At 37.3% G+C, this 108874-nt stretch overlaps 6 protein-coding genes and 3 pseudogenes across 7 annotated transcripts; 1 reads left to right on the top strand and 8 right to left on the bottom strand.

Moving 5' to 3' along the window:
• Window positions 1-20155: 20155 nt before the first annotated feature.
• LOC122077803 (G-type lectin S-receptor-like serine/threonine-protein kinase At2g19130) lies at window positions 20156-23054 on the top strand. The gene has a single exon (XM_042643675.1). The coding sequence runs from the start codon at window positions 20380-20382 to the stop codon at window positions 22843-22845; it is 2466 nt and encodes an 821-aa protein (XP_042499609.1). The 5' UTR covers window positions 20156-20379; the 3' UTR covers window positions 22846-23054.
• Window positions 23055-25861: 2807 nt separating this feature from the next.
• LOC122079740 lies at window positions 25862-34825 on the bottom strand (annotated as a pseudogene).
• A 10281-nt stretch (window positions 34826-45106) lies between these two features.
• Window positions 45107-48402, bottom strand: LOC122079192 (G-type lectin S-receptor-like serine/threonine-protein kinase At2g19130). 2 transcript variants are annotated; one of them, XM_042645457.1, is made up of 2 exons: window positions 47958-48402; window positions 45107-47723 (listed from the first exon to the last, which is right to left on the bottom strand). In XM_042645457.1, the coding sequence occupies exons 1-2, from the start codon at window positions 48144-48146 to the stop codon at window positions 45390-45392; spliced, it is 2523 nt and encodes an 840-aa protein (XP_042501391.1). In that variant the 5' UTR covers window positions 48147-48402; the 3' UTR covers window positions 45107-45389. The 2 variants fall into 2 exon arrangements, 1 of the variants encoding a protein (XP_042501391.1); XR_006140345.1 differs by having other exon boundaries at window positions 47603-47731; window positions 47958-48098.
• Window positions 48403-49701: 1299 nt separating this feature from the next.
• LOC122079744 (disease resistance protein Roq1-like) lies at window positions 49702-52228 on the bottom strand. The gene is made up of 6 exons (XM_042646451.1): window positions 51949-52228; window positions 51408-51823; window positions 50818-51096; window positions 50620-50725; window positions 50272-50513; window positions 49702-50079 (listed from the first exon to the last, which is right to left on the bottom strand). The coding sequence occupies exons 1-6, from the start codon at window positions 52226-52228 to the stop codon at window positions 49702-49704; spliced, it is 1701 nt and encodes a 566-aa protein (XP_042502385.1).
• Window positions 52229-57335: 5107 nt separating this feature from the next.
• Window positions 57336-65900, bottom strand: LOC122079748 (G-type lectin S-receptor-like serine/threonine-protein kinase At2g19130). Its single transcript, XM_042646456.1, has 2 exons — window positions 63296-65900; window positions 57336-58241 (listed from the first exon to the last, which is right to left on the bottom strand). The coding sequence occupies exon 1, from the start codon at window positions 65898-65900 to the stop codon at window positions 63435-63437; it is 2466 nt and encodes an 821-aa protein (XP_042502390.1). The 3' UTR covers window positions 57336-58241; window positions 63296-63434.
• A 1850-nt stretch (window positions 65901-67750) lies between these two features.
• LOC122079138 (disease resistance protein RPV1-like) lies at window positions 67751-75890 on the bottom strand. Its single transcript, XM_042645395.1, has 5 exons — window positions 75092-75890; window positions 70339-71485; window positions 69751-70029; window positions 68621-69658; window positions 67751-68529 (listed from the first exon to the last, which is right to left on the bottom strand). Exons 1-5 carry the CDS (start codon window positions 75613-75615, stop codon window positions 67846-67848), a joined length of 3672 nt encoding a protein of 1223 aa, XP_042501329.1. The 5' UTR covers window positions 75616-75890; the 3' UTR covers window positions 67751-67845.
• Window positions 75891-78148: 2258 nt separating this feature from the next.
• Window positions 78149-81006, bottom strand: LOC122078925 (G-type lectin S-receptor-like serine/threonine-protein kinase At2g19130). Its single transcript, XM_042645131.1, has one exon. The coding sequence runs from the start codon at window positions 80810-80812 to the stop codon at window positions 78377-78379; it is 2436 nt and encodes an 811-aa protein (XP_042501065.1). The 5' UTR covers window positions 80813-81006; the 3' UTR covers window positions 78149-78376.
• A 19338-nt stretch (window positions 81007-100344) lies between these two features.
• LOC122079750 lies at window positions 100345-103810 on the bottom strand (annotated as a pseudogene).
• On the bottom strand, window positions 103664-106811 carry LOC122079752 (annotated as a pseudogene).
• Between the last annotated feature and the right edge of the window lie 2063 nt (window positions 106812-108874).

Raw genomic sequence — 108874 nt, forward strand, 5'->3', positions numbered from 1 at the left:
ATTATGTAGAGATCATTCTTCATGATCTTCTTCTTATTATTATTCTTGTAATCTCCTCTAGGCTAAGCTCACTAAGTGGCAGAGAGCACAGAGAAGAGAGAGAGAGAGAGAGAGAGAGAGAGAGAGAGAGAGAGAGAGAGAGAGAGAGAGTATATAGCTTCTGTAGTTGAGTTCTGAAGAAAAGGGTATAAGGGGGATGGGGTAAAGAAGACATTTAACAGATAACTCTGTTAACATTACAGGGTACGATTGTAATTTTAAACATCACAGAGGATGAGAGTGTAATATGCGAAACATTCAGGGCAAGGAGTGAAATTTCCTTCTTTTTTTTTTTGCATGTTTAATAGACGTGCTTGCTTTCTTTAGCATATATAGACTCTCTAAAAAAACATAAAACATCGCAATAAATAAAGGAAAATGCTTTAAGCGTCCATTGCTCTCCCTCACGTGGATTATTATATTAAAAAATAGAAATAATAATTTAAAAAATCCATATGAGAGAGTGTATAGTATTTAACTTGTTTTAGAGAATCCTCACTCAATAACTAATAAATAAAGGGAGATGGATTTATATGCTAACCTCATATATTGGCTTTATATACACTAGAGAGATATACATATCAAAATATATAACAACAATCACAGTGTTAATAATAAAAAATAAAAGATTTTTTTTTTTAATGGTAGAAAAGAAATTATGTGAGAATTCATATTTTTTAGCATCTTGTCATAAATAAATAAGAATAAAGTTTAAGGAGAAAGTTTATCGTCACGAATGATCATAAATGTCTGTCTTCCCAATTTATGTTCATCTTCGAGGCTGTACTTTTCTTTTTCTTCGCAAATAATAGCATGCGTGGAACCTCAAGTTCTCTGCTAAACTTTTGTCTCAGTACCATCAACAAATCAATCATTCCAATCAATAGCAGAAAAAGCTTCATTAATCAAAGAACAATCAAATCTTTCGATGTTTTGTCTAGCTCCAGCCCAAACTAGACCATTAAACTTAAAATATAAAAAATAAAAAAAACTCCAACCTTTCAACATTCAAAGATCCCGTCGACAACATCCTCAAAAGTAAGGGATGCTCCCAACTCCTTCGCACATTATATACCCTTGGGTCTAATGAATATTCAATTAGCTCTTCAACACAACTAGTTTCCTCAGGCATACTAAACCTCTGTCCTACTGTACTAGGTGGATCGGGCTTCTCTGTAGCGTTACAGGACGTGTAGCGCACATCCAACGATCAAGAACGCTCAGACACGCAATCAACGATGCTCAAGTGCAACCTAAGGCATTTTTTTTTTTTGTTGGATATGCGTAAAAAGGCATCTAGCGCTACAGACGATCTCAATCCCTACTACGTATTCTTGTTTCTCCCTCAATGAACATAATCTTTGCTTCTTCTTTTTTTGTTGTAAAATGAACAAAATCTTTGCTCCTCTTCTTTCCAAACTTGAACCTATACTAATCGTCATATATTGAGAATAGTGAATCTTCATCCTTCTCACAATTACGAGAGGGAAGAGATTCGAGAATATTCTTCAACTCACATATTCGGTAAAAGAAAACAATGAAAGAATCACCACCTACATTGGGATCTAAAATCTATTTTAAAAAAATCCATAATGCTCTAATAAAGACCGGTCAAACCATCACTTAAGGTACAATTCAAGTTAAAGTCCAAGGGAGATGTCATGTCAAATAAATTTTGAATTTTATTTTTTTAACGAATTACCTCGAAAACAAGTAGAGTAAAAGGAAAAAGCAAATGGACCATTTTTTTTTTAAATTAAATCTTTGGGCAAAAGAGCACTTCCTAATTGCACATGACATTTGCCCAAACGGAGGAGGCATGTGCTCTCTCATTGGCCTAAGCTGATGTAAGGTCACGAAGCTAGGAAATTTCTATTTTTTTATTTTATTGGGAATTAGACTACCGTACTTGGCATAAGCTAAACACTAGTGGAAGATAGGAATGCCATTCCTCTTGTGGTTCAAAATCTTCAAAATGAGATTTCAATTATTAACATGTACATGCATATACATTTATTATATATATATATCATACTACTATATAAAAGTACGTACTCCCTGTTTTTGGTATATTTTTTCAAAATGACTAAAAAACCATTTATATTTATCAAAAAAAAATTTCAAATGACCAAAAAACACCAAAAAAAATCTTCAAATGACCAAAAACCTCTCAAAATGGAATATGAAACAAATATCATAATAAACTCTCTATAATTCTCTCTCTCTCTCTAAACGTGGAGGAGAAAGGGGGAGAGTGGAGTATTAAAAAGGCATATAATTATAATTATTATTAAGTATTAAAAAAACATATAATTATAAACCCTAAACCCACTCATCCTCTCACCCTTCAAAATGGAAGATGAAACAAATAATAATAATAAACTCTATAATTCTCACACTCTCTCTCTAAATGTGGAGGAGAAAGGCGGATAGTGGAGAGAGAAATAGAGAGAATTATGAAAAATGGGGATGGAATGAATAATTATGAAGAGAGATATACCAAAAAAATATTAATAATAATAAACTCTCCATAATTTTATATTTCTCTCTCTCTCTCTCTCTCTCTAAACGTGTAGGAGAAAGGAGAGAGTAATAATTAATTAAATATTACAAAGGATTAAAAAATGCATATAATATTCCTCCTTAAATCTCTCTCTCTCTCTCTCTCTCTCATCCTCTTTGAAAAAAACGTGGAGCACAATGGAGGGAGATTCTCCATAAAGAGAATTATAAATAATTATGAAAATATTAAAAAGGTAAATATAGAGAGATATACCATAAAAAAAAATTTGCTCTTAAAATTTCTCATTCCATCCCTTACAAAATCTAAACGTGGAGGAAATGTGTATTTTCTCTCTATAATTCTCTTTCTCTCACTCACTCTCTCTAAACGTGGAGGAAAAAGGGGTGTCATTAATTATAATTATTACGCATTAAAGGGATAAAAGAAATAGGTACAAAATTATGGAGAGATTTATTGCATAAAAATAATATCTTTCAATGATTTTTCATCGACTTTAAAGGTTTTTACTGCATAGAATCTTTCCTTATATATACCACAGAGAAGACAAAAAAATCAACTATAATATCTCAGTATTTCTCAATTTTTTGTTTCTTACAACAATAGCTCAAAATATTTTCACCCAATCTTTCTCTTATCCATTTTATTAGAAAAGAAACACTTCCCTCTTCTTCATTAGGAAATCGAATTTCTCTCCCCCTAAGTATTTATTAATTTTTTGATATGTTTCTTATCTTATTTATTAGTAAATAAAATCTTCCCTTTTCTCTCCCTTTTATTAGAAAGCAAAATTAGAAATCTTTTTTTTCTCTCTTTCTCACGTTCCTATCTCTACCATTAGAAAGCAAAACCAAAAATCTTTTTTTCTTTCTCTCACTCATGTTCCTATCTCTACCCAACGTCCATTATTTCTCTCTCTCTCTCTCTCTCTCTCTCTCTCTCTCTCTCTCTCTCTCTCTCTCTCTCATACGTTCCCAATCTTTCTCTGATCCTATTTATTATTAATGAAACTCTTCCCTCTCCTTCATTAGGAAATAGAATCTCTCCCCCCCATGTATTTATTACGTCTCTTATATTATTTATTAGTAAATAAAATATTCCCTCTTCTCTCCCCTTTATTAGGTAAAAAAATCAGAGAGTTGTCTCCTCTTTGGTATTTTCTTTCAAAGCTCACAATCTGCTCTAAGAGAGCTCTAAGAACTCCATTTTTCTATTATTCCTTTGGCTCTAGGTAAGCTATTGTAAGGTTTCTTATACAGTTCTTTAGTTTTTTCTTTTCCTATCCACTGATTTAATTTAAGGTATTTGTCTTCACTCCTTGATCCTATAATGCACTTCTTATCTTCTAAAATTTTTTTGTTTGTTTTTTTTTTTAATCCATACTTTTTAAATGTTCGATTTTCTTCATTCATTTATGGGTTTATTGTATCTAATGTTGGGTTAACCCTCTAACTTGTCTCAGGTATGAAAGGAGCTTAGGGCTTCATAATTCTTGATCGGTTAAAGAAGTTTTTAAGGATTTCAGATGAAGGCATGCTGGGACAATCAAGGCTCTCACCACTGGTTGGATTTTGCTTCGTTGCTTTTCTCATTCTTATTTTGAGGATTTTTTGCTTCGTAGGTTTTGATATTTACGTTGTTTTTCTTTCGCAAATATTGAGAAATTCTTTCAATAATGTGATCCTCGTGAGTTCTGTTTCTTACATGGGATTGGTGGGGTTTTGGTTTTAAAAAATTAATAGTGACTACAGTATCAATTTGGTTTATGGATGCTGTTAAATTGTATATTTTGAGTATTTGAGAGTTGCAATTACTCAGGTTTCACTTTAGAGTTGGTTGGATCTTAGATTCAGAGATATCTCCAATTCTGTCCCTTATTTTATTTTCATGTAATCCGACCAATTCTTACTTCTCTTTGAGTCCCAAGTTCCCAACAACCATTGCTTAATTGGATATTCAATTGAACACGTAGGGTTTACATTAGATGCTCTAATAATTCCTAATGGACAAACTTTTTCTACTGGATGCATATGATCACCTCTAGATTTGTCTAAAAAAAGAAATGCTAAAAAGAGATCCCTTCAACATTGGATATCTGTAACAAAGTGACCTTAAATTGCCAAGTAAAGAAATCTATGAAATAAATAGTTGAGCCTATCAAGCAAACCATTAATACCAAGAATTAATATGTTCTACTGGTCTTTCAATCATGTTCAATTGATTTTTTATTTTTGTGATATGCTCTCTTACATAAAATCATTACATTATTGTTTTTATGAACCTTATAAGAAAATCGTTTTTGATTACACAATAATGAAATTGGTGATTGTGATTCCATTACTGTTAACAAGCTTCTGAACTCCCAATTTCTTTGGTTGTAATTAAGGCTATAGAAAGAGCTTAAAAAGAAAGGGCGTCAATGTCATTCCCTCTTTAGACACTCCAAGGTTGTTTTTATCTGCATTCAAGGTTCCTAAACTAAAGAACCGATCCTCGATAGCTTATAACTAAATCTCTTAGAGAGAGATAGAGATACATTTTAGTAAAGAGAGGCCTCTCTATTACCATTGATTGTCTAAAAATATGTTGTAATTGTCTATCATTATTTGAAATTTAATAGTCATCTTAAATCACTAATTGCTTCAATGGATACAATATATGATTGAAATACGTATTTCTCTCTCTCTCAGCCACATGCATTTGCATGTGTCCTTATACTAGTATATATATATATATATATTTATATAAACTTAAGTTGGGCCAGTCTTGTAGCACTAATGCATTTATTTTTCAATGGTTGGTCCATGAAAAGCGTGAATATCTTGGGACATATATGGGAAAAAAGAACCACGTCACTCGTAGAGGAAACATCCAAACTGTGCAAGGTGCGAAAGACCACATTACCCCCCCTAGATGTCTGTTGTATATGCTCCCACGTACCCTCCCAGATCTAATGATCTCTAAATGATTCTCATTTATGGGTTAACCTGACAACCTTTCGGAATATGCGCTGATGTGGCCAATCCATGATTGACAACGCCTCTGACGATGTCAGCGTCTACGTTATGATGACATCATCGAGATTCAAAACCTATGGTTTAGATCTATTGTCCATTGGTTTAATCGGACGGCTTAGATAAAAAGATACCTTTTGATGAGATCTACGGCCAGATCTGGGCCTCTGTTGCGCATGCTACCGGTGTAACCTATGCCACTCCTACGAAGATTCCATTTCAAGCTATCTCATTATTCCAACTTCAAATGGTCATATCTCCCTTATTTTAACTCAGAGTTGGGTGAACCAAGTTGCTACTTTTTCGTTTTCTTAAGCCTTACACTATGGAAACAAGAAAAATGAATTTTGAGTGAAGAAGGCCATGATTTTGGCAAGAGAAACTTTTCCCTCTTTGTTGGTCCTTGAATGAACATGAATACTTGATGATAAATATTCTTAGGCCATTAAAGGAGGTAAAAGAGGTGGTTGAGATATATTAATGATACATTAACTCAAAGCCAAGGAGGAAGAGAAGAAAGCAATGATGTGTTTGCTTTGAAGAGCAAGAAGCCAAGGAGAGAGAAGGTGTAAGCACCAAACTTGTTAGTACAAGTTTTTAGTCATCCCAGACAATCGATTGTGAGATTCTCTAATCTTTGAATTACATTATATGCATGTATGTATGTTAGGGTTAGTTGTGGATGAATGTATACATGCTAGGTTAGTTGTGGATGAACTGTAAGCATGCTAGCTAGTTGTGGATGTATATGCTAGGCAGAGCTTGACTGTAGGGCATTGATATAAGTCCAAATTTACTGTATTCTTTATTGAGTGCTTAGTGGGTGTTAAGCACCGGGAGTGGGTGCTCCCGTATATTGGGTGCTACACATTGTACCGGCACTGTGAGTGCCATTTCAGCTACAGCTTGAGAAAATTGGGTATGAGTACTCCCGACTATGGGTATAGTCAAAAGTAGTGTATGAAGTAGGTACGAAGCCTTTACATGCACTACTCCGGGGATGTAGACAAATTGTCGAACCTCATAAAAACCCTATATTGTGGGTGCTTATTGTTTGTATTTTATATTGAAGTGCATGGAATGTGGAATGGGTGTGCACACTTTGGAAGTACCTATGAGAGGCTGAGTGTGTATACGATTGTGTGCAAACAGGGACAGGTATATCAGGTTTTTCTTGGTCAGACATCAGACGGATTTTTGGGGATCGAAATTAGACTCACTGATTCACCCCCCTCTCAGTGACTACTGGGTTACAACAAATAAAACAATAATCTCTATAATTAAAAATAGGGAAACTGGAGAAATACCTTGAAATGTAGTGGCGGCAACTAGCCAATGGATGTAGCATTAGTCCAAGGAGGTCGAGTGATCAATTTTTCCACTCCATATTCGGAAATAAAAATAAAAAAGAAAAGTGCAGCCCCCAAGAGCCCATGTTGACCCCATTGTGGATCTTTTTGTAGACCTTCAGTGGGTCACTTGTCTTGTTTAACCCATGGTGGGTATTGCATTCAAAAAAAAAAAAAAAAAATGAATAAATAAATAAATAATTTCATGTCCAAGAGTGCACCTCCTAATCGCTTTCTCTCTTCTTATGGTAGAGAAGTGTTTATTTGTTCGAGGAGAGAGATAAAGAGTCAGAGGAGCTAGTGTGTATCCTCTATTTTGGGGAAGGACTCATTTTCCCTTTAAATGTTTATTTTCTTAACATTTCCAACCAAGATCAACAAGAAGAAAAAGTCCCTATTATTATTAATTTTTTTTTTTATTGATGACTATTGACAATTTAAATAAAGAAAACTATTATTGATACTTGCACAACAAATTTAACCAGACTGGTTTAATAACTGCATACCAAGATATCCATCTATATTTAAATACATTGACAACTCAAGATCCGAAACGGATTCTAAAGAGTTGTTCCTCAAGTAATTATGCTTTTTTTTTTTTGGGTAGAAACTCAAGTAATTATGTTAGGAATTGAATCATATACAGTCATGAAGAAAAAAATGCTTGCAAAAATAAAAATAAATAAATAAATAAAAATGAAAAGGAAGTAATAGATGGAGTTCATTGCTATGAGAAATAGTTGTGCATTCCCTTGCCACTTATAAAATTTACATAGAAACAGTTCCTTCTATTCCAATTTTATTAAATTTCATCCCTTCATGAAAGGGGGGAAAAGAGAAAAAACCTAGATACAGAAAATATAAAAGATAACGTTGAGCCTCAAGATTTGCCCCAATTTTGATATTTATTTGGATCTACGAATGTGGAATTGGGTAAGAATCGGATCAATCGATATCAATTTTGGCCAATCTGAAACCGATTCCGATCCTTTGCTTCTTGTTTTGGAGACAAAATTTATCCGCCATAAAAGAGGGTCGAAGGTTTGGTTATAGTGTTGGTTCTATGGTGGTCTAGGTTGGGTGAGTAAATAGGGCCTTTTTTTTTTTCTATAAAGGGATGGTAGGTAGAGCAAAAATTAAAGACAACATCTACTTCTATATATATGCAAATGTAAGCATTTGTTAGGTGGTTGAGAAATTAAATGTCTACAACAATCTAAATTCATTATAAAAATTATCCTTTGTAAAATTTATTGATCCAAATTTTTGTAAAGCTCAATCCATTTCAATTTAAATTGGAAAGAAAAGAAAAATAATTTGAGCAAAGGTTTAAGATACATAGGATTAGAGGAAGAAAAACAAAACAAAAAACAAAAAACAAGGTAGACTATGAAGCAAGGTTGGTCCGGTTTGAACACAAACTTTGTAAAGTTTGATTACAACCTCGAATACAACTTCTCCAATTGATTTACTTGACTGCAAATTCAAATTAGAGAACCTTCAACAGAAGCAAAATCAAACACAAAATGATAGAAAATAATTACCTCCTTGTCAGTTGATTGTGTTTTAATGTGAGAGTAATAAGGGAGAGAAAAATGTTATGGAAAGGGAAGAAATGGAGAGTATGATAGAAGAAGAGAGTGAGTTAGAAGAATACAAAACCCCATACCTGTAAAGAAGACAACGATCATAATGGTGAATCGAAGTTGTTTGGCTGAAAATGTTATCACAAATTCTTTGATAATGGATAGATAGAGGAGCACAAAACTTGTAAGTAAGAATAACCATTATTAATGGCTATCCAAAAATATTTGGAGAGAGAGAGAGAGAGAGAGAGAGAGAGAGATATCGGTGGAGGCTACAACATATTAGGGTTATTTAAGATTAAAAAAGAAAGAGAATGTGAAGACATATGGTATTTTTTTGGAAGAATATGAATTTTTTTTTTTTTTTTTTTTTTTTTGAAGAACAATATGAGTTTACCAAGTGAAGAAACACTATCACATGCCCTTATTATCTACCATGGATTATTTACCAAGCCTAACCAAAAAAATAAAAAAAGATTATTTGCCAAAAAAATTCAGATTGTGGGCAAGGAGAGAGTTAAGGAAAGAGAAGATTTACTCAACTATTTTGGTGGAACAATATGAGTTTACCAAATAAAAAATAACTATCACACACCCTTAATCTCTACCATTGATTAATTACCAAATCTAACAAAAAAAAAAAAGATTATTTACCAAAAAAATTCAAATCATGGGCAAGGGGAGAGTTAGGGAAAAAGAAGAATTTTCTCAACTATTTTGGTAGAACAATATGAGTTTACCAAATAAAGAAAAACTGTCACACATCTTTATTCTCTACCATGGATTATTTACCAAATATAACAAAAAAAAAGAAGATTATTTACTAAAAAAATTCAGATCGTGGGTAAGAGGAGAGTTAAGGAAAGAAGATTTTCTCAACTAAATTAAATTGAAGATAAACAATAAAAATTAGAAAAATCTAGATAAAAAATAAAAACGGCACCAAAATTTGAGAGTTTAAAAAAACAAAAATTGAAAAAAAGATTACAAAAGAGAAAGAGAATTTAAATAAAAATGAATGATAAAATAGTAATGGGAAAAAATTAGCCACGAAGTATAAATACATGCACTTATATAATATATATATATATATATATATCCGCGTTGCTCTTGATGCTGGTTTTCGTGTGTACGACACTAATTAAGGATCGACCTAGGAGTTCACCGGAATATACCAGGAAGATGGAGGAGGAGAAGGAGAAGGAGAAGGAGAAGGAGAAGGGTGATTCCACGATGCGAGAATAGTAGATCAAGATGGCCAGTTACGAACATCAAAGGCACTTGTGGTGCAAGAACTGGTCCGGGAGGGGATCGATCACGTACCGGAGAGGTTTAAGCAGCAGGTGCAGCAAGGGCTGCAAGACTACCTCCCAACATCATCATCATCATCCTCGTCAGTACTCCTACCGCCAGTGATCAACATGGTTGCCTTGCTCGTCCTCGACAACAGTGATGAGCAGCAGCAGCAGATTCGAGCTGAAGAGCTGGAGAGACTTGGCAGAGCAGCCAAAGAGTGTGTTTGTTCCTAGTCACCAACCATGGCATCTCTTCATCCCTTGTGACTTCTGTTATTGACGTGGTAAACAGCTTCTTCAGCCTTTCTTTCAAGCAAAAGAAGGAAAGTGTGGGTTGCTATGCAAACGTGGACAACATGGGCTACGGCCACAACTTTGTGAAATTAGAAGACTATCCTCTGGATTGGATAGACCGTCTCTCAATTAGAGTAGCTCCTCCTAATTACCACTACTGACACGACCACCCTACAAGCTCATCTTCTTCATGTTCGATGCCAACAACCACAGCACTTTAGGTTTAATTAAGTCCTTTTAATCATCATTTATTTGTTTCTATTATTTTTTGATTTGTTATTTCAAGAACAAAAATTACGAATAATCTTACTTACAATAGTACTTAGTGGTACTCATGACTGAAGTAAGTGATAATTTGACGCTTACAGTCGATCGATTGATCGGCTTTTGAAAGAAATTAATTTGATGAAATGTTAATTCATACATCTTCTTCGTCTCCCCAAACCCGTTAATCTAATTAATTGATTTCTATGATCTTAATGGATGTGGAGTGAGATGATGACTTGTATCAAGAGGGTTGCCAAAGATGTGCCACCTAAGGGAAGTGAAGTGGTGGTACGATGAGGTTCAAGTGGCTATCAAGACCAAAAAAAGATTGTTTTAAGACTTGGCAAAGGATTAAAGAAACATAAGTATTATGATACCAGAAATAGTGTAAGAAACGTTGTGAGGGTGGCTATGGCAAAGAAAGATAAGGATATCTATAACAACCTTAATAAGAAAGAAGGAAATGTATGTATACATATATATATATATATATATATAACACAAGAGAAAGAAAGAGTAAAAATTTCGACCAGATGAGTGTATCAAAAGTGACGATGGAAGAGTGTTGGTAAAACATAAGGACATTGTAAGAAGATGGGACAAGTATATTTGTGTCCTACTAAATGGAGATAGTTCGAGTATAAATGACCTAAATGATGGCTTTACTCAATAAGACTCCACATATCATAGACAAGTTCGAAAAGCTAGTGTGACAGAAGTTGAAGTGGTTTTGAGAAAGATGAAAGCAGGTAAGACTCCGATCCCAAATGAGATCCCAATAGAAGTGTAAAAGCCTCAGGAGTACGTTGGGTGGCTTGGTTAACGAGGTTATTTAATAAGATTTATGAACACAAGGAAGATGCTAGATGATTGGAAGAGAAGCATTGTTGTCACAGTCTTCAAAAATAAAGGGGATCTTCAGAGTTGTAATAGCTATGGAAGCATAATATTAGTGAGTCATACTATGAAATTGTGGGAGAAGGTCAGCGAAGCCCGCATAAGAAAAGAAACTCATATCTCGGAGAATCAATTTGGTTTTATGCCAGGTAGATCCACGACGGAGGCTATTTATCCTTTGAGGAGGCTCATGGAAAGTTATAGAGCCTACAAGAAGTATCTCCACATGATTTTTATTGACCTTGAAAAAACATATGACAGAGTCGCTAGAGATTTAGTCCAACATGTCCTAGCTAAGAGAGGGTTGTTGAGTACATATGTGGTTATAATTAAGGACATGTATGAGGGTGTGGTGACTAGTGTGAGATCTATGTGAGGCCAAAGCAAGGAATTCCCGATTACGATTGGGTTACATCAAGGATCAACCTTAAGCCCTTACCTGTTTACTCTTATCATGGATGAGTTAAACATGAACATTCTAGATGAGGTACCATGATGTATGCTCTTCGCCGATGACATCGTTTTAATGGATGCGAGTAAAGCATGGATTAACACTAAGTTGGAGCTATGGAGATCAACTTTAGAAACAATTGGTTTTAACATTAGTAGATTGAATATGGAATATATGATGTGTAACTTCAGTCATTCTATGATAGATAATCAAACAATGAAGATTGAGGAAAGGTAGATTTCGTAAAAGGACTACTTTAGATATCTTGGATCGATCATACATAAAAAAGGCGACATAGAAGATGATGATGTCTCTCAAAGAATTAAAGTGGGATGGATGAAGTGGAGAAGTGTGTCCGAAGTGTTGTGTGATCGATACTACCCGCAACTAAAGTAAGACAAGCACAAAAGAATGGATAGCAAAACTCTTTTTTTTTTTTTTTTGGGAGCTTAACGGCAGGGATCCGAGGTTGCCCAGGTCAATTCCTGAGGTACTGCTACAGGGCGAAACCTGTCTTTATCATACTGTGAGGCATGGCGACCTCCACTGATACAACTATTATTGCAAGTTGTTCTTCTCAGGAATTCAATAAAAGAAAAGGAAAAATATAAAACAAAGCAAACAAAGCACTCCGATTTACCAAAAGAAAGTAAAAAATAACATGGAACTGTCTCCCCGGCAACGGCACCAAAAACTTGTTTTTGATTTAAAATGTAACCGCAAGCGTACGGATCAGTGTAGCTACGGGTCGAACACAGGGAGAGCAGCCACTTTATTTTTTATTTATTTTAATAATACGAAAGTGAACTGATTAATGGTTGTGATCTAATTCTAATTACCGTCCTAAACATATGTATCTAAAATAACGTCCTAACCATCCGTCATCTAAGAATTTAAAGACGCAAGCCACGCAATTAAAATTAAATAAATAAATAATTGAAAATAAATAACCCACGCAATTAAAAAAATAAATAAATAAATAAAGGAAAAAAATACTGAAATAAAAATAAAGTAAAAGAAAATGGATAAAGCTAGAGAGAGACTCACAAGTAGGTTTCTCTACTTAGCCCGAGGGATGCATCATAATATGAGCTTCCCTACTTGACCAGAGAGTCACTCTTACAAAGGTTACTCTACTTGGCTTTAGGGAAAGGGAGACAATTAAAATAAAAGCAATAAATTGATGGTTCTATGGCTAGGAGGGGCAAAGCCAACACATACACTAGCCATGAACCTTGGGGGAAAGGAATAGCAATAATGTAACGACTGAAAATAAAAATCCTAAATTAAGAAAGAAAGGGTAGTCAGAAGAGGGAATGAGAGGGGGGAGAGAAAACTACTGAAAGAGCCTACTTACTTGAATCAATGCTTGAACTTGAAAAAAAATTGCTCCATGGCTCGTGATCTTGTCGCCTAGATCTAAGCCTAGAACTAACTTAAAAAATTACAACTCAATTGCATAAATCATAAACATAAAAAGAACTGAATAAAAATAAAAGAGTGCTTGCATTAATTGACATAAAAAAAAACTATTATAAAAGTGATTAAAGCAAAAATAGAGAAGAACTAAAACCAAAGAGTGAGAGAGGGAGAGAGAGAGCAACTAAAAAAAAACTAGAAGAAGAATGAATTATCTCCCCTCCTCTTACATAAGTTGTATTTATAGGGAATGGGGAGGTAGGGTAATAAATTTCTCTTTCCTAAAAGAGAGAAACCCACAATTGATTGTGAGATCTTTTGAGTCCAAAAGTGCTAAGATGGAGGAGAGAGAAGAGAGAAATAAATTTAGAGAAATTTTTTTTTGCTTATTTTATTTCCTTTTTTTTTCTAATTTATTTTTCTTCTTTTTCTCTCTCCTAGGGACGATTTTCTTCCTTCTTGCTTTATGTGATTTGGACAATCTTTTGGTGGATGATGATGTGGAGGAGAGAGAAGATTTGGACAATCTTTGTTTCTCCCCCTTTTTTTTTTCTTTCCTTTTTTTTTCTTCTCTTCTTGCTTCCACGATTTTCCTTGCTTCTAATTTGATGTGGAAATCCCCTCCATGCCCTTAGTGCTTTAAGTGAGTGAAAAGCAGAAAATCTTCAACAAAATTCTCTAAAAAAAACAACCATGAGATTTGAACTTGAGACCTCTTGGTGAGCAAGGGAATTTTGTACCATAGCTCACCAACTACACTAGGTAGTTGTTGTTACCAAAAACGAATCTTCAATCAATTAAAGATGTATTCCATCGATCCTTGTTGGTATTTGGAGTATTCTTTGTACCTTTGGGACAATTGCAAACGGGCTGGTTCTGCATCTCGGTTCAGTTCTGATCCATTATTCTTTTTCTGGCCCGAAAAGAATAATCATTTGTACGGGTGACCAAACGAATGTGTACTTTTAATTGAACATGTCCATCTTGCTCAGAATTTCGTCCTCTTCATAACCATGAAAGGAAATAGGACCTCTTTACGTGTAAAATTGAAGATATAGCGCCCGATAGTCCTTAAGGCCTTGAAAATATAAAACCTGCAAAAAGAGAGTAAAACCCAAGGTAGCTCCATTCTAAATATGTAAAATGCATGTTTTACTACCCTAGATTTCACACATAAATGTGCTCATCAGAATTTTTCCACACTTAGACATTGCTAGTCCTCGAGCAAAACAAAAAGAAAAAGAATAAAAACAAAAAACCTAACTCACTTTCGTAGGAATCACAGTTGCACTTAGCATGTGCAACAAGCCTTTAAACCCCTAGATCACCCCTAGTGGACGAGTTGTGTCTCCTGGGTATTAGTAGTGAATATACACCCAAAATTCAGAATAAACAAATCCCAACTTTGGCTAAAGGTAAGGCCCATACCGATCCGGAGCAAAGATAATTTCTCTTACAAGGGACCCCCACACTTGAACTTTTATTACCCTTTATCAATTCCAGGCACTAGCATATTTCTTAATTTGGAACTCACCTCGTCTCTTCCAAAACATCCTTATCTTAGGGCAAAACCACTTGTGAAGAAATAGGGAACCAATGACTAAGGTGTTGGAGTGTTTTTGACCAAACATGTTACCAAGCATTAATGACATTTGCACATTTTTTTTTTTGCTTAATAAACTCTATTCTACTCTACTACTTTTGGCCTGAATGACATGGTGGAGCAAACACTAGACACCCAAGTTACTATATAGCTTCGCTTTTTGCATATGCCCACAAAGGCAGTGATGCTAGAGTTACTTCAGAAATTTCCTCCCAAGGAATTTTGATCAAAACACCACGCTTCCTGAGGCGCAATGCCCTGTCTAGTTCCAAGGGAATCAACTCTTATTCTTCTTTATACCACATTTCACATTTCATTTAAAATTGTGCATTTGTCAACCCATGCCAAATTAAAAAGAAGGTCTCAACTCCAAATCAAAAGTACAAGGAACCCACAGACTTACATATGGTCCATCACCATAAAACAGGGGTCTCTTATTTTTAAAAAGAAAGTCCCATCTCAAGACACATGCTTGTTTCTTTCTTCTCAAAAGGGTTTTTATACGTTCAAAATGGGTACCTTAATCAAAAATTTTATTTTCATACATCAAGCAACCGAATGGTATGATCATTAGCCAAAAACCAAAGTAGGACTTCATCCTTAGCAAGCTCAAAAATAAAAAGAAAAACAAACAAAACAAAGTGAAAAAAAAAAAAAAAAACTGGTTTCCTTTCCCCACACTTAAGTCATGCAATGTCCTCAATGCATGGAAAGAATTAAAAGCAAAGACAATGCAAGGGGGTCATACCTGAATAAAAGTTAGTCATCAGTGTAAAGAGGTTCATGGAGATCCATGACCTCTTCACTACTAGTAGTGGGAAACTCGAGGAACGGTTTCAAACGCTGACCATTAACCTTCGAAATTATCCCTGTTTCTGGATTCAAAATCTCCACAGCCCCATGGGGATATACATTATGGACAATAAATGGGCCATCCCATCGGGATCTAAGCTTACCAGGAAAAAGATGCAATCGAGAGTTGTACAATAAGACCTTATCACTAATTGCAAAAGATTTGCGCAGAATGTACTTATCATGGAAAGCTTTGGTCTTTTCCTTGTAAATCCTAGAACTTTCATAGGCAGCATTCCTAAGTTCCTCCAACTCAGATAGTTGGAGCCTACGGTGAATTCCCGCATCAGACAAATCAAAGTTGAGCTTTTTGATGGCTCAAAAGGCCTTATGCTCCAACTCAACTGGTAAGTGACAAGCTTTTCCATACACCAAATGGTAGGGAGACTGACCAAGGTCGGTCTTGAATGCAGTCCGATGGGCCCACAAGGCATCACTGAGCCTAAGGGACCAATCCTTACGGTTGAGATTAACAGTTTTCTCTAAGATTTGTTTGATCTGCCTATTAGACACCTCCACTTGGCCACTAGTTTGGGGGTGATAAGGGGTAGATAACTTATGAGTGATCCCATACTTTTTCATTAAGGCCTCAAAAGGCCGATTACAAAAATGAGTACCCTTATCACTAATTATTGCACGTGGTGTACCAAAGCGGGAAAAAATGTTCTCTTTGAGAAACTGGACCACTACTTTGTGGTCATTAGTTTTACAAGGTATGACCTCTATCCATTTAGAAACATAATCAACGGCCAAAAGTATGTACAAATTCCTAAAGGAATTAGGGAATGGTCCCATAAAATCGATGCCCCAAACATCAAAGATCTCAACTACCAAAATAGGGTTGAGGGGCATCATATTCCTTTTATTGATACGGCCAAAAGACTGGTAGGCGGGGTAAGCCTTACAAAAATCAAAAGCATCTCTAAAAAGAGTGGACCAATAAAAATCGCATTGGAGAACCTTTGCGGCAGTCTTCTTAGGTCCAAAGTGTCCACCACATGCATGATCATGACAAAAAGAGAGAGTGGAATGTTGCTCATGATCAGGAACACATCGTTGGATAATCTGATCCGGACATATCTTAAACAAATAAGGATCATCCCCCAAAAAATGCTTAACTTGGGAATGAAACCTATACTTATCTTGGGTGGACCAGTGATCTAGAGTCACACCTGAAACTAAGAAGTTGACGATGTCAGCAAACCATGGTTCACTAGACATTGCAAATAATTGTTCATCTGGAAAGTTCTCGTTGACTGGAGAATCAACAGTCAAGGAATTGGGAAGCCAGGATAAATGGTCTGCAACTAGGTTTTCAACTCCTTTCTTATCCCTAATTTCTAAATCAAACTCTTGCAAAAGTAAAACCCACCTAATGAGACAGGCTTTGGCATCCTTCTTCTGAACTAGGTATCTGAGGGCAGAATGATCAGTATACACCACCACATGTGAACCAACTAAGTAAGACCGAAACTTTTCTAATGCAAACACAACAGCTAAAAATTCTTTTTCAGTGGTTGTATAATTGAGTTGTGCATCATTTAAGGTCCTACTAGCATAGTAAATGACAGTGGGAAACTTATTAATCTTTTGACCCAAAACTGCTCCTATGGCAAAATCCAAAGCATCATACATCAGTTCAAAAGGTTCAGTCCAAACAGCTGGTTGAACAATGGGTGCATTGGTCAACTCCTTCTTAAGTTGTTTGAAGGATTCTAAGCACTCTTTAAAAAACTCAAAAGTTTGATCTTTGGAAAGTAATGAGGTGAGAGGTCGGGCTAACTGACTAAAGTTCTTAATAAACCTTCTGTAGAAGCCTGCATGCCCTAGAAAGGACCGAACATCCTTAACAGATTGAGGAGGTGGTAAATTATCAATTAAATCCACTTTGGCTCTATCTATCTTAATTCCCTCCTTGGATATTACATGGCCTAAAACAATACCAGATTTAACCATAAAATGACATTTCTCCCAATTCAAAACCAAATTCTTAGATATGCATCTTTTCAAAACTAGGGAAAGATGATGAAGACATTCAGAATAGGAATTCCCATGAATTGAAAAGTCATCCATAAATACTTCTAAGAATTTTTTTACCATGTCAGAAAAAATGCTCATCATGCATCGTTGGAACGTAGCAGGGGCATTGCAAAGCCCAAAGGGCATACGCCTATAAGCAAATGTTCCATATGGACATGTAAAAGTGGTCTTATGTTGGTTCTCTAAACCAAATTCTTGGTGAGCAAGGAAATTTTGTACACCATAGCTCACCAACTACATTAGGTAGTTGTTGTTACAAAAAACGAATCTTCAATCACTTAAGGATGTGGTCCGTCGATCCTTGTTGGCATTTGGAGTATTCCTTGTACCTCTTAGACAATTGCAAACGGGCTGGTTCTGCATCTCGGTTCAGTTCTGATCCATTATTCTTTTTCTGACCCGAAAAGAATAATCACTTGTACGAGTGACCAAACGAATGTGTACTTTTAATTGAACACATCCATCTTTCTCAGAATTTTGTCCTCTTCGCAACCATGAAAAGAAATAGGACCTCTTTAAGTGTAAAATTGAAGATATAACGTCCAATAGTCCTTAAGGCCTTGAAAATATAAAACCTGCAAAAAGAGAGTAAAACCCAAGGTAGCTCCATTCTAAATATGTAAAATGCATGTTTTACTGCCCTAAATTTCACACATAAATATGCCCATTAGTCACACTCAAATGTTATTGTTCTCTAGCATGCTTTTCAAAGTACATATGTGAAATGACAAGATTTTATCTCCTTGAAAAAAAATATAAATGTTATAAGGAAAAAAAAACTTTATTTAAGAGACGAATGTTATTAAGTTTGTGCTTTCATTATAAATTTTCCTCTTAAGAGACTATCATTATTGAGTTTAGAAAGTAAAAAGTCATCTCCAAAGGGTAATCACATGTGTTGCTGCACAATCCCGCGTGTCCAAGATCCTGCAGAACAAAGGTTAGAGACTGGCCTGGAGAGAGCTTCGGGGTCAGGCTCCGATGGCAAAGTTAGATTCAGATATGCTTATTCTTGTGTAAGGGGTTTAATCGATTCAGAGTCTTACCTCCTTTCTCGGCCTAGCCCTCCTTATATAGGTAATAAAGGTCTTCCTCACCGGTCGAGAGGTGCTGGCATATAGACGTGTGTCCTCATCTTACTAGGGAGATCTTCTTTTGTCGTGGTCAAGCTGGCTGAGATCACAACGGTTAACTTAACCAGGGTTGGCCATCACAACCGCTAACTTGACCATGGTAGGATCCCCTAACAGTTAACTTGACCATGGTGGGATTCTCCAACGGCTAACTCGATCATGATAGAACCAAGAGTCAAGCAAACCGCCCAACTCCGATTAATTTCCCTGGTCTTAGTTTAGGTCGATTACAGGCGCTCGGACCTTTAAGGGGGTAGGTCGGATGCTCGGGAACCTTCATTGATGATCGGAGAGGTTGGTTCACACCTATGCTTATGCTGATCGGGCTTGAGAACGACTACCTGACCATTGACCAATCAACAATGTGTATACATATGGTATATCAAGGTGTATAAGATTTTTTTTTTTTTGAAAAAACTTGTATGAGTTTTTACTACTCAGTAAAGCAATTATAAATGTTTGATTAGTTTTTTTTTTTTGTTAATGAATGTTTGATTATTACCTGAAAACGATTGAGGGATTATAAAATTCCGAGTTGTTCTTGATTAGTGCATACGTAGACAAGAAACCAACCACTCTAGATCTATTATGTCATCATATTCTCTCCCCTCTCTCTCTCTCTCTCTCTCTCTCTCTCTCTCTCTCTTATCTAATTTGTATTTTGCATCTTTGATTACCCAAAGTTTATGGGCAAAAATGGTTGAAAAAGTTTTATCACCCTCTTAGGTTGGAGTCCACATTTTCCGCCGTAAGCAGTGAGATATGATGAGCATAGGACAATTGAGAATATTTGGACACACACCTAAAGAGGCTCTCCGCGGCCGCAGACGATTTTCACACCTTAGGTTGCTGACCAGCGTCAATATCAGTCACTGTGTGGATGTGGGGCATGCGGCTGAATAAGCCCTCCCAAATATGAATTTCTAGCCAACAAGCGGGAAGCTGTCCTTCCTCCTTTGCACCTCTCTCTCCTCAAGACTATCTCCTACTTCAACTTTGGCTGTCTCCCATGCCAAGCACTAACAGAAAGTCTAGCAGAGGACAAATCATCTCTCTTCTTGCCGTGAAAGAGTATTGGCTTGGTGGACCAAAAGAAAAGAAGAACAAGAAAGCTCAAAGTTTATAATCAGATACAGAAAACAACAGGAATGAATAGGAACGAGTGCAGATTGCAGAAGCTGAACTTCGAATAAAAAAAGACTAATGAACCACAGAAGTCAAGCCTATATATATATATATATATATATATGTACATTTCTCGACTCACAAATCTTTCCTCACCTTATTTGATTATTTTATTGTAATTTAAGATTCATACTTCAGAGGAATGTCGAACAAAGGTGCGCAGAGCAGACTGAAGAAGTAAAGTAACGTCCTCTTTTCTTCAGTCCAAAGGCGAGGGAGACCAGTACAGACAACGAATCCCATGTCATTTCATATTTCGTCAAGATTCAGGTGCCTTGGAAGATGTTTTCGAAGCTCTGTTGCTCCTTTGACTCATTCAAATGTTGAATAACAATGAGTTACTGTGAAGGTGAGATGGGCATATATTTGCTCCTCTTCTTCTTCTTATATTGCAAACTGAAGTATCTGTCTTGTCTGTCAGTGATTGTGCACAAATGGGTATCAAAGAAATTTCATGGTTCTTCCTCTCTGTTCTGTTTCATTGCTTCTCTTTCAAAACCCTTCTTTCTAATGGAGCTAGCACCATCACTGCTGGTGAATCTATTTCTGGAGACCAGACCATTATCTCTGAACCAGATGGGAACTTCGAGTTGGGCTTTTTCTCTCCAGGTAATAAATCTCAGAATTACTACGTTGGCATATGGTATAGAAAGATCTCAGAAAGGACAATTGTTTGGGAAGCAAACAGAGATAAACCCATCTCTGATAAGTCTTCTTCACAACTAAAACTCCTAGAGGATGGCAATCTAGTTCTCCTCGACTCAACCAAAGCCAGTATTTGGTCTACGAATTTGACCTCCATCACCTTGAACTCTACGGAGGCAGCGCTTCTTGACTCTGGAAATCTGGTTTTGAGACAGAAGCTAAACTCCTCTGCTTTCATTTGGCAGAGTTTTGATCACCAAACTAATACTTGGTTACCTGGTGGGAAGCTTGGGCTGAATAAACTCACCAATACTTCACAGATGCTTACTTCATGGAAGAATTCAGAGGATCCTGCTATGGGTATCTTCTCTTGTGAGCTAGACCCCTCTGGAAGCAGTCAGTATTTCCTATTGTGGAATAGCTCTCAAAGCTACTGGACTAGTGGCTCTTGGAATGGGCATATTTTCAGCTTAGTTCCTGAAATGGAGAATAACAATTACTTTTACTATAGTTATGTATCAAACCAGAACGAGAGCTATTTCACTTATAATGTATATAATACTTCTTTGATCTCTAGATTTGTGATAGATTTGACGGGGCAGGTCAAGCAATTTTTATGGCTGGATGGTGTTGGGTGGGATTTATTTTGGTCTCAACCAAGACTGGTATGCGATGTTTATGCTCTCTGTGGGCCTTTCGGTACCTGCAATGGGAAAGATTTGCCCTTCTGTGAATGCTTGCAAGGTTTTAAACCACGCTCAACAAAAAATTATTACAATCTGAGTGATTGGTCTGGTGGTTGTGTGAGGAGAACCCCTCTGCTTTGTGGAAACAATGTTTCTACAAACAGGGAAAAAGATGGATTCTTGCAGATGCCCAATATGAGATTGCCCCTACATCCACAGTCTTTGGAGGTTGAGAATGTCCAAGCATGTGAATTGGCTTGCCTGAATAACTGTTCTTGCACTGCTTATGCGTATGATGGTGGGTGTTCAATATGGGAAGGAGATCTCTTGAATGTTGAACTACTCTCACAAGGTAACAGTGGTGGAGGAAATCTATATCTCAAACTTTCGGCTTCCGAGCTTTCAAATTTGAGAGGTAAGAAGAAGGGATCAGTTATAGGTACAATTGTTGGTGTTATTGCAGGGGTTGTACTGCTCTTGGGATCTGTTTTGGTACTATTCTGGTGGTTGTGGAGAAGAAATGTGTTTGGACCTTCAAATCAAATTGATGGTTCTTTGGTTCAGTTTTCATATAGAAACTTACAAATTGCAACCAAGAACTTCTCCAAACAGATAGGAAGAGGAGGATTTGGTTCTGTCTTTAAAGGGACATTGCCTGATTTGACTGTTATAGCTGTGAAGAAACTTGAAGGGCTCAGTCAAGGAGAGAAGCAGTTCCGATCTGAAGTAAGCACGATTGGGATGATTCAGCACATTAACCTCGTTCGTCTCTGCGGGTTCTGCTGTCAAGGTACGAAGAGGATACTGGTCTATGATTTTATGCCAAACGGCTCTTTAGATTCCCATCTATTTCATGACAAAAAGGACTATGAGATTTTAGATTGGAAAAAAAGGTACCAAATTGCCCTTGGAACAGCAAGAGGACTAGCCTATCTACATGAGAAGTGCAGAGACTGCATCATACATTGTGATGTCAAGCCTGAGAACATTCTTTTAGATGCTGAATTCTGTCCCAAGGTGGCAGACTTTGGCATGGCAAAGCTTGTTGGCAGGGAATTTAGTCGGGTGTTGACAAGCATGAAAGGGACCATTGGATACCTTGCACCAGAGTGGATTTCGGGTGTGGCAATCACAGCCAAAGCTGATGTTTACAGCTATGGTATGATGCTCTTTGAGCTTATATCAGGGAGAAGAAACTCCGATCAATGTGGGGATGGGAAATTTAGATACTTTCCTACTTGGGCAGCAAGAAAAATCAATGAAAATGAAGAAATCCTTAGTCTCTTGGACTGCAGGTTAGACGGTTATGCTGATCATGCAGAAGTCACTAGAGCTTGTAAAGTTGCTTGTTGGTGCATCCAAGATGATGAAGCTCATAGGCCATCGATGGGGCTAGTGTTACAGATGCTTGAAGGGGTAATGGATGTTAAACCACCTCCGCTTTCCAGAACTCTTCAATCTTCTGTGGATATCCATGAAGATTCTTTTGAGTCTTCATCAAATTGGGGTTTGCGAACAACTACTTCCCAGGCCAAGTGCACTACGGAGTCAACAATATCTATGACATGAATAGGCTGAAGCTGAGATGGGAGTTGTTCTTAAGCAGTTCACACAATGGTGTGAGAGCATGGTATATTCTGCAGTTCAACAGAACCTATAGCTATAGTTTCAAATAATCTTGTATCCTATTCACAATTTGTATCTATGTTCATTTATGTCGTTAGCTGCAAATGGTTTCTAGTAATAAGAGTTAACAACATTAGTGAGTTTTGCATCAATCATCCCATTGCTTTTCATTTCTTCTTTAGTTTTGCATCAAGCATCCCATTGCTTTTCATTTCTTCTTTTGGGGCTTCTTTTCCCAATGTGTACAAAAAATTCTTTCCTCTGCCTTAACTGTTACTAGATATCTCATTAATAGATTGATTGGAGTTGTACTGTGCATGGTGTGATAGTTCTTAACACCATAGACCACCATAGAATAGAAAAATTCACTCAGTCCAATTCAGTTCAAAGCTTTGACAGCTTGTTTTCCGTGAAAGCCCACTGCCCTGGTAACACCACTAAGGTTTTCTGATAATATGAGATCTTTATGGTAGACAGCCGCTTCACAAACTGAAGTCCCATGAAAGCCCTTTACCCTTAAAGGAAAAAAATGAATAGTTCTGCAGATTAATTTAGGTTTCTTCACATTGATTTAAATTTAATAATTTTTTGCTTTAGATTATATACAGAAGTGAATTTTCTTTTCCATAGTTGTTGCCATGTGATACAGTATGACATTAGGGATCAGTCAATCAAAAGCAGAGCTTCTTTACATCAACAGAATTATAGTTTTCTGCAGAGCTCAGAACCATATTGTGCTCCATGACAAACCAAAAACAAATTCCTATTTTCAACTAGTTGGGTTCGTTTAGATATTTCCAATTACAAACCCATGAAACTTGAACTCAGATCAAACTAGTGAACTAGGAAACATGAATCCACCCATATATCTCAATTGGTGGTAAAAGTTCTACCTACTGTGAGAGGAAATGCAATTACTGACATAATTTATGTATTTTGTTATGGGATTGTATTAGTTTCACAACCATTTGTGACTAGTGGGACCTCTAGTTTACTTTCCAGAAGGCTTAAACGGATCCAAATCATCCATTTTCAAGGTTTATTTCATCAGAATTGTCCATTCAGAAAAGCTGAGAAACATCACCTCCTACTGTAGAATCAGGGAAATTTTGTCAAAGAATGCCATGAAGCCTTAAAACCTTAAACCTTACCCATGAAACATAAAACTTTAAACCTTGCACCATAAACCTTGAAACATAAACCTATAACCTGAAGAACATCAACTCCTTTCAGAACAAAGATAAGCGATGGAGGATGACTTGGTTTCCATGGCTTGTGAAGTTGAGAGACTATTTGCCAAATATGCAAGTGCAGATGTTAGGCTAATAAGGTGCTGGTAATCTTGCACATTGCATTTTACAGAGACTTCAATTTTCTTTGTTACATAGTCACTTATTGTTTGTCTATACTTTTATATGTGATATTGATCTGACGTAGTTCTTTATTCTTTTTTCCTAACTATTTCATCTCACTTTGTCTTATGCATCAGTTGTCACTTAGTTGTTACCCCAAAGAAAAAAAGAAAAAATTGTCATTTGGTTAATTTTTTTTAATTTTATCAACCAATTTATTTAAGATCATTTATGCTATAGATTTGATTGAGTAGCTGGATTTGGGGATACAACAAACACTAGTTCTTTAATTGCAGGTGGTTGGAGGTATGGCCATGCCTACAATTTGATCCCTGGGAGGAACCAAATTGGATTTGTGGATGCAGCAACCCAATTCGTTTTCTAGATTACAGTAATTCTGGCAGTCAAAAAATCGCCATCACCGAACTCAATATGTCAGCTGTGAATAATTTTACCGGTGATAATGATCGCCATGCTAACTCAAGTACGAGCCCAATGACAGAACAACCGCTGCAAAATAAACTTTAGCCAACGATATAGCCAGCCACCAACAAAAATATCTTTTGGCAATGAAATCCACCTAAACCTCAGGCTAGGAATCCACCAAAGCCTACGAAGAGAATCTGCTCTTCCACCAAAGAATCCATCTTAGTCTTCATTTGGACTGGAGCTGCCATAGCTTATGGCTAGAGCAATGGGAGGGGGCCCAGCAGAGAGAACAGTATGGACAACAAGCGCTCCGCCGGCCAAGCGGGCAGCAGGAGCAGTGGGCAAGTGCTTGGTAGGCCAACAGCCCAGTGAACTGGGCGGGTCACTCAACGAAAAGATAATCTATAATTCATTTTTCATCCATACACACTTCGATGAAGCATTTGGTAGTGTCTCTTGTCCACAGCATAGCCTGCTTCATTGATCGTTGTTGCTTCCATAACTTTCAGTTGATCCATCCTTGAGCCCCCATGGCTGAGTTCACTTTGTAGGCTCCATCACAGTTCAATGCCACAAAAGCCACCCAGTGGTGGTGCTATCCATTTCAAGCTTATCATTCCATCCATGTTGCATCCAGTCTTGAGAAGGTTCTAATAATCACCACCCTTGATTAAATTGAGGGCTTCTGAGATTTGTTTCTCTATATAAATTCACATTATTATCCATTTCATAATCCCTTCCTTTCTATGTAAAATTTGAAAACCTGACCCTCCTACCCCTCTCTCAGTTATAGAATACCATGGTTGGCTTCAATCCATGTAAAAAAGCCTCGACAATTTTTTATGGAAATCAAATATAAGAAGATTAAGAAAGAAAAAAATTACGACATCCATAACTCCTTTGAGGCCATCAGCATCAACTTCTCTCTCCTAGCCTTCCTAGAGAGATGATGGACTAGGTTAACAACAGATCCCAACTGTTTCTTAATTACAAACACATCACACTTCTTAATAAAACAGTTTGCAAACAGAACAAAAGAAAAGATTTGAAACGATAGCTCTAAGCTTCGTTGAACTGCAGAACATACTATGTTCTGATCACACCGTTTTGTGAACTGCCCAAGAACTCCATCTCTGTTTTGTTGATGACGTACTGCTCTTGGCCTGAGAAGTACTTGTTCATGAACCATAATTTGATGAAGACCCAGAAGCATCTTCATGGATCTCCACAATATTTTGGAGAGTTCTGGGAAGCGGAGGTAGTTTAACATCTATCACCCCTTCAAGCATCTAATGTACGGGGCTTTCAAGAACAGAGGATGAAGAAGACAGAGAACGTTTCTAGGAATTTTAGGGCTCCAACTGACTGATCATATGCGTATGTATTTCCAACTTTACTATTTACTCTTTTATAGAGATAAAGTCCAAAGATCCGTTGAACAACGGATCTTTTTCGATCAGCGGAATCGCCCTGCCATTACTCCTGAAATTACTCCTTCCGTGACAAAGTGACTGTTACTGTGGTTCCATGATGAGGCCATATGGCCATCTCACCAACATCTCCCACTAGGCCATTCTGGCCGAATTCACATTTTCCTTCCCATTTCCAAGAACTACCTAAATGAAAATTCCATTTAGAGTTCTAATTTCCAAGAACATCTATCGCGACATTTCCATTTCCATTTCCGTTTCCGTTCCCATATCCAGGAACAATAAAAACATTGTCATGATGAGGAACATTGAGTTCCTATTCTAGACTTAGACTATTATAAGTCCCATTAAATTTACATGCTTAATGTAAGCTTCCGCACGAACTCCCTTTGTGAGGGGATCGGCTACCATATCACTCGTAGGTATATAGGTTACTTTAATTTCACATTTTTCTACTATATCTCGAATATAGTGGTACTGTATTTCCACCTGTTTTCCCCTTGAGCTATTTGCACCACTGTGTATCAAGCTTATTGCTACTTGATTATCACAGAATATTTCCACTAGTCCATCTACAAGATCCAGCCCAAACTCATTTAAAAACCGTCGTATCCAGACTGCATGAGTACTTGCCATACTACAAGCAACATACTCAGCTTCTTGTGTGTGCCTAGCAACACACCCTTGTTTTTTGCTACCCCAAGAAACTGCTGCTCCTCCATGTATGAGCACATGACCAGAGGTGGACTTACAATCATCGCTGTCACCTCCAAAGTCAGCATCAGAATATCCAATAACCTCAAGCTTTTCTGCTTGAAAACACAATTTCAAGTGTTTAGTTCCTTTAATATATTTCATAATCCTTTTCACAGCTTCCCAATGGGTAGAGCCAGGATTACTTTGGTATCTACTTACCAAACTGACTGGATAGGCCAAATCCGGTCGTGTACACAATATTGCGTACATCAAACTACCTACTGCCTGAGCATAAGGTACATTCAACTTTTCCTGTCCTTCTTGAGGACATTGACTTTTTGATAAAGTCTTTCCCAATACTATTGGAGTTGAAGAGGGATTGCAATTCTGCATCCTGAATCTTTTCAACATAGAGTTCAAGTATTTTTCTTGACTCAAACACAATCTACGTTGTGTTCGATCTCTAATGATTTGAATTCCTAGAATATAGGATGCTTCCCCCATATCCTTCATTTCAAATATGTTACTAAGTTCATATTTGGTTCTATTTAGCATATTTAAGTCATTTCCAGCCAACAGTATGTCACCAATATATAAGGAAAGAATAATAAAACTACTCCCACTCTTCAAAATATATACACAGTTGTCCAACTGGTTTGCCACGAATCCTAACTTAAGGACCGTTTTGTGGAATACTAGGTACCACTGACGTGAGGATTGTTTTAGTCTGTACAGAGACTTTTTAAGTCTACATACTTTATCTTCCTGTCCCACAACCTGAAAACCTTCAGGTTGTCGCATATATATAGTTTCTTCTAACTCGCCATTAAGAAAGGCGGTTTTCACATCCATCTGGAATAATTCTAAGTCTAAATATGCAACAAGTGCCAATATCAGTCTAATAGAGGCAAATTTTGCAACCGATGAATATGTTTCCTGGTAGTCTATTCTTCCTTTTTGTATATATCCTTTTGCTACTAACCGGGCCTTAAATTTATCAACAGACCCATCCACTTTATACTTTTTCTTAAGTACCCATTTGCAACCTACAACATTTCTACCCTTTGGTAGGTCACAAAGTTCCCATACTTGATTCTTTGTGATAGAATCAATTTCCTCCTGCATGGTATTCCACCATTCATCTGATTCTCATGATTTCATCGCTTCACTATAGGTTACAGGATCAACTACTTCTTCCACATATGTGTCAACTGTATAACAAGATGGCTCACATAGATAAAGGTAGTAGTCATCTAAATAAGTTGGGGGTGCTCTAGTTCTTTTACTCCCACTTACCCTAGGTTCTGGGTCTTGTATCTGATGATCATCTTGATCTTCAGGAACTTGGATTCCTTGATAAAAAATTCCTGGTTCCTCTTAATGGTCAAAATTATAGTCATCGTCAATGACATGCAGGGGTTCTACATCTTCCTGTTGCGGTTCCTCTTCTAGTTTCTCTAGAAATTCTGCATTACGACTCTCAATTACCCCTTTTCAGGGTGATAGAACCTATATCCCTTTGGTCCTTCAAGATATCCTATGAACTTGCATTTGATCGTTCTAGAATCTAACTTGTTCCTATATGACTCAGGTATTAGTACATGGGCTACTGATCCCCACTTTCTTAGATTTTCTAAGTTTGGTTTCCTACCTGTCCACATTTCATAGGGAGTAGTCTCAATAGATTTGGTAGAAATTCTATTCAGGATATAATTTGCTGTGAGAATGGCCTCTCCCCAGAATTCCTTAGAGAGAGAAGAATGTGATAACATGCAATGCACTACATTAAGTAGTGTTCTATTTCGTCTTTCAGCCACATCGTTCTATTATGGTGTGAAAGACATTGTCTTTTGTTTAATGATTCCATGTTCCTCACAAAAATTTTTAAACTCTTTGGAGTTATACTCTCCACCATGATCGGTTCTTAGAACTGTAATATTTCTTTCCAATTGATTTTGTACTTTAGTTCTATAGCGTCTGAAACATTCAAATGCTTTAGATTTCCTACTAAGCAAGTAAATATATCCATACTTGGATAGATTATCTGTGAATGTGATAGAATAAGTTTTACCACTATGGATACTCACATTGAATGGTCCACAGATGTCAGAGTGTACCACTCCAAGAAGTTCATTTGCTCTCACTCTCCCTGGAAAGGGTTTCCTAGTCATTTTACTATAGAGACAATGTTTGCATCCATCATATTCTACTTTAGACAACTTAGGAACTAAACCCAATTTAATTATTTGTTGCATTTTCTTAATTCCAAGGTGTCCTAGTCTCATATGCCACATATACGAATTGACAATATTTGCACAATCAATATAAACTAATGATCCAGATGCATTTTCATTAATAATATTAGAGGTTACATTTTCAACAGTAGAAAGTAAGAACAAGTCTTGCTTAGGGACAAATCAAGAACAAGTCTTGCTCAGGGACAAATCATCCTGAAGCAAAAGATCGACCATGATTTCCAATGGTGACCTCAGAGCTAGTGAAGAGCACTTCAAGGCTCTTCTTAACAAGAGCTGATACAGAAATCGAATTTTGACACATGTCGGGGGCATAAATTACATCCTTCAGACGAAAATTAGCCTTCCTGAGGTCAAGCACATAGTCTACAACACCTCGAACTTCACTATACGAGTTATTACCCATGAAGATCTTATGGTCATCAGGTGTAAGAGTCTTCATCTCTTGTAGTCCTCTTGTGATCCTTGCAATATGACGTGTCGCACCTGAGTCGATCCACCACCCCTCATACTGTTGTCCAGATAAATTGCACTCAACTGTGCCAATAAACTCTTTCTGCTGAGTGTTTGGCGGTGGTGCATGTGGAGTATTTCCTTTGTTCTTTTTCTTAGGGGAGGAAGCCCTAAAGTGACCAAATTTTGCACATTCGTAACATGCTCCAGGTGGCACCTTTTGAAAATTCCTAGGCTTCATTTTTCCTTTCCCTTTGAACTTATTCTGGTTATTGTTGGGGCGGAGCTAGTTGGCATTGGGACGAAATCGGTGCTGATGTACTAATGTTTCCACTTGGTCAATCTTTGGCGGAGTTGGGTTGGACTGGGTTATATGTAATTCACCCATGGACTTTGTCATCATGCATTGCTGATAGTATTATAGTTGTTAGGGAAGTTTATCAATAGTGAGATTGTCCCCCAGGAATCTCAGTGCGGTTTGTGCCATTGCCCAAGAAGGGGGCAAACTGTTAATGATGGTGGATACTTGGTAGTTATTTGACACTTCTGATCCAGCATCAGCCAAGTCTTGAGCCAAAACCTGCATTTTGTTGACATGATCCACAACATCCTCACCCTCAGTCATTCTACAACTATTATATTTGTGAGTCAGTAGCTAAGTGTGGGTTTCAGTTTTCACATCATACTTGGCCCTCACAGCTTCCATAACAGATTTGGTAGTTGTGTGTTTATTAAACACTTTCATCAGATGGTCTTCCATCTTCAAGAGGATCATGCTTCGGGCTCTTTTGTCATCTTTAGCCCATTTTTTCGCAGCTTTAATCTCTACTAGGGTAGCATCATCCCCAACCACGGGTCTTGGTTCCAGAACATGGTCCATCTTCTCATATATCAACACATGTGTGATTTTCATGTTCCAAGTTTCATAGTTCGAGCCATTCAATCTCTCAAGGTTGTTGATTTCATGTGACAAGGGTTTTCCAGCCATAATGATGTTCTGAAAATTGAATAATGAACAAGTTTAATTCTCTATTCTAATTATATGTTCTTACATATGGGTTTTCCTCCCTTTTTTCTTATCTATTTAGTTGATTACTATTATTATTATTTTTTATTATCTTAATATGAACTCAACATTTCTTTCCGTGTTAAATTCGGATTCTCTATGGCTTCAAACAAGCCAAAAGAATAAATGTGAATACTAATGTATTTATTTACTAAGTCTTTTATTACTTCAATAATTTGTTATGGTGTCAGTCGATTTGGTTCAAATATGCAATTTGTTAAACATAAGAATTTTTGTAAATAATGATATAAATGAACAGGTATTATATAATCAAATAAAATTCCAGAGAAAAAGAAATGTTCAGTAAAGAAGGGGGTTCTATTATTATATTCAGATGTTGAATATTAATCCTTATGGGGTTCGCATAACATACCAGCGTATCAATCTAAGTATAACATAGTGCTGACAGTAAAAAAAATATGTAAACAACAATAGGATATACTTAATTAATCAATTTATAAATCTATTTTGTTAACATGACATGTATTAGAGACAATGAACATTTGTTTTAAAATAATAAATAGACTAATATTTTTTTAAACCAATTCAGCTAGTATGATATAAACAACTAATATCCTCACATATAAAGACAAGAAATATTTAATTCTAAAGTAATAAAACATTGGGACTTATACGGTAGAGTGATGTGAGGATGAATATAAAAAAAAAAGGTCCAATATCTTGAAATGGGGGAGTTGCACTTACCTGTTGGCAGCAACTAGTAATATATAAAATTAAAAGGAGTTGTGGGGCCTACAGCAAAGGTGATCCCTTTGAAAACTTCTCAACAATAGGGTCGGCGGTGTAGGAATGCTCGGCCGTGTAAGATCAGCAGTGACCGGTGCTTACTGCTCTCACGGCTCTTATCAAGATGGGTGAGAGGAAGAAACGTCAAGTTCAACCACCGGCGGGCAGCTCGATCCTCAGAAAATCAGGTAGTTGAGAGTGTTGTAATCGCCGCAGCTTGCCTGAGACGAAAACCGTGCCGGCTCTGATACCAGTGTACGGGGGTTTCAAGAATAGAGGATGAAGAAGACAGAGAACGTTTCTAGGAATTTTAGGGCTCTAACTGACTGATCATATGCGTATGTATTTCCAACTTTACTATTTACTGTTTTATAGAGATAGAGTCCAAAGATCCGTTGAACAACGGATCTTTTCCGATCAACGGAATCGCCTGCCATTACTCCTAAAATTACTCCTTCCGTAACGGAGTGACCGTTACTGTGGTTCAGTGATGAGGCCGGATGGCCATCTCAGCAACATCTAAACCACTAGCCCCATCGATGGCCTATGATCTTCATCTTGGATGCACCAACAAGCAACTTTACAAGCTCTAGTGTGTTTTGCATGATCAGCATTAACTTCTAACTTGTCGTCTAGGAGGCTAATGATTTCTCTGTTTTCACTGATTTTTCTTGCTGCCCAAATAGGAAAATATCTAACTTTCCAATCCCCACGTTGATCGGAGTTTCTCCTCCCTGATATAAGCTCAAAGAGCATCATACCAAAGCTGTAAACATCAGCTTTGGCTGTGATTGGAGCACCTGAAATCCACTCTGGTGCAAGGTATCCAATGGTCCCTCTCATGGTTGTCAACACCCGACGAAATTCCCCGCCAAGAAGCTTTGCCATGCCAAAGTCTGCAACCTTGGGAACAAATTCAGCGTCTAAAAGTATGTTCTCAGGTTAGATGTCACAATGTATGATCCAGTCTCTGCATTTCTCATGTAGATAAGTTAGTCCTCTTGTTGTTCCAAGAGCGATTTGGTATATTGTCTTTCAATCTAAAATCTCAAAGTCATTTTTATCATGAAAGAGATGGGAATCTAAAGATCCCTTTGGCATGAAATCATAGACTAGCAATCTTTTAGTACCTTGACAGCAGAACCCACGTGGTGGGGACATCAGCCCAAGCTTTAGGGTTTACCAAAGGAGGTGGCATAGAGAACCATCCAACCTGGACTCTATTTGGTTGGATGGTTAAGGATCAGATTGGGACCCACCTTTGGAGAGCCACACAGGAACTCAAGCAGCTGTATATGGGACCCACTAGCAGTCAACGCAAGGAAGAGGACTCCTTACCTATTTTATGTTTTTTCTGTTAAGAAATAAATCTATTTTAATTAAGTAGTATTTTATTTTCCTAAAGAGGTTAGGACTCCTTACGTGTTTTGCAGATTTTGTTTTCTTTTTTTATTTCTCTTATTTGTTTCCTAAAGTATAGAACTCTATATTCTGTTTGGATCTTTTCCATTTCTTAGAAGTTTATTTTATAAGTACATTGTAAGGCCAATGGCCAAAAGGTTCTAATAAATGAATGAAGATTATTAAAGGCAAAACAACCCCCAAACCCCCTACGAATTCTCTCTCGCTGCCTTCTCCCTCTTCTCATCTCTCACTCTCGGTCTCCCTCTGTTTCTAGCCTTCTCTCTCTCACGGCTCTTTCTCCCATTCTCCTTCTCCCTTTCTCAACCTTCATCCTTCTCTTTTCTGTTTTCTGTCTTGCCTGTTGCTGCTACCCTATTGCAGAAATTGTTCACCATCATAAGAGATTATCTCCACCGAGAAAATCCTCAATTGGGTTGCTGCTGGAACTTCTCCAATAATAAGGATTTCTGTCCTTTATCAAGTAGGTTGGACTGCAACTCTTTATTTTGGAGGACCTCGAGTTCTTTTCTTCTCCTCAGAAGTAAGTAAAGAACCCCCTGTTCTACATTCATTGGCCGCCCATTACTTCCATTAGTCCCCACTTAAATCTGAACATATACCTTTTCTTTTTAAGCCAATACTTATTGTTTTTCCTAAAGAAACTTCTACTGTTTTACCTTTCATTAGTTGGTTGATTTTAGGCATTGTTTCGTTTACTTAGTTTGCTTAATGTCTTGATTGACTCATGCTAAACGTAACACATAGTTGTTGCCATGTTCCCTACCCTATATTCCCACCTGAAGCTTGAGTGAGTTTATGTGCTTTTATGCTTAGACTCTTATTGTTCATTGCTACATTATTCATTAATCTCACTTTACTTGCATGTCAATCTTGCTTACTGAGTTTCCCTTACCCTGTCCAACCCAAATCGCTTGAGTTTATCCTACCTGGCTAGTTAATCTTATAGAAAACTTAGTCACCTAGGAATCACCTACATCACCATGTAGGCAAATTAGGTTAATGTGCTGAATCATCCCAATAGTGCTTACTTAAGATAGGAACTACTTCTCTCCTTGACCTAGGCCTTAAACTTTCTTTACAACTGCTACTGTCGAATCAGGCAATGTCCCTTCGGAGACAGAACCAAATCCTCGTGTTCCAATTTGTTTGGTGAAGTTCTTGGTTGCGATTTGTAAGCTTTTGTATGAAAACTGAACCAAAGAACCATCAATTTGATTTGAAGGTCCAAATACGTTCCTTCTGTGCCACCACCAGAATAGCACAATAACAAATCCCAAAAGCAGTACAACCCTAGAAATAACACCAACAATAGCACATTTAACTGATCCCTTCTTCTTACCTCCAGAATTTGAGAGCTCGGAAGTAGCACATTTGAGATATAGATTTCCTCCACCACTGTCACCTTGTGAGAGGCGTTGCAGATTTAAGAGATCTCCTTCCCATACTGAACACCCACCATCGTACGCATAAGCAGTGTAAGAACAGTTATTCAGGCAAGCAAATTTGCATGCTTGGGCATTCTTAACCTCCTACGGGCAATCTCATATTGGGCATGGACAAGAATCCATCTGTCGCCCGATTTGTAGAAACAGTGTTTCCACAAAGTAAAGGGGCTCTCCTTGCACAACCACCATACCAACCTCTCATATTATAATAATCTGTTGTTGAGCGTGGACTGAAACCTTGCAAACATTCACAGAAGGGAAAATCTTGCTCATTGCAGGTACCGAAAGCCCCGCAGAGAGCATAAACATCGCATATCTTGCTTGGCTGAGAATAAAATAAATTCCAGCCAACACCATCCTGCCATACAAGTTGCTTGACCTGCCTCATCACATCCATCACCAATCTAGTGATGAAAGAAGTATCATATACATTATAAGTGAAATAGCTCTCGTTCTGGTTTGAAACATAACTATAGTTGAGGTAATTATTTTCATTCTCCTGAGGAATGGTGCCGAAATTATGCCCATTCCAAAACCCACTAGTCCAGTACCTTTGAGACTTATTCCGTACAAGAAAATACTGAGCTCTTCCAGCGGGGTCCTGCTCATGAGAGAAGATCCCCATAGTAGGATCCTCTGAATTCTTCCATGAAGTTAGAATATATGAAGTATTGGTGAGTTTATTTAGCCCAAGCATCGCACCCGGTAAGAAATTATTAGTTTGGTGATCAAAAATTTGCCAAATGAAAGCAGTGGCGTTTGTTTGGTGTCTCAAAACCAGATTTCCTAAGTCCAGAAGCATTGCTTCTGTCTGTTATAAGGTTAAGGAAGTCAAATTCGTAGACCAAATACGGGTTTTGGATGAGTCGAGGAGAACTAGATTGCCATCCTCTAGGAGTTTCAGTTGGGAAGAGGATTTATCTGAGATGGGGTTATCTCTGTTTGCCTCCCAAATGATTGTTCTTTCTGAGATCTTTCTGTACCAAATGCCAATGTAGTAGTTCTGAGATTTGTTACCTGAAGTGAAGAAGCCCAATTCGAAGGTCCCAGTTGGTTCAGAGATAATGGTTTGGTCTCCAGAAATAGAATCACCAGCAGAGATTGTGCTAGCTCCATTAGAAAGAAGGGTTTTGAAAGAGAAGTAATGAAACAGTATAGAGAGGAAGAACCATGAACCATCTGTGATACCCATTTGCACAACCACTGATGGACAAATCAAAACTAAAATTTACAATAAAGGAGAAGAAGAGGGTGAGAGAACTGTATCATATTCATGAGAAGAATGAATTCCCACCTCATACTGTAATTCAACATTTGAAGGAGTCAAAGGAGCTACACAACAATGAAATCATCGTATTATTGTTCAGTGTTATTACTTTTGACTTCTTTAGTGTTTCTTATTTCAAGTTCAAGCTTTTGCAATCTTCCCTCCTTCCTGTTGTTTAAATTTTATGGGGAAAAAAAATCCTGAAAGGAAGTATGGTCCTACCCTCAGACACAGGGCAAAACTACCACCCTATTTCATGAAAGGCATAAATTCCATCACTGTTGATTCTTCCACACACGCTCCTGTTGGCCTGGACTGCGGCAAGGTGTTAGGAATTGGTATGATCTGATCGTGGCCAAGGCCGGTATGTATTGGTATTAACTGATAACAATACTGATACCTTGCAGCTACCAAATCTATGATATGATATAGACAGAGGGTAAACTGATCAAAATCAATGTTGGTATTAATATATCAATACATATTGGTATCGATTTAGATTTCAAAACTAGCCGATATGGAACTGATAACTAACTAAAAATATGGCTAGCTCGAACTGGGGGGATGGAAGCTATACATGGTGCTAAGAATAGGTTTCCACGATTTACCCAAAAAAAAAAACTATGGCCATATCTACACTACCTGATCTTCAAGATGATGTAATAGATTTATAGTGGTTTGGCCCTTTCTTTACATCCTTTTGTCTTTTTAGTAAACCTTTATTTACATCCACTATCTTTTTTTTTTTTTTTTTTTTTTTTTTTTTTTTTTTTTTTGTTAAACCTTCATTTACATCCATCATCTCTCAATCCCTTTCAAGAAACAATTTTATTTTATTTTATTTTTTGATAGGTCTTTTAATAATTAGGTCAACAGAACTGAACATTTGACCTCATAAGTGCAAAGCAAGCTCTCTACCATTAAGCTAGTGCCACTATGTATAGCACGAACTACTTGATTTTCTATTGAGTTATAGGGAATTGATTTAGCTTATGTAAATAATATACCAATGTAGCTCTAAAAATCATCTGTAGCAGCTATATCGGTGTAGTGAGCATTGGGTATGCTCTCAAGCATCTGATATTCATTGCACCTCACTGCTCGTTGTAGAGGATGTGGACTCCTTTCTCTCCGTAAGCTCCCAACTCAAAACCGAATAAAAGCCTCTTTACCAAACCACAAACAAAACCTATATAATTAGGGATTAATGGTGGGAAAATTTCAAGGAACAATATTTTGTAATCCAAAGTCTAATTTAACAGTCCAGATATCGTCAAAAATATTCTTGCGTGTTTACTATCCATTAATAGTAGTATCAAATGCGAATTATGTAGCTAAACAAATCAGAAATTCCCTTTTTGTAGGAGTTCTACAAATCAAATATTATGGTAGAAATAACAGAAAAATATGCCGTATTTACATCTGATAAAGGTTTTGGCTGATTTGACCAATAGTTGGAATTAGTATTTTCTAGCATACAATATGGTCCGGGAAGTGAACAGTACTATCTGGTTTAGTTCCAACATTTATTACCTGTTATAAAAAATCCCAATTCAAAGTTCCAAGTTGGTTCAGAGAATGCCAGAAACGAGTTTCGTTTCAAAATGGAATTTTGACACATAAACGAAAAATTTTAGTTTTGACACGAAACGTTGTTTTTGAAGTAGAATGACTGATTACAGAACGCAGCCTAACTGTGATACCTGTTTGTGCACAACCACTCAAAAACAGATACTTCAGTATGATACTTTTTTTTTTTGGTAGAAATACTTCAGTATGATACACATAATGGAATCTTTTCAATTCTTTCTGCACAAAGGTCAGAGTAACCAAAGAAAAAAAAAAAAAGAGAGAAAGATATAAACAAGATGGCATAGTGGGTTGAGAGTGGTTTGAGCTTTATCTACACCTTACTTCACCTTCCATCACCTTGAGCAGGCAGTGCCACTATATTGTGACAATACTAGTGCTATCAATATCTCCAAGAATCCGGTGATGCATTCTAGAACGAAGCACATTGCTATCTGGTATCATTTCTTAAGAGACAAGGTGATGGAAGGTGAAGTAAGGATGGAGTTTGTTCCCACAATAGAGTAGGTGGTTGATATCTTCACTAAACCACTTCCCAAAGATCAGTTTGAGTTCCATAGACAGAAGCTGAGAGTGGTGGTTCTTCCAAAGCACTAGTGGCATTGGGAGAGGGGGAGCAAGTTGCTTGATATTGCTACCCCCCTATTGGACTAAGGGGGAGTCCATTGGTTCCACCCTTTGTACTTGTTGTCAAAGGGGGAGAGAGTTACTCATCAGAGTTTGGAGTGTATTAGCGATGAGGTGGTTGCCAACAACTCCAAAGGGGGAGATTGTTGTTTTATGGTTGTCTTTGTTGGCAACTCGGCCATGTGGCGATGATAATGTGACCAGTTTGGGTGATGTGGATGAAAATGATGATATGACAGTGTCTAGTGTCATCGATGAGATAACAGAACTCATTGGTATGCATGGAATGGTTTGATACATCCTTAGTATATGGTGTGGGTTTCTGGGTCAAAACTGGCAAAATTAGCCTATTTACGATTGGAGGCATTTTCAGCAGTGAAAATGACATTTTTGAAAGATCATTTCTTCATAAAAAAATATAGATTGTAATTTATCTAGTCTAGTGCATCTGATTTTTTTGCATTCCGATACCGTATGAAGAAGTTACGGCATTTGTGGCAGTCAAGGGTAGTTTCGGCATTGAAGATGAATTTTTTAAAGGAAGTGTTCTCCATGTAACAATACGAAAAATATCCAATCTTTCCAACGGTTCTGACTTCATTGCGTTCCGATTCCATATGAGAAAGATACGTTATTGGAAAGGTCTAGGGGTATTTTAATATTTCTACATAGATGAGTCAGATGATTGAGTCTTCTGGAAAGTCATAGAGCATCCAGTTACGGTTTCAACACACTTTGTTTCATCTCATCGGATATCGTATGAAAAAGTTATAAGTGTTTCCGTAAAGCCGGTTCGAAAATCTAAATCAAAAATCCATCAGTTGCTCTCGGAGTTGGGCAGATTTTTTGGAATTTATTTTTGAAATTTAAAGGACGTTTGTGTAATTTTAAGATTTTGAAGGTCTGAGTTACAGGGGGTCTTTAAGCACTGAAATATTTGGAGGCAGGGACTTGATTGTAATAAAGAGGAGTAAAGGGAAATGAAATGGATGGTCCAGATTCGGCCACGTAGGCTTGATGCCCATCCAAGGCTGCTGAGATTTTACGCTGATATGGACGAGATAGATACTTTTGCTTAGGATTTGGTTGGTTAGGTGCATAATCCTTGATGTACTGGCGCTACACCTTATCATGGTATGTTGTGATGTTTCGCGCGTGCATAGAAGGTATAAAAAAGATTCCTATCTTAAGGATCTCATGAGATTTGATTAAAGCCATCATGGAGGATTCAGATCCAATGGTCGATAAGCCTTTCACTTTTGTGAGTGGGAGACAAGCTCCTTAAAATCCGGAAAAGCAACCAATCAAAGATCGACAACAAAAAGTGCATACTGATCGCTGACGTCAGCATGCCGTCATTAGTTGACTATCTTATTCAAATCTTGTGATTGAGATTTACTATCCGTTATTTTAATCAGACGGTCTAGATTAAGAGATTCTCCTTGATGAGATCTACATCCAGATTTGCTCTTCTGTTGCGCGCGCCGCCGGTGTAGCCTATGCCACTCCTACAAAGATTCTATTTCAAGCTATCTCATTGCTCCAACTTCAAATGGTCATATCTCCCTCATTTTAACTCGGATTTGGGTGAACCAAGTTGTAGCTTCTTCGTTTTTTCAAGCCCTACACCATGAATGTCAAGAAAAATGAGTTTTGAGTAAAAGAAGGCTACGGTTTTGGCAAGAGAAACTTCCCCCTCTTTGTTGGTCCTTGAATGAACATGAATACTTGATGATAAATGTTCTTAGGCTATTAAAGGAGGTAAAAGAGGTGGTTGAGGTATGTTAATAATACATTAACTCAAAGCCAAGGAGGAAGAGAAGAAAGCAAGGATGTGTTTGCTTTGAAGAGCAAGAAGCCAAGGAGAGAGAATGTGTAAGCACCAAACTTGTTAGTACAAGTTTCCAGTCATCCCAAACAATCAGTTGTGAGATTTTCTAACCTTTGATTTACATTATATGCATGTATGTATGTTAGGGTTAGTTGTGGATGAATGTATACATGCTAGGTTAGTTGTGGATGAACTGTAAGTATACTAGCTAGTTGTGGATGTATATGCTAGGCAGAACTTGACTGTAAGGCATTGATATAAGCCCAATTTAATTGTATTCTTTATTGAGTGCTTAGTGGGTGCTAAGCATTGGGAGTGGATGCTCCCGTGTAGTGGGTGCTACACATTGTATCTGCACTGCGAGTGCCATCTCAACTTCGGCTTGAGAAAATTAGGTGTAGGTGCTTCCGACTATGGGTGCAGTCAAAAGTAGTGTATTGAGTAGGTACGAAGTCTTTACAGGCACTACTCCGGAGATGTAGGCAAATTTCTAAACCTCGTAAAAATCCTATGTTGTGGGTGCTTATTGTTTGTAATTTATATTGAAGTGCATGGAATGTAGAATGGGTGTGCACACTTGGAAGTGCCTATGAGGGGCTGAGTATGCATACGACTATGTGTAAACAGGGATAGGCATATCATGTTTTTCTTAGCCAGACATCGGATAAGTTTTTAGGGATCGGAATTGGATTCACTGATTCACCCCCCTCTCAGTGACTGCCGGGTTACAACAGAACTATCTGTGATACCCATTTGCACAACCACTGATGGACAAATCAAAACTGAAATTTGCAATAAAGGAGAAGAAGAGGGTGAGAGAAGTGTATCATATTCATGAGAAGAATGAATTCCCACCTCATACTGTAATTCAACATTTGTAAGAGTCAAAGGAGCTACACAACATCGAAATCATCGTATTATTGTTCAGTGTTATTACTTTTGACTTCTTTAGTATTTCTTATTTCAAGTTCAAGCTTTTGCAATCTTCCCTCCTTCCTGTTGTTTAAATTTTATGGGGAAAAAAAAGCCTGAAAGGCAGTGTGGTCCTGCCCTCAGACACAGGGCAAAACTACCACCCTATTTCATGAAAGGCATAAATTCCGTCACTATTGATTCTTCCACACAAGCTCCTGTTGGCCTGGATTGCAGCAAGGTGTTAGGAATTGGTATGATCTGATTGTGGCCAAGGCCGGTATGTATTGGTATTAACTGACACCAATACTGATACCTTGCTGTTACCAAATCTGTGATATGATATAGATAGAGGGTAAATTGATCAAAATCAATCTTCGTATTAATATATCAATACATATTGGTATTGATTTAGATTTCAAAACTAGCCGATATGGAACTGATAACTAACTAAAAATATGGCCAGCTCGAACTGGAGGGATGAAAGCTATACATGGTGTTAAGAATAGGTTTCCATGATTTACCCAAAAAAAAAAAAAAAACTATGGCCATATCTACACTACTTGATTTTCAAGATGATGTAATAGATTTTCTTTACATCTTTTTGTCTTTTTAGTAAACCTTTATTTACATCCACTATCTCTTTCTTTTTTTTTTTTTTTTGTTAAACCTTCATTTACATCCATCATCTCTCAATCCCTTTCAAGAAACAATTTTATTTTATTTTATTTTTTGATAGGTCTTTTAATAATTGGGTCAAGGGAACTGAACATTTGACCTCATAAGTGCAAAGCAAACTCTCTACCATTAAGCTAGTGCCACTATGTATAGCACGAACTACTTGATTTTCTCTTGAGTTAAAGGGAATTGATTTAGCCTATGTAAATAATATACCAATGTAGCTCTGAAAATCGTCTGTAGCAGCTATATCGGTGCAGTGAGCATTGGGTATGCTCTCAACCATCTGATATTCATTGCACCTCACTGCTCGTTGTAGAGGATGTGGACTCCTTTATCTCCGTACGCTCCTAACTCAAAACTGAATAAACGCCTCTTTACCAAACCACAAACAAAACCTATATAATTAGGGATTAATGGTGGGAAAATTTCAGGGAACAATATCTTGTAATCCAGAGTCTAATTTGACAATCCAGATATCGTCGAAAATATTCTTACGTGTTTATTATCCATTAATAGTAGTATCAAATGCAATTTATGTAGCTAAGCAAATCAGAAATTCCCTTTTTGTAGGAGTTCTACAAATCGAATATTATGGTAGAAATAATAGGAAAATATGCCGTATTTACATCTGATGAAGGTTTTGGCTGATTTGACCAATAGTTGGAATTAGTATTTTCTAACATACAACATGGTCCGGGAAGTGAAAAGTACTATCTGCCTTAGTTCCAACATTTATTACCTGTTATAAAAAATCCCAATTCAAAGTTCCTAGCTGGTTCAAAGAATGCTAGAAACGAGTCTCGTTTCAAAAAGGAATTTTGACACATAAACGAAAAATTTTAGTTTTGACACGAAACGTTATTTCTGAAATAGAATGACTGACTACCGAACGCAGCCTAACTGTGATACCCGTTTGTGCACAACCAGTCAAAAACAGATACTTCAGTATGTTATTTTTTTTGGTAGAAATACTTCAGTATGATACACATAATGGAATCTTTTTCAATTCTTTCTGCACAAAGGTCAGAGTAACCAAAGATACAAAACAAAAAGAGAGAAAGAAATAAACAAGATGGCATAGTGGGTTGAGAGTGGTTTGAGCTTTGTCTACATCTATACTATCAAAGAAGACCTCATTCTTGGACTCTCACTATCTCTCAAATTATTTTCCGGATAACAATCAAACCCTTACAATTGAAAAGTTTTCAAGCAATAATTAAACATTTATAATTGCTTTGCTGAGTAGCATACAACTCTTACAAAATCACTTCCATGATACCCTTTGGAGATCCCTATCTCCCACAATTGCTGCTGTTACAAGTGAATGTGTTTTTCCTAGACTTATTTTAATTTTTTTGGCTTACTACGAGTATCAACTACACCTTCAGCCTGACTAGTTCTGCGGGCCTATACTAACCCACAATCACATATGTTCCAGGGTTGAATGAGAATTTTTCAACTTTTATCGAAAGTAGTGAAGAGCACTAAACACCCTATGTGAGTGGCCCCATGGAAGTAAGAGGAGTCGAACTCAAAACCATATGTTTTCTGAGGTGAAGGTCCCTTGCCAACTCTGTTAGCCCCTTAGGGTTGGGTTTTCTCTAGCCCAATTAGCTGTTAGGCTAGTCATAGGACCAATGCATCTATTTATCTGTTGAGAAGCCTTGGCCCGATGTCCTTGACTAAAGCATGTAAAAATTTCATCCAAGCTAAAAAAAAAAAAAAATTGTTCTCTGCCAAGATGTTAGGGGTATCAAACGGTCGGTTTGGACTAGTTTCAGGCTAAGAATGGGTAAAACCAATGCCGGATAAGGAAATATTCAGTTTGAGTACAGTTTGGGTCGGTTTGATCAGTTCGGTTTAGGGTTTGATCCGATTATGGTACCATAATTATTCTAGAATTATTGATGGAACATGGAGAGGGAGAGGCCAAAAGGAATGGTCCTAATCTTCCAAAGATGTTCCATTTGAAATTCCTCATGTTACCTTGGCCTCCCTTCTCCTCAAACACCTAGTAAGCCTATTTGGTTGTGAATTAACCATTTCTAGTGAAAGGCCAAAAAGCCTACGTTGAGAACTTTTAACCATTTCTAGTGAAAGGCCAAAAATCCTATAATGAGAACTTTTAGTATGGGCCAAACTCCATACCACCATTTCTATCCAAATCCTTCAAAATTTGCATCAAAGATGTCAGACTAAGGTTTTCTCAGGCCAGAAAAAGGAATCAAACTGTTTCCCACATAAAAACCAATTCTCACTACCAGAAATCCAAACCCATGTGATATTAAATAAAATCTTTGAGAAATATTTCCAAAATCAATAACCCCTTGTCACATTGACTTTCCAAAGGGTTCAAGCAAGACTGGAACAGTTATCAGAATCTTATGGCTCAGTTGACTTTCATACAAATTCTCCACCAAATTTTGCAGAGCAGAGCAATATTAGTATCATAAGTTTATCTTATGCCATGACCACCATTAATCACAGGCTTGCATATATTATTATGCCATCCTAATAGGTGAAGTTTAGAATCACCTTCATCTTCTCTCCACCAGAATTCTCTTTTCAGATTATCTATCTCTTTGGTCGGACAAATGGGGATAAGGTAGGAAGACATAAATATACATTGCAATGGAGATGGACACATATTTGATTACTATATTCCTAGGAACTTGAGATAGGATGAAATTTTTTTCAAATGTTGAATTCTTTTCCTCACCTTATCAACCAGAAAGTCAAAAACAATTTTTTTTCATCTTACCTATAGAAAGGGATTTCCATGATATCTCTCCCTTTTCGACATGCTATCTAACACCCAAACAACACACAATCTTCTTTTTCAAACTAGGAGAACTGAATTTCTAAATATAACAGCAGATTTATCAAAATTAATTAAATGACCTTTCAATTTCCCAAGAGTTCACAGGAGGGTCTATACTCATTCGAGTTATCTTCACAAATAAAATAAAATAAAACTACCATTTGAAAACAAGAGGACTGAAATGAGAGGGGGGGGGGGGGCTCCTATAGCCACTCTAACCCCATGAATCCTATTCCCCTCTTGATTTTTCCACATCCACTTAGAGAAAACTTCCATATAGAGAATCCAACAATGCAATACTTTCAACATTGCTAGTATGAAAATTTTTGAATCCAAGGACTAAACCAAACCATTATTATGCAACATAATCTTTGAAAATAAATTCATCCCGACTACAGTAAGAAACCATGTGGAGAAGTTACATAGTGTTCACAACTTGTTTGGTTAAAACTTGAGAAAGTACCTTGAATGTTCATACAAATTGACTTCGAAGTATAGCTTGAAATGTTCCAAAACAATAGACATTCCAACAAAATTAAAATGTGAATAAACATAGTTTGGCTTTTCAGTAAGGGAAACCATTGTCAGCTGTCTAGTTCTGAAAATTTGGATAGGCAGAACATGAAATTTTGGCCCAATCAGAGTTGTCCACATGGTAGAACAAATCACCGGAAAAAAAAAAAAAAAAAATCGACATTGGTGCATGGAACTACTGCTTTGGAGCATGGATATACATCAAGGGTGTATAATTAAATTCTAAGGTTCATGTTTCCTAGTTCAATGGATTGATATGAGCTCCAAGTCTCATAGACATCTGTATAATCTAAAACAAACAACATAATAAATTAAAATTGATGTGGAGAAATCTAAAGTAATCAACAGAACTATTCATATATTTCCTTCAAGGGCTGCAGTAAAAGGCTCTCATGGGACTTCATTTTGTGAAGCGGATGTCTATCATAAAGATCACAGATTGTTAAAAAAACACCTGCGGTGCTACCAGGCAGCAGGCTTCCATGGAAAACAAGCTATCAAAGCTTTGAACTGAAACAGAGTAAGAGAGGATGTATGATGTTATATAAATATATATTTCAGATTTGTTATTAGAACAATCACACTATATACACTACAACTAGCTGCTATCAAATTATCAATCTATTAATGCAACTGTTCAAGAAGAGTGGAATACCTTTTCCTACTTATTGATAGAAGTCCCAAATTAACAAATGAAAAGAAATTACATAATGGACACAACACTAATTAACTAGTGTTTTTAATTCTTATTACTAACAACCATTTGTACTAACAAAATAACTGACCATAGAAACAAGTTGTGAATAGAACAAAATAAGAGATTTGAAACGATAGCTCTAAGCTTTGTTGATCTACAGAACATGCTATGCTCTCACACCATTGTGTGAACTGCCTAAGAACTCCATTTCTGTTTCAGCTTATTGATGTCATGAAATTGTCGATGACGTACTGCTCTTGGCCTGAGAAGTTAATGTTCCCAAACTGTAATTTGATGGAGACTCAGTGGCATCTTCATGGATCTCCACAAAAGTCTGGAGAGTTCTGGGAACTGGAGGTAGTTCCACATCTATTAGCCCTTCAAGCATCTGAACCACTAGCCCCATCGATGGCCTATCATCTTCATCTTGGATGCACCAACAAGCAACTTTACAAGCTCTAGTGAGTTCTGCATGATCAGCATTACCTTCTAACTTGTAGTCTAGGAGGCTAATGACTTCGCTGTTTTCACTGATTTTTCTTGCTGCCCAAATAGGAAAATATCTAACTTTCCAATCCCCAAGTTGATCAGAGTTTCTCCTCCCTGATATAAGCTCGAAGAACATCATACCATAGCTGTAAACATCAGCTTTGGCTGTGATTGGAACACCCGAAATCCACTCTGGTGCAAGGTATCCAATGGTCCCTCTCATGGTTGTCAACACTCGACTGAAGTCCCGGCCGACAAGCTTCGCCATGCCAAAGTCTGCCACCTTGGGACAGAATTCAGCATCTAAAAGTATGTTCTCGGGCTTGATATCACAATGGATGATGCAATCTCTGCACTTCTCATGTAGATACGCAAGTCCTCTTGCTATTCCAATAGCGATTTGGTATCTTGTTTTCCAATCTAAAATCTCAAAGCCCTTTTTATCATGAAATAGATGGGAATCTAAAGAGCCCTTTGGCATAAGATCATAGACCAGCAACCTTTTAGTACCTTCACAGCAGAACCCACGTAGGCAAATGAGGTTAATGTGCTGAATCATCCCAATTGTGCTTACTTCAGATCGGAACTGCTTCTCTCCTTGACTGAGGCCTTCAAGTTTCTTCACAGCTACAACAGTCGAATCAGCCAATGTCCCTTTAAAGACACAACCAAATCCTCCTCTACCTATCTGTTCGGAGAAGTTGTTGGTTGCAATTTGTAAGTTTCTGTATGAACACTGAACCAAAGAACCATCAATATGATTTGAAGGTCCAAATACATTCCTTCTCTGCCACCACCAGAATAGCACCAAAACAGATCCCAAGATCAGCACAACCCCCGAAATAACACCAACAATAGCACCTATAACTGATTCCTTCTTCTTACCTCCCAAATTTGAAAGCTCGGAAGCAGCAAGTTTGAGATATAGATTTCCTCCACCACTGTCACCTTGTGAGAGTCGTTGCAGATTCAAGAGCTCTCCTTCCCATACTGAACACCCATCATCATATGCATAAGCAGAGCAAGAACAGTTATTCAGGCAAGCAAATTTGCATGCTTGTGCACTCTCAACCTCCAAAGATTGTGGATTTACAGGCAACGTCATGTTGGGCATGGACAAGAATCCATCTTTCTCCCCATTTGTAGAAACATTGTTTCCACAAAGTAAAGGGTCTGTCCTCACACAACCACCAGACCAATCGTTCAGATTATTATAATCTGTTGTTGAGCGTGGACTAAAACCTTGCAAACATTCACAAAAGGGCAAATCTTGCTCATTGCAGGTACCGAAAGCCCCGCATAGAGCATAAACATCGCATATCTTGCTTGGCTCTGAATAAAATAAATTCCAGCCAACACCATCCCGCCATACAAATTGCTTGGTCTGCCCGGTCACATCCAACACAAGTCTAGTGATGAAAGAACTATTATATACACTATAAGTGAAATAGCTCTCGTTGTGGTTCGAAACATAACTATAGTTGAAGTAATTATTTTCATTCTGCTGAGGAACTGTGCCGAAATTATGCCCATTCCAATACCCACTAGTCCAGTACCTTTGAGACTTATTCCACAATAGAAAATACTGAGAGCTTCCAGCGGGGTCCTGCTCATGAGAGAAGATCCCCATAGCAGGATCCTCTGAATTCTTCCATGAAGTAAGAATATATGAAGTATTGGTGAGTTTATTCCGCCCAAGCTTCGCACCCGGTAAGAAATTATTAGTTTGGTGATCAAAACTCTGCCAAATGAAAGTAGAGGAGCTTTGTTTGTGTCTCAAAACCAGATTTCCAGAGTCAAGAAGCACTGCCTCCGTAGAATTGAAGGTTAAGGATGTCAAATTTGTAGACCAAATATGGGTTTTGGATGAGTCGAGAAGAACTAGATTTCCATCCTCTAGGAGTTTCAGTTGGGAAGAAAACTTATCAGAGATGGGTTTATCTCTATTTGCCTCCCAAACGATCGTCCTTTCTGAGATCTCTCTGTACCATATGCCAATGTAGTAGTTCTGAGATTTATTACCTGTAGCGAAGAAGCCCAATTCGAAGGTCCCAGCTGGTTCAGAGATAATGGTCTGGTCTCCTGAAATAGAATCACCCACAGAGATGGTGCTAGCTCCATTAGAAAGAAGGGTTTTGAGAGAGAATAAATGGAACATAACAGAGAGGAAGAACCATGAACTTTGGGTGATACCCATTTGTGCACAACCACAGAGAGAAAAGTTGGAAACTTAAATTTGCAATAAAGGAGAAGATGAGAGAAAAGTATCGTATTCATGAGAAGAATGAATCACCAAGTACATGCCCACCTTCACAGTAACCTGGGTACTCTTATTCAACATTTGAAGGCGGCAACGGAGTTTGGATAACTTCTCCAGCACCTGAATCTGGACGAAATATGTAATGACATGGGATTCTTCATCTGCTCTGGTCTGCCACCCCTGTTGAGGCTGTGACTGATTGAAAAACGAAATTGAAACTTGACTTCTCTTGCTCATTAGTCTTTTTTTATTTCAAGTTCAGCTTCTTTCTTGTTCCTCTTTCCTTTTGGTCCGCCTACCCTATATTCTTTCACCGCAAAAAGAGCAATAGAGAGAAAATTTGCTCGCTGCTAGACTTTTTGTAATGCTGGGCCTGGGAGACAGCTAAGGCTGAAGTAGCAAGTAGGGAAGAGGACCAGTTTCTCGCCCGTTGCCCAAAATTCATATTTGGGCGGATAATCTTCCGCCACACAGGGTTTTAGGAATCGGTACCGAATAGAGGCCAGGCCGTATCGATATTAATGGCACGCCACCAATACTGATACCTGGTCGATACCGAATTGATGATATAATACAGACCAATATAGAGGGTAAAATAATGAAAATCAATGTTGGCATAACATTCTATACGATTGGTATGGACCGATATGTATAGATATTTAATTTTGCTTTTGAACTGACTGATACCTGATCTGATGGCGAAACCATTATGTTTGGCTTGAATTCTTGACCCATTTTGAAGAATGACTCGTTTCGACATTTTTTTTTTGGCGATACGAATGAGATTTCTCTTTTATGAGATATGTGATGGTAGCATAGGGGTTGGGCCAATAGCGTAGCCCCCGCGGTATGGTTTGACCCGACTGATCGTGATCCGATGGATCAACTCGCAACTTGGAGGAGTATATAATATACTATCGCTTTGTTGAGTAAGCACACAATAATTTGGGAGTTTTCTGTGTTAGGGTTTCTGGACGAGTTTTCTGGCCATGATTTGAGTGTTCTTAATTGATCTCCACTGTAACCGTCTTTTCTACATAGTGAATTATCTTCTTCTTTGCCTCATCAGTGTGTAAACCTCATTAAATCTCTGTGTTGTACGAATCTGTGTAAATTTTTCTTCCGTATTGATTGGTATTATTCTAACAAAAACTAAAACTGTGACCGGCCACTTTGACTAAACGGGTGACTTATTTGGGGGTTTATGGACATGGCTTGATTATTACATAGGATTAACAAAGATTTACAAGAGAGAAATTAAAAGTATGGTTCATGAAGCCTCTTCTTGATGAATTGCTTGTTTCCAAGACTACATTTGGTGTGTTTTTTGGGTAAGAAGGTTACATTTGATATGCATTCTAGTCGATACTGAATTATTATCATCTAAGAATGCATTATCGACTTAGATTACATTGGGCTCTTCTCAAGCGGTTAGAGAGACCAGTGAGGGTCCCAATCGTCGAATGGACCCTGAGACGCACCCAAACACATGGTCAGGGCACATCGGACGGATGGCACCCTCACTGGCCTCTCCAGCTGTTGGTGAGGATCCTGACACTCCCTGTAATGCATATCAAACTCAAATAGGATCAGAACCGGCCAAGACAGATCTGGATCCCAATTCCAGGTTTATAAACACATGCCTGGGCCTCATGTTGTAGAATACCACCACAATTCTTGTCATTTGGATGATCTGGTTTGCTTGAAATGGAACTAATCAGTAATCGATTCAATAAATAGACTACATACAATGTATGCGGAAAATAAAATTAATTCAATTGTTCCTCAACAATCACAAAGCTCCGGAATCAACACTAGTTTCATCATCGTTGTGAGGAAGTCTCTCCAGAACCCAACCTTCAATACTCCTTCCTACTCTTGTTTTCAAGATCCATTCTCTCAATAGCCCTTGACAGCGTGTCAACCACCCTGTTTCTTCAATGGAAGATGGCCATGATGCTCCCCTGTAGTTGCTAGCCCTCGATGTCGATGCACCCTCTTCATCATCCTCCACATTGGACCATCTGAAGAAATCTGCTACCAATGAAGCACTGGATTGTTGGATAGGCACTTGCTGGTCTGTTACCTTGTTTTCAAACATGACTGTCCAGAATTTCACTTTCGTTGAATAGTAAGGCCATATTCTTTTATCTCCCCTTAAACGTAAAATCTGGATAGCATCAATGCTTTCAAACAGCAGCCCGTTGAAATGGTGTATGTAGATTAAATCTCCAGGAGTGGGTTCGATTTCAGTTCAGAGAAACTACTCATGGTGATTGGGAATGGTTGAATCCTCTTGTAGACTGTTTTATCATCTTCTGGATCCACCATGCCTATTGTTTTATTTTTACATGAAATATACCATTGATAACACCTCTAAGCTTGAGAGCTTTGAAAAATCATCTGGTAATTTTACAATCATGGTATATTTCATGTAAAAATGAAGTATACTCTTCATTCCACCCATTGATGTTGGTAGCCTCGCCAACTTAAAGCACCATGAAACATCTAATTTCTCAAGCTTCTCTAACCGCCCTACACCATCGGGCAGTTCTTCAATATTTGTCCCACTTACTGAAAACTCAACCAAATGTTTTAGATCACCTATGGAGGTAGGCAACTTATTTAATGACTCACAATTCCAAAGGACAAGACTTTTGAGAGAAGGCATTTGGCAAATACTATCTGGGAGTTCCAAAAATATATCTACATTCCGAAAGATCCAATCTCTCTAAGCAAGGAAACCATGAGAAGTCGGGAGAGTCAGAGAGACCCCAACACTTTGTAAGAATAAGAACCTTCAACTTTTGGAACCGCTGCCAAACAAAGAAATGACATACAATATTACTCTCCACTTAAAGTTTGATAATGAAACAAGTGAAAAAAGAAAAAGACAATTGTAATATACCTTATTTTTATTTTGAGGTACATCATTCCAAGCTAATTTGATATGACTAGATGATAGGTCAAGATAAACTAGTTCCTCATGATAAAAATTGGCTGGTAGAATTGTCAAAGGGCAACACCAACGGAACCATCTTAATTTAGACGGAAGGTGCGAAAAATCCCCTTTGAGGTTGTTAGTTCCACCAACATTGAGAAATCTTAAATTGGGCATCTTTGCAAAGTCTTCCCAACTTAAATCTTCTTCAGTTGCAAGAAGGAGACCTTCAACCATTTGAGTTACCTACAATTAAAAAAAACAGTATTCCAATAAAAGAATTTTTGACGCATACACAACCAAAAAAAAAAAAAAGTAATTAGATTAAAGGTCGTCCCAAACTAAGATTACATGTTTAAAAGGGGAAAACCCCGGTTTTAGCCCTACTTCCATATAGTCCTAGGAGGCATAGATTAAAGGTGGTCCCAATCTTTGCATTTTTGCACAATGTAGTTGCTTAGACTGAACTGTTATATGTGCTGACAACCTATATTAGGATAAAATGATTATTTATAATAATTAAAAAAAAAAGGTGAACAAGAAAAAATGCCTCTTACCATATCTTTTTTTAATATCTTTAAGATCTCATCAGGAGACCACAATCTTGTGCGTTTGGTCGGGTCCCTAGTGCTGTCTTTCGAGATAATTCTCCTTCCCAAGTATCGGAGTTGATCATGCATCTTCAATCTATAATTATCCATCTTTAGGAGGTGCTTTTCAGTGAGTTCTTTTATCACTAACCTTGGACGCAACTCACAAGCTTCCCATATTGAAATTGGTGTTTCTGCATACCATCCAGCAAAATGGCATGCAATATCAAGAAATATGATTTTCGCATATTCACCTAGTTTATTGTAACTTATCATCAATCTTGCAAAGACCTTGTCATCATAGCTTTTTAATGACATTCCAGAGACCTTGTTATCAAGGATATCGTTCAAGCCTCCTACTGTATTTTTCCATTCTTCTTCGTCTTTGTCACATAGAAAAAAACCAAAACCTCTAGAGTTAAAGGTAACCCTTCAGCACATTGTACGATTTCATGTGAAAACTGCTTGTAATTTTCAAGAGGTTCATTCTTTAAAAAAGCATACAAACTGAAGAGTTTAAGAGAATTCTCAAAATTCAGTCCTTCAAGCTTGTATATTTGAATATCTTTATCAACTTTATGTGTATTCAAACATTGGTCATCTCTAGTTGTTATGATGACCCTGCTTCCTTGACCAAACCAATTGATTCCACCAGCTAATACATCAAGTTGTTCATAATCATCCACATCATCAAGAATAAGAAGAATTTTTTCTCTATGAAGTCTTCTTGCTATCAATTTAGATCCTTGAGAAAAAAACTTATGCCGTAGTCCTTGTCCTTGCCACATGTATCTTTAAGAAGTTGCGTTTGTAGAGAAACTAAACCCTTATTTCATTGTGATGCTTCTTGTCTCACATCTGTGAGAAAGCTACTCCCATTGAAACTTCTAAAGATACGATTATAGACAACCTTTGCTATAGTTGTCTTTCCGAGGCCACCCATGCCACATATGGCCACAAACCGTACATCATCATTACCAATATTTAACAAAGAAAGTAGCTTATCTATGTGGGAATCTATTCCAACAGGGTGTTTACATTCATCCAAGGGGGTATTAATTAGTTCTCTCAAAGCCCTTTGAACAATTAACTCGATTAAATTTGACTCATACCTGCAATTTTTTCATGTTAAAATGTAAATTACAACAATAAGTAACAATGTGTAAATCTCTAGTAATGTATTGGAGATTAGTCAAACTTTTTTTGTAATAGACAAAAATATGTATATGATAAGCACTACTAATGAGAAATAAATATCGGTAAAACTTGAGAAATCCAACCCTGTGAGAAAAATAGAGGAATGGTGAAAATCTTGTTTTTTATAGCTCACATTGTCTCACAAATAAGTCATACATATCATCAAAATAATGCATGCCAAAGTATAAAGACGACCAAATTGATACGATTTTAGGCAGGCAGTCCGGTTCCTTAATAGTTCTGGCTGTAAGGGTCACGACCAGAACTGAACCAATAACCTAGTCAGTTCCAAACCTGCAATATAGAACCATTTACTAATGGGTAGGCCAGTTCTGGTTCCTAATCGGTTTCAGACATGCCCAAATATATATATATATATATATATAATTCTCACTAAAGCACACAAATAACAAATTATATTTCCTTAAGTATTCAAATAATTAAAAATATAACCAAATATCCCAACTCAACGTAAAGAAGAGATGGGTGTTTTAAATATATAGTGATATGAAAGCATATGTAGGTATAGAGAATATATGTAGCAGATATATCAAAAGGATAGGTGACAGCTGAATCATGTTCTTTTTGAGTTGGAAATGGGATCTTGTATTTTTCAACTATTGGATCATAGTCTCAATGTATCAACAAGACTCTACAACTTGTTGGATCTCCCCAAGAAACCTCCACTAAGTCATAATTATCACTATTTAATTTGAAGCCCAATAGAAAAATTTCCAAATCAAAAGTTTCTGCACATTGATAACTGGTTCTCGCAATTCTTATCTAGTCTATCAGTTCTAGAACTGTTATAAGAAATGGACCAGACCTTGCCTGGACCGATAAGCTAATCGGTTCTAAAAGCTATATCTAGAACAGGACCGATAAGCTAATGGGATGGTGGGATTCGGTCTGGTTCTCTGTTCTTATCCTAAATTGATACCCTTACATAATTTACACAAACTAGTAACTGCAAGTGCATAAATTCTTCTAAGATTGTGTGATGAATGCATTTCATGGGGGAAGGTCAAGAATGGAAAAATGTGATGGGGATTGGATACAAGTAAGAAGATTACCTTAATCTCTTTGGAGAAATAATTAATTGATAACAAAGATTGGATCTATCATGCTACTTTCAATGGTTCCACTCATGCCCACATGGCATTGACCTGGCAACTGCTATTATAAACTAACAAGCACGAGACATGAATTATTAAGGGCATATTTGGTAAGCTTATTGAATGTTGCAACATGGTGGTCAATCAGTTGAAACAGTCTCTCAAGTCTCGACATTCTTGGGGTAAGGCTATGTAATTCTTGTCCCCCTAGACTTTGCACATATAGAAACCTCATGCACCGGGTACGCTCTTTTTATTGAACTTCTACTTTTAGGCTACTATAAGCTGCCTTCTCAAATTTATCAATATGTGGCCACTAGAGCTATAATGTTTGATGAATACTAGCTTAGCCTAATGGTGGCAGCTTTAGCTTGAAGAGCTGGCACCCATGGGAGGAGGTTGTGGGATATAAAACTTGTCATATTCGGGTGGATGTATGAGTATGTGGCCCTTGGCCCTACTAGCACCCAATAGGCATTGGCCAGCAATACTCTGCAGGATAAACTAACAGGAAAAAAGAAAAGGAATGATAACGTTTGGAATCTCTAACACATGAAACCCAAAAGCTTAGTGGTTTGATTTGGGCAGCTTCTCAAGCTTTTTGAACTTATGCAGAAAATATTCCAAAAAATTTCATGAGTGTAAACATCTAAAAAGGAAGATATTGAGCTTCTGAAAAGAAAAATCACAACAGAAGACATATGACCATGCACCTATACTAGCATAATCCAACTCTTATTGCTTCGTGGAAATTCTTGAACACGATTTCAAGATTAAGGATGCAAAAACATATTGAAACACGAGGGAAGGAGTAAGATGATGAGTCTCCCAAAACTAGAGTCAACTAGCTAAGTTTTAAAATATGGAGGACTAAAGTAGAAAAAGAGATAGGGATGAGTATGCCACCGGCATACTGTAAGCTAACAAAAAACACTAATGGGGGCACCAGATGAGGTACCATATAGAAAGGGTAGATGGGTCATTTCAAAAGGGGGAAGAGAGATATACACAGTGTGTGCTATCTTACGGTATATCGACAGCATACCCCAATAAAAAAAATGCCCATCAAAGAGCCCATGGTTTAACTTGATGATTTACGGTATTTGGGGATCTCAAGATCCTTTAAAAGAAAGTTCGATGTCCTTTACTCATGCCAATCTTAAATGCTAAATACATGACATGAGAATTGATCAAATAGGGGAAAAAGAGAAGAAGAACACAAGAAATACAAATGGCAAATAACAAAATAAAGTGGGGTTAAAAACAATACAATTAATGCCATAAAGATGCAAGATGTAAATGCTATTGAGGACCTAGCAGTCCAAATAGGAGGGACAAACTATGCTATCTCTTTTTCCCATACTGCGACAGCGTTCTCTGTTTTTACCAAACAAAAACAATAAGAGAGTGTTCTCTGTGGGGGAGTGAATCATGCACCAGCACCCTCCCAGTCTGTCTTCCTCTTCTGCCCATATAGATCATTTCACATGAGGGAGGAGACAGACCGACTGTGAAAAGGATCCTGGTGGAGGCTGCCCCTTCCCCATAGAGAACAGTAGCCCATACTTATAAGTCAGCAGCTGATATCATATGTATATACTATATTTCAATAAACATAGTATGTACTTTTTGCCTATGACCGAACACAGGCAAGCATTTTACAAAAATAAAAAGGCACAGACAGCACGAAAAGACTACATTGCACCCCCACCCCATGAGCTAAAGATGGTCCCACATGCCCACCCATTGGCACAACATTCTGGTGTTGCCTAGACTGGCAAGGCTCTCTTTCCCATACTTTTTGGTAGAAAAATCAGATAATATACTTTTTTTTAGGTAGAAAAATCAAATAATATACTTAATCAACGAAAGAAGTGACATGTATATATACGTACTTAAACCATCGAACCAATCCTATATCCATTAACCCGGAAGAGGATGAGAAAGAATGAATTATCACCTCTTACTGTAATTCAACATTTGAATGAGTCAAAGGAGCAACTGAACTTGGAAAACTCTTCAAGCCACCGTAATAACATGGGAATTGGATTCTTCATCTGTTGTCTCCAACCCCTGTGAGTGAATATAAAAAAGAAGTTAATACTCTTGACTTCTTTCGTTTGCTCTGCTAGTCTGCTCACCAGCACAGTATCTCATCATTGTTAAATGTTAGAGTGATTTACATCCCCCTCCCCTGTAGTTTGCGTTTATTCCACCCCCCTCCCCTATGTTTTAAAAAATCCCACATACCTCCCCTGTCAGATAACTCGGTTAGTAAACCGTTAGTTGTGGATGTTAAAGTACGATTCTACTTTAACACCTATACCAGATTCCTTGTTCGGGTCAATACTATTTCCAATACCTGTACCAGTTGCTTTTCCTTTCACAACAATAGCAGTAGCATTAGCAGATGCTTTCTCTTTGTCAATTGCATTTGCAACAGCATTTGTTGACCCAACAGAACCACTACTACCACCACTTGTTGCTCCAGTGATAGCTTTGCATGCATCAGAAGGCCTTCTAATCGTTTGTTTTTCCCTACGAATCCCCACACGATCATGTACTCTCTGTGCCATACCACCAACATCCTCATCACACTCATTAACATCCACAACTAACGGTTTACTAACCGAGTTATCTGACAAGGGAGGTATGTGGGATTTTTTAAAACATAGGAGAGGGGGGTGGAATAAACGCAAACTATAGGGGAGGGGGATGTAAATCACTCTAAATGTTATTATTTTGACTTCCTTATTCTTTTTTATTTCAAGTTCAGCTTTTGCAATCTTCCCTCGTTCCTGTTGTTTTCTGTCTTTTTTTTATTATTAAGATGTCTAAAATGCAAAATGTTAATGCGTTGCAGTGGTTTAATTCAACGTTATACTCTTTCTTACACGGAAGAGAGAGAGAGAGAGAGAACTGTTTCTTGCCCGTTGTCTAAAATTTTGAAGGGTATTAACGGCCTGTGCCAACTGTCAACACATGGCGAAATGATCACCCCAACCCTATGAAAGTTAGAAAGAAATTCTGTCAACATTGATTCTTTTCCTTTGCCCGTGGTGGTTTACCAAATCAATGATATGGCATAGACAAAGGATAAAATGATCAAAATCTATATTGGTATTAATATATTTGATTCATCAAAAGAAAAATTAATATATTTGAGGTTAAAAATATCCAATGCGATTGATATGGATCAATACATATACATATTCGTATGTATATTGATTTTGAAACTGGCTGATACCAAATTGATAATGAACAAAAACTATGGCTACATCTACACAGTGATTGTTGTTGACTCTGGTTTTTTTTTTAATAGTAAAAACAAAGTCAGATTAATTTTTTTTTTTGGTACAAACAAAGTCAGATCAATCAAAGTTACAAAATAAAAGAAGAGAGAGAAAAAAGATGACAAAGATTTAGAGTGGTTTGGCCTTCTGTTTACATCCATCATTAAGAAAACTTAGTTCTTGGGTTTTCATTATCTCTAAATCGTTTTCAGGTAACAACCAAACCCTCACAATTGTTTTCAGATAATGATAAAACATTTACAATTGCTTTGCCGATTAGCAATCAACTATTACGCAATCACCTTCATGATTTCCATTTTTTAGAAAATAACAATGGTCTTATGTTAATTTACGAATGAAAGGACAAACAACTTGATTTAGCCTATGTAAATAAGGAAAAAATTCTGCTCATCTCTTCCCAAATTCTCTAACTGGACAGGTGTGCAAACCCTTCTTTCAAACTCCTCTCTTATAGAGCTCCAAAAAGTAGCCGTTATCTATAAAAGAAGAGTCCTCTGTTATCTCTCCTGAACCTTGACTAATACCCCAACCAGATACCTCAAACCATGCAAACTAATTCCCTTACCATAGGAACCTCTCCTACCCATAGGAAGTAAAAAAGTTCTGCCCAACCTGCAATCTCTGCCCACGGCTTCAAACTCCAGCCTAACTTTACCTGCAAACTCCGCCACAACCTGCGATCTCCGCCTGCAAACTCTGCCTAAGCCTGTGGCTTTGAGCCTGGAGCAACGCTTTTTAATGGCTTCAGGGGAGATAGAGTAGTCCTCCAAATCTGCGTCTTGACTCTTGAGTTGTCTTTGAGCCTCGGTGATCAAAGGTTGAATAGTCTTCAACAGCCCATCAGTGGAAGGAAGGGAGAAAGAGAAGTGCTCACGATTGATTGTTGCTGGTTTTTCGCAACACACGGGACTGGGGCTACATAACAAGAACGTGGAATGGACTAAAAGCCTCGTTCCAGAATGGCCTTATTCTTGGATGCGTTCCAGGATTTGAGAATGAGAATATATGCCAAACAGCCATTTTCATTCCAGAACGTGCTCTCCATAAGAGATGTATTCCAATAATGCATACCAAGCGCAGCCAAAGTTAGAATGGCAGTCATTATCACCAGTAGAAAGTATTCATGGTTGGCATGCTGAGTTCAGCTGTGGCAATCTTTTGACTCCCAGAATAATCTGTTAGAGCAAACACCAACAAATAAAAAGACAAAGCAAATGCAGATTCACACAACACAGACATTTAACACGGTTCACAAACCGATGTGGTGTGCTACATTCTCGAGCGAAGAAGAAAATGTTTCACCATGTTTGAAGGAGAGTTACAATGGAGATTTTTCTCAAGAGCACCCAAATCGCGGCAAGAAAACTCATCCCGAAACCTTACAAGAAAACCCTCAAATCTCACTACTTAACAAGATGATAGATAGTACATTATATATTCCTCCAAGTCGGTCGGATCACAGTCAGCCCAACCCCTCTGCTACCATCATAGATCTAAAAGAAAATCCCCTTCGAATCGCACCAAAATATGTAGAGCAATTCATTCTTCAAGACTGGTCAAGAATTCGAGACAAACATAACACAATTGAAATCTATAAAACAAACTGGGCTGCTGTATCCCTAAATCTAATTTGGTTCCTCCCGGGGATCAAATTGTAGTCACGGCCATACCTCCAACCACCTGCTATTATAACAGGCTTTCAAGGAACTTCAATCTGTGAAGCAGATGTCTATGATAAAGATAACAGATTGTTAAAAATCTTAATGGACTTACCAAGGCAGCAGGCTTCCATGGACGAAACACTAAACACTAAGTAGTGTTTTTAAATCTTATTACTAACAACCATTTATAGCTAACAAAATAACTGACCACAGAAACAAGCTGCAAATAAAAGAAAAGGAGAGATATAAAACTATAGCTCTAAGCTTCATTTAATTGCAGAATATACTATGCTCAAACATTGTATGAACTGCTTAAGAACTTCATCTCAGTTTTAGCTTAGTCATGTCCTGGGAATTGTTGATGACATAATGCTCTTGGCATGAGAAGTGTAGGTTTATGAACCTCAATTTTAAGAAGATTCAAAGGCATCTTCATTGGGCTCTGCAAAAGTTTGGAGAGTCCTGGGGAGCAGAGGTGGGTTAAAATCCATTACCCTTTCAAGCATCTGAACCACTAGCCCATTGATGGCCTATGAGCTTCATCATCTTGGATGCACCAACAAGCAACTTTACAAGATCTACTGAGTTCTGCATGATCAGCATTTTCTTCTAACCTGTAGTCCAGGAGGCTGAGGACTTCTCCATTTTCAATGATCTAGTGAGTGAATCATCGCCTCACCATGTGTCGCTCGCCCAAGTAGCTATGGGCCAACTTGGGCAATGAACGGTAAGGAGAGGAGTTGGATCCCTTTCTTCTCTCAACTTTTCAATTGGATAAGTGTTGAAAGACTGAAACTCTCCTTTTAGAGAGCTAAAAAAAAAAAAAATTGTGATTTGACTAAGAGCTATCTAATGGATCTGGCTGGATGTTCCTCTGGTTAAGGGTGTCCATCGATTTGATTTCAGTTTAAGATACAACATGCGGAAACCAAAACCCAATAAGAGCCTATTTTCAAAATCTCAAATCAAACTTTTTTTTCATGAACTAAAAAAATAATAAATCCTTCAAGATTTTATTTTATTTTATTTTATTTTATTATTATTATTTTTTTAACAATAGTTACTGTCATTGCTTATATATTATTGGCGATGGAAATATATGAACCATTACAGAAAATATTTATTGACGGTACCATACCACTAGTGAAGTTGCCTATTAGAATTTTGGAGATGGAAAAATCTTAACCCTTGATTTTTGAGCCCTATATTATGTCTATGGGCCAACTTTTTGCATTTTCACTAACAAAAAACCCTTTATTTGTTAAGGTCATAATCTGTGTATCTACCATTTTTCTCAAACATTGAAAAGGAAAATATAATTATCATCCATTTTGAGTAAAAAAAAAATTTTAAAAGAATATAATTTATTCAGTTTGAAAATGGGAAATTCGGTTTGATCCCATGGTTTCAATTATAAAATTGCAATCGAACAGAACAAAGAAAAAATCCCAAATTTTGAAATGAAAATCGAAATAAAACCGATTTGTTTCAATTCAATTCGATTTAATTTTAAATGATCGGTTTTGATTTTGGTTCTAATTGACACCCTTACCTCTAGTCCAACTAGCCGTTAGCATAGTCATTGACTCGTTGGACACCAACAAATCAATTTGTATTTCTTGGAGAACCTTGGCCGGACGCCCCTACACTCAGCTGGGTATCCCTATTACGTCCATCGCCACGGTCTCCACTTAAATCGTAGATGCACAGATGGGGAATCGAACCTGGGACTGTGCACCTATCCACAAAATCCCCAATTCGCCCTAACCATCTGGGCAACTCACAAATGGGTCACACCATGTTCTCAATCGGACGTCCACCCCTATTATTGTATGTCACATTGACTTGTCAAACTTTTCATTTTCTGTTGTTTTACCATTAAATGGGTGACTTATTTAACCAATATTTGGGGGCTTATGGTTATGGCCAGATTATTACATAGGATTAACAAATATTTATAAGAAAGAAATTAATCCTGTGGTTGAAGTTTCTGAATTGCTTGTTTCTAAGGCTGCGTCTTAAAATAATGCATTATGGGATGATAATTTCCACCGTTTTTATCATCTCGTAATGCATTGTCAACCTAGAATGCATATCAAATGAAAGTGCTTTTAACAACATCAAAGTATATCTTTTCACAAGGCCAACAACTAACTCATCACCGTCTTTTCCTTTTAGCTTTGTTTGTTTCAGCATAAAAAAAAAATGTTTCACTTAGTAAACCTACTTATTTTGTAATTATTGTTTTAATCTAGTAGATCCAAAAAATTGTTCCAACAAAATTTCTACCATAAAATCCAATCTTTTACTATTTGTTTTTAAATTTATAAAATTTTCAATCAAAGAGATCACAAATTTTATGTATGAAAAACCAGATTCTTTTACTGGACTCGCCCTTTTCAAACTTGGTACCTCAGGCGAGTAATGCTTTTTTACTTTTTATTTCAATATATTCTGTCTCCTTCTTCAAGTGAAGAGGGACTGAGGCTATGGTCGCTTCACAGGTGAAAAGGAAAAAAAAGGAGTTAATGTTGAAGACAATAACAAAAATAGGGTTTTGTTCAGTTGTAGACCAAGCTTTTGATGAGTTTCATATGACTCCAGAAAAAAACATCAAGACAATAAAAACTCAAGACTGAACTTGGACCTAGTCTTATCATTTCTTGAAGCTGGGTGAGTCTTCCTAACTCTTGACCAAGTTTCCTGTTTTTTTTTCACTTGACTTGGGTAAGTCGCCCAGGTCAAAACTGATTTTCCAACTATAATTGTATGTTTTTTAAGGTAATTTGTATGTATTAAGGAAAAAGAAAAAAACATAAAAACATAAAGAAAGGCAACCGCTATAAATGTATTTTCATGTTCGTGACACAATAAATGGTGCTTAACCTTGTAGTAATCAACATTGATTTCTCTATGGTTCAGATAAGTATTCTAATTCTCTAGTTACCTATGTTGATATGTATGTTTTGGATGAATATTTTCAACAGTTTCTCTGTGGCAACTAAAGTTCTAGATATTCTAGGCAGTAAAATGTGAAGAAATACACAAGCTTTATAAGTGAAAATACATGTCCAACGGTGGATAAGAAATTGAACTGATTGCCTCTCCAAGGCAAGAAAAATGGTTTTTGCAATACAAAATGTATGTGAAACTGTCCCATAATACTATTTTCGGTCGAATCTGGCACCAGTAACCACAGCTAAACAATTTGTTTGCCAAATTAAGCCTGGCACCATGTAACAGTTCTTAGATCCGTTTGTTTTTATGTAAAGGAGTTGATGTTCATCAGGTTAAGTTTCAAGGTTTATGGTGTAAGGTTTAGAGCTTTAGGTATCATGGTTGAGGTTTAAGGTTTTAAAGTTTCATGGTATTCTTTGACAAAACTTCCCCGACTCCACAGTAGGAGGTAGTGCTTTTCAGATTTGCTGAATGGGCAATTTGGATGGGGTAAGCCTTGAAAATGGACGATTCAGACCTGTTAATAGGTTCAGGAAATGTCACACTAGAAATCCTGGTAGTCACAAATGGTTGTGACACTAATACAAACCCAAAACATAATACCCTGTCATCTGGCAGTAAGTTCATAGTCTCTCACAGTTGGTAGAGGTTTTCACCAACAAATGTGAGTTATACGGACAGAGCTCCAGACTGCTAGAGCAAACATTTTTCTTGCATTGATTTCAGTTCATCTACCAATAGTTGCCATGGATTTGAAGGTTCATGTTTCCTAGTTCAGTAGTTTGGTGGTATGAGTTCAAAGATTCATGGATTTGTAATTGGCATCACTTACATGAACCCAACTAGTTGAGTTTAGGCTATTTTTTTTTTGGTTTTTCATAGCGTACAACAATCTATGGTTTAAAATGGTAATTAATTACATATTTTGAAAAGAAGAGATAAAATTTTCTTCCTATGATCACCAGTAACAAATAAAAATATCGATGGAAACTGACAGAAAGCTATATAATGCTGTTGATATAAAGAAGCTCTGCTTTTGATTGACTGATTCTGGTTGCCTAACTGTATCACATGGCATCAACTATGAAAAAGAAAATATATGTTTGTATATAATCTAATGCAAAGAGCATCAAAACTGATGTAATGAATTGTAAGTAATCTACTAAACTTTTCATATATTTCCTTCAAGGGCTGTAGTAAAGGGTTTCATGGGGGCTTCAGTTTGTGAAGTGTATGGCTATCATAAAGATCACAGATTGTTAAAAGAAAAACCTTAGTGGAGTGACCAGGGCAGCAGGCTTCCATGGAAAACAAGCTTTCAACTGAAACAGAGGGTGGATATATTCGAATATAATATGTATGGCGTTACATAGATATATTTCAGATTGGTTGGTAGTACAATCGCACCATACACCCTACAACTCTTGCTTCTATGTGAAGATAATAATGAGAGATATCTACTAACAGTCAAAGAAAAGGGAAGAATTTTTTCTACTCAATGGTAGAAAAAGCCCCGAAAAAATAAATGGAAAGAAATGAGATGATGGATGCAACACTAACTAGTGTTATTATATCTTATAGCTACCAACCATTTGTAGCTAACAACATACCTTACCATAGAATCAAGCTGTGAATTGAACAAAATAGGAGATTTGACACTGCAGCCCTAAGCTTTGTTACTCTGCAGAATATTCTAAGCTCTCACACCAATGAGTGAACTGCTTAAGAACTATATCAGCTTCAGCTTATTCATGTTATGGAAACTGTTGATGACATAGTTCTCTTGGCCTGAGAAGTACATGTTCGCGAACCCCAATTTGAGGAATATTCAGAGGAATCTTCATGGATCCCTGAAAAAGCTTGGAGAATTTCGGGGAACGGAGGTAGGTTAACATCCATTACCCCTTCAAGCATCTGAACCACTAGCCCCATCGATGGCCTATGAGCTTCATCATATTGGATACACCAGCAAGCGACTTTACAAGCTCTAGTGAGTTCTTCATGATCAGCACTACATTCTAACCTGCAGTCCAAGAGGTCAATGATTTCTCCATTTTCATTGATTTTTCTTGCTGCCCAAGTAGGAAAGTGTCTAACTCTGCTATCCCCATCTTGAGAGGAGTTTCTCCTCCCTGATATAAGCTCGAAGAGCATCATACCATAGCTGTAAACATCAGCTTTGGCTGTGATTGGAACACCCGAAATCCACTCTGGTGCAAGGTATCCAATGGTCCCTCTCATGGTTGTCAACACTCGACTGAAGTCCCGGCCAACAAGCTTCGCCATGCCAAAGTCTGCCACCTTGGGACAGAATTCAGCATCTAAAAGTATGTTCTCAGGCTTGATATCACAATGGATGATGCAATCTCTGCACTTCTCATGTAGATAAGCAAGTCCTCTTGCTATTCCAATAGCGATTTGGTATCTCATTTTCCAATCTAAAACCTCAAAGCCCTTTTTATCATGAAATAGATGGGAATCTAAAGAGCCCTTTGGCATAAGATCATAGACCAGCAACTTTTTAGTACCTTGACAGCAGAACCCACGGTGGCGAATGAGGTTAATGTGCTGAATCATCCCTATTGAGCTTACTTCAGATCGGAACTGCTTCTCTCCTTGACTGAGGCCTTCAAGTTTCTTCACAGCTACAACAGTCGAATCAGGCAATGTCCCTTTAAAGACACAACCAAATCCTCCTCTTCCTATCTGTTCGGAGAAGTTCTTGGTTGCAATTTGTAAGTTTCTGTATGAACACTGAACCAAAGAACCATCAATATGATTTGAAGGTCCAAATACATTCCTTCTCTGCCACCAACAGAATAGCACCAAAACAGATCCCAAGAGCAGCACAACCCCCGAAATAACACAAACAATAGCACCTATAACTGATCCCTTCTTCTTACCTCCCGAATTTGAAAGCTCGGAAGCAGCAAGTTTGAGATATAGATTTCCTCCACCACTGTCACCTTGTGAGAGTCGTTGCAGATTCAAGAGATCTCCTTCCCATACTGAACACCCACCATCATATGCATAAGCTGTGCAAGAACAGTTATTCAGGCAAGCAAATTTGCATCCTTGTGCACTCTCTACCTCCAAAGATTGTGGATTTAGGGGCAATCTCATATTGGGCATGGAGAAGAATCCATCTTTCTCCCCATTTGTAGAAACATTGTTTCCACAAAGTAAAGGGGCTTTCCTCACACAACCACCAGACCAATCGCTCAGATTATTATAATCTGTTGTTGAGCGTGAACTAAAACCTTGCAAACATTCGCAGAAGGGCAAATTTTGCTCATTGCAAGTACCAAAAGCCCCGCAGAGAGCATAAACATCGCATATCTTGCTTGGCTGAGAATAAAATAAATTCCAGCCAACACCATCCACCCATACAAGTTGCTTGGTCTGCCCGGTCACATCCAACACAAGTCTAGTGATGAAAGAACTATTATATACACTATAAGTGAAATAGCTCTCGTTGTGGTTCGAAACATAACTATAGTTGAAGTAATTATTTTCATTCTGCTGAGGAACTGTGCCAAAATTATGCCCATTCCAATACCCACTAGTCCAGTACCTTTGAGACTTATTCCACAATAGAAAATACTGAGAGCTTCCAGTGGGGTCCTGCTCATGAGAGAAGATCCCCATAGCAGGATCCTCTGAATTCTTCCATGAAGTAAGAATATATGAAGTATTGGTGAGTTTATTCCGCCCAAGCTTCGCACCCGGTAAGAAATTATTAGTTTGGTGATCAAAACTCTGCCAAATGAAAGTAGAGGAGCTTTGTTTGTGTCTCAAAACCAGATTTCCAGAGTCAAGAAGCACTGCCTCCGTAGAATTGAAGGTTAAGGATGTCAAATTTGTAGACCAAATATGGGTTTTGGATGAGTCGAGAAGAACTAGATTTCCATCCTCTAGGAGTTTCAGTTGGGAAGAAAACTTATCAGAGATGGGTTTATCTCTATTTGCCTCCCAAACGATTGTCCTTTCTGAGATCTTTCTGTACCATATGCCAATGTAGTAGTTCTGAGATTTATTACCTGTAGCGAAGAAGCCCAATTCGAAGGTCCCAGCTGGTTCAGAGATAATGGTCTGGTCTCCTGAAATAGAATCACCCACAGAGATGGTGCTAGCTCCATTAGAAAGAAGGGTTTTGAGAGAGAATAAGTGGAACATAACAGAGAGGAGGAACCATGAACTTTGGGTGATACCCATTTGTGCACAACCACAGAGAGAAAAGTTAGAAACTTAAATTTGCAATAAAGGAGAAGATGAGAGAAAAGTATCGTATTCATGAGAAGAATGAATCACCAAGTACATGCCCACCTTCACAGTAACCTGGGTACTCTTATTCAACATTTGAAGGCGGCAACGGAGTTTGGATAACTTCTCCAGCACCTGAATCTGGACGAAATATGTAATGACATGGGATTCTTCATCTGCTCTGGTCTGCCACCCCTGTGAAGCTGTGACTGATTGAAAAACGAAATTAAAACTTGACTTCTCTTGCTCATTAGTCTTTTTTTATTTCAAGTTCAGCTTCTTTCTTGTTCCTCTTTCCTTTTGGTCCGCCTACCCTATATTCTTTCACCGCAAAAAGAGCAATAGAGAGAAGATTTGCTCGCTGCTAGACTTTTTCTAATGCTGGGCCTGGGAGACAGCCAAGGCTGAAGTAGCAAGTAGGGAAGAGGACCAGTTTCTCGCTCGTTGCCTAGAATTCATATTTGGGCGGATAGTATTCCGCCACACAGGGTTTTAGGAATCGGTCCCGGATAGAGGCCAGGCCGTATCGATATTAATGGCACGCCACCAATACTGATACCTGGTCGATACTGAATTGATGATATAATACAGACCAATAGAGAGGGTAAAATAATCAAAATCAATGTTGGCATAACATTCTATACGATTGGTATGGACCGATATGTATAGATATTTAATTTCACTTTTGAAACTGACTGATACGTAATCTGACGGCGAATCTGTTATGTTTGCTTCGAATTCTTGACCCATTTTGAAGAATGACTCGTTTTGACATTTTTTTTTTTTTTTGTTTTTTCTTTTTGCAATAAGAATGAGATTTTTCTTTTATGAGATATGTGATGGTAGCATTGGCCCATGCGGTATGGTTTGACCCGACTGGCGTGATCCGATAGATCAACTCGCAACTTGGAGGATTATATAATATACTATCGCCTTGTTGAGTAAGCACACTATAATTTGGGAGTTTTCCGTGTTAGGGTTTCTGGACAGAGTTTTCTGGCCGTGATTTGAGTGTTCTTGATTGATCTCCACTGTAACCATCTTTTCTACATAGTGAATCATCTTCTTCTTTGCCTTATCAGTGTGCAAACCTCATTAAATCTCTATGTTGTACGAATCTGTGTAAATTTTACTTCCGTATTGATTGGTATTATTCTAACAAAAACTAAAACAGTGACCGGCCACTATGACTAAATGGGTGACTTATTTGGGGGTTTATGGACATGGCTTGATTATTACATAGGATTAACAAAGATTTACAAGAAAGAAATTAGAAGTATGACTAAATGGGTGACTTATTTGGGGGTTTATGGACATGGCTTGATTATTACATAGGATTAACAAAGATTTACAAGAGAGAAATTAAAAGTATGGTTCATGAAGCTTCTTCTTGATGAATTTCTTGTTTCCAAGACTACATTTGGTGTGTTTTTTGGATAAGAAGGTTACATTTGATATGCATTCTAGTCGATAATGAATTATTATCATCTAAGAATGCATTATCGACTTAGATTACATTGGGCTCTTCTCAAGCGGTTAGAGAGACCAGTGAGGGTCCCAATCGTCGAATGGACCCTGAGACGCACCCAAACACATGGTCAGGGCACATCGGACGGATGGCACCCTCACTGGCCTCTCCAGCTATTGGTGAGGATCCTGACACTCCCAGTAATGCATATCAAACTCAAATAGGATCAGAACCGGCCAAGACAGATCTGGATCCCAATTCCAGGTTTATAAACACATGCCTGGGCCTCATGTTGTAGAATACCACCACAATTCTTGTCATTTGAATGATCTGGTTTGCTTGAAATGGAACTAATCAGTAATCGATTCAATAAATAGACTACATACAATGTATGCGGAAAATAAAATTAATTCAATTGTTCCTCAACAATCACAAAGCTCCGGAATCAACACTAGTTTCATCATCGTTGTGAGGAAGTCTCTCCAGAACCCAACCTTCAATACTCCTTCCTACTCTTGTTTTCAAGATCCATTCTCTCAATAGCCCTTGACAGCGTGTCAACCACCCTGTTTCTTCAATGGAAGATGGCCATGATGCTCCCCTGTAGTTGCTAGCCCTCGATGTCGATGCACCCTCTTCATCATCCTCCACATTGGACCATCTGAAGAAATCTGCTACCAATGAAGCACTGGATTGTTGGATAGGCACTTGCTGGTCTGTTAACTTGTTTTCGAACATGACTGTCCAGAATTTCACTTCAGTTGAATAGTATGGCCATATCCTTTTATCTCCCCTTAGACGTAAAATCTGGATAGCATCAATGCTTTCAAACAGAAGCCCATTGAAATGGTGTATGTAGATTAAATCTCCAGGAGTGGGTTCAACTTCAGTTCTAATCGAAATGGCATAGTCGATCTTTTTCACTCCCCTATGAATACAAGCTTCAATAAGAAAAGTGATGTCTATTTTCTCAGAGCCCTCAACTCCTTTCCAAATCAGTGGTGAAGGTGATAACTCAAAAACAACACACAGAATTGGTGACCTTCGCTGACCTTCACAAACAAAAATTCTTTCACGGAGCACAGTTTCTTCCACATAATCTATATGTCTTCCCTGCATATAAGAGGAAAAGAAAAGACCAATCAATCATAAAGAAACTAATTGATAGAGAAAGTAACACTTAAAAGAGAGAAAGATAAACGACCTGCCCATGTATCTTCCTTCTTGTCTCTATTAATTTGTCACAATCATACATACTCAACCATTCTAAGGATTCTGCTCCTTTGAGGCCATGAATTTCCTGTAGATTTTTACACCCAGAAATATTTAATCGCCTCAATCTTTTCAGGTTTGAGATATCCGGTAACTCTCTTAATTTGTAGCAATACTCCACATTCAACTCTTCCAAGGACTCTGTACCTTCAAGGCCATGAATTTCCTCTAGATCACAATGTCGAATTTGCAATTTCTTTAATCTTTTCAGGTTTGACAAATCCGGTAATCTTACCAATGATTTGCATCCATAAAGTGATAATTCTTTCAACCATTCTAAGTGTGATAAACCTGGAATTTCCTGCAGTGAGATGCAATTCCGAACTTCCAGTCCAGCTAAAGTGGAGGGAAGCTCTGGGAGAGATTCAAGGTTGTCGTAGCCATTCAAATATAGCTTCTGAAGCTGAGAAGAGAAACTACTCATGGTGATTGGGAATGGTTGAATCCTCTTGTAGACTGTTTTATCATCTTCTGGATCCACCATGCCTATTGTTTTTTCAGCTGAACCCCTCATGGCCATTGATAACACCTCTAAGCTTGAGAGCTTTGAAAAATCATATGGTAATTTTACAATCATGGTATATTTCATGTAAAAATGAAGTAAACTCCTCATTCTACCCATTGATGTCGGTAGCCTCGCCAACTTAAAGCACCATGAAACATCTAATTCCTCAAGCTTCTCTAACCGCCCTACACCATCAGGCAGTTCTTCAATATTTGTCCCACTTACCGAAAACTCAACCAAATGTTTTAGATCACCTATGGAGGTAGGCAACTTATTTAATGACTCACAATTCCAAAGGACAAGACTTTTGAGAGAAGGCATCTGGCAAATACTATCTGGGAGTTCCAAAAGATATCTACATTCCGAAAGATCCAATCTCTCTAAGCAAGGAAACCATGAGAAGTCGGGAGAGTCAGAGAGACCCCAACACTTTGTAAGAATAAGAACCTTCAACTTTTGGAACCGCTGCCAAACAAAGAAATGACATAAAATATTACTCTCCACTTAAAGTTTGATAATGAAACAAGTGAAAAAAGAAAAAGACAATTGTAATATACCTTATTTTTATTTTGAGGTACATCATTCCAAGCTAATTTGATATGACTAGATGATAGGTCAAGATAAACTAGTTCCTCATGATAAAAATTGGCTGGTAGAATTGTCAAAGGGCAACACCAACGGAACCATCTTAATTTAGACGAAAGGTGCGAAAAATCCCCTTTGAGGTTGTTAGTTCCACAAACATTGAGAAATCTTAAATTGGGCATCTTTGCAAAGTCTTCCCAACTTAAATCTTCTTCAGTCGCAAGGAGGAGGCCTTCAACCATTTGAGTTACCTACAATAAAAAAAAATAGTATTCCAATAAAAGAATTTTTGACGCATGCACAACCAAAAAAAAAAAAAGTAATTAGATTAAAGGTCGTCCCAAACTAAGATTATATGTTTAAAAGGGGAAAACCCCGGTTTTAGCCTCACTTCCATATAGTCCTAGGAGGCATAGATTAAAGGTGGTCCCAATCTTTACATTTTTGCACAATGTAGTTGCTTAGACTGAACTCTTATATGTGCTGACAACCTATATTAGGATTAAATGATTATTTATAATAATAAAAAAAAAAGGTGAACAAGAAAAAATGCCTCTTACCATATCTTTTTTTAATATCTTTAAGATCTCATCAGGAGACCACAATCTTGTGCGTTTGGTCGGGTCCCCAGCGCTGTCTTTCGAGATAATTCTCCTTCCCAAGTATCGAAGTTGATCATGCATCTTCAATCTATAATTATCCATCTTTAGGAGGTGCTTTTCAGTGAGTTCTTTTATCACTAACCTTGGACGCAACTCACAAGCTTCCCATATTGAAATTGGTGTTTCTGCATACCATCCAGCAAAATGGCATGCAATATCAAGAAATATGATTTTCGCATATTCACCTAGTTTATTGTAACTTATCATCAATCTTGCAAAGACCTTGTCATCATAGCTTTTTAATGACATTCCAGAGACCTTGTTATCAAGGATATCGTTCAAGCCTCCGACTGTATTTTTCCATTCTTCTTCGTCTTTGTCACATAGAAAAGAACCCAAAACCTCTAGAGTTAAAGGTAACCCTTCAGCACATTGTACGATTTCATGTGAAAACTGCTTGTAATTTTCAAGAGGTTCATTCTTTAAAAAAGCATACAAACTGAAGAGTTTAAGAGAATTCTCAAAATTCAGTCCTTCAAGCTTGTATATTTGAATATCTTTATCAACTTTATGTGTATTCAAACATTGGTCATCTCTAGTTGTTATGATGACCCTGCTTCCTTGACCAAACCAATTGATTCCACCAGCTAATACATCAAGTTGTTCATAATCATCCACATCATCAAGAATAAGAAGAATTTTTTCTCTATGAAGTCTTCTTGCTATCAATTTAGATCCTTGACAAAAAAAACTTATGCCGTAGTCCTTGTCCTTGCCACATATATCTTTAAGAAGTTGCGTTTGTAGAGAAACTAAACCCTTATTTCCTTGTGATGCTTCTTGTCTCACATCTGTGAGAAAGCTACTCCCATTGAAACTTCTAAAGATACGATTATACACAACCTTTGCTATAGTTGTCTTTCCGAGGCCACCCATGCCACATATGGCCACAAACCGTACATCATCATTACCAATATTTAACAAAGAAAGTAGCTTATCTATGTGGGAATCTATTCCAACAGGGTGTTTACATTCATCCAAGGGGGTACTAATTAGTTCTCTCAAAGCCCTTTGAACAATTAACTCGACTAAATTTGACTGATCCCTGCAATTTTTTCAAGTTAAAATGTAAATTACAACAATAAGTAACAATGTGTAAATCTCTAGTAATGTATTGGAGATTACTCAAACTTTTTTTTGTAATAGAAAAAAATATATATATGATAAGCACTACTAATGAGAAATAAATATCGGTAAAACTTGAGAAATCCAACCCTGTGAGAAAAATAGAGGAATGGTGAAAATCTTGTTTTTTATAGCTCACATTGTCTCACAAATAAGTCATACATATCATCAAAATAATGCATGCCAAAGTATAAAGACGACCAAATTGATACGATTTTAGGCAGGCAGTCCGGTTCCTTAATAGTTCTGGCTGTAAGGGTCACGACCAGAACTGAACCAATAACCTAGTCAGTTCCAAACCTGCAATATAGAACCATTTACTAATGGGTAGGCCAGTTCTGGTTCCTAATCGGTTTCAGACATGCCCAAATATATATATATATATATATATAATTCTCACTAAAGCACACAAATAACAAATTATATTTCCTTAAGTATTCAAATAATTAAAAATATAACCAAATATCCCAACTCAACGTAAAGAAGAGATGGGTGTTTTAAATATATAGTGATATGAAAGCATATGTAGGTATAGAGAATATATGTAGCAGTTATATCAAAAGGATGGGTGACAGCTGAATCATGTTCTTTTTGAGTTGGAAATGGGATGTTGTATTTTTCAACTATTGGATCATAGTCTCAATGTATCAACAAGACTCTATAACTTGTTGGATCGCCCCAAGAAACCTCTACTAAGTCATAATTATCACTATTTAATTTGAAGCCCAATAGAAAATTTTCCAAATCAAAAGTTTCTGCACATTGATAACTGGGTCTTGCCATTCTTATCTAGTCTATCAGTTCTAGAACTGTTTTAAGGACCAGACCTTGCCTGGACCAATAAGCTAATCGGTTCTAAAAGCTATATCTAGACCAGGACCGATAAGCTAATGGGATGGTGCGATTCGGTCTGGTTCTCTGTTCTTATCCTAAATTGATACCCTTACATAATATAAACAAACTAGTAACTGCAAGTGCACAAATTCTTCTAAGATTGTGTGATGAATGCATTTCATAGGGGAAGGTCAAGAATGGAAAAATGTGATGGGGATTGGGTACAAGTAAGAAGATTTCCTTAATCTCTTTTGAGAAATAAGTAATTGATAACAAAGATTGGATCTATCATGCTACTTTCAATGGATCCACTCATGCCCACATGGCATTGACCTGGCAACTACTATTATGAACTAACAAGCACGAGACATGAATTATTAAGGGCATATTTGGTAAGCTAATTGAATGTTGCAACCTGGTGGTCAACCAGTCGAAACAATCTCTCGACATTCTTGGGGTAAGGCTGCAGAATTCTTGTCTCCCTAGACTTCGAACATGTGGGAACCTCGTGCACCAGGTACGCTCTTTTTATTGAACTTCTACTTTTAGGCTTCTAGAAGCGACCTTCTCAAATTTATCAATATGTCGCCACTGGAGCTATAACGTTTGATGAACACTAGCTTAGCCTAATGGTGGCAGCTTTAGCTTGAAGAGCTGGCACCCACGGGAGGAGGTTGTGGGATATAAAACTTGTCATATTCGGGTGGATGTAGGAGTACATGGCCCTTGGCCCTACTAGCACCCAATAGACATTGGCCAGCAATACTCTGCAGGATAAGATAGCAGGAAAAAAGAAAAGGAATGATAACGTTTGGAATCTCTGACACATGAAACCCAGAAGCTTAGTGGTTTGCTTTGGGCAGCTTCTCAAGCTTTTTGAACTTATGCAGAAAAGATTCCAAAAAATTTCATGAGTGTAAACATCTAAAAAGGAAGATATTGAACTTCTGAAAAGAAAAATAACAACAGAAGACACATGACCATGCACCTATACTAGCATAATCCCACTCTTATTGTTTCGTGGAAATTCTTGAACACGATTTCAAGATTAAGGATGCAAAAACATATTGAAACACGAGGGAAGGAGTAAGATGATGAGTCTCCCAAAACTAGAGTCAAATAGCTAAGTTTTAAAATATAGAGGACTAAAATCGAAAAAGAGATAGGGATGGGTATGCCACCGGTATACAGTAAGCTAGCAAACAACACCAATGGGGGCACCAGATGAGGTATCAAATAGAAATGGTAGATGGGTCATTTCAAAAGGGGGAAGAGAGAGATAGACACTGTGTGTGCTAGCTTACGATATATCGGCAGCATACCCAACCTTTTTCCAATAAAAAGAGCCCATTGTTTAACTTGATGATTTACGGTATTTGGGGATCTCAAGATCCTTTAAAAGAAAGTTCGATGTCCTTTACTCATGCCAATCTTAAATGCTAAATACATGACATGAGAATTGATCAAATAGGGGGGAAAAGAGAAGTAGAACACAAGAAATACAAATGGCAAACTAGCAAAATAAAGTGGGGTTAAAAACAATACAATTAATGCCATAAAGATGCAAGATATAAATGCTATTGGTGTCCCAGCAGTCCAAATAGGAGGGACAAACTATACTCTCTCTTTTTCCCATGCTGGGAGAGTGTTCTCTGTTTCTACCAAACAAAAACAACAAGAGAGTGTTCTCTGTGGGGGAGTGCATCCTGCACCAGCACCCTCCCAGGTTGTCTTCCTCTTCTGCCCATATAGATCATTTCACATGAGGGAGGAGACAGACCGACTGTGAGAGGGATGCTGGCGGAGGCTGCCCCTCCCCCGCAGAGAACATTAGAACATACTTATAAGTCAGCAGCTGATATCATATGTATATACTATATTTCAATAAACATAGTATATACTTTTTGCCTATGCCCGAACATTGGCAAGCATTTTACCAAAAAAAAAGAGGACACAGACAGCATGAAAAGACAATTTTGAACCCCCACCCCATGTGCTAAAGATGCTCCCACACGCCCACCCATTGGCACAACACGCTGGTGTTGTCTACTCTAGAGTGGCAAGGTTCTCTTTCCCATACTTTTTGGTAGAAAAATCAAACAATATACTATTTTGTAGATAGAAAAATCAAATAATATACTTAATCAAGGAAAGAAGTGACATGTATATATACCTACTTAAACCATCGAACCGATCCTATATCCATTAAGCGGAAGCTTGGTCAGGGCCGTCAGGCTGCTCGGCCCAAATCGGGCCCAATGTCACGTCTATATTTTGTGGTCCATACCAATCCGGGACTAAATACCCCCAACCCAAGTCGAAAAAAAAGAAATCGCTGCTGGCCCGGGCTGCAAACCCGGGAATGGAATCTCAGGGGAAGGTTTGAAAATACCCACCCCTACCCTTGAGTTTCCATTCCCTGACTGGAACCAAGGGTTGCAGCTAGGCAATCGCAAGTTTCATTGACCCAAGTCAATCTATTCTTTTAACCTTATCTTTTACTCTCTTCTGTACATTTCTCTACAACTTCTTTCTCTCTCAAATCCAGGGTTTTAAAACTCAGAATCAGTAATTAATGGAAGCTTATTATTATGATTATAAGGGAGAATTGGGTTACAGAAGAAGAAGAACATAACAAAATATGATATGGAAGAATAGCTTAGTAATATAATTTTGTGAGAGTAAGACTTACTCAATATTTGCATCCCCCTTGAGAGTCCATCCCTTTAGATTCCCCACCTCTTTCAAAGCATTCCTCCAGATCTCAACATCAGCAGATTCACACTTGCTTTGGTGTTCCTGAAATGGTCCCTGAAAACTTCCAGTTTGATGTCGAACATCTCGTGGCTCAACATCAATGAAAATGGGTAGAATGGTTTGACCCTCATATAAATGGCACTCCCAAATCTCAGCAAGTTCCAAGAGACAATATTTGCTATCTCCATAGTTTTTAGAGAAGACAGGAATCGAGATTTCAGACCCTCGGATTGCTCTTAAAAGAGAGGGGCAAATCTCTTCTCCTTCCCAGAGTTCTTCGCTATCTATGAAGACATGGATTCCATCTTTTATTAGAGCTTTGTAGAGCAGACTTACAAAATTTTTGCGAGTATCTACACCTCTGAAATTGATAAACACATCGTAGGAAGAAGGCCGATGGGAAGAGGAAGAGGAAGAGGAAGAGGAAGAGGAAGTACTAACCCTAGATGAAGACGCCATGAACTTGAAGAGTTTGCAGAGATGTTGTTGGGATTTCGGATTTCGGATTTGGGAACCTCGCTTTGTTTTGTTTTGTTTTCTTTTAGCTTTTAAGAGGAGGAAGCCAACACATATCTATAGACGTATCATGGGTCCTGAAATCACAGTGGCCGCTTAATCTTAGTGAAATCCACCTCCGAGCTGACGTATTTCCCTTGACCCGCTGGTTTTCGAGATGCTGTTAACCTTTTGATGACATTAGGTGGAAATGTGGAATTGGATTATTGGAACTTGGTAGGAAAAAATGGAACAACTTTTCCTTAAGCCGTAATGTAAAAGATAACGGAGGAATTCTTTTTATTTCTTCCGCAATGACGCTCCATAATAGTGATCCTAACCTCCAATCAAATCCCCTATACGATAAACGGCGGTTTCATAGGACCAACGAAAGATAATGGGCAAGGGCTTCTTTCCAATAGGTTATTAACCCTCTTGGTGGGAGAGAAGGAATTCATAATTGAATGTCATTGCGATTTCTAACCCATTACTTCCCCTCTCTCTCCCACCCCTAGTTAACAATTCGGCTGAATAATTCGTGAATTATTCGGCCGAATCAAATTTTTCTGAATTAAATAAAAAATTCTGACCGAATCCGAATTAAAAATAAAATTCGATAAAAAATGCGTTTTTTACTAATTTGAATTTAAAACGCGAATAATTTGGGCCAAACCGAATTATTCGGTCCACTTAAACAGTATTTAAAAAAAAAAAAAAAAACAAAACATCATATATGAAACCTACGGTACCCACCATCGAAATAGTTTTCTTTTTTTTTTCTTTTCATCTTCTTCTCTCACAAATTTCTGCCTCCTTCTTCCCATCTTTTTTCTCCACCTAATTCTTCTGTAACAATCGTACGAATTTATTCTTTGTTTCATTTCTTTCTCATAACTTCATCAGTTCATCCTAAGATAGGGAAGATATCAAGCCTTGATAGATAATTTGAGGTTCCAGGGGACCAGGACAGATTCATATCGCTGTATCAATCAATCTTCTTTTATATTGTTGCTTTAATTTTGAAAAATTAGTGCGTCTTAGTGCAATATGGGTCTTGTGAACCCAAGCAAAAAGATAGTGAAAATTTTTTGTGGTCAATTTATTTATTTGTTTTATTGTAGTTGTAATCTTGCTTTCTATGTTTTGGGGCCTAATCTATTTCATGAGTAGAAATTGGATTACAATAACCATTGCTTCCATCGCTCAATGATAATTTTTTCATAGTTTTTTACTTTATTGTATAAAGTAATTTGCTCTTTCTAAGTATACAAATACAAATCAAGTTAATAACTTGATAAATAAAAAATATACAATAAACTATAAAAATAATATCTGAATTTTTTGCCCGACTTTTATTTTTTTAATCGAATAATTCTCGAATCTGAATCCGACTCCGATTTTTATTTTGTCCGCTTTTTTCACCGCTTTTTTGACCGAATCCTTAAATTAATCAATCGAATTATTCCGAATAATTCTCCGCTCGAATAATTCCCGAATCCAAATTTGCTAACTATGCTCCCACCCCCTCCCAAAAAGAAAAAAAACATTGCAATATGTTTACTTATTCCTCTATCACATGGACTAACCCATGTACTGCCATGTAACAAAGAATAGAATTTTCTGTAAAATGCATGATGCAAGATTATCAGCACCTTATAGCCTACCTGATGAACTTCACAAGCCACAGAAAACAAGTTCTCCTCTATTGCTTGTCTCTGTTATGAAAGGAGTTGATGTTCATTAGGTTTAAGTTTCAAGGTTTATGGTGTAAGGTTTAAAGCTTTAGGTGTCATAGAAAGGTTTTAAAGTTTCGTTGTACTATTAGACACAACCTCCCTGATTCCACAGGAGGGGGAGATGATTGGGATATTTAGATAGGGTAAGCCTTGAAAATGGACAATTCATACCTGTTTATACCTTCCGGGAAAGTCACACTAGAAGTCCCAGCAGCCACAAATGGTTGTGACACTAATACAAACCCATTGCATAATACCTTGGCATCTTACAGTAATTTTCATAGTCTCTCACGGTAGGAAGAGATTTTTGCCAACAAATATGAGATACACAGGCAGATCTCCAGACTTCTGGAGCAAACATTTTTCTTGCATTGACATCAGTTCAGGTACTGATAGTTGCCAATGGATTTGATTTCCTAGTTCACTAGTTTGATGTGAGTTCTAGTTTCATGGGTATGTAACTGGCAACACTTAAAACGAAACAGGACTCGAATCAATTAGAAAACATTAGCCGTGTTCCATGTAATCAGGTTTCCATGGAAAACAAGCTATCGAAGCTTTGAAACGAAACAGAGTCTTGAGTGGATTTAAATTCTAATGTGAGGTGTATGGTGTTAAGCACAATCACACTATAGACACAACTCTAGCTTCCATGTCAAATCCGGTGATGAGATATCTAGTAAAAGTTCAAGAAGAGGAAAGACAATTTTTCTATTTAGTGTTAAAAGAAGCCCCAAAAGAATAAATGAAAAGAAATGGCATGATTGATGCAACACTAACTAGTGTTGTTAACTCTTATTGCTAACAGCCATTTGTAGCTAACAACATAATTGACCATGGAAATGAGTTGCGAATACAACACAAGAAGAGGTTTAAAGGTACAGATCTAAGCTTTGTTGAACTGTAGAATATACTAACTCTCAAACCATTGTGGAGAACAGCTTAAGAACTCAATCTCTGTTTCAGCTTATTCATGTCGCTGAGATTGTTTAAGACGTGCTCTTGGCCAGAAAAGTATGCCAATTTGAGGAAGATTCAGAGGTATCTTCATGGATCTCTGTAAAAGCTTGGAGATTTCTGGGGAGGGGGGTTAGGTTAACATCCATTAGCCCTTCAAGCATCTGAACCACTAGCCCCATCGATGGCCTATGAGCTTCATCATCTTGGATGCACCAACAAGCAACTTTACAAGCTCTAGCGAGTTCTGCATGATCAGAATTATCTTCTAACCTGCAGTCCAAGAGGCTAATGATTTCTCCATTTTCATTGATTTTTCTTGCTGCCCAAGTAGGAAAGTATCTAACTTTGCCATCCCCACCTTGAGAGGAGTTTCTCTTTCCTGATATAAGCTCAAAGAGCATCATACCAGAGCTGTAAACATCAGCTTTGGTGGTTATTGCCACACCCGAAATCCACTCTGGTGCAAGGTATCCAATGGTCCCTCTCATGCTTGTCAACACTCGACTGAATTCCCGGCCAACAAGCCTTGCCATGCCAAAGTCTGCCACCTTGTGACAAAATTCAGCATCTAAAAGAATGTTCTCAGGCTTGATGTCACAATGGATGATGCAATCTCTGCACTTCTCATGTAGATACGCAAGTCCTCTTGCTATTCCAATAGCGATTTGGTATCTTGTTTTCCAATCTAAAATCTCAAAGCCCTTTTTATCATGAAATAGATGGGAATCTAAAGAGCCATTTGGCATAAAATCATAGACCAGCAACCTTTTAGTACCTTGAAAGCAGAACCCACGTAGGCGAATGAGGTTAATGTGTTGAATCATCCCAATCGTGCTTACTTCAGATCGGAACTGCTCTTCTCCTCGACTGAGACCTTCAAAAAGTTTCTTCACAGCTACAATAGTCAAATCAGGCAATGTCCCTATAAAGACAGAACCAAATCCTCCACTTCCTATCTGTTTGGAGAAGTTTTTGGTTGCAATTTGTAAGTTCTTGTATGAAAACTGAACCAAAAAACCATCAGTTTGATTTAAAGGTCCAAATACATTCCTTCTCCGCCACCACCAGAATAGCAATAAAACAGATCCCAAGAGCAGTACAACCCCTACAATAACACCAACAATAGCATACATAACTGATCCCTTCTTCTTACCTCCAGAACTTGAAAGCTCGGAAGCAGAAAGTTTGAGAAATAGATTTCCTCCACCACTATCACGTCGTGAGAATTGTTGTAGATTCAACAGATCTCCTTCCCATACTGAACACCCACCATCATATGCATAAGCTGTGCAAGAACAGTTATTCAGGCAAGCCAATTCACATGCTTGGGCACTCTCAACCTCCAAAGAATGTGGATTTGCGGGCAATCTCATATTGGGCATGGACAATAATCCATCTTTCTCCCCATTTATAGAAACATTGTTTCCACAAAGTAACGGGGCTTTCCTCACACAACCACCAGACCAATCGCTCAGATTATTATAATCTGTTGGTGAGCGTGGCTTAAAACCTTGCAAACATTTGCAGAAGGGCAATTCTTGCTCATGGCAGGTCCCGAAAGCCCCACAGAGAGCATAAACATCGCATATCTTTCTTGGCTGAGAATAAAATAAATTCCAGCCAACACCATCCTGCCATACAAATTGCTTGGCCTGCCCCGTCACATCCATCACTAATCTAGTGATGAAAGAAGTATTATATACATTATAAGTGAAATAGCTCTCGTTCTGGTTTGACACATAACTGAAGTAAAAGTAATTATTAGCCTCCATTTCAGGAATTAAGCTGAAAATATGCCCATTCCAAGGCCCACTAGTCCAGTAGCTTTGAGAGCTATTCCCAGATAGGAAATACTGAGCGCTTCCAGCGGGGTCCTGCTCTTGAGAGAAGATTCCCATAGCGGGATCCTCTGAATTCTTCCATGAAGTAAGAATATATGAAGTATTGGTGAGTTTATTCCGCCCAACCTTTGCACCCGGTAAGAAATTATTAGTTTGGTGATCAAAACTCTGCCAAATGAAAGCAGAGGAGTTTTGCTTGTGTCTCACAACCAGATTTCCAGAGTCAAGAAGCACTGCCTCCGTAGAATTCAAGGTTAAGGATGTCAAATTTGTAGACCAAATATGGGTTTTGGATGAGTCGAGGAGAACTAGATTTCCATCCTCTAGGAGTTTCAGCTGGGAAGAAGACTTGTCAGAGATGGGTTTATCTCTGTTTGCTACCCAAACGACTGTCCTTTCTGAGATCTTTCTGTACCATATGCCAATGTAGTAGTTCTGAGATTTATTACCTGTAGCGAAGAAGCCCAATTCGAAGGTCCCAGCTGGTTCAGAGATAATGGTCTGGTCTCCTGATATAGAATCTCCCGTAGAGATGGTGCTAGCTCCATTAGAAAGAAGGGTATTGAGAGAGAAGAAATGGAACATGACAAAGAGGAAGAACCATGAACTTTGGGTGATACCCATTTGTGCACAACCACTGACGGGCAAATCAAAACTGAAATTTTGAATAAAAAAGGAGAAGAGGAGGATGAGATAGAAGTATCATCTTCATGAGAAGAATGAAATACCACCTCTTACTGTAATTCAAAATTTGAAGTAGTTGCCTTCCATGGAACACAAGACTTGACCAATGCTTCTCGAGACTGTGAGTAATGTATTTCTAAAATTGTATGTATTTGTACTTTTTTCAACATGGGCCATTCTAATCATTGTCCTTTTTCCATGAAAGACCCAACCCTGATAACTATATAACGGGACTTCTGGGGTAATAAGGCAAAGGGAAATCTTAACTATGACTTTCATTTTTAGAGTTGAAAGACTTGGACTTGTGGGAATTGGGGAATGGATAGGATAAGGCAAGAGTGGTTGTGGATTTCCAGTGCACAGAGGATTGCTCCTCTGCTTGGTTTCGTCCAAATGGCTATGTGAGGAGTCAGCAGCAGGGAAGAATGAAGCTTGAGCTTTTGGATAACAAAGTCATCAAATCAGATGAACTGTCCATGCACCAGTCATGTTGGGGTCATCGCTGGTTCATGTGAATTATGAACTGAGGAAGTAGGAAGACAAATGCTAGAAATGCAGAAAAAGGAAATAAAAATGAAAAATTTGACACGATAGAAACACTATATCTAATCTATGTTGCCATTGTGGGTTTACGGCCATCAGCTTGAAAATTGGCTTTCTGGCTCTCATGGGTCTATGTCTTTCTCTGTTCAAGTGAGTTGCAGGGTCTCTTCAAAAATGCATGGTTAAGCACAAGGAATGAAGGGAATTACGGGTTAGCTCGAGGGCACTTTTGGTACTTGGAAGCTATTAACTTGGAGTCTCTGGATTCACTTCCCTTCCCTACCAAGGCTCTCTAGTACTCTCTTGCCCTCTTTGGGACTCACTTGATAGAAAATAAATGCAGAAACGGCTCATGGAGATCGACGAGCATGTACGATAAACACTACAAAGAAATGTTTTAGGCATACCTGAATCCATAACTGAAGAATAACACCTCCTCAATGTCTTCTCGTATGCTCCTTGCACACAATGTCCTCTTTTCATTTTTGTTTTAGGTCATTAGCCTCACTTAATGGGTCAGTGATAACTATATATAGGGGTAAGAGTAGGGACCAACCCTGCAAAGAAATTAGGGTTTCCACCCCATTAAGGAAACAATACCTTAGGTCTACACATAGTAATATATATATATATATATTTCATACCATTAAGGTGTGCTAATAAAATCCAATATTTGCATAGAGATCACTTACCAATATTGGATTCTTTCTACTTACTCCATTTGTAGTCAACACCACTAAACCGATTTTGGAAACAAATATTGGACTATACTAGCCTACCTAATTGGAAATCTTACAATCTCCCACTTGGGCAACATATGTCCCAAGTTTTAGATTTTAAAATTTATTTAAAAGGACTCTCCGGTTTAGATAAAATGAATGTTACCACAAACAAAAAAAACAGCGTTGAATGGCGTGCACCTTAAACCAAATGCCTTGGTCCGAGTGAGAATTACAAACACCCAACTGTATTGATCATCACATCTAAAGCAACATGAGACCAAACAAGTCAAAGTACTCATAACCTCACTGACTTGGGTTGAACAGTATGAAAGTGTGGTATGGAAATTACATGCAATAGCAATCATCATGTCTATTTCCAAATTGGTTCTGGCTAGAAAACCAAATGAGCCTTATGAGACAGATACCGAAGGTCTATCTATTTCATTAACTACAAGCGTCTCCCAAATGCTCAAGCTTCAATTAAAGAAGCTCATTGGGACTGAGTCCGAATGTCCCAAAACACTAGCACTAAACCTCAATCAATAGAGGCTTTACTAGTGACTAGACGTGTGTGTATTGACTGGAACCTCAGATATCGAATGAGATAAATATACCACATATAGCTTCAATTTTTTGTAGGAGGCATATAAATAAGTGTATACACATAAACAAATGGCCATAAAAAAAATGCATGCATATTCATAAAAACAATAATAAAAATGCATCATAAAGTAAACTGAAAGTCAAATGCAACTAAACATATCGAGCAAAACTCCCACTAATAACATATATCAAAAGAACTAACAAGTCCCATATTAGTAACATGCTCTTGAAAAACTTTTGGAGTCAAGCCCTTAGTAAGAGGATCTGCAATCATGTTTTCTGTAGCAATCTGCTCCATTGTAATCTGTGACTCTTGAACTTTCTCTCTGATCAGAAAATACTTGATGTCAATGTGCTTAGAGCCAGAAGCACTTTTACTATTATGAGAGAAACGAACCTCACAGAACATCTTCAATGGTTTAGATATAGAGTCAACAATCTGTAGCCCTGAGATAAAATTCTTTAACCATAAAGCTTGAACAGTGGCTTCATAACACACCACATACTTTGCTTGCATAGTAAAAGATGCAGTGAGTGTCTGCTTGACACTCTTCCAAGATATAACCCCACCTACCATCATAAAAACATATCCATAATTAGACTTGAGGTCATCTGGACATCTAGCAAAATCTGCAACAGTGTAACTGATTACATCAAGAGAATCGGTTCTTCTGTAAGTAAGCATAAAATTCTTAGTGCCGTGTAAATATCTCATGAATTTCTTAGCAGCCACCCAATGTGCTTCACCAGGTCTGCTCAAGTATCTCCCAAGTACATTAATAACATAGGCAATGTTTGATTGCGTACAAACTTGAGCATACATTAAACTACCAACAGCAGATGCATAAGGTATGTTCTTCATCTGATTACACTCCAATTCTATCTATGGATATTGAGACTTACCAAATTTATCCACTTTCACAATTAGAGCCTTACTAGGGAAACATGTTAAGATATTAAACCTTTTTAACACCCTCTCAATGTAACCTTTCTGAGATAAACCAAGAACGCCATAAGACCTATCATGATGAATTTCAATGCCCAAAACATAAGAGGCCTCACTAAGACCCTTTATATCAAAATGACTTGATAATAATAATTTTATCTTATGCAAAAGATCAATATTATTGCTCGCAAGAAGAATATAATTAACATAAAGCATAAAAAAAATGAACTTACTCTCACTGATCTTCAGATAAATACATTAGTCCACAAGATTTTCTTTGAAACCACAAGAAGTGACAACTTCATCAAACTTAAGGTACCACTGTCTAGATGCTTGTTTCAAACCATAAATAGATTTCCTGAGTTTACACACAAGGTTCTCTAAATCAGCTTGCCTGAAACCAAGGGGTTGATGCATAAAAACATGCTCTTCAAGATCTCCATTTAGGAAAGTTGTTTTGACATCCATCTGATGAAGTTCCAAATTGAAATGTGCTACTAAATCCATAATGATTTTGAAAGAATCTTTTGTCGAGACTCACGAGAATGTTTCTTTGTAATCTATGTCTTCTCTCCGGCTGAATCCTTGTGCTACAAGTCTAGCCTTGTAACGCTCAATTTCACCTTTAGAGTTTCGTTTGGTCTTAAAAATCTATTTGCAACCAATCAATCTGCATCATTTTGGTAATCCAACCAAATCCTAAACATCATTAATAGAAATAGAATTCAATTCATCTTGCATGGCAACCATCTACATTGATGAATTCGGATTATTGGCAGCCTGATCAAAACTGATTGGATCTGAATCTAAAATAATATCAAATTCATGTTCTTATAAATAAACAACATAGTCATCGGATATGGCAAGCCTATGAATTCTCTCTGATTTCTTCAAGGGAACATCAGTTGCAATATGGTCCTGAATCTCATCAACAATAGGGGGTGCAGGCTCAGCCACTATAGGTTGCACAGGTCCTTAATAAATCATTCTATCCTCTGTTTAGAAATATGTCCTAAACACTTATGCCACAACATAGAAGAATTGTTATCCAATCTAGCACGTTTAGAATTTGCAACCACATAATTTACAATAGAAGAAGTGTTGGCATATTTGGAAAAACTAATTGCCAAATCAAATTTATAAAGGCCATCATACAACAAGGCAGATCCAACCATAAGAGAACTAGAATAGAGAGTAAGTTTCCCATTACCAATATTAAAAGTGTAACCACAACTGTCAAGTTTAGATACCAAAACAAATTTTCGTTTGAACAACTATACATAAACTACACTATTCAAATCCAAAACAAAACCAGTAGATAAAAGTAATCTAACTACTTCTATGAATTCAACTTTGCTCTTCTCTCCATTCCCCACGTAGATCATCATTTCTCCCTAAATTATTTTCCCCCTGCTTCTTAATTCCTACAAACAATTAATGATGTGAATAGTTGCTCCAGTATCAATCCACCACGAATCAAGGGAAACATCAACTAAATTTGATTCAAGACACACTAGAGCTAAAGATGTACCTTTCTTTTCAAGCCATTTCTTATAGCCATAGCAATCTGTCTTCCTATGTCCATCCTTCTTGCAAAAGAAGCACTTTTCCTTGAAAGCCTCACTCTTTGGTTTCAGATTTTGATCAGTATTCTGATCTATTTTTTATGATTTTGTTTGCTTGTTGCCTTTTCAATTTTTCTTGAACTTCTTTTTACCCCCATTATTGGAAACAAAATAATCTGAATTAAGTTTTTCCTTCTTCTTTCTTTCCTCTTCCTGTACCAATATGGAAGTCATGTCCTTAAGATTCCACTCCAATTTTTATGCATTATATGAGGTCTTAAGAGTATCAAACAATGATGGAAACGATTGCATTATTTGCCACACAAGGAAAGAATCAAATATCTTCACTTCCATCTCACCCAACTTGACAACATAGTTGGTCATTTTCATAATGTGATCACATACTTCACTTGTGCCATCATATCGAGTGGATGAGAACCACTCCAAATATGTTCCCTTCTAAGCCTTATCAAATTTGGTAAACACTGTGTTAATGGCTGCAAGGAAATCCTTAGCATTTTTCTTAGAAGGCATACTATTCTTAATGTTCTTGTCTAAAGTATGCTTCACAACAATCAGGCACAATTTATTGGATTCCTCCCACTTTTTATAAAGTGTTTTTGCAGTAGTATCACTCTCAATTGTGGGCTCGGAAGGCTTATCAATTCTTAGGGCATAATCAAGTCTTATGATTGTAAGAGACACAGTAAGGGAATCTATCTATTCCTCAAAATTGGAACCATTCAAGACTTTGATGGAAGACAATTGGGGAGTCATAGTTGGTAACAATAATTACCAAAATTTTACCAAAACAGACAATATGCAATAACTAAAAACATATCAACATCCCAATAATATAATGAAAACTGACTAATTAGGGCTTATTAATCAGATTTATCCCAGTATCAATTTTAATAACTGTATGAAAAACATAAACTAGAAAAAGAGTTAACATCATTGGGGTCACATATATGGTGGCAAGATTGCCCAATATGTAGTGGAATCTTTCACATGCAAGGCAAGACTCTTAAAACAACACCATATTATAGATTCCGCCACCTGTGGTGGCAAGACAAGAACCTCCAATATAGTGAAGTTCAAAACGTCACTCTCACACCATCAAGTAAAATCGAACCAATGAAGACTCACCTGTGGTGGAAAGAGCACATCGTTCGCCATACGGCTTTCTTAACTGCAATCCATCCGAATGGTCTATAGTGCGAAATTTCGCATCTTTAGGAATTAGCCCACTAAGTGAAATCTAATCTCTAAAAATTACGAAAATCCTACAAACCTGGATTGCTACTGTATGCACATTATATTTTAATAATTTTTTTATTTAATATATATATACTCTTCTTCCTAAAACAAAACAAGGAGAAAATAAGGGTTTTGTTCCTGGAAACGATCGTCGTAAATGGCTGCTGATCCCAGTAGCCAATCGTACCAAGAGACCTGGCAACGGCAACAAAACAAGTTACCACTGACCAAAATCACTACGTTAATAGCCACTGTGAACAATTTCCAAAGCACTAAGCTAACCCGATTTAAAGCATTCGGTGAGTAAAGCGGAGGACTGAAGTTGTTTAAACAAAATAATTAATCCTTGGGTCGCTGGTTTGAATGTGGCAAGTCAAAATATGAATCGATTAGATTAGAGAGTATCCAAAGTGAAATCACAAGATCCTTTCTTATATAATATATATATAATGAATAATGTGGGTAGAAGACCACTAGCTATACCAAGTTATAGTGGGTATCAGTCAGTTACGAAAATCACAATTAAAACCGACACACTGTTAAACATATTGGACCGAAATCAATGCTTAAAGGTGTCTGTTAATGTACATGACGGGTATAGTAAGATTTTTCCATTTGTTTAGATGTTATTAGTTTATTGCTAGATATGAACAGCCCACTAATATTTTATTATATATAAATTTGCTTTAAATTGAACCATATGTCAAAGTTATAACGCCCTTTGGATCAGCAACAGAACAAACATACGAAAAATATCAAATCCATTCAAGGATAAAAACTAACATCACTCCCTTTTTCTTTTTTTTTTTAATTGAAGTGATCACAGTATTTCAATAGAATTCTGAATCCGATTTGAAAACAGAACAACAAACATGATCGACATAAAGTCACCATGATAAATCATGTCTAAGATCATAATAAAATTAACATTCTATCGATCTCTATGAATGAGGCTCTGATACCATTGATAGAAAATAAATGTAGAAACGGCTTATGGAGATCGACTAGCATGTACGATAAACACTACAAAGACATGTTTTTGAAATAACCTAGATGGGGGGTGAATAGGTTATACTAGTGAAAATTTTAAACTTTTTTCGATGTATAGGTCCCAAGTGTGATTGTCAATTAAAAATGATGCGGAATAAGTAAAATAGGCACAATCACACAACATAAGATTTATAGTGGTTCGACTCAATCCGAGTATAGTCCACTCCCTACAAGAATCCTCTTGTAAGGTATTCTATTAGATCTCCCTTTTAGTATAGTAGGTAGGGAAGAAAATCTTTACAATCTTTTTTGGAGATAGAGAGACACCTTCCTCTTTTTAGAATAAGAGAATCCTTATAATCATAAGTACAGTCTAGAATTGTAAAAATAGAAATAAATAAGAAGTAGTGGAATAAGAGGAATACCTCAAGTGTGGTGTAAATGATAAGAATGAGAGACGAATGATGCACCTTTTGTAAAGTCCTCTCTTATAGCTTTGACTTGCACAGGAGAGAGTGGAGGACTTAATTGAGACTTGAGCCTTTTATTGAGATTAGAGTAATCGAACAGCTCAAGTAGGATAGAATAATCTTAATGATTCTTGAATGCTTACAATAATGCTCTTAATGCTCTTTCTTAATTTATATTTAATTAAGAGCGGTTTGGGTATTTATAGGTGAGCTTAGTAAAACATTTTAGGCAGGAAATCAAGCACTAACTGTCATATTTTGGGACCACCGATCGACCGCCATTGATATCCGATCGATCGAAAAGAGCCTTTGAGGTAAAAAAACTAGCTATTGGAGCTTTTTAGGAGGCACCAATCGATCAGAAATTTCTACCAGTCGACTGGATATGGTCTCGACTAGTTCCAATCGATCGAGGCTTCCAGTCGGTTGATCGCTAACATGACAGACTGTTTTGACAGAATGTTGTCATACTGATCAGTTGTCAGTATTTTGACCATAAATTTTTTGTCTGACATCGGATTAACCTGAAATTAGTTGAGTTGGAATCATGACTCAATTTCCTACAACTTTCATGAAGGTTTCATTTTCTGATACTAAATCTAAAATTACCTAAAATTCCCTTAAGTTAGGTTAATGTGGTTTTCACAGAATTTCAGTAGAACACATTTTTCCTAATATGTTCCTCACCACTTAGAGACTTTTCATACTTGGTCAAGGCATGCTCTATGGTCATTCTAGTATGATGCAATACACATGCATGTGGTGAGTGCACATATATGTGTGGAAGTTACAAATTACATTAAAAATGACCAATCTATCATAGTGGTCTTCTTCTTCACTTAAACCTTCCACTCTTTGGCACTTCATCTTCTTTTCTTCTTGTTTGCAATTCTATGTCTTTAAGCTTCATATCTTGACATCTTGAAGTTTGAATTATTATGATATCTTCTTCAAGCATTGATGTCAACTTGTTGATACTCTTCATTTGATGGCTTCATTCTTCATTTCTTCATTTCATTCACCAAATTCTATCTTTGATATGAACTCTCTACAAAACAATACTTGAAGGCAAATTGTAAAATACCTTCATATGTTTGTTATCATCAAAACCACCAATAGAAGTGTGGGCATATCCCTAACAATCCTCCCCTTTTTTATGATGACAAACAGATGATTCTCAAATATAATAAATAATCAATTATCAATAAGTTAGAAAACCATTTCACAATTTCTCCCCCTTTGTCAATAGCAAAAAGTGGAGTTAAAAGTCTCTATATTGTCTTTTTTCCTTTTTAACCTTGACAAGGAGTATGGGAAAAATAGCTTCCCCTAAGGGTATACTTAAAAAAATAAGCATGTAGTCAAGACTAAAACATGCTCCCCCAAAGTGTATGCATCATGTAAAAATGTATTCAACTAATGAGTATTAAGGTGAAGCTCCCCCTAAAAATATACAATAGATGTCAATGAAGCTAACATACATTCAAGCAAGATAGACCATTAAAAATTCTAAGATGGTTGATGATGCCAATCATTGCCAATTTTGATAAATATTATAGTGTTTTGAATTTTTCAGCAAATATATCTATCAAAGAACCTTTTGGAGTAGGATATTTCATCCTTTCTCTAATGATACCAAAACAACCATCAATGCATTATCCATCTTTCACTTTGGCTCTTTAACCCAATAGAATCAAGCATATATTGGTCCCCATAATCTCGTAGGTCTATCCATGTTACAATCAAAATATCCCTTCGGTTTCCAAACCCTTTTGGGTGTGTGAGGTCTAAATGGTGTGTATGCCCTTTGTGAATCATATATTTCATAATATGCAAGTGGCCTATAAGATTTAACATCTCTTTAAGTCTTATATGGTCTATAAAGTGGATAAGGCCTTTGTGGTGCATATGATTGTTGTGCAGTATGTGACTTATGATGTGTTTGTGGCCAATTGGGAGTATGTGGTCAGAAATCCCTTTGAGATTTGAAATTCCTTTGAGGTCTATCATGTCTCTTGGAGGGAGTGTAATAATATGGATAATGGATGTTATTCCTTTTTGGAACTTGCCTTTGGTCATAATAGGGATTTTTTCTCTTTGGAGAAACTACATTTTCTTTTTCTTTCCCTTGAGGTGATGTTCCACCATCATAGCCAAGTCCTTGTTTGTCTTGAGGACTTTTGTATTGGGATCCTAATAATGTATCCAAAGTCTTTTGACCTTTAGTAAATGTATGAAATATGGTAGTTAACTTTAAGTTATCCTCCTCAAGTTCATACATTTAGATGTCAAGGATTCTATCCTCTTGTTGAGGGAAAGAACCTCCTTTTCCAAATTAGACTTTTCAGTCTCAAGTTTCAAACTTTCTTCATATAAAGCTTTGAAAGCCTGTTGAAGATCATCATCATTAGATTCATTATTTGAAGTATCTAAATAATGAGATTGAGAACTTACCTCTCTTTCTTTTTCTCCATGAACCATTAAGGCAAGGTCTGTGACTTCTTTATCGGAGTCACTTTCATCTTCATCCGATGAGACTTCCTCATCATTTTCTTCTTCACTTATTTCATCCAATTCTTTGGATGCTTTGAAAGCAATGAATTTGGGATGTGCTATCTTGAATTCTTCATAGAGATCCTTTTAATGGGTAAAAAGTGAGCCCATTAATTCATATAGACTTATCTCGTTCAAGTCTCGAGCTTCATTGATAGCAGTCGTCTTTGGTTTCCACTTGGTAGATAGTGACCTAAGAATTTTCCTGGCTATCTCAGAGTTGGTGTAAGTTTTACCAAGTCCTTTTAAGGAATTTACAATATTAGTAAATCTAGCAAACATGTCAGAAATATATTCATATTCATGCATTTAAAATAATTCATATTCTTGTATAAGCATGTCTACTTTTCTTTCTCTTACCTCTGTACTACCTTCATGTGTTACTACAAATGTGTCTCAAATTTCTTTAGCGTTTTCACACATACTTACTCTATTGAATTCTTCCTCATTTAAAGTACATTGAAGATAGGTGAGAGCCCCGAAATTGTATTGAAGAAGTACTAGATCATCGGCTGTCAATTCTGATTCATCTTTTGGCACCATCTTTCCTTTTACAATTTTGGTGATGACATATGGTCGTCTTTCTATAGTTATCCAAACAAGAAAATTATATCCATAAATAAAATTCTTAAATCTACATTTTTAGAAGAAATTTTTTTTTCCATTGAAGTATGGAAGGCTAGATGCATCGATTCCTTCAGGTAGTCAATTAAATGTGGCCATGGTCTTTGACTCACTTTAAGACAAATTAATCGTATATATTGAGTTCCCGCTCTGATACCAATTGAAATAACCTAAAGGGGTGAATAGGTTATACTAGTGGAAATTTTAATTCTTTTCGATGTATAGATCCCAAGTGTGATTGCAAATTAAAAATGATACGAAATAAGTAAAATAGGCACAATCACACAACATAAGATTTATAGTGGTTCGACTCAATCCGAGTCTAGTCCATTCCCTGCAAGAATCCTCTTGTAAGGTATTTCATTAGATCTCCCTTTTAGTACTGTAGGTAGGAAGGAAAACATTTACAATCTTTTTCACGGATAAGAGTATCCTTACAAATCCCCTTTACAGGCAGAGAGGCACCGTTACAATCTCTTTTGGAGGTAGAGAGATACCTTCCTCTTTTTAGGATAAGAGAATCCTTATAATCCTAAGTACAGTCTAGAATTATAAAAACAAAAATAAATAAGAAGTAGTGGAATAAGAGGAATACCTCAAGTGCGGTGCAATTGATAAGAATGAGAGATGAATGATGCACCTTTTATAAAGTCCTCTCTTATGGATTTGACTTGCACGGGAGAGATTAGAGGACTTGATTGAGACTTGAGCCTTTTGTTGGGATTAGAGTAATCGAACAGCTCAAGTAGGATAAAATAATCTTAATGACTCTTAAATGCTTACAATAATGCTCTTAATACTCTTTCTTAATTGATATTTAATTAAGAGCGATTTGGATATTTATAGGTGAGCTTAGTGAAGCATTTTAGGCAGGAAATCAGGCTCTAACGGTCATATTCTGGGACCACTGGTCGATCACCATTGGTATCCGATCGATCGGAAAGAGCAGTTGAGGTAAAAAACTAGCTATTGGAGCTTTTTTAGGGAGGCATCGATTGATCAGGACTTTCTACCGATCGACTGGCTATAGACTCGACCAGTTCCTGTCTACCGGGGCTTCCAACCGATCGATCGCCAACATGACAGACTGCTTTGACAGAATCCTGTCATACTGACCAGTTGTCAGTGTTTTGACCATACCTTTTCGGTTTGACCTCGGATTACCTGAAATCAGTTGCATTGGAATTGTGACTCAATTTCCTACAACTTTCATGAAGGTTTCATTTCTTGATACCAATTCTAAAATTGTCCAAAATGCCCTTAAGTCAGGTTAATCTGGTTTTCACAGAATTTCACTAAAACACATTTTTCCTAATATGTTCCTCACCACTTAGAGACTTTTCATACTTGGTCAAGGCATGCTCTATGGTCATTCTAGTATGATGTAATGCACATGCATGTGGTAAGTGCACATATATATGTAGAAGTTAAAAATTACATTAAAAGTGACCAATCTATCCTAGTGGTTTTCTTCTTCACTTGAACCTTCCACTCTTTGGCACTTCATCTTCTTTTCTTCTTGTTTACAATTCCATGTATTTAAGTGTCATGTCTTGACATCTTGAAGCTTGAATTCTTATGATATCTTTCTTCAAGCATTGATGTTAACTTGTTGATATTCTTCATTTGATGACTTCAATCTTCATTTCTTCATTTCATTCACCAAATTCGATCTTTGATATGAACTCTCTACAAAAGAATACTTGAAGGCAAATTGTGAAATACCTTCATATGTTTGTTATCATAAAAATCAACTATAGGAGTGTGGGCATATCCCTAACAATTTTAGGCATACCTGAATCCATAGCTGAAGAATAACACCTCCTCAATGTCTTCTCGTATGTTCCTTGCACAACACAATCAATGTTGATCTAGTCTACCCTCTTTTCATTTTTACTTTAGGTCATTAACTTCACTTAATGGGTAAGTGATAACTATATAAAGGGGTGAGGGTAGGGACCAACCCTGCAAAGAAATTAGGGTTTCCTCCCCATTAAGGAAAGAATACTTTAGGTCCACACATAGTAATATATATATTTCATACCATTAAGGTGTGCTAATAAAATCTAATATCTACATAGAGATCACTTACCATTATTGGATTCTTTCTATTTACTCCATCTGTCGTCAACACCACTAAACCGGTTTTGAAAACAAATCTTGGACTATGCTAGCCCACCTAATTGAAAATCTTACAATCTCCAACTTGGGCAGCATATGTCACAGTTTTTTATTTTAAAATTTATTTAAAACGACTCTCCAGTTTAGATAAACTGAATGTGGTCACAAAAAAAAAAAAAAAAAAAAAAAACAGTGTTGAATGTAGTGCACCTTAAACCAAATGCCTTGGTTCAAATGAAAATTACAAATACACAACCGTATTGATCATCGCATCTAAAGTAACATGAGACCAAACACGTCAAAGTGCTCATTATCTCAACTAATGTTACCTACTCTAAACTGATAGAATTCTTTTTCCCATACTTTTATGGTAGAAAAATTAAACATTATACTTTTTTTAGGTAAAAAAATCAAATAATATATTTAATCAATGAATGAAGTGATCAATCTATTCATGTAACCTCCTCTTTTGCTTTCCCTTTCTATACATTTCTCTACAACCTCTTTCTCTCTCGAATCCATAGTTTTAAAACTCAAAATCGGTAATCGATGGATAATCAATGGAAGTTTATTATTTAATGATAAGGGAGAATTGGGTTACAGAAGAAGAACATATAAAAAATATGATATTGAAGATTAGCTTAGGAATAAAATTTTGTGAGAGTAAGACTTAATATTTGCATCCCCCTTAAGAGTCCATCCCTTTAGATTCCCCACCTCTTTTAAAGCATTCCTCCAACTCTTTACATCAGCGGATTCACATTTCCTCTGGTGTTCCTGATAGTCCCTGAAAACTAACACTTCCTCTGGCGTTCCTAAAATTGTCCCTGAAAAGTAACGGTTTGGTGTCAAACATCACGTGGCTCAACATCAATGAAAATGGGTAGAATGGTTTGACTTGTTAAAAATCAAACTCCTCTCTCTCTCTCTCTCTCTCTCTCTCTAGAAGTTTCTTTCTCTAGAAATATCTCCTACCCTTTTCTAGAAATATCTCCTACCTTTCTAGAGATATCTCCTACCTCTCTAGAAGTATCTTCCTAGAAATATCTCTCTAGAAATATTTCTCCATACAAAATCTAGAACCTACCTACCACCATTATATAAAGGGGTTTGGGCTCTCAAGTGAAGGTAAATCTCAAGCAAGCAAGTCTTGAGTAGCAAGTCTTGAGAAGTAAGTCTTGAGTGTCAAGTAACAAGTCTCAAGTTCCAAGTTCAAGTGGTAGTGTTTGTAGTAAAGTGTTGTGAGAGTACTAGTAGAGTGTGTTGTAAGAGAATAAGTGGGTGAGTGACTAGTGTGTATGTGAGTGTATTATACACACAAATTGTGTATTGTGAACTTCCGTCTTAAATAAAAGTTTAATTCTCCCACCACTTTCCTTCAACAAGTGGTATCAGAGCGGACGATCAGGGACCATAATATGAGAAGGTTTTTCTAGTCTATAGTTAGGGACTGTGAATTTGGTTGGTCAGGGACCAAGCTTTCTTGGTGTATTGTTAGGCATCACCAAGTCATGATGGTAGATATTTCTAGTTTGGCTTGCGGCATCGAAAAGCTCAATAATAACAACTATAACAATTGGAATGTTCATGTGCAGTTCTACTTGCTCGGTCAAGAATTATGGGATATTATTTGTGACAGAAGCAACACACCACTCACGGATGAGGATGCGGATGCTGGAGAGTTCAAGAAATGGAAGATAAAAGCTGGTAAGGCATTATATGTCCTAGCAATAACAGTAGAAGATGAATTACTACAACACATCAAGAATGCAAAAACTCCAAAGGAGGCATGGGACAATTTAAAGGTACTATTCACGTAGACGAAAGATGCTAAGCTCCAATGGCTACAGAACGAGCTTTTGTCAATCTCGCAACAAAATATGACGGTGAGCCAATACTTCACAAAAGTTAAGTCTCTTTATGAAGAAATTTCAAAATTAGATCCGAAAAAAATGTAATCTCGGATACTTGAATGAGGAGAATAATTATTCATGGGATATGACCAGAATACAATGGTATTATCATGGCAACCCATGGATGGGAAAAAGAACCAACTCTAACAGAGTTGAAAAATCTATTAATCAATCAAGAGGCTTTAGATCAACAAATGTTTACAGTCTCAGTGAAAGAGGAAGAAAGGGGCCTCTTTAGTAAGAAAAGAGGATTCAAAGATAAAATTGTTGCGAGATCTAACACAGATGACAATAGACTAAGATGGCATCAACAAGTCAGGAAAAAGAGACCAGAAGGAAGGGGCTCTCAACAAGGGGGAGCTCGATAGGATCGAGATACAACAAACGAAGATAAAAGATTCCACCAATGAAATAATCAATGCTATAATTGTGGCAAAAGAGATCACTTTGCCAGAGATTGTCAATCCACCCGAGTGCAGGGTAATGTTGCAACTTCAACTCATGACAAGAACAAAAGTGAGGACGAATGGGATTTCCAAGCATCATTCATAGTGGAAGAATTCAAAAAGATTGTAGCCTCTTGCATCATAGAGTAAGTGCCAGCCAAGGAGTCAATGCTTATCACAGTGAGTGACCATTTAATTAATTATGAAAATGATTAGGTAGTAGATTCTGGTTGCTCCAATCACATGACTGGACACAAGGAGAAGCTAACAGACATGTCCAGATATAAAGAAGGACAAGTGGTTGTCACTGCAAATAACTCAAGACTACCAATCACCCACGTGGACAAGACAAGGAAGAACGAGATAGCTGACCTGTGGCATGCATGACTTAGACATGTAAGTTCTCATAAACTAAAGGTTATGATGCAAAAAATGATGCTCAAAGGTCTTCCCAAGTTAGAAATCCAAGAAGATTTTTTGTGTGCCAGATGTCAGTATGGTAAAGCACATCAACTACTGTACGAGGAGTCAAGTTGCAAAGCCAAAGTACCTCTCGAACTGGTCCACTCAGATGTGTTTGGGTGAGTAAAGCACCCATCCATTAGTGGCTTTATGTATATGATAACATTCATCAACGATTTCTCAAGGTACGTCTGGATTGATTTTCTGAAAGAAAAATCAGAAACATTCACGAAATTTAAGGAGTTTAAGGAAAGAGTAGAAAAATAAGGTAATCATAAAATAAGGTGCCTATGTATGGATAATGGGGGAGAGTATACATCAACAGAGTTCTCAGAGTATCTACAAGATTGTAAGATACGTTGTTAGTTCTCTTATCCGAGCACGCCACAATAAAATGGAGTCACTAAAAGGAAGAATCGACATTTGGTGGAAATATGTAGAAGCATACTGCATGCTAAGAACATGCCACCTTAGTTTTGGGCCGAGTGAATGAAAACTATAGCCCACGTAATCAACAGGCTACCTCAAGCAAGGCTTGGGTTTGTCTCACCCTTTGAGAAGTTATGGAACATCAAGCCCACGGTGAGTCATTTTTTAGTATTGAGCTGCATATGCTATGTATTCGTACCGGATCACCTACGGAGTAAGTTTGACAAGAAAGCAATACGATGCATATTCGTAGGCTATGATAGCTAGAGAAAGGGATAGAAGTGTTGTGATCTTACAACCGGTCAATGTTATACTTTGAGAAATGTGGTCTCCGATGTATATGCACCTAGCCAGAACTTATTATTTTTAGATTCCTTAGGAAGGGCAACCAGGTGCAAGGAAAATATTTAGTTGAGCTTGATCACACTACCCTTATGATTTGACTGACTTCAACATTGCTCAAGTTGCCGTATTCTGCTCGAAAGGTATGGAATACTCTCTCTTTTTCTAACAGAAAACGAACAGTAGGATGGGTTTTTAGCCCCATAGCTAAAATTACCACAGTACGAGTTTTACTAGTGCTTGCTGCAAGCAAGTCTTGGAGGCTTTGGCAGATGGATGTCAAGAATGCATTCTTACATGGAGAGTTGGATCATGATATATATATATATATATGGAGCAACCCCAAGGATTTGAGAGTAAAGCACATCCGAGCTATGTGTGCAAGTTGAAGAAAGCACTTTACAGATTGAAGTAGGCACCGAGAGCTTGGTATGGTAAAATAGCAGAGTTTTTGGTACAAAGTGGCTATTCAGTATCACCGACAGATTCAAGTTTATTTGTGAAAGCCAAAAATGGAAACCTTGCAATAGTCTTGATCTACGTGGATGAATTAATCATCATAGGAGAGGATGAAATGGAGATTTGTCAAACTAGAGCTAATCTCTCAATACGATTTCAAATGAAGGAGCTTGGGAACTAAAACACTTCCTTAGACTTGAGGTTGAGCGAACCAAAGAAGAGATATTCTTGGGCCAACAAAAATATGTGAAAGAACTTCTACAGAGATTCAGGATGCTCGATTGCAAGCCGATATCTGCACCGATAGAGCCTAATACAAAGCTATGTGCAGAAGAAGGTCGAGAACTAGAAGACTCAACAATGTATAGACAGTTGGTGGGTAGTTTAATCTACCTCACGATAAAACGGCCTGACATCGCATTTGCAGTTGGAGTAGTTAGTCGGTTCATGGAGAAACCAAGGAAGCCTCACTTGGAAGCAGTACGATGCACACTAAGGTATGTGAAAGGAACCTTCGATCTCGAAATCTTCTACAAGAAAGGAGACAAATGTAAAGTAGAAGGGTATTGTGACGCTGACTACGCTGGTGACCATGACACCCGATGCTCAACTACCGGATATATATTCAATCTTGGATTGGGAGTAGTGTCATGGTGCAGTAAGAGACAACCAACAGTGTCATTATCAACCAAAGAAGTTGAGTACAGAGCAACAGCAATGGCAGTTTAAGAAAGTGCATGGTTAATGCAACTCATGAAAGATCTTCATCAACCAATTGATTACTCATTGCAGTTACATTGCAACAATCAATCAGCTATACGGTCAGCCGAGAACCTAGTGTTTCATGCAAGAACTAAACACGTGGAGATACATTATCACTTCATTCGAGAGAAGGTGATGTGAGGAGAAATTGTGATGAAACACATCAAGACTGAAGATCAAGTTGCAGATTTATTTACCAAGGGACTTGGTGGCACAAAGTTTGAAATATTCAGGACCCAACTCGGCATGATCGCGAGATCAACATTGAGAGAGAGTAATCATTGAGGGAGAGTGTTAAAAATCAAAATCCTCTCTCTCTTTCTCTATAAGCTTCTTTCTCTAGAAATATCCCCTACCCTTTTCTTGAAATATCTCCCTAGAAATATCTCCTACCTTTCTAGAGATATCTCCTACCTCTCTAGAAGTATCTTCCTACAAATTTCTAGAAATTTTTCTAAAAATATCTCTCAAGAAGTATCTCTCCATACAAAATCTAGAACCTACCTACCACCACTACATAAAAGGGCTTGGGCTCTCAAGTGAAGGTAAGTCTCAAGCAAGCAAGTCTTTAGAAGTAAGTCTTGAGTATCAAGTAGCGAGTCTCAAGTTTCAAGTTCAAGTGGTAGAGCTTGTAGTAAAGTATTGTGAGAGTATTAGTAGAGTCTGTTGTAAGAGAGTAAGTGGGTGAGTACTAGTGCGTGTGTGAGTGTATATTACACTCAAACTGTGTATTGTATGACAGTGACAAGCAATGGAGGAGAACTTGTTTTCCATGGCTTGTGAAGTTCATCAGATAAGCTATAAGGTGCTAACAATCTTGCATCATTCATTTTACAGAAAAACGCTTCAAGATTTGTCACATGGCAATACATAAATGACATTCACTCATGAATTCCGAATATGGATTAGGTTTTTGTATAAGAACCATTCTCATAGTACAGAAAGAATCCACCACAGGGGTTTTCCTTGAGTAGATGAATTCCTCCTTTCCTTTTCACTAGCTTATGGAAAAATTGTTCCATTTTTTTGAAAATGGATCAGCTGCTCGTACGATCACATGGTTGTACGAGTCAATATCCAACATCTATCTTTTTGTTTTTAAATATATTCTTCTTTATCCTTATAATGGCAGAAGGTGAGACAGGTGTTGGAGATTAACTTGCACAACTAGGTGATTGTACTAACAGCGGAACCTATTTCCAGTTTTTTCCTCCAAGTTCCAATAATCCAATTCCTTGTACCAAAAAAAAAATCCAATCCGACATTTCCAACCAATTTCATCAAAAGGTTAACAACATCTCGAAGACCAGTGGGGTCAAGGAAAATCGTCAACATGGAGGTGGATGTCACTATTAAGCACCCACTGTGATTTCAAGACCCATGATTAGGTCTTCGGATAAGTTGGTTTCTCCACGTAACAGTAAAGAAAGAAAAAGAAGAGAGTTTCCCAACATCCAAATCCCAAATCCCAACAACATCTCTACAACTTTGCAAGTTCATGGCTTCCTTTTCATCATGGGTGGGTAGTACTTCTTCTCCCTCTTCCCGTCGGCCTTCTTCGTACGATGCGTTTATCACTTTCAGAGGTGTAGGTACTCGCAAAAATTTTGTAAGTCTTCTCTACAAAGCTTTAATAAAAGATGGTCCATATCTTCATAGATAACAAAGAACTCTAGGGAGGAGAAGAGATTTTCCCCTCTCTTTTAAGGGCAATCCGAGGGTTTGAAATCTTGATTCATGTCTTCTTTAAAAACTATGGAGATAGCAAATATTGTCTCTTGGAACTTGCTGAGATTTGGGAGTGTCATTTATATGAGGGTCAAGCGAAGTGGTGCGAGAATTAAACTTTTATTAGAGTAACCCTTATAAGAGTGACGCTCTGGTCAAGTAGGGAAGTTCATATTATGATGCATCCCTCGGACTAAGTAAAGAAACCTACTTTTGAGTCTCTCTTTAGCTTTATCCCCTTTCTTTTACTTTATTTTTAGTTAAGCATTTTTTTACCTTCATTACTTTTTAATTACGTGGGTTGTTTATTTTCAGTTATTTATTTATTTAATTTTAATTGTGTGGCTTGCATATTTAAATTCTTAGATGACGAATGGTTAGGATGTTATTTTAGATACATATATTTAGGACGGTAGTTAGAATTAGATCACAACCATTAATTGGTTCACTTTCGTATTATTAAAAGAAGCCAAAAATAAAGTGGTTGCTCTCTCTGTGTTTGATCCGTAGCTACACTGATCCGTACGCTTGCGGTTACATTTTAAATCCTAACAATGGCCTATGAGCTTCATCATCTTGGATGCACCAACAAGCAAATTTACAAGCTCTAGTGAGTTCTACATGATCAACATTACCTTCTAACCTGCAGTCCAAGAGGCTAATGAAAAAGTATCTAACTTTCCCATCCCCACCTTGAGAAGAGTTTCTCCTCCCTGATATAAGCTCAAAGAGCATCATTCCATTGCTATAAACATCAGCTTTGGTGGTTATTGCCACACCCGAAATCCACTCTGGTGTAAGGTGTCCAATGGTCCCTCTCATGCTTGTCAACACTTGATTGAATTCCAGACCAACAAGCTTTGCCATGCCAAAGTCTGCCACCTCGGGCCAGAATTCAGCATCTAAAAGTATGTTCTCAGGTTTGATGTCACAATGGATGATACAATCTCTGCACTTCTCATGTAGATAAGCAAGTCCTCTTGCTGTTCCAAGAGCAATTTGGTATCTTGTTTTCCAATCTAAAACCTCAAAACCATTTTTATCATGAAATAGATAGGAATCTAAAGAGCCCTTTGGCATAAGATCATAGACCAGCAACCTTTTAGTACCTTGACAGCAGAACCCATGGAGGCAAATGAGGTTAATGTGCTGAATCATCCCAATTGTGCTCACTTCAGATCGGAACTGCTTCTCTCCTTGACTGAGGCCCTCAAATTTCTTCACAACTGCAACAGTCAAATTAGGCAATGTCCCTTTAAAGACAAAACCAAATCCTCCTCTTCCAATCTGTTCGAAGAAGTTCTTGGTTGCAATTTGTAGTTCTCTGTATGAAAATTGAACCAAAGAATCTTCAAGTTGATTTGAATGTACAAATGCATTCCTTCTCCACCACGACAAAAACAACACCAAAGTAGATCCGAAGAGCAGTATAACCCCTGAAATAACACTGACATTAGCACCAGTAATTGAGCCCTTCTTCTTACCTCCAGAATTTGAAAGCTCAGAAGCAGCAAGTTTGAGATATAGATTTCCTCCACTATTGTTTGATAGTTGTCGCAGGTTCAAGAGATCACCTCCATACTGAGCACCCACCATCAAACGCATAAGCAGTGCAAGAACAGTTACTGAGACAAGCCAATTCACATGCTTGGGCACTCTCAACTGCCAAAGATTGTGGATTTACGGGCAATCTCATGTTGGTAATCAGCAAGAATCCATTTTTCTCCCCATTTGTAGAAACATTGTTTCCACAAGCAAAGCAGTTCTCCTCACACAACCACCAGACCAATCGCTAAAATTATAATAATCTGTCATTTAGCGTGGACTAAAACCTTGCAAACATTTACAGAAGTGCAAATCATTCTCATTGCAGGTACCAAAAGCCCCACAAAGAGCATAAACATCGCATACCTGTCTTGGTTGAGACCAAAATAAATCCCACCCAACACCATCCAGCCACAAAAACTGCTTCACCACCCCGTGATATCTATCACAAATCTGGTGATCATAGAAGTATTAAATACATTGTAAATGAAATAGCTCTCATTCTGGTTCAAAACATATAAGTGTAATAAAATAAAGTATTGCCCGCTGTTAGATCAAACACCAAAAAACACGAATAATAAAGAGACAATACATCCATATGATATAGAGATTTAACGAGGTTCACACACCAGGGTGGCGTGCTACGTCCTCGGGCGAAGAAGAAGATGATTCACTATGCAGAAGAGAAATTACACCCTAGCAGCGGAGATGAAAAACTCGCCCTGAAATCCTAGCTGTGTGAAAACCCTGGAATACAATGACTTTTTCAACAAGCAACAATACATTATATAAACTCCAAATAGCGGGTCGACCCATCGGATCGCGGTCAATCCGGTCGAACGGCCCAAGTCCGGAGCCCATCACTGATCTCAGAAAATTTTCCATTCGGGTCGCCACCAAAATATGTCGGATCGGGTCAATCTTCAAAACAGGTCAAGAAATTCAAGACAAACTTAACACCCGCCATCTCAGGAACTAGGCTGAAATATTGCCCATTCCAATACCCACTAGTTACATACACCTGTACGTATACAGACACCTTCTCCTTTATAATAAAAGAAGTCCAAAATGAGATTGCTCTCTGTTAATGTTTTAGAATCCTCTCTGTTGGATGAAAGTGCTCCCTATCAACGTTTTTACTTAGTGTTCCGCAAAAAAACAAAGAACCTGATCCACATTCTTATGTAGATATATTAGTCCAAACCAAAGTCAACCATCAAAGTAATATTCGGTTTCAGGATTTTTTTTATTGGGGAGGAGTATGGGAAGCATCTTTATCTTTTTTTTGTAAGTTTATCATTATTCTTTCTTAATCCCATCACTTATGCAAAACAAACAAATAAACTACAAAGACATGATTCATAATCAGAGTATAGGCAGTTCCTTCATCTTAGTTAAGTCTATCACTATTCCTTCTTAATCCCATTCCTGTTTTGGAAAATAAACTATAAAGACATGACTCATGAGGTTATCTGGGTGCAGAATATGGGCAACTCCATCTTATTTAATTCTATACTTGTCCTTTCTTAATCCCTTATATATGAAAAAAAAAAAAAAAAATCATTCATTGCTGGTGTATTTTATCGAAACAAACAACATTTTAAATTAAAAATTAAAGTAAAGAAATCTTTATTTTTTTTTAATAGGTAACTTGTATGTATTAAGGAAAAAGAAAAATATAAAAATACAGATTAAGGCAACCCCTACAACCTTCTTTGGGAAAACTAAAAGAAAAGTTGAGAGGTCCCTAAATCAAACAGGACAAACCCTGTAACACAATTCATGTAATATAGAAAGAAAAGCTTTAACAAATAGGAAAAGATGCTATGAAAGAGTTAATTTGCCCAAACACGGAAGTGAAGAAAGAATGGGGCACTTTTCATGAGACTACTCTTCCGCAAAAAGCTTTTCAGTACTGGATGGGTCAGGTTTCTAAAGACTTCAAGGGTTGCAGTAAAAGGTATTCGTGGGACTCTGATTGTGAAGTGGATGACTATCATAAAGATCACAGATTGTTTAAAAAAAAAAAAATCTAGTAGTGTGACCAGGCCAGTAGGATGCCATTGAAATCAAGCTTTCAACTGAAACAGATTGTGGATTTTTTCAAAATTAAGGTGTATGGTGTTACATAGATATATTTCAGATTGGCTGGTAGCATGATCACATTATACACACTACAACTCTGGCTTTTATGCCAATCTATTAATAAGATATCTAATAACAGTTCAAAAAGTGGGAAGAATCTTTTCTACTTATTGGTAAAAAGAATAAATTAAAAGAAATGAGATGATGGATGCAACACTAACTAGTGTTTTAAAATCTTATTACTACCAACTGGTTGTAGCTAACAAAATACTGACCGTAGAAACAAATAGTGAAAAGAACAAAAAAGGAGATTTGAAACTACAGCTCTAAGCTTTGTTGAACTGCAGAATATACTGCCCTCAAACACCATTGTGTGAACTGCTTAAGAACTTTATTTCAGTTTCATCTTATTCATGTCGAAATTGTTGATGACGTAGTGCTCTTGGCCTGAGAAGAACATGTCTGCAAACCCCAATTTGATGAAAACTCAAGGGCATCTTCATGGATCTCTGCAAATGTTTGGAGAATTCTGGGGAGCGGAGGTGGATTAACATCCATTACCCCTTCAAGCATCTGAACCACTAGCCCCATCGATGGCCTATGAGCTTCATCATCTTGCATGCACCAACAAGCAACTTTACAAGCCCTAGTGAGTTATGCATGATCAGCATTTCCTTCTAACCTGTAGTCCAGGAGGCTAAGGACTTCTCCGTTTTCAATGATTTTTCTTGCTGCCCAAGTAGGGAAGTATTTAACTTTCCAATCCCCACTTTGATCGGAGTTTCTCCTCCCTGATATAAGCTCGAAGAGCATCATACCGTAGCTGTAAACATCAGCTTTGGCTGTGATTGCCACACCTGAAATCCACTCTGGTGCAAGGTATCCAAAAGTCCCCCATCATGCTTGTTAACACCCTACTGAATTCCCGGCCAACAAGCTTTGCCATGCCAAAGTCTGCCACCATGGGACAAAATTCAGCATCTAAAAGTATGTTCTCAGGTTTGATGTCACAGTGTATGATGCAATCTCTGCACTTCTCATGTAGATAAGTTAGTCTTCTAGCTGTTCCAAGAGCAATTTGGTATCTTGTTTTCCAATCTAAAATCTGTCCTTTTTATCATGAAATAGATGGGAATCTAAAGAGCCTTTTGGCTTAAAATCATAGATCAGAAACCTTTTACTACCTTGACGGTAGAACCCACGGAGGCGAACGAGGTTAATGTGCTAAATCATCCCAATCGTGCTTACTTCAGATCGGAACTGCTTCTCTCCTTGACTGAGGCCTTCAAGTTTCTTCACAGCTACCCCAGTCAAATCAGGCAATATCCCTTTAAAGACAACCAAATCCTCCTCTTCCTATTTGTTCCGAGAAATTTTTTGTTGCAATTTGTAACTCTGTACGAAAACTGAACCAAAGAATCCTCAATTTGATTTGAAGGTCCAAAGAGATTCCTTCTCCGCCATCTCCAAAATAGCACCAAAACAGATCCCAAGAGCAGAACAACTACAACCCCTGAAATAACACCAACAATAGCACCAGTAACTGATCTTTTATTCTTTCCTCCAGAACTTGAAAGCTCGGAAGCAGCCAGTTTGAGATATAGGTCTCTACCACCACTATCACCTTTTGAGAGTCCTTGCAAATTCAAGAGATCTCCTTCCCACACTGAACACCCACCATCATACGCATAAGCAGTGCAAGAACAGCCATTCTGGCATGCCACTTCGCATGCTTGGGCACTCTCAACTGCCAAAGATTGTGGATTTACGGGCAATCTCATGTTGGTCATCAGCAAGAATCCATCTTTCTTCCCATTTGTAGAAACATTGTTCCCACAAAGCAAAGGGGTTCTCCTCACACAACCACCAGACCAATCGCTCAGATTCACAGAAGGACAAATCTTGCTCATTGCAGGCACCAAAAGCCCCGCATAGAGCATAAACATCGCATATCTGCCTTAGCTGAGACCAAAATAAATTCCAGCCAACACCATCCAGCCATACTAGTTGCTTGACCTGCCCCATCACATCCATTACAAATCTAGTGATGAAAGAAGTATTGTATACGTAATAAGTGAAATAGCTCTCATTCTGATTTGAAACATAAGTGTAGTAAAAGAAATTATTCTTTTCCATCTCAGGAACTAGACTGAAAATATGCCCATTCCAAGACCCACTAGTCCAGTACCTTTGAGACCCATTCCATGATAAAAAAAATACTGATTGCCTCCAGCTGGGTCCAGTTCACAAGAGAAGATCCCCATGGCAGGATCCTCTGAATTCTTCCATGAAGTAAGCATCTGTGAAGTATTGGTGAGTTTATTGAGCCCAAGCTTCCCACCAGGTAACCAAGTATTAGTTTGGTGATCAAAACTCTGCCAGATGAAAGCAGAGGAGTTCAGCTTCTGTCTCAAAACCAGATTTCCAGAGTCAAGAAGCACGGCCTCCGTAGAATTCGAGGTTACAGAGGTCAAATTTGTAGACCAAATAAGGGTTTTGGATGAGTCAAGGAGAACTAGATTGCCATCCTCTAGGAGCTTCAGTTGTGAAGAAGACTTATCAGAGATGGGTTTATCTCCATTTGCCTACCAAACAATTGTCCTTTCTGAGATTTTTCTATACCATATGCCTCTAGGAGCTTCAGTTGTGAAGAAGACTTATCAGTAAAATTATTATTTGTGAATAATTCGAAAATTTTAATGACAGTATAGGGCTTATTTTGTTGAATATCTTATTCAAATTTCAGCTTCGGTACCCATTATGTTGTTTTCAGAGTTTGATCATTAATATCTCTCTCTCTCTCTTTTGCGGAAATGCCATGATTGGTTTCAATCAATTAAAAAAAAAATCTTTTACCAAAAAAAAAAAAAGAAAAATTATGCTCCCCTATAGTTTGTTGAAATTACACGTGAGTTCAAGAATTTAGACGATAATTTGTTGAAATTACATGTGAATCCAAAGATTTGAACGATTTATGCCCCCTTCTATGCAATTTGAATATTCTTACAATTACGTCCAATCCATTAGTCACCATTAATTTGAAACGGTTAGTTGAAGACTTAACCATTTTAATACCGGAAATACCCTTTATAAATAAGTGAAGTTACTACTATGCCCTTCACTTAAAACCAACAAAAAAAGAAAATCCCTAAATCTTTTGTTCTTCTTCAACCTTAGACTGCAACCTCCGCCAGATCACAGATGGAGAACAAATCTCCAGCGTGACTCAGATTCACACCGACGAACTTTTGTAAGTGAACGCTTCCCCTGTTCCTGATATGTTCTGTGTTCAGATTGGGTTTGTGGTTGGGATGAGGTTGTGGCTTTATAAATCCCCTGTGCGCCGAATTTCCCTGATTTAGAATTTTCATTATCGGTTTGTGGTTGGGTGGGTGCCACTGAATCTTCTTCCCCTTCTGTTTACAGTTCATAAACCTATAGCAGCATTTGAAAAACAACACAACTTACATGTGGCGGTTCATCAGAATTAGTTTGTATTGGAAGATTTAAGCCCACTCAAAGCAGGAATATTAGTTCCAATTGGATGATCTTAACCTCTTAAGCCAGTTAATTTTCTGGGTAGCCCTGCTTAATGTCTACTTTCTTACTTACTTCCAATAGAAATTGGAAAAAGAAAAGGTTTATTCATTGAGTAGTTAAGGTAATCCAATGAATCTGTTGATTTCCCAGAAGAAGTAAAGAGGTATGTTAAACATAGTGTCCCCACTGTCTTGGAGTTTCAGATTCTTTAAACTATAAGCCATTTTTGTACCAAAAAAAAAAAAAACTAAAAGCCATTTGTCCCATATGAAGTGGATGTCTGCAATAAAATTTCATCCTCACTTTTCAAACTTAAGTCAAACATATATATACAATTACACCAACGTTACCTTAGAAAAGAACTAGAAAGATCCCAAAAGAAGAAGAAAATCGGTAGGAGAGGAGAGAGGAGGAGGTGGATCAGAGGAGGCTGGACAATAACAAAATCAAACCCCAGTATTTACTTTTAGTTCTTGTCTTCTTCAACCAAGCAATTCCCCAAAATCGCTGAAGTTGCTAAAAAGATTGCCCGCTGAGATACAAAAAAAAATAAAGACCGTACTTGCATAGGTCTCGCCTCCACCTTTTCCGACAGTTATCTCTTAGGATTTTGATTTGTAGATGGTTTGGGCATGGTTTTAAGTATCTTCGATATCGATACGATACCTTCTGATACGTATTTTAAATTTAGTCGATCGATACGATACATTGAATTTTTTAAATCATTTCGTATCGATATATATCCTACAATACATACCGATATGCATAAATACACCACTAATACACATCGATACGATATGACATGCCTCGATACGACTCTATGAAAAATATAAAATTGAGGTAAAATGTACGTTTCGGTATGTATTGGTACGTATCGGTGAGTATCGGTATGTATCGATCGGTACGTATCAGTATATATAAGCACGTATCGGTGAGTATCGATATATATCGGTACGTATCGGTGAGTATCGATACGTATCGGCGCTACGGTCATATAATGACCAATATGGGTAATTTTTCAAAAAAAAAAAAAAAACGATTTTTTGAAGGGTTTTTGTTCCAAAGTTGTTGTCAGCCATATTTCTTCCCTAACTAAAGTGGAAATCAAGGTTGGGAACAAGGATTTTACATTTATGGGACAACTACAGACCTTGAATTCTTAGTACGATACCCTCAATTTAGTGTTTATGCATAATACATGTTATCAATAGCTTTTTTTAACAAATTCTTTATGTAAAAGTGTTTAAAAAAAATGTTTTCTATCTATTTATGTGTGTATCTTTAGCATATCTTAGTGTATCTCTGATATGATATGATACCCTATGATACGTATCTTAATTTTGATCGACCGATACGATGATCGGTATCGATACTTTAATCCTTGCTTAAAACCATGATCATCAGTATGAACATGAAGATTCTACCCAAAAAAAAAAAGTATGAACATGAAGATAAATGAATGCCACTAGACGGCTCCGTTTTAACTGATTGTGAAGAAACCATTAGCCATCAGAGATTTTCAGTTTTCTATTGGACTTAAATATCTGGTCCAGGATCTCGTGAGGATGTTTTAAATGCTGATCAGTTAGCCAATAAAGTTAGAACTGAGTTGTCATGTAACGTTTTATCAAAAAGAAAAAAATAAAATCATGTAATATTATATTAATATCCCACATTGGATGTTAAAAACTAAAATGATTGAAATCGTGTTTGGAACGTTAGAACAGAACAAGAAAAGTAAACTGTAGATAAAGGTACCTTTATTATCCAATAGTAAATATCCTTTTGGAATCTAAACGTAGAGTGAAATGGTATGAAAGAATATTCCGTTGTATTCTATCAATCATAGACACGATAACTATCTCACCACTCTTTTGAAAAAAAAAAAAAAAAA

Source organism: Macadamia integrifolia, chromosome 5, assembly GCF_013358625.1.
Source record: "Macadamia integrifolia cultivar HAES 741 chromosome 5, SCU_Mint_v3, whole genome shotgun sequence".
Classification (NCBI taxonomy): Eukaryota; Viridiplantae; Streptophyta; class Magnoliopsida; order Proteales; family Proteaceae; genus Macadamia; species Macadamia integrifolia.

Excerpts from the sequence above, each read along its gene's own strand:
- LOC122077803 (XM_042643675.1), top strand. The coding sequence starts at position 20,380 with ATGGGTATCAAAGAAATTTCATGGTTCTTCCTCTCTGTTCTGTTTCAT.
- LOC122079192 (XM_042645457.1), bottom strand. The coding sequence starts at position 48,146 with ATGAGCAAGAGAAGTCAAGTTTCAATTTCGTTTTTCAATCAGTCACAG. Across the intron at positions 47,724-47,957 it reads GTACCCAGGTTACTGTGAAG|ACCATTATCTCTGAACCAGC; the intron begins GTGGGCATGTAC and ends TCAGGAGACCAG.
- LOC122079744 (XM_042646451.1), bottom strand. The coding sequence starts at position 52,228 with ATGTGGCAAGGACAAGGACTACGGCATAAGTTTTTTTCTCAAGGATCT. Across the intron at positions 51,824-51,948 it reads GAATTCTCTTAAACTCTTCA|ACGAAGAAGAATGGAAAAAT; the intron begins GTTTGTATGCTT and ends TATGTGACAAAG. Across the intron at positions 50,726-50,817 it reads TACCTCAAAATAAAAATAAG|CGGTTCCAAAAGTTGAAGGT; the intron begins GTATATTACAAT and ends TTTGTTTGGCAG.
- LOC122079748 (XM_042646456.1), bottom strand. The coding sequence starts at position 65,900 with ATGGGTATCACCCAAAGTTCATGGTTCCTCCTCTCTGTTATGTTCCAC.
- LOC122079138 (XM_042645395.1), bottom strand. The coding sequence starts at position 75,615 with ATGGCGTCTTCATCTAGGGTTAGTACTTCCTCTTCCTCTTCCTCTTCC. Across the intron at positions 71,486-75,091 it reads AAGGGGGATGCAAATATTGA|GGATCAGTCAAATTTAGTCG; the intron begins GTAAGTCTTACT and ends AAAAAATTGCAG. Across the intron at positions 70,030-70,338 it reads AGATATTAAAAAAAGATATG|GTAACTCAAATGGTTGAAGG; the intron begins GTAAGAGGCATT and ends TTTTTATTGTAG.
- LOC122078925 (XM_042645131.1), bottom strand. The coding sequence starts at position 80,812 with ATGGGTATCACCCAAAGTTCATGGTTCTTCCTCTTTGTCATGTTCCAT.